Source organism: Astyanax mexicanus, chromosome 12, assembly GCF_023375975.1.
Source record: "Astyanax mexicanus isolate ESR-SI-001 chromosome 12, AstMex3_surface, whole genome shotgun sequence".
Lineage (NCBI taxonomy): Eukaryota > Metazoa > Chordata > Actinopteri > Characiformes > Acestrorhamphidae > Astyanax > Astyanax mexicanus.
Window position 1 is genome coordinate 25,993,091 of NC_064419.1, and position 144,179 is coordinate 26,137,269.

Genomic DNA, 144,179 nt, shown 5'->3' on the forward strand with positions numbered 1-144,179 from the left:
ATCTTTTGGATGTGCTGGAGATGTGCAGTGGTCAGACTCTACCATCATGAATGCTGCAAGATCTTGGTGAAAAATTAATGAAACACTGGATTGAAATAATTCTTGTGACATTGCAGAAGCTTATCGAAGGAAAGCCACATTGGTCCAACTGACACAATCTGCCAGCTTCCCAGACATGCAATAAGCCTAGAATTGAACAACTGTTGCAGTGCTAATGGTAAAATGCCCCTGAAAATTGTTTTTAGCCTAGGGGTGCTTCCCAAATGTGTATTAATTATTAATACTAACTCGTTTTGAGTAAGAACTAGTTTTATTCTGTTAGTATAAAACATGTAACATGTATAACACACTGCAAAATGAGATATGGTTGGGCATGGAGGTTTAGTGTTCCTTATCATGGCATCCTTTGGCACATTTGCCCACAGATGTTGCAGCTGGTCCTGTGTATGCATGATTGGTAAAAGATCTGGCGACCAGGCAGATAAAAAGTGTTGCAGTCTGGCAGAGACGTTCCTGGGAATCTCTTACTGTGTGTGGATGAGCATTATCCTGCTGAAAAATGATCAGACCACAGTTGTAGTGTGTATCTTACAGTATAAGTGTGTAGTGCACAATTGGGACACAGCCTACGTTTTGGCTCGAACTTTGTCAGGAAAATAAGAACCAAAATATCTGTTTCTTGGGGAAATAGGTTTGGGAGTTTATTCCCTTTGTTGCAATAACAGCATTTACTCCTCTAGATAGGCTTCATACAGTTGATGCTAAAACAATTATGTCAGGATTTGATTGCAATTAGCCATACAAGCTAGTAGGGAAGGGCAGATACCACTAGTTTTGGATCACAAACAACTTATAAACTCACTCCAGAGGTTTCACTGCTACACACCCCAGTGCTGATAGGCTTTGAATTCCTTTAGCTGGTGTTTAGCTGGCCATTTGGCACTGGGCATGCTCATGTTTTCTTTATGGCAGCTAGCGACTGCTCCAGTGAGTTCTGTTCTTTTGAAAATGCTTGTCTATATAGCTTTTATAATCTAGCTGTCTGCAATTCATTGTCTACTTCTGGTGCATCTTAAAGTGGCTGAATTCCCTGATGAGAGGGGGTGTCTGTATATTCATGGACACTCCATTTAGCATGCTAACCTGGTGGCTATAAGCATCCGTTTTTGTTTGCTACATTATCTTTATAGCTCCAGGGCACAGCCGAGGAAGAAAACTCAACAAACATGTCTACGTTTGGGGAAAAGAGATTTTTTCTAAATTAGATTTGGATGGAGTTTGTTAGCACTAACTATTACTGTAATTTTTTGAGTTCCAAATTGAGCTGGCCTTACAGCAGAGCTTGGGGACAGTTTACACCCGGAGCCAAGTGTCTTTTTCCCAGCAGGACTGTCTGCGAATGTGCGGGTGGCCTGGCCATGGGGGGTAAGTGAGTTTAGGAGGGGTTTGACCTGGGCTGAAAGATACTCACTGATGAAAGATGAGCTGAAAGGCAGAAAGCTTGTAATGCAATATACCCATTTCAAATGCTAACACATATGCAGGTATAATCATGGCCCAAAGTGTAGGCACCCCTGAAACGTTTCCGATAATTAAGTATTTCTCCAAGAAATCTTTTACAGCTACACGTTTGGTTATACAGGTTTTTTTTCCTAATTTCCTATTGTGTGTAGGAAATAATTGTCATAATATCACACAAAACTCCAAAAATGGGAGAGACAAAAGTATTGCCACATTTTAAAATATTGGGTAAATAACTTTCAAACATGTAATGCTTATCTAAACTCGCCTGTGGCATGTTAGAGTGTGTTGATGAAAAAAAAAAAAATCCAGTTGAGAGGTGTAAGAAGCTTGTTGATGGTTTTAGACAGCAATTGATTTTTTTCCTAAAGGTGTGCAACCAATTATAATACATTTTTTAAGTTTTGTGTGAAATTATATTAATGTTGGCTTTTTTCTCTTTTCTCTCTTTTGTGTATAACAAAACCTGTAATTGCATTAATTATCTGAGAGAAATACTAAAATTTTTGACACTATATTTCTATGTTGCCAACAATTTAACATGACTGTATAATAGTTTATGCCCACATATACATCATTGTAATTATTATTACATAATTAGGTTATCTCCATTAACATAGTTGCACACTGACACTGCAATATGCATTCTATTTCAAGTTTTAGGCCTAAATATCTGACCATTCATCCACTCAGCATGTGTTGCCATTGGGGAACAACTTTTGTTTCCTTACAGAACTTTTCAGTGGTTGGTTCCTCAAAAAACAGTAATTGAAACCAGCCTTTTAAAACGTTATATCTTATGGAAAGCACTATTTATTGTAATACATATCTATATACAGCACTATGTTTTTATAATCTATATTGCTCAGCTTTTGGTGAACAGTACCTCGACAGTTTATATAAGCACCTGAAACTGCAGCCATTAGCTAGCTTGCTTGTTTGGCTTGAACAGTGAAAGGCTATTTATCTCTGAGTATTACCAAGCCGAGACGAGCTCTCGGGGACTGGAACATGAGTCAGCACGGAACACAATACACCCTGTGTTACTGGCATGTTTTTGTGTAGGGTTGCCAGATATTGCAAGTAAAACTAAGCAAAAGCAGGTTGTCTTTCTCAAATTCTGTCTTAAACTGTAACTAACAGTGGAGAAGAGATGTGGATACACAAGTTCTCTCCATACGCTAGAAGACTTTTGAAAATACTTTAAAACTAGAAGTCAGGGCTTCAAGCGGTGCAGCATCTAAGGCACTTCCCCATGATCCGAGGATAACTGGTTCAAATCCCTTGCCATCAGCAGCTGGAGTCAGAGAGAGCATAATTGGCCTTCCTTCCTCTTTGTTCCTAAAGTGACGTTGGTGAGCACAGGCATCTGTTAGCTATTGTATTGGAGCTGAGGATCCAGCACTTTCCTCTAAGTGTGCTAGTTGTCTTCTGCCTCCTAGTGTTTGGAGTCCTAATGAGTGGACTGGATTTTTGGTCTTCTAAATTGAGGAGAAAAAGACTTTTGCAAAGACTGAAAATCTTGAAAAGTCACTATTTGCAACTAGATTCCTTTTGAGATTATTTCCCCTCTTGCTCCTGGTGAACAATCAAAATAATAAAAAAAATGGAGTCAACTTGTGGTTGCAGCTTACCTTTTTTCCTTTCACAAAGTTGTTTGGAATGGTGGGAGCATGTAGACCTGCGTAATTTCATTCCAACTTTGGAAATTTCTCTGCAATGGTGAAATTACTTAAAAAAGTCATTTAGTGTAAAGATAACATGAAAGTAAAAAAAAACAGATTACACTGATAAAAAAGCAGTAGTAGACGCCTGTCTGTAGTTTACTTACTTACTTACATTTACACTTATATAGAGCCTTTCTGCCACTTAAGGCACTTAAGGCACCAATCACACTTAACTTACACCAGTGAGAAGTGGCAGCCAATGGCACACAGCACACTCTTAACCAGAATAGAGGACTGCATCGGGCACTGAGAAGGTGACCCAGCACAGAGTGCCAATCCATATCTGGGCATACAGTCATACACACATTCACACACCAATTTTCTGGGCAATTTTAGAGTATCCAATTTACCTGGTTTCCATGTTTTTGGACTGTGGGAGGAAACCAGAGTGCCCGGAGGAAACCCACGCAGACACGGTGAGAACATGGAAGCTCCACCCAGATAGAGACTTGAACCCAAGACCCCAGTGCTGGGAGATGAACGCGCTAACCACTAAGCCACCATGCCGTGTTTACACAATGCTAGCTGCTCAGGTATTCTTAGCTTCCCTTACATGTTAGCTGCATTAACCTCCTTCCTTTAACGCAAACCGAGACGCCTCGGTTGTGAGTTTTAACTGAACCACTTAAAGGGATTACTTGTATTTATGTGTGTGTGTGTATGTGTGTGTGTAATTAAAAGTGATTGGGAGTATGGCTAACATAAGAATGAAGAAAACCGCAATACACTTAAACTATTGTATAATTTTACAATATAAAAACAGCATTAGAAGCCTGAATTTTGTTTGTAGCTTAGATTATTAATAGTGGTCAGAAACCATAGATCAGCTCAGAGAAGTGTGTCTGCAGGCTCACTGGTGAGGTATTACTGGTTAGCTGCAATAGCTTCTTTGCTTTAGTGCAAAGCAAAAGAAGCCACAGACACCAAATATGGCTTGGCCGATTGGCTACATTTCGGGTAAATGTAAGTTTTGGCTGAACCACTCAAAGGGGTTACTTGGATTTTTGTGTGTGTTTATATACAAGACAGAGAGGAAATTACTACAATGCTGGGGCAATGCACTTTTTTTTTTTAAACAGTGCTTAAAAAGTATTTGTTGCACGGCTGACATAAGAACAAAAGTAAATTACATTGATATAACAACAGTAGTAGAAGGCTGATTTTTTTTTGTGGTCAGAAACCACGGTTCATTTTGGTATGAGGCAAGTGTTTGCAGATTCAGACAGTAAACATCATGCTAATTGGTGAGGTATTAGCTTTTCTTACTTGTTAGCTAGCTGCATTAGCCTCTTTGCTCCAGTGCCAAACTAAAAAAGCCTCAGACACCAAACATTGCCTGGCTTAATGACTACATGTGGAGTAAATTGGAGTTTTGCTTGAACCTGTATTTTAAGTGTGTGTGTGTGTGTGTGTGTGTGTGTGTGTGTGTGTGTGTGTGTGTGTGTGTGTGTGTGTGTGTGTGTGTGTGTAAGTGAGATAAAGGAAATTGCCACTACAGCGAGGGATCTGCAGATTCACAGTGGATTAAAAACAGTGTGTTTAGTATTTAGGAAAATACAGGTGGGATTTAATGGTACTTTCTGACTACAGCCTCTTTCTTTCTTCCACTTATTTCTCTTCCATCAGTGTTCTATTTGTCTGTTAGTTCAGCTGGCTAATGGGTCTAGATGTGAAGTTGAAGAGCTCTCTAAAGTGACTAAAAAAGACACAGTGCCCTAATGGCTTCTATACGGAGCCCAGGAGGGGCCACGGATAAAAAAAAAAAAAAAAAAAATTTAATTCCACAATCTTTAATTCCATAGTCTATCATAACTTTGACTCAAAATGGTTTATATAACACACATATAGTTATCCTGTATCAGCAAAATGTTTATTTTCTAAATTAATAAATGGAATTGACTGTATTTGTGTTTTTTTGGTCGCAATAAGCTCCACGGTGGACTCCGCATGCTCTCCCCACACGGAGGTGTCTTGGAGTGGGGAAGCCGAAGGCTCTGCTTGACACCACCACCACGGCAAAATCTGCTCACTGTATTATCTAAATATGAAACTAAAGCATTAATAAGCAGCAGGTTATAAATGTAGCTAACTGATGATAATCACGCAGCCCTATAACAGATCAAGAGCGGAAAAAGCTCCTTTCCCTTTGAGCTTCTTGTCATAGTGCACATAAAAATCTTTCGCTCAAAATAAAGAAATCGTTCAAAACCAAACAATTTGGGCTAAACTGGAATAATGTATGATACAACTGTACAGTTCTGTTTTAAACTTTTCCATTTTTAAAAGTAAGTTTTAAAGTAAAATATCATGATTGTCATGCAAGCTTCAAATTTATGAATAAATATTATAAATACTGGCAGATAAAAAAAGGCAGAAATTAGACAAAATGGGAGATCAATTTGTTAGTTTGAAATAAGAATAATGTTTTGGATTATGTAATATTGCTCAAAGTATACAACGTAGTATTATACCCTAAAAACAATAAACAAATAACTATTTTTATTTTATCTGTACCTTTGTCCATTATTTTATAGATTTCAATGTCAAATAACACCCAGTTGAGTTGATGGCATTCCAGTTAAACATTAGGAAGTGTAAACTGTTTCAAAAACAAAATGACAGAGACTTTGGAGTTTAGCAAAACTGGAGTGACAATTATCTATCAGTGTTTTATGGTGAATCCACTCAAAATATGTTCCTCTTTTAGCGACCCAGGTTTTTGTAACAAGTTAGCATTGTTAGCAAAGCTATGCTAAAAACAATGTTATACAGTATTTTTGCACATCCAAACACAATAAAAACACGTCCACCGCTAGAACCTGGACAGTACTATGTGTAAAAAATGTCCTTAGACCTTGAAGCTCCAGTGCAACACGGACTAACATTGCAGCTAATAATTGATACACAGTTTCAGGGGACTGCTTTGTTTGTCTCTTATCTTCTTTCTGGGCTTAGCCTTATGGTTTGCTCATGTGAGGCATGATGAGGATTACATGGAGGCCAAGAACAGGAGGGTGGGCTGGGGGGTCACTTTATTTTGACCTTGTTTTGTCTGTGACTCCTTTTCCTGATGTAAATGGTGTAATGTAATTCATTAATACTATATTTTAGGGTGACCAAACATCCGTATTTCCCGGGACATGTCTGTATTTCACGTCCTTTCCATATTTTTTTTTTGTCCTGGTTTTTAAATTACCTTCATTGGACCATTAAATTTACAGGCACTAGGCACTATGGTGCTGCGTGTGACAGTCCCCCCCCCGTCACAGTCAGAGCGCGGCACCACCGCCACCCCCCCGTCAACACTCACAGTCAGAGTGCAACCCGAAATTATGGTCACCCTACTATATTTCAAATACGTTTTGATTACTTTTAAGTATAATTAATTATTATTAATTAATTATAGTACACAAAAAAACAGTATTTTAAGACTAAGACAAATTAAAAAAGGTTTTAGAGCAGTCAGTGTCAACCCGACCAACAATGTACCATCATATCAGACATTTTTTCCTTTCTGTCAGTAAGGCCATGTGGCATTGGGTTGCCAGGTATCCAACACCAGACTAAATTGTTGGTCATAAAAGAGAATTACTTTTCTCTGTTATGAAAATAACATTGTTTTGCTACCACAGTTTATTTAGCAAATAACCAGAAATGACCACTCAGTTCATTACTGCATTTCCCAGTTTGGTGAAGTTGTAAATTTGGCAACACTGTGGTGTACAATACAGTGCATTTGGTTGCTGTAGGCCAAACAACCCTGTTCCTCCAGAATTGGTGGCAATAATTTGAATTTGCTATATTAAGTGCTAGATGGTGGTTTATCATTAAAAAAATAGATTATTTTGATTAAATAATGCAAGTTTGTCTTTAATCCCTTACACTCTGTACATACTACATGCTCACATTTCATGTATTTATTGTCATACCTCTTGCCATGAATAACATCAGTTTCATAGGACCCAAAATAGAACCATGTGGGACCCAAAATCTCCTTAATACAGTACTGAATATTTCATTTTCATCTATTAATTAAAATGTATAACAGAATAATAAACCTAGTTTCAGAGCCACAGAGAGTGTTTTAATTGGTTAATTCTCATATGTTTAATATACCACAATTGTAATATTAAGCTGTATAGCCACAGAACTAGTGTTCAATATTTCTTTAGTATTTTGTTCACATTGTGCCACACTGCAGCAAAAAAAAATACAAACAGTTTAGGGGGATCACTAACCGCTCTCACAGCAGCAGATGTTGCCAGATTAGCAGGGCACAGTCTCACTAATCTGTGGTTCCACCCTTGAACACATCTGACACTACGCCCAACACACCCAGCAGGGCAGAACTTGACTTCAGGCCTGTTGCTGTTGATGACCATTGTCTATACACTAATACACTTTTTTTTTAAAGCTTCAGAGTCAGAACTAGTGCTGTTGAATCTATTGTACTGTTACTGTTGACAATAATTATGTGACTTTCATTTTCAAGGGTATGTCTTGCTTGCTAAATTTGAGGCCTATTTTGTGGTAAAACTATTCTTCCATCAGTTATAATAATAATAATAATAATAATAATAATAATAATAATAATAATAATAATAATAATAATACTAGAGAAAACACACTTGTGGGCAAAACCATAGCCTGCTTGTTTAAACATGTAGCACTGTGAATTACACAAGTGATCCTATGAAACCAATCACTGTATAAAATGTATGGAATAAAAACATAGTTATGAGAGGGATAAAGAATGTTTGTGGAATGCTGGTACCTTCACAAACAAGAAAGACATAAAATGTTTCTACAGTTTTCCTATAAGGAGTGGCTAACTTATCAAAATTCTTCAAAAAAATGTGCCTGTGTTTAACTCAGAAAATCAAAAGAATTTATGGATTTTTTGGAATTGCAGGCCTCCTCATCTAAGTTTAGAATATGATGATGTTAGCATTGCTGATTCCAGAAATAGGACTGGGAAAATTGATGTTTATATGTTGTAAGAGGAATATTTGCTGTAAATAAAAAGGCAGTCCATGATCCGATTTATTTTTTTATGTATGATGAAATCAAAACTTTTTTTGTTTTAGGATTGTCCCACCATCTTTTAGTTTTGGAGGCCAAACAATCTTTTTTTTTTTACCTTTGACAAATTAAAATATGCAATTTAAGGATCACACAAATTGTATTCTAATTAGAAACACTTGCTGTCTTATTTATTTAGCATTCATTCACTTGAAACAAGTTAAGGTGCCCCATATGACCCCCAACTGATTAACAATGGTACTTGTTGTGCTTTTAGACTTCAGTTACTAGGGATGTGCCATATTGTGTCCTTCACAATAATATCACAAACATTTTGACACAATAAAACAACTCCATATTGTATTATTGTGAAATTCTTAAAGCAGTATGTTTTGTATTTGTTTTGCTATCTACTGAAATTGCTCATATGGTTTGTTTGTCGTTTATATACAAGCATTGAAAATATTCTGTACTTTAGTTTTTTGGTAGATTTTTGTTATTACATTTTTTTACACTATTGTTATTTTATACAATATCAGGGTCTTGATTTAAGAAATGGACAAACATTTGTAGATTTTTTTTGTTTCTACTGAATGTATGAAACTCATATATTTATACTTAATAAAATTTGAATATTGTTGCAATAGTGTATGAATAAAAAATAAAAATGTTGCAGTAGAATATTGTTTTAAAAATATGCCCTGAAATATGGTAATATTATGCTTTATTATATTATCATATTTGTTTTTGGCCTTTTTGTGTAAAAAATTGTGATGTTTTATTCATCACCAGTTATTATTATTATTATTATTATTATTATTATTATTATTATTATTATTATTATTTATACAAAAAAAAACATTTTATCAGCATGTATTTGTGAATGCAGTAAATGTACAATTATTTAAGTGAAAAATATATGACAAATATGGAGGAGAGGGGGATATAAATGAATTACTTTTAAAATAAAAGTTTTCTTGATTGTTGATCTCTTGAAACGTCACTAATCGGTTGGACAGTGATTCGATCACTTCGTTCGTTTGTCTGCGCTGTGCGGAAGCCTCGGCTCTGAATCGATTCACTGAATCTTTTCGCTGATGCGGGGCGGGCTCGAAGCGCTGGAGTGCTGTGCTGGAACCAGAGTTGCCAGGTTCGCGGTTTCCCCGCCAAATAGGAAAAAAAATCAGGGGTGGCGGGGTGCGTTTTTTGGGCCGCAGTCGATAAAAAAAAAACAAAAAAATGCTGTTGCCTTGGATGTCAGGTCACCACAGCGGGCAAACGTGTCGAATCTTCCTTGATTTCTACAATATGCACCAAGGAGAACATAACGACATAGGGGAAGACAGCGGGGAAAGTGAGAGAGAGAGAGAGAGAGAGAGAGAGAGAGAGAGAGAGAGAGAGAGAGAGAGAGAGAGAGAGAGAGAGAGAGAGAGAGAGAGAGAGAGAGAGAGAGAGAGAGAATCACAATGTAAACACAATCACAAGGCTTTGAAATAAATGTTAAAGAGAAGAAAAAAGAGTTCAGGAAGGGCGAGGAGTTAATAAATGTCATTTTTTTTTGCTAATTATGTTACTATTAAATGTTTTTGACTGCCATATAAAAACGAATAAAACACTAATGTTTAAGATAAATAACAATACTGATAATAAATCCCTTATAGACAGAACACTCTAGGACGTACATTTATAGTTGTTTTGTCTTTTACTTCAAACGTGTTTAAGCTTCGGAAGGGCGGGTTTTAAACTGACTTTGGGCTGGCATTGTTTTGTAGGACCTGGCAACCCCAGCTGGAATTAACGTGAGAAATGAATTAATGTGAGAAATATGCAGAGAGGGTTCAGAGAGAGGCTCCGCCGGACTTTTACAGGTTAGGAAAGTGAAATTAATGGTGCTTCTTGTTCAGAAATTCAGGAATCAGGAGAGTCAGTGTTTTGTTTTGAGTGCCGCCCCGTTAATGACGTCGTGACGTCACGGCCGTTCCGTAACACGGCCATGGTGGCGGAGCCGCGGATGATTCGGGGAGGCTGGTAACGCGCGCGCACGAGCGTGCGTGTGTGTGAGTGAGTGTGTGTTTCAGACCCTCCCGCATGGAGCTGCGAGCCGAACCGGTCGTGGCGGATCTGGAGATGTCGGAGCCGAAGAGCGGGACCTCCGAGCCGGACGAGTACGAGAGCCTGCCGCCCCACGCGTCCCTGGCCACGCACATGACAGCGGGCGCCGTGGCGGGAGTACTGGAGCACACGGTCATGTATCCGGTGGACTCGGTCAAAGTAAGCCCCTCACACGCGGCTCCCTCCGGCTGCTTAACGCCCAGCTGGGCTCGCAGGGGTCGGGCTACGACTCGCAGCTATCCCGCGGCCGGAGTTTAAATCAGCGGAGCTGGCTAACAGTCAGTTAGCCTGCCTGCTGCTACAGTTAGCACCATTAGCTAAACTTACTGGAGAAACTTTGGGCACTGGGTTAACCTAGCTAAGCGTAAAGATTGTACAGTTTTAGGCTCCAGACTTGGACTAACACTAACTGAGCGCGTTTAACTAACTGTCCGCTTTCTCATGAAGGTTTCTTCTTCTACAGGAATACTGGTGAGAAACCAAACTTAGATTAGATCAGTTGGGTTAGATCAGATCCTGTCTGGTCCTGCACTGCAGGAACTCAGCACGACTCATCAGGATCCAGCACTGTAACTACTGTACTTAACCTAGCTTAGTTTAGCTAACCTACAGCTCTGAAAAAATAAGAGACCACTTAAAAATTATGAGTTTCTTTGATTTTACCAATGTTGAAAACCCCTGGAATATAATTAAGAGGAAGATGGATGATCACAAGCCATCAAACCAAGCTGAACTGCTTGATTTTTTTGCACCAGAAGTTATCTAAAAGCAGTGTGTAAGACTGGTGGAGGAGAACATGCCAAAATGCATGAAAACTGTAATTAAAAAACAGGATTATTCCACCAAATCTTGATTAAAGCTTAAAACTTTTTGAATATGAACTTGTTTTCTTTGGATTATTTGAGGTCTGAAAGCTCTGCATCTTTTTTGTTATTTAAATAATTTCTCTTTTTTTGCAAATAAATGCTCTAAATGACAACATTTTTATTTGGTATTTGGGAGAAATGTTGTCTGTAGTTATAGAATAAAACAACAATATTCATTTTGCTCAAGTGGTCTCTTAATTGTTTTGCAGAGCTGTATATTTAACTGACAACTGATTCAGAGCGAAAACAAGAAGTTTTACTGTCCTTAGAAGGACTTGTCTTTTTACTGTTTACGCTTCAGACTGACTAGAAAGACATTCACCCATTTAACATATTCACTGAAAACTAACTAAAGTAATTTATCAATAAATAAATATTTAAGTAACAGCAACGTATACACAGAGTTTCACTCTACTGGCTAATAATAATAAGTGTAGTATGATGTCCTTTAATTCATTGTGTACTTTATATATAACTAATAAAGCACAGCCATTTGGGGCTTACAGTATAGGATCTACAGTTGGAAATGTCAGAGATAACCTTGAAGGTCAGCCAAGTACTGTATAGCTTAGCTAGATATTTTACTCTGTTACATTTCTTTTAACTTTCTTAGTAATAAGGGATGTAGTGCTTGTTTTTTTCATGCATTTTGTAATGATACACAAGCATGCAGGACTAGAGGATAGACCATGTAGTTAACCTAGCTAGAGCTGGTCAGGGGTAACCTTGAAGTCAAAGTAATGTAGTTAGCTAGCTATGTTTAACTTTTCTCTGTTTGTGTGTGTGTGTGTGTGGGGGGGGGGAGCTATATTTTGATAATATTATTTTATATTCTTTTACTTAAGAGAGCACTGTTATTTTGACATTTCTGGATTGTGTAGATTAGAATATTGATACACATCATATAGGCTGCTACATATAATTTAATTTCTTTGTAATGCTCATCATAATACAGCACACTTTTGGTTTATGAATGCGTACGAACTTGCATCAGTATCTCAATACTTATGTTCATGCTGTAAAAAAAACAACATAGAATACTTATGTTACTGATGCAATTTCAAACATTTATTGGAATGAACGCACAGCATTAGTGCCATTTTCCAAAGGAAAAGGTAAAGCATTAAAAACTTTTAATCTAAGTTAATGTAAAGAGTAAAGTATATTCCAAGTGAATTTTATATTTAATTGTCTCTATTGGCTAATTTTCCATGGGCCATTTGCATTTTAACAACACCACCTTCTTCAAAATTGGACTGGAATTTGGGCTGAAAATATGTCACAGATAGAAAAAAAAAATAAATCTGCATGAGCACATGAAGGAGATAATAATTTATGGTGAGATAGTAATTATATGATGATGCTTTTTCATTCAACATGAAATTATTCAATATTATTTTTAACTCGCAACAAGTTAGTTAAATGATGCCTGGAACAAATAGAAAAAAAGCTCTAAATGAAAATAAATCCGTTTACAGTGACATTTTTTTTAACAATATATAGGCTTATTATAACATCATTAAAACGTAGTACTGAAGTATTGACATCCCCCCCCCCCACTTTATTCTGTTCTACGGAATCCACAGTTGATGTCCCTGCTCACTCTTCTGTCTTGTTTCCTGAGTGTAATATCCTCTCTTTTCTTCTGCCCCAGTTTGCTTCACGATGTGATGTCATTTAGTGTTGCGTTGCTTGTTTCATTTTTCTCCACACAGATTTAGGGAAAGGCTGGCTTTCTTTTCTTATGTTTACTGTATTGGATGTAAAACAAGTCTTATGATGAAGATGAAAATGCCAGGGTGTTTAGTGTGCACTAATCTTCAGTCCAGCCTCAGCTCGGGCTCTTAAAACAACAGTTCATTCACAGACTCATGCCTGTCTGATAACTCTGAGCTGAGCTGTGTTTGGACGCCGTGGCTCTCTGGGGGGAGAATTTGAGGCCTGTAGTGTCTCTCCTGCACTGTAACCGGAGTCTATTGTGTGAGCACCAAATCGGACCTGTGTGGACCGGGTGTAGCTTGTGAATGAAGCGAGGACTGAGCATCCTTGTTCTCTGTAGTTTGGAAAGTTTCTAGAGTGCGGTCCATCAGCCGGCTTTAGCAGTGTCGGAGTACGTGAAACTTAAATGATCTGGCTCTCTGCCAGATAAGCGTCTGGGGCTGTTCAGTGGACGCTTGCGTAGGCTATTGTCACCGTTTCCTTAGAGGCTGCCAAAATGTGTTCATTCGCCCCTTTTGTGCTGGCCACTGTACTGCTACACATTTGACCGCCACATACTACGTGTCTGGACAGCACATAGCCCCTCAGACACGCGTAATCGCCTAACCAACCAGGCGCTGTTTGCTTTGGCTGAATAGTAACAGAAAGCAGGACAGTGGATGCTGTAGGAGGAAGTGGATGTAGATCCTTAGTAGTATGTAGGGATATACAGATACACAGTATAGACTAGGATCAAAAATAGGCCAATCGGAATATAATAATAGAAAATTTTACTAGGTATTTTGAGAATAATTTAAGAGTAATTAAACTTTAACAAGAGTTTTCAAACTTTACCCAACTGTAGTGACTAATTTTTTTAGGCTGTTAAGCAAATACTATTCCATAAATATGTGATATCTTTAGGTTAATATATTAATGTGTAATTAGAGCTTTAGGGCATTTTTGCACTTCTTAATGTTTAACCATGAGTCTGGCAGATGTTCTTTACATTGTGCGCAAGTTAAATGATGAAATTACATAGACTACCATTGAAAAACACATGCAGGATAATGTTCATACTGACACTTTTAAATAGATGCTTCCTCTTATGATCCATACCACCCTGCCAACTGTGAGTGGTAATGCCATCTATGGTGTATACCCCATATAATCAAGTGATACTGTGCATTGAAGAAAGGTAAATGCCAGTACAACTTAAGAAATTAAATGGCACCGTAAATGCAGTTTTCAACCTCACAAGATAACACCTCACAATGTACGCGTGTGGACATTTTTAAGCTGTCCCCCGAGGTAGTGCTGGGTGGTATACCGGTTTATACAGAATACCGGAGTGGAACTTAGAACCGGCATGCATCGCCAAAGACGCATGCAGCTAGCTAACCAGTTAGCATAACAAGCTAACATACTGCAGCGACTGGAACATAGACATAAATACGGACTGGAGTGAGAGGAATGGAATTGTGCAATCGATCCACAGCTCGTGCAAAATTCATATTGTTTGATATTATATGTACTTTTAACAGTAAACTAAGTCACAAACCTATATAAAAGCCCAGAGATGCAAAAAAGTACTTTGATATACTGTGAAACCATCTAAAAAAATATCTTGAAAAATACTGTGATGTACGTTTTTGGTCATACCGCCCAGCACTAACCTGAGGTAACACTTCATGATTTCTTCACATACTGCTGTCCTGTTAATATATATTTACACGTGACATTTTTGCCTACTGCTTGTTGGCTTAGGCTGTAACCAATGTTTCCTCACATTGGTGTGTTGGTGACTGTATTGAGATAATATGTCTTTACGTACATGCAGTTTTTTAATTTCGATTTTTTTCATACTAACTTTTTACCAGCCTTGTAGTAACTACAAACTACAAAGAGGTGATTATTGTTCTGTGCAGCTCTGTGACCTGCAGCCTGTTTGACAACTATTAATGAGTTCAATAACTGAATGTAATAAGCCTCTTTCAACAAGTCTTACAGCAGCTTAGTAGAACAAAAAAAAAGCTGTTTAATAAAGATAAATCATTTTTTTTTACGCTGGGATCTCCTTCCACTCTAAAACAAGCCACCATGAAGGAGAGTCAGTCGGTTCATTTAGAGAAGAGATCGTGGCCTGATATGTTAGGTGACCAAGTTCACTTAGTGTATAAAGGCAACTCTGAAAGCGGCCTGTGTGTTATTTGTTTCCTGGCCCAGTCAGCCCCAGATTTCCCTCATTGTCATTTTAATGCCTACAGAGCTGGAGGGTCACTGGGTTTACATCTTCTGTCCAGCAGTAGAGGACACTGTAGGAACTTAAACAAACAGTGTTTAAAAAAAAAGAAAGAAAAATCCTGTGTCATGTTTGAGTTTGTCCTGAAGAGGAACAAGGAAAGCATCAAAGTTTCATTCAAGAAGAGGGCAAATCCTTAATTGTAAGATCCTTCCCGCTTTATTTTTGAAGCACTTTGAGCTTGGCTAGAAGATCAGACTGGAAGTTCCTGCCAACTCAAACAGAGCATGTTGTAACCTGACAGTGACGGCACTTCCGCTGGTAGTAAAAGTACAAAGTAATGAAAGTGGAAATTCCAGTATGAGGGAAATTATAAAAAAAAAAGAAAAAAGGGAAATGTTGCTGTCATCTGTGTGCATACACTCTATGGGTCAGTTTCCCAGACAAAGATTTAGCCTAGATGACTCTATTTTGCTTTCAATTAAAAATCTCCATTTAAAATTTTTTGCAGTCTAAGACTAATCTTAATTCCTTGTCAGGAAAATTACCCATATTTGTTCCACAATTTCGAGACATTATTTTTAATGTGTTAATGTGTCCAACTATAACTGACACAGGTTGGACAAGCTGGACATGCGCAGCTTTTTAATCGTAATAAAATAATTGGCAATATAACACGAGTCTATAGTCACCATGACAAATGCCATCCAGTAGATAGTCAGTAAAAACTGACTTCTATACAGTCATGTAGCTTTAGTGTAATACCTCTAGATTTTAGAGGATTTTTTTTGCTACCTTATTATTGATCATTACCTGACCTCTCTAATGCTCTAGCAGCCAAATGTCATCAAATCCTAGGACATACGGTACTTCTGGAATAACCTTCAAGCACTTACATGATTTTTTTCTCTGTGACCTTCATACATACTCATATACATTCAGTTGTTGAACTTATTCACGCAGGTGTAAAGGCTGCACTTGCAAGAGTGTATTCAGTTACAGGAGTGTATTCAGCTAATTTATGTGACAAACCAGTTTTTGAAGGCGTCACAGTGGTATGTTTTCTTCTTACACTGTTGATCAGTCAACAGATATACCACTAGGGCTGCATAATATATTGCATCATTATTGTTATCAGCGTCACATGCGTAATAGTCAGGTCACAGGATGTCAATATGATTTATTTATTTATTTATTTTGCTGCTTATTACAACAGATGGAGCGCCATTGCCATATTGTTATCCTGTAAAATTCTGTAAAGTTCTGTATCGTTCCTCAAAATTAAATGTACTTTAATTTTGGAAATCAGCCACATTAAAACACTGCCTATTCAGTGCTAAGAACCTATTATTTTTTAAATATTTTTTTTTAGTTTTCTGACTGTTTCTGCTGGATAATAGGGGTATCCAGTTAGTGGTATTAAAAGGGATTTCTCTGCTTTCCCCCATGAGGCAAATTTATTCTAGACTAGCCTGGCCTAGACAAACAGTAAAGAGTACAATGTTGTGCATCTGCAGCCATGTGCGATCTCCAACGTTCTATCTATCAGTTAAACAAGGAACTGCATCTTTTTGTGACCAAGGAGCCCCAACAATGAACTTTGCACAGAGCTGCTGTAATCCTTTACTCAAGAATGATATTTCTGTTGACCCGTTAATCATAAAGTGTTGTTAAATGTTGCTGTTTTAAAAAGTATGATAAATATATAATAGTAAGTACATTCGAAAGCACATTTGTAAAGTGTCTTATTGTAAAAATAACCAGTTCTTTGAAATCGATCATTTTATTTGAGTGAATGTCACTGTCTCTTTGCTGTATTCAAAGTCCGAAGGTTCAAGTGCGAATTTTCCCAATGTACAAGTGATTCAGGTGACTGTAAATAGCAGCTTCCTTATTGGAGTGTTTGAGGATGACTAGCTGTTATTTAAAAAAAAGAGCTGAGGAGTCCTCTTCCATCCAAGACTGTGTCACTGTATGACACATTTTACCAACAAGCTGGGAAAGGTATTAGTAGTATCAGTTCATTCTGGACAGGGTGTATAGAATCCAGAATTTGGCCATACAGTCTGCCTTTACCATTTTTTTTCAACAAGTCACAAGAGTGGTAGTATTTAATTGTGGAAGGTTTTAGGAAACACCAAAAGCTGCACCATCTTCAATTAGTTTTTATATTTTTCAGACATTTATCGCAAAAAATAATGAGAGATATTAAATAGTTGAGGTCTATATATTTTATAATAACACAATAATGGTATCATGACATCCCTAAAAAACCCTGATACAGAATAACAGTTTTGGGCACAGGCAAACTAAGGTAAATGTAAACTGAAACACTGTAGAGAAAGTTTTGGAGCCTGCATATTTCTCAGCATACATTTAAACGAATGCACAAGTACTTTTCTCATCCTCTGACTTTGCTATAGACACCTAAAGCCACACAGTGAGATTAATCAGTCTATTGGAGAGATGGGAGGAGGGGCTGGGCTGGGTAAGGGTGTGGGCCTTTATCTCACTAGACCAGAGGTGTGTAAAACACTGAAGGCTCAATCACACTCTTGCACACATTATTGGGTGGCACTGTAAAGTAGACACTACACACACACACACCTAACCTACATAATTGAGACTCTGACCTCTGGTGTAGAAGGTTAAATTTTAACTCCTTCCTCTCTTCCGTGGTTTGTTCTATAAATATCCATACGGCTAGTTAGGTTTAAAATATGACCCTGGTTTTGCACCTGTTTTTTTCTGTTTGCGTAAATGTAAGGAAAGGACAGGTTTTAAATTGATAGGCCTAAATCCTTGCTAAAATAAATGAAAAATAATTTCTCTTGTTGAGGAAAGCTCACTTCTAACTTCCAAAAATCCTTTATGGGATTCTGTATTATTTTAGTATATTAGTATATTTTTAATATAAAATAATAGATTTCCTATTATGAAGTAATGGCGGATTAGCCACAGTGGAAACTTAACTAAGCTAACTGGCGATGCTAACTATCTTCTAAGCCATATTAATTGCTGATTTTGAAAACAGTTTAGATTTGTGAGCTTCAATCGATTGATATGATACATGTATTAGGACAATAGTTTACTGTGTCCTTAGTTATTGAGTTCAGAATACTGGAATGTAACTATTAGCTCAATGCTAGCTTACAGCCAACCTCTGTAGTAGGATTAAAGTGTGCTAGCCCTGATGTAAACTATTTTTCTAAGCTGAATTAATCTAATAAATGTGTAATAACAGATTGATAGGACTGTACTATTAGAAAAGTATGTTTTGTTTAATACTATATACTATGTTTGAAGCTTGTCTCTATGTTACTCAGTTATGTAATTTACTGGCTTTATTCGGGCCTCGAGCAGGTTCTGAGTGATATTAAAATATTAAAAATGCGTTTAAAATTATATCACCAATATTGAAGTATTTTCTATGACGATATCAATATTTATAAATATACAGTATATATTAATAAATATCAATATTTAATTATTGTCTGGTCCTAGTCAGTTTGCCTCTTTGTGTGCTTGGTTGCTCTAAAGACTTGAAAGCAAAAGTACATAATTACATAAGTACATAGAAAAAATTCAAACTATTTAAAGATATATATATTTTTTTCATTTATTTGGTCATATTTTAGATTCATGCTGGTTGATACATTCATGTAAAAATGGTCATGTAATGATGATGATCTTTAAATTAGACACTGTGTGAAAGCCCATGCCTTAGCCAGTCTCAAAAAAAAAAATCTCACTGTCATACTTAATGTCAATTTCAAGGACCCCATAATAGAATCCTGTGGTATTCCACAAGGTCTAGGCCAACAGTTACCATATAATTCACAGGTTTCACGAGTTTCTCCATTAGTATGAATAACTGAATAAAATACCATAGGCATTAGTGTGTTTAGAAGTAGTGTGTTCTTGTGGATCATGATAAAAAGAACACTTTAATTTATAGCATAGGCTTTGGAAACCCATTTTGGCACTTTGAGCCACATCTATTAAGCATCTTTGTGCTGATTTAGGATCACTTCTCATCAGCTGTCTAATAGAATTTAGTAAACCTTTTAATCTGAGAGGTTTGATAAATATGAGCCATTGTTTTTTTTTTTATGGTAAATGCATTTTATCTAACACTGTTGATGCAATTGAAACCTGCATGTTAGAATGACTCAGCATTATTTACCATGGTTTAGTATCTTTAGTATCTTGAATAGTTTCTGTTGTATATATAACGGAAGTTCCAAAACAGGACCTGCGCAAAGTCTCTGAACAAAGTTTATTCATAAGTTGTTCAATAATTTAACCTGAATGTCTTTTATAGACCATTTGAATTGAAGTTGTTGCTATTAGGAGATCTTTGCTGTAAGACGCTGTGTTTTGGATTTGTGCCGACCGCTTGACTAATCTGTTGGCACTACGTCTACCTGAGTAACCCGAAACAACTGCCTTGTTTGTCACGTGTCTGCAAAACTGCCATCTCACTACAAACCAGTCAGAATCAGGATTACCCCAGGATTAGCCAATCAAAATAAAGGAGCAGTCCAAGGCCTACAGTCCAGGAGTGGTTCAAGCGTGTGCCTATAAGAATGACTTAGGCCATCCTCTGAAGTGATGGGGAAGCAGTTTTCTGAAATATTGTAATTGCATTCCAGAACTGAGTGGTTTGGACGCTGCCGATGGACCCTGGCATTGTAGAGTGAAGGCCACACCTTATTAATCACTAAATGAAGGCTGGCATGCTGAGAGGCTAGAGTCTAGGCATCGGACCAACCTAGATCAGGGTGACACACACACACACACACACACACACACACACACACACACATTTGGGCAGTATTCCAGTCCAGGTCAGGGTACAGGGCCTGTCTGTGTTACTTTGCTATTGGCTGTAGTCACCTTTAATGCATAGTGACAAACACAGTCCAGAGTGAATGACAAGCCGTTTTTTTTTTTTTCACACCAAATGTTTTGGGGCACTTAAGGAGTTTAAATGTTTTTTTAAATGGACATTTTATGAAATATAAATTTCATTCAAGACTGCAAAAAAATAGGACACCCCATGAAAACCTTTGATCTTCATTTAAACAAAATATAGAGAGTCTGTCTTAACAATGACATTATATTTATATAATTTTTCCCTAAATTGTCTCCCCAATTTACATGGCCAATTGCCCAACCCACTAATTAGGACTCCCCCTATCACTAGTGATGCCCCAACACCGGTAGGGTGAAGACTAATGCATGTCTCCTCTGATACGTTTGAAGACAGACTCTGCCTCTTTTCGAACTGCTGCTGATGCAGCATTGCCGAGTAGCATCACAGCTTGCAGCGACTCGGTTCCAATACATCAGCTCACAGACGCCCTGTGCTGCTGACATCACCCTTTGGAGTAATGTGGGGAGAGAGCGCCATCTACCCACCCAGAGGTCAATTGTGCTCTCAAGGCACTGGTAGCCGATGGCAAGCTATATAAACAGGATTCGAACTGGCGATCTCCTGCAGCGTTTAGCCCGCTGGACCACTCTGAGCCCAACAAAGACATTATTGATTTATTGTACAAATATACAAATAAATCTCAATAGGTTTCGCTGACCATGATATCTGTTGGAATTTATGGCAAGTTACAAATGAATAAAGAGCACCAATATTTTTTCTAATAGAACAATTACTAATACATCAATAATTGCATATCCATACACACAGAGTGTGAGCATGGAAATGATCAAATATATTAAAATATATCATTAACTAATAATGTTTAGCGCAGGTTGGAATTGGTGTGACTTGCTCTTGATTGTTTAAGTTAGTGGATCACCTTGGGAAGATCCAAGTAGCCATATAAGGTCTTTAGAAAAAAGATTGTTCATGCAAATAAGAGTGTTTTTAGAAAGGCCTCAGAACAATTAAAGATCAGACATTTAATTAGAACAAAGTTTTCTTACTTTTTCCTCACTAGATAATTGCATTTTCATTACATTTTTCAAACTTGTTTTATTTTTGTTTTATTACTTTATTGATAAAGATTGTGTCCTTATGTTTAAATAAGCATATCTAAAACTGTTTAGGAGTCCTCCAGCAGTGCTGCCATCTTCAGAAGATTCAGACTTGTTGACACACAACATTTAAGCAAGCGTAAATCTGCAGATAAATAGGAATTAAGGGATAAGAGAGCAGCACAATAGTGGAGTGGGAGTAGTTTGTTTATATAGAGCTAATCTTGCTTCAGAGGGACTGTGGTAAAATCAGTTACACTCTAGAATTAGGGAATAGAGAAAATACAGTGACTTAGATGAATGTTTACTCTGATTGTGTGGATTTCTGAAAACATAGAGGAAGATCCTTTCTAAACCTATCTACCTACTACAGTCAATGCCATAACAATGTGCAGTTTTGGTTGAACTGAGTTGATTCAATTTAAATAATGAAATAGAGTTAAATAAACCCAAATAATGTTACAATATGAACCCATCTTTTACGTTGAATGGACAAACCACTTTCTACATTGTAGAACCCAACTAATGTAAACATTTTTAAAGCTGTTATTATTTTAGGGAGTAAATATTTACATATCTGTATTGCTTTATTACACATTAAATATTAAACATGGCAAGGCTCAAATTGGGTTCATCAGTTATTCAAACATGGGCGCAAGGGCAGGGAATAGCGCCAAAAATCGTATTTATTTATCTAATATAATTTATTATATACACTAATTTAAGACAGAATGTTTTAAAAAGTCAGAGCTCCAGAGAGCAGTTTTCACCTTCAGTGGCCTTTTATCCTTGGAGGGTTTGCACATATATAATGGTCTTTTTACTTTTTTCATAATTTGACCCGGTATGCTGTTGTGAGGGGAAATGCTAAGTCTTTTCTTCCAGTCAGTCTCAACTAGTCTAAATAAGTATGTTTTTGGTATTTGCTGCAAATACTGCATAAAAATACATCAAAAGTGCATTTTCAGTTTCACGGTAATGTTTAATTTAGAGATGGCAGGATCTAATAATTTAGCTTATCCTGAGAGCAGACAAGGCAATTTGATTTGTGTTTTGCACATTGCTGCAATGCCTTAAGGCCTGGTAGTTTCTTGTTCAATTGCTAAATGACTATTGGACCTTGTACAGGCCTACAGGAAGTTATTAAATTAATTAATCCCATAATCATATTAATTTAATGCAAAATGTGTTGTTGAATCACTGGCAAATTTGCTGTGCAGAGCATCGATGTTAAAAGTTTTCGGAGTTAACCAGTGTCCAGCTCTAGTGCATTTTTGAGTAGCTTATTTTTTGGATATAAATATGAGTAGCAGCTGTTTGCAGGAGTAGCAGTGCCTATTTGCCTCTCCACAGTGTTTGGCATTCTTTGCTCTGGTTAGGGGTTCGAGCACGTAGTGCTAGAAACCCTATTGTAATTGTTCTGATTATTATTATTATTATTATTATTATTATTAGGGGTTCGAGCACGTAGTGCTAGAAACCCTATTGTAATTGTTCTGATTATTAGGGGTTCGAGCACGTAGTGCTAGAAACCCTATTGTAATTGTTCTGATTATTATTAGGGGTTCGAGCACGTAGTGCTAGAAACCCTATTGTAATTGTTCTGATTATTATTAGGGGTTCGAGCACGTAGTGCTAGAAACCCTATTGTAATTGTTCTGATTATTATTATTATTATTATTATTATTATTATTATTATTATTATTAGGGGTTCGAGCACGTAGTGCTAGAAACCCTATTGTAATTGTTCTGATTATTATTATTATTATTATTATTATTCTTATTCTTTTTCTGCCATAGAAGTGATTGGGCAGAAGAAACCGTAAGGCCTACAGGGCTGAGACTTGGTCATATGGTAGTACTTCTCACCGCTACTCAGATTCAAAAGATGAGCCCGATCGGCCTCAAGGGGGCGCTATGGCGAAGGTCAACGCGTTAGGCCACGTAACTCCCACGCCCTGATAGCTAGAGTAAAAATTCTTGCATTATATGATTCCTTGGTTAATGGCAAATCAAAAAGGTCAATAGAACCACTAAGCTCCGCCCACTTAGATTTTTTGCTATTTAGCATAATATGCAAAACCTACTTTTGAGAACTTGTCCTAGGGTCATAGACCAATCCTGTCATATTTGGTGTCAAACAACTCAGCAGAGTCCCATCCTCAATAATTATCGAAAAAATTGTGAAATTTGTAAACAATATGGCCGCCATATGCAAATTAATCTTACCGTGGCACACCCAAATTTACTCTAACAGCTGTAACTTTTGAATGCTTAAACCTACACTAATGCCACTTGACAACTTTGATGCCAACATGATTCTGAGGTAGCCCGTCAATCTGTGTAGACATACGCCCCCAGGGGGCGGAGCCAAAGCTAAAAATCTGTTTCTCAGGAACCGTACAAGCTATGAAGCTCTCCTTTGACATGTATCATCTATGGCCTATGTCCTAATGTTTTACAGAAGGAAAATGTGATATGCAAATTTTTGCGATCGTTATTAGCCAATCAGATTCCAGCAAGCTTTTGACATGCTAAACAATGACCAATCAGGACGATACTTATACACTACATGTATCTCAGGGCCTTCTATCATCCATTAAAATATGGCGTTGATTGGCCTCAAGGGGGCGCTATAGCAGAAAATCAGTTATATCTAAAGATACAAGTGGCCTAGGCTTGTTATTCTTTTTTAGTTGTATACTTTGCTGTAGCCTTTACAACTTTGTATTTACATGTATTTACCAAAAATGCAAAGATTTTCATCAGTGGCCAAAAGAGTAAAAATGGCTCTTTTCGAACTTGTCTTTAAGTCCTTAATCAATCAAAACAAATTTGGTCTTGATGCAATCTTGAGACCCTGTAGGTAAATAATTATCAAAAAAATCTTGACATTTTAACTACTTGAGGCCCATAAACCTTGAAAAAACATGTACGTGAAAGCCTTTTCAGAGTTATTTGGCCAAAACTCTGTCAAAGTTTTAAACAGGTCAAAACTGTTGAAGCTACTAATTAACAATGACATTTCAAGCACATTTGCCAAGTATGAGCCAAATAAGTCTTCAGTAGGCACTACAGTGACAAATTAACTATTTTCAATTTATTCTATTTATCGCTATTTTCCAACCTAAATGGACAGAAGACAGGAACCTTTGACCCTATCAACACACAAATTTATACACATATATAGACTGATAATCTGATCTTGATTGCAAAATTTCAGCCACATCGGACATGTTTTCCCTCTACAACGGCTGGAAAACTACAGCGATTTTGTAGGCCTCAAGCCTGTATTTTCGCTTTTTTCAAATCTAAATGGACAGAAGTCAGGAACCTTTGACCCTATCAAAACAGAAATTTACATACATATATAGACTGATATTGTGATCTTGATTGCGAATTTTGAGCCAAATCAGATATTTTTTGCCTCTAATATGGCCAAAGAGCAACAGCCATTTTGTAGGCCATAAGCCTGTATTATCGCTTTTTTCAAGCCTAAATGAACAGAAGTCAGGAACCTTTGACCCTATCAACACACAAATTTACACACATATATATACAGACCACTTGATCATGAGTACCAATTTGGAGCCCAATCGGACTTTTCCTCTCTTTGTAATAAATAGAAACACACTGATAGGGAATGTTCTGTCTTACTTATAGAGTGATAGATTTCCAGCAGGTTATATGTGGTCTCTTGCTGCGCTCTGGTGGTCATTTGGTGAAACAGCTACAGGTGAATTATTCTAAATTAAATCTCTGCTGAACTTATTTAATCTTGCTTGTCTTGCTTAATTGAAGATCTTTATCCTTCTTGGTCATGCTACTCAGCCACCTGGGTCATTTTTGTTTATGTTCCACCCACTTAATTTTTTTTTTATTTGCATAATATGCAAAACTTACTTTTGAGATCTTGTCCTTGGCTCCTTGACCAATCATGACATGTTTGGTATCAAACAGTTCAGCAGAGCTTACTCCTCAATAATTATTTAAAAAATCTTTACATTTATAAACAATATGGCCGCCATATGCAAATGAGTTATACCATGGTGCAGTAAAATGTCTTTAACACTTATAACTTTTGAATGCTTAACCTGACACTAATACTACTTCAGTCCCTAGATCATTACATGATTCTCAGATACCCTGTCAGTTTAAATAGACATACACCCCCCCAGGGGGCGGAGCCAATGCTCGATAGCTGTTTCTCTAGAACCATACAAGCTATCAAGGTCGTCCTTGCCAATTATCATCTATGGCCCATGCACTAATGGTGCACCAAATGAAAATTTGATATGGACACTTTTGTGGTCACTATTAGCCAATCACATTCCAGCAAGCTTTTGACAGGCTGAATGTCAATCAGGTCAAAACTTATGTACTATTATTGATATTATTGGTTATTAATATGTGCCCTTGTCATGCCTCACTGCTAGGCTCTCCGAATGCCCACTAGAGTGCAGCAAGAGACCACATAAAACCTGCTGAACACTACAGCTCAATTTATCAATGCATTTCAGCTAGTTTACTCACACCACTCATCTAGCATTGTCATTATGGTCATTATGGTCACGCTGGTCACCTAGCTTGGTTATGTTGCCCATCCAGCTAGGTCATTCTGGTCATTCACATTGGTCATTATGGTCCTGCTGGTCATTCAGCTTTGTCATCATAGCAATGCTGGTCATCCAGCTTGGTCATACTGGCCAAACACCTTTGCCATGCTGGTCAGCCAGTTTGGTGATGCCAGTCAACCAGCAACATGTTTTAAGCCTAACTGGCCTCCAGGGGCCTCTTTGCCTGTGACGCTCGAACCCCGTAAATCGCCGCTTGCGGCTATATTTATTATTATTATTATTCTTATTCTTTTTCTGCCATAGAAGTGATCGGGCAGAAGAAACCGTAAGGCCTACAGGGCTGAGACTTGGTCATATGGTAGTACTTCTCACCGCTACTCAGATTCAAAAGATGAGCCCGATCGGCCTCAAGGGGGCGCTATGGCGAAGGTCAACGCGTTAGGCCTCGTAACTGCCACGCCCTGATAGCTAGAGCAAAAATTCTTGCATTATATGATTCCTTGGTTAATGGCAAATCAAAAAGGTCAATAGAACCACTAAGCTCCGCCCACTTAGATTTTTTGCTATTTAGCATAATATGCAAAACCTACTTTTGAGAACTTGTCCTAGGGTCATTGACCAATCCTGTCATATTTGGTATCAAACAACTCAGCAGAGTCCCATCCTCAATATTTATCAAAAAAATTGTGAAATTTGTAAACAATATGGCCGCCATATGCAAATTAATCTTACCGTGGCACACCCAAATTTACTCTAACAGCTGTAACTTTTGAATGCTTAAACCTACACTAATGCCACTTTAGACCGTTGATGCCAACATGATTCTGAGGTAGCCCGTCAATCTGTGTAGACATACGCCTCCAGGGGGCGGAGCCAAAGCTAAAAATCTGTTTCTCAGGAACCGTACAAGCTATGAAGCTCTCCTTTGGCATGTATCATCTATGGCCTATGTCCTAATGTTTTACAGAAGGAAAATTTGATATGCAAATTTTTGCGATCGTTATTAGCCAATCAGATTCCAGCAAGCTTTTGACATGCTAAACAATGACCAATCAGGACGATACTTATACCCTACATGTATCTCAGGGCCTTCTATCATCCATTAAAATATGGCGTTGATTGGCCTCAAGGGGGCGCTATAGCAGAAAATCAGTTATATCTAAAGGTACAAGTGGCCTAGGCTTGTTATTCTTTTTTATTTGTATACTTTGCTGTAGCCTTTACAACTTTGTAATTACATGTATTTACCAAAAATGGAAAGATTTTCATCAGTGGCCAAAAGAGTAAAAATTGCTCTTTTCGAACTTGTCTTTAAGTCCTTAATCAATCAAAATAACTTTGGTCTTGATGCAATCTTGAGACCCTGTAGGTAAATAATTATCAAAAAAATCTTGACATTTTAACTATTTGAGGCCCATAAACCTTGATCAAACATGTACGTGAAAGCCTTTTCAGAGTTATTTGGCCAAAACTCTGTCAAAGTTTAAAACATGCCAAAACTGTTGAAGCTACTAATTAACAATGACATTTGAAGCACATTTGCCAAGTATGAGCCAAATAAGTCTTCAGTAGGCTCTACAGTGAAAAAATAACTATTTTCAATTTATTCTATTTATCGCTATTTTCCAACCTAAATGGACAGAAGACAGGAACCTTTCACCCTATCAACACACAAATTTATACACATATATAGACTGATAATCTGATCTTGATTGCAAATTTTCAGCCAAATCGGACATGTTTTCCCTCTACAACGGCTGGAAAACTACAGCGATTTTGTAGGCCTCAAGCCTGTATTATCGCTTTTTTCAAACCTAAATGGACATAAGTCAGGAACCTTTGACCCTATCGACACAGAAATTGACATACATATATAGACTGATATTGTGATCTTGATTGCAAATTTTGAGCCAAAACAGATATTTTTTGCCTCTAATATGGCCAAAGAGTAACAGCCATTTTGTAGGCCATAAGCCTGTATTATCGCTTTTTTCAAACCTAAATGGACAGAAGTCAGGAACCTTTGACCCTATCAACACACAAATTTACACACATATATATGCAGACCACTTAATCATGAGTACCAATTTGGAGCCCAATCCGACTTTTCTTCTCTTTTTAATAAATAGAAACACACTGATAGGGAATGTTCTGTCTTACTTATAGAGTGATAGATTTCCAGCAGGTTATATGTGGTCTCTTGCTGCGCTCTGGTGGTCATTTGGTGAAACAGCTACATTTGAATTATTCTAAATTAAAGCTCTGCTGAACTTATTTAATAATTTTTGTCTTGCTTAATTGAACATATTTATCCTTCTTGGTCATGCTAGTCAGCCACCTGGGTCATTCTTATTTATGCTCCACCCACTTAATTTTTTTTTAATTTGCATAATATGCAAAACCTACTTTTGAGATCTTGTCTTTGCCTCCTTGACCAATCATGACATGTTTGGTGTCAAACAGTTCAGCAGAGCTTACTCCTCAATAATTATAAAAAAAAATCTTTACAGTTATAAACTATATGGCCGCCATATGCAAATTAGTTTTACCATGGTGCAGTAAAATGTCTTTAACACTTATAACTTTTGAATGCTTAACCTGACACTAATACCACTTCAGTCCTTTGATCATTACATGATTCTCAGATACCCTGTGAGTTTAAGTAGACATACACCCCCCCAGGGGGCGGGGCCAATGCTCGATAGCTGTTTCTCTACAACCATACAAGCTATCAAGGTCATCCTTGCCAATTATCATCTATGGCCCATGCACTAATGGTACACCAAATGAAAATTTGATATGGACACTTTTGTGGTCACTATTAGCCAATCACATTCCAGCAAGCTATTGACAGGCAGAATGTTTATCAGGTCAAAACTTATATACTATATACGGGTTATTTATATGCCCTTTTTATGCCTTGTGTTTTTTCAATTTAAGAACTGAATTTGTTTCACCAAATGCACACTAGAGTGCAGTAAGACACCACATAAAACCTGATGAACACTACAGCTCAATATATCAATGCTTTTCAACTAGTTTACTCACACCACTCATCTAGCATTGCCATTATGGTCTTTATGGTCACGCTGGTCACCCAGTTTGGTTATGCTGGCCATCCAGCTTGGTCATGCTGGCCATTCACATTGGTCATTATGGTCCTGCTGGTCATTCAGCTTTGTCCTCATAGTAATGGTGGTCTTCCAGCTTGGTCATACTGGCCAACCACCTTTGCCATGCTGGTCATCCAGTTTGGTCATTATGGTCTTCCAGCTTGGTCAATATGGTCAACAAGTTTGTCATCCAGATTAGTCATGCTGGTAATCTAGCTTGGTCTTCACGGTCATGCTGGTCATCCTCATCCAGTTTGGCGATGCCGGTCAACCGGCAACATGTTTTAAGCCTAACTGGCCTCCAGGGATCTCTTTGCCTGTAACGCTCGAACCCCGTAAATCGCCGCTTGCGGCTATATTTATTATTATTATTCTTATTCTTTTTCTGCCATAGAAGTGATTGGGCAGAAGAAACCGTAAGGCCTACAGGGCTGAGACTTGGTCATATGGTAGTACTTCTCACCGCTACTCAGATTCAAAAGATGAGCCCGATCGGCCTCAAGGGGGCGCTATGGCGAAGGTCAACGCGTTAGGCCTCGTAACTCCCACGCCCTGATAGCTAGAGCAAAAATTCTTGCATTATATGATTCCTTGGTTAATGGCAAATCAAAAAGGTCAATAGAACCACTAAGCTCCGCCCACTTAGATTTTTTGCTATTTAGCATAATATGCAAAACCTACTTTTGAGAACTTGTCCTAGGGTCATTGACCAATCCTGTCATATTTGGTGTCAAACAACTCAGCAGAGTCCCAGCCTCAATAATTATCGAAAAAATCTTGAAATTTGTAAACAATATGGCCGCCATATGCAAATTAATCTTACCGTGGCACACCCAAATTTACTCTAACAGCTGTAACTTTTGAATGCTTAAACCTACACTAATGCCACTTTAGACCTATGATGCCAACATGATTCTGAGGTAGCATGTCAATCTGTGTAGACATACGCCCCCAGGGGGCGGAGCCAAAGCTAAAAATCTGTTTCTCAGGAACCGTACAAGCTATGAAGCTCTCCTTTGACATGTATCATCTATGGCCTATGTCCTAATGTTTTACAGAAGGAACATTTGATATGCAAATTTTTGCGATCGTTATTAGCCAATCAGATTCCAGCAAGCTTTTGACATGCTAAACAATGACCAATCAGGACGATACTTATACCTTACATGTATCTCAGGGCCTTCTATCATCCATTAAAATATGGCGTTGATTGGCCTCAAGGGGGCGCTATAGCAGAAAATCAGTTATATCTAAAGGTACAAGTGGCCTAGGCTTGTTATTCTTTTTTACTTGTATACTTTGCTGTAGCCTTTACAACTTTGTAATTACATGTGTTTACCAAAAATGCAAAGATTTTCATCAGTGGCCAAAAGAGTAAAAATTGCTCTTTTCGAACTTGTCTTTAAGTCCTTAATCAATCAAAACAAATTTGGTCTTGATGCAATCTTGAGACCCTGTAGGTAAATAATTATCAAAAAAATCTTGACATTTTAACTATTTGGGGCCCATAAACCTTGATCAAACATGTACGTGAAAGCCTTTTCAGAGTTATTTGGCCAAAACTCTGTCAAAGTTTAAAGCATGCCAAAACTGTTGAAGCTACTAATTAACAATGACATTTGAAGTACATGTGCCAAGTATGAGCCAAATAAGTCTTCAGTAGGCTCTACAGTGAAAAAATAACTATTTTCAATTTATTCTATTTATCGCTATTTTCCAACCTAAATGGACAGAAGACAGGAACCTTTCACCCTATCAACACACAAATTTATACACATATATAGACTGATAATCAGATCTTGATTGCAAATTTTCAGCCAAATCGGACATGTTTTGCCTCTACAACGGCTGGAAAACTACAGCGATTTTGTAGGCCTCAAGCCTGTATTATCGCTTTTTTCAAATCTAAATGGACAGAAGTCAGGAACCTTTGACCCTATTGACACAGAAATTGACATACATATATAGACTGATATTGTGATCCTGATTGCAAATTTTGAGCCAAATCAGATATTTTTCGCCTCTAATATGGCCAAAGAGCAACAGCCATTTTGTAGGCCATAAGCCTGTATTATCACTTTTTTCAAACCTAAATGGTCAGAAGTCAGGAACCTTTGACCCTATCAACACACAAATTTACATACATGTATATACAGACCACTTGATCATGAGTACCAATTTGGAGCCCAATCGGACTTTTCTTCTCTTTTTAATAAATAGAAACACACTGATAGGGAATGTTCTGTCTTACTTATAGAGTGATAGATTTCCAGCAGGTTATATGTGGTCTCTTGCTGCGCTCTGGTGGTCATTTGGTGAAACAGCTACAGGTGAATTATTCTAAATTAAAGCTCTGCTGAACTTATTCAATCTTGCTTGTCTTGCTTAATTGAACATATTTATCCTTCTTGTTCATGATGGTCAGCCGCCTGGGTCATTCTTGTTTATGCTCCACCCACTTTATTTTTTTTTAAATTTGCATAATATGCAAAACCTACTTTTGAGATCTTGTCCTTGGATCCTTGACCAATCATGACATGTTTGGTGTCCAACAGTTCAGCAGAGCTTACTCCTCAATAATTATTAAAAAAATCTTTACATTTATAAACAATATGGCCACCATATGCAAATGAGTTCTACCATGTAGCAGTAAAATGTCTTTAACACTTATAACTTTTGAATGCTTAACCTGACACTAATACCACATCAGTCCTTTGATTATTACATGATTCTCAGATTCCCTGTCAGTTTAAGTAGACATACACCCCCAGGGGGCGGGGCCAATGCTCGATAGCTGTTTCTCTAGAAGCATACAAGCTATCAAGGTCATCCTAGCCAATTATCATCTATGGCCCATGCACTAATGGTACACCAAATGAAAATTTGATATGGACACTTTTGTGGTCACTATTAGCCAATCACATTCCAGCAAGCTTTTAACAGGCGGAATGTTAATCAGGTCAAAACTTATATACTATATACGGGTTATTTATATGCCCTTTTTATGCCTTGTGTTTTTTCAATTTAAGAACTGAATTTGTTTCACCAAATGCCCACTAGAGTGCAGTAAGACACCACATAGAACCTGATGAACACTACAGCTCAATTTATCAATGCTATTCAACTAGTCTCAACTGGCATTGCCATTAAGGTCTTTATGGTCACGCTGGTCACCCAGCTTGGTTATGCTGGCCATCCAGCTTGGTCATGCTGGCCATTCACATTGGTCATTATGGTCCTGCTGGTCATTCAGCTTTGTCCTCATAGTAATGGTGGTCTTCCAGCTTGGTCATACTGGCCAACCACCTTTGCCATGCTGGTCATCCAGTTTGGTCATTATGGTCTTCCAGCTTGGTCAATATGGTCAACAAGTTTGTCATCCAAATTAGTCATGCTGGTAATCTAGCTTGGTCTTCACGGTCATGCTGGTCATCCTCATCCAGTTTGGCGATGCCGGTCAACCGGCAACATGTTTTAAGCCTAACTGGCCTCCAGGGGTCTCTTTGCCTGTAACGCTCGAACCCCGTAAATCGCCGCTTGCGGCTATATTTATTATTATTATTCTTATTCTTTTTCTGCCATAGAAGTGATCGGGCAGAAGAAACCGTAAGGCCTACAGGGCTGAGACTTGGTCATATGGTAGTACTTCTCACCGCTACTCAGATTCAAAAGATGAGCCCGATCGGCCTCAAGGGGGCGCTATGGCGAAGGTCAACGCGTTAGGCCTCGTAACTGCCACGCCCTGATAGCTAGAGCAAAAATTCTTGCACTATATGATTCCTTGGTTAATGGCAAATCAAAAAGGTCAATAGAACCACTAAGCTCCGCCCACTTAGATTTTTTGCTATTTAGCATAATATGCAAAACCTACTTTTGAGAACTTGTCCTAGGGTCATTGACCAATCCTGTCATATTTGGTGTCAAACAACTCAGCAGAGTCCCAACCTCAATAATTATCAAAAAAATTGTGAAATTTGTAAACAATATGGCCGCCATATGCAAATTAATCTTACCGTGGCACACCCAAATTTACTCTAACAGCTGTAACTTTTGAATGCTTAAACCTACACTAATGCCACTTTAGACCGTTGATGCCAACATGATTCTGAGGTAGCCCGTCAATCTGTGTAGACATACGCCCCCAGGGGGCGGAGCCAAAGCTAAAAATCTGTTTCTCAGGAACCGTACAAGCTATGAAGCTCTCCTTTGGCATGTATCATCTATGGCCTATGTCCTAATGTTTTACAGAAAGAAAATTTGATATGCAAATTTTTGCGATCGTTATTAGCCAATCAGTTTCCAGCAAGCTTTTAACATGCTAAACAATGACCAATCAGGACGATACTTATACCCTACATGTATCTCAGGGCCTTCTATCATCCATTAAAATATGGCGTTGATTGGCCTCAAGGGGGCGCTATAGCAGAAAATCAGTTATATCTAAAGGTACAAGTGGCCTAGGCTTGTTATTCTTTTTTAGTTGTATACTTTGCTGTAGCCTTTACAACTTTGTAATTACATGTATTTACCAAAAATGGAAAGATTTTCATCAGTGGCCAAAAGAGTAAAAATTGCTCTTTTCGAACTTGTCTTTAAGTCCTTAATCAATCAAAATAACTTTGGTCTTGATGCAATCTTGAGACCCTGTAGGTAAATAATTATCAAAAAAATCTTGACATTTTAACTATTTGAGGCCCATAAACCTTGATCAAACATGTACGTGAAAGCCTTTTCAGAGTTATTTGGCCAAAACTCTGTCAAAGTTTAAAACATGCCAAAACTGTTGAAGCTACTAATTAACAATGACATTTGAAGCACATTTGCCAAGTATGAGCCAAATAAGTCTTCAGTAGGCTCTACAGTGAAAAAATAACTATTTTCAATTTATTCTATTTATCGCTATTTTCCAACCTAAATGGACAGAAGACAGGAACCTTTCACCCTATCAACACACAAATTTATACACATATATAGACTGATAATCTGATCTTGATTGCAAATTTTCAGCCAAATCGGACATGTTTTCCCTCTACAACGGCTGGAAAACTACAGCGATTTTGTAGGCCTCAAGCCTGTATTATCGCTTTTTTCAAACCTAAATGGACATAAGTCAGGAACCTTTGACCCTATCGACACAGAAATTGACATACATATATAGACTGATATTGTGATCTTGATTGCAAATTTTGAGCCAAAACAGATATTTTTTGCCTCTAATATGGCCAAAGAGCAACAGCCATTTTGTAGGCCATAAGCCTGTATTATCGCTTTTTTCAAACCTAAATGGACAGAAGTCAGGAACCTTTGACCCTATCAACACACAAATTTACACACATATATATGCAGACCACTTAATCATGAGTACCAATTTGGAGCCCAATCGGACTTTTCTTCTCTTTTTAATAAATAGAAACACACTGATAGGGAATGTTCTGTCTTACTTATAGAGTGATAGATTTCCAGCAGGTTATATGTGGTCTCTTGCTGCGCTCTGGTGGTCATTTGGTGAAACAGCTACATTTGAATTATTCTAAATTAAAGCTCTGCTGAACTTATTTAATCATTTTTGTCTTGCTTAATTGAACATATTTATCCTTCTTGGTCATGCTAGTCAGCCACCTGGGTCATTCTTATTTATGCTCCACCCACTTAATTTTTTTTTAATTTGCATAATATGCAAAACCTACTTTTGAGATCTTGTCTTTGCCTCCTTGACCAATCATGACATGTTTGGTGTCAAACAGTTCAGCAGAGCTTACTCCTCAATAATTATAAAAAAAAAATCTTTACATTTATAAACAATATGGCCGCCATATGCAAATTAGTTTTACCATGGTGCAGTAAAATGTCTTTAACACTTATAACTTTTGAATGCTTAACCTGACACTAATACCACTTCAGACCTTTGATCATTACATGATTCTCAGATACCCTGTGAGTTTAAGTAGACATACACCCCCCCAGGGGGCGGGGCCAATGCTCGATAGCTGTTTCTCTACAACCATACAAGCTATCAAGGTCATCCTTGCCAATTATCATCTATGGCCCATGCACTAATGGTACACCAAATGAAAATTTGATATGGACACTTTTGTGGTCACTATTAGCCAATCACATTCCAGCAAGCTTTTGACAGGCAGAATGTTTATCAGGTCAAAACTTATACACTATATATGGGTTATTTATATGCCCTTTTTATGCCTTGTGTTTTTTGAATTTAAGAACTGAAGTTGTTTCACCAAATGCCCACTAGAGTGCAGCAAGACACCACATAAAACCTGATGAACACTACAGCTCAATTTATCAATGCTTTTCAACTAGTTTACTCACACCACTCATCTAGCATTGTCATTTTGGTCTTTATGGTCACGCTGGTTACCCAGCTTGGTTATCCAGTTTGGTGATGACGGTCAACCAGCAACAGGTTTTAAGCCTAACTGGCCTCCAGGGGCCTCTTTGCCTGTGACGCTCGAACCCCGTAAATCGCCGCTTGCGGCTATATTTATTATTATTATTATTATTCTTATTCTTTTTCTGCCATAGAAGTGATTGGGCAGAAGAAACCGTAAGGCCTACAGGGCTGAGACTTGGTCATATGGTAGTACTTCTCACCGCTACTCAGATTCAAAAGATGAGCCCGATCGGCCTCAAGGGGGCGCTATGGCGAAGGTCAACGCGTTTGGCCCCGTAACTCCTACGCCCTGATAGCTAGAGCAAAAATTCTTGCATTATATGATTCCTTGGTTAATGGCAAATCAAAAAGGTCAATAGAACCACTAAGCTCCGCCCACTTAGATTTTTTGCTATTTAGCATATAATGCAAAACCTACTTTTGAGAACTTGTCCTAAACTCATTGACCAATCCTGATATGTTTGGTGTCAAACAACTCAGCAGAGTCCCAAACTCAATAATTATTAAAAAAATCTTGAAATTTGCAAAAAATATGGCCGCCATATGCAAATTAATCTTACCGTGGCACACCCAAATTTACTTTAACAGCTGTAACTTTTGAATGCTTAAACCGACACTAATGCCACTTTAGACCTATGATGCCAACATGATTCTGAGGAAGCATGTCAATCTGTGTAGACATACGCCCCCAGGGGGCGGAGCCAAAGCTAAAAATCTGTTTCTCAGGAACCGTACAAGCTATGAAGCTCTCCTTTGGCATGTATCATCTATGGCCTATGTCCTAATGTTTTACAGAAGGAAAATTTGATATGCAAATTTTTGCGATCGTTATTAGCCAATCAGATTCCAGCAAGCTTTTGACAGGCTAAACAATGACCAATCAGGACGATACTTATACCCTACATGTATCTCAGGGCCTTCTATCATCCATTAAAATATGGCGTTGATTGGCCTCAAGGGGGCGCTATAGCAGAAAATCAGTTATATCTAAAGGTACAAGTGGCCTAGGCTTGTTATTCTTTTTTAGTTGTATACTTTGCTGTAGCCTTTACAACTTTGTAATTACACGTGTTTACCAAAAATGCAAAGATTTTCATCAGTGGCCAAAAGAGTAAAAATTGCTCTTTTCGAACTTGTCTTTAAGTCCTTAATCAATCAAAACAAATTTGGTCTTGATGCAATCTTGAGACCCTGTAGGTAAATAATTATCAAAAAAATCTTGACATTTTAACTATTTGAGGCCCATAAACCTTGATCAAACATGTACGTGAAAGCCTTTTCAGAGTTATTTGGCAAAAACTCTGTCAAAGTTTAAAACATGCCAAAACTGTTGAAGCTACTAATTAACAATGACATTTGAAGCACATGTGCCAAGTATGAGCCAAATAAGTCTTCAGTAGGCTCTACAGTGAAAAAATAACTATTTTCAATTTATTCTATTTATCGCTATTTTCCAACCTAAATGGACAGAAGACAGGAACCTTTCACCCTATCAACACACAAATTTATACACATATATAGACTGATAATCTGATCTTGATTGCAAATTTTCAGCCAAATCGGACATGTTTTGCCTCTACAACGGCTGGAAAACTACAGCGATTTTGTAGGCCTCAAGCCTGTATTATCGCTTTTTTCAAATCTAAATGGACAGAAGTCAGGAACCTTTGACCCTATTGACACAGAAATTGACATACATATATAGACTGATATTGTGATCCTGATTGCAAATTTTGAGCCAAATCAGATATTTTTTGCCTCTAATATGGCCAAAGAGCAACAGCCATTTTGTAGGCCATAAGCCTGTATTATCACTTTTTTCAAACCTAAATGGTCAGAAGTCAGGAACCTTTGACCCTATCAACACACAAATTTACATACATGTATATACAGACCACTTGATCATGAAAACCAATTTGGAGCCCAATCGGACTTTTCTTCCCTTTTTAATAAATAGAAACACACTGATAGGGAATGTTCTGTCTTTCTGATAGAGTGATAGATTTCCAGCAGGTTATATGTGGTCTCTTGCTGCGCTCTGGTGGTCATTTGGTGAAACAGCTACAGGTGAATTATTCTAAATTAAAGCTCTGCTGAACTTATTCAATCTTGCTTAATTGAACATATTTATCCTTCTTGTTCATGATGGTCAGCCACCTGGGTCATTCTTGTTTATGCTCCACCCACTTAATTTTTTTTTTCATTTGCATAATATGCAAAACCTACTTTTGAGATCTTGTCCTTGGATCCTTGACCAATCATGACATGTTTGGTGTCAAACAGTTCAGCAGAGGTTACTCCTCAATAATTATTAAAAAAATCTTTACATTTATAAACAATATGGCCACCATATGCAAATGAGTTCTACCATGGTGCAGTAAAATGTATTTAACACTTATAACTTTTGAATGCTTAACCTGACACTAATACCACTTCAGTCCTTTGATCATTACATGATTCTCAGATACCCTGTCAGTTTAAGTAGACATACACCCCCCCAGGGGGCGGGGCCAATGCTCGATAGCTGTTTCTCTAGAACCATACAAGCTATCAAGGTCATCCTAGCCAATTATCATCTATGGCCCATGCACTAATGGTACACCAAATTAAAATTTGATATGGACACTTTTGTGGTCACTATTAGCCAATCTCATTCCAGCAAGCTTTTAACAGGCTGAATGTTAATCAGGTCAAAACTTATATACTATATACGGGTTATTTATATGCCCTTTTTATGCCTTGTGTTTTTTCAATTTAAGAACTGAATTTGTTTCACCAAATGCCCACTAGAGTGCAGTAAGACACCACATAAAACCTGATGAACACTACAGCTCAATTTATCAATGCTTTTCAACTAGTTTACTCACACCACTCATCTAGCATTGCCATTATGGTCTTTATGGTCACGCTGGTCACCCAGCTTGGTTATGCTTGGTCATGCTGGCCATTCACATTGGTCATTATGGTCCTGCTGGTCATTCAGCTTTGTCCTCATAGTAATGGTGGTCTTCCAGCTTGGTCATACTGGCCAACCACCTTTGCCATGCTGGTCATCCAGTTTGGTCATTATGGTCTTCCAGCTTGGTCAATATGGTCAACAAGTTTGTCATCCAGATTAGTCATGCTGGTAATCTAGCTTGGTCTTCACGGTCATGCTTGTCATCCTCATCCAGTTTGGCGATGCCGGTCAACCGGCAACATGTTTTAAGCCTAACTGGCCTCCAGGGGTCTCTTTGCCTGTAACGCTCGAACCCCGTAAATCGCCGCTTGCGGCTATATTTAGGGGTTCGAGCACGTAGTGCTAGAAACCCTATTGTAATTGTTCTGATTATTATTATTATTATTATTCTTATTCTTTTTCTGCCATAGAAGTGATTGGGCAGAAGAAACCGTAAGGCCTACAGGGCTGAGACTTGGTCATATGGTAGTACTTTTCACCGCTACTCAGATTCAAAAGATGAGCCCGATCGGCCTCAAGGGGGCGCTATGGCGAAGGTCAACGCGTTTGGCCCCGTAACTCCTACGCCCTGATAGCTAGACCAAAAATTCTTGCATTATATGATTCCTTGGTTAATGGCAAATCAAAAAGGTCAATAGAACCACTAAGCTCCGCCCACTTAGATTTTTTGCTATTTAGCATAATATGCAAAACCTACTTTTGAGAACTTGTCCTAAACTCATTGACCAATCCTGACATGTTTGGTGTCAAACAACTCAGCACAGTCCCAGCCTCAATAATTATTAAAAAAATCTTGAAATTTGCAAAAAGTATGGCCGCCATATGCAAATAAATCTTACCGTGGCACACCCAAATTTACTCTAACAGCTGTAACTTTTGAATGCTTAAACCTACACTAATGCCACTTTACAACTTTGATGCCAACATGATTGTGAGGTAGCCCGTCAATCTGTGTAGACATACGCCCCCAGGGGGCGGAGCCAAAGCTAAAAATCTGTTTCTCAGGAACCGTACAAGCTATGAAGCTCTCCTTTGGCATGTATCATCTATGGCCTATGTCCTAATGTTTTACAGAAGGAAAATTTGATATGCAAATTTTTGCGATCGTTATTAGCCAATCAGATTCCAGCAAGCTTTTGACAGGCTAAACAATGACCAATCAGGACGATACTTATACCGTACATGTATCTCAGGGCCTTCTATCATCCATTAAAATATGGCGTTGATTGGCCTCAAGGGGGCGCTATAGCAGAAAATCAGTTATAGCTAAAGGTACAAGTGGCCTAGGCTTGTTATTTTTTTTAGTTGTATACTTTGCTGTAGCCTTTACAACTTTGTAATTACATGTGTTTACCAAAAATGCAAAGATTTTCATCAGTGGCCAAAAGAGTAAAAATTGCTCTTTTCGAACTTGTCTTTAAGTCCTTAATCAATCAAAACAAATTTGGTCTTGATGCAATCTTGAGACCCTGTAGGTAAATAATTATCAAAAAAATCTTGACATTTTAACTATTTGAGGCCCATAAACCTTGATCAAACATGTACGTGAAAGCCTTTTCAGAGTTATTTGGCCAAAACTCTGTCAAAGTTTAAAACATGCCAAAACTGTTGAAGCTACTAATTAACAATGACATTTGAAGCACATCTGCCAAGTATGAGCCAAATAAGTCTTCAGTAGGCTCTACAGTGAAAAAATAACTATTTTCAATTTATTCTATTTATCGCTATTTTCCAACCTAAATGGACAGAAGACAGGAACCTTTCACCGTATCAACACACAAATTTATACACATATATAGACTGATAATCTGATCTTGATGGCAAGATTTTCAGCCAAATCGGACATGTTTTGCCTCTACAACGGCTGGAAAACTACAGCGATTTTGTAGGCCTCAAGCCTGTATTATCGCTTTTTTCAAATCTAAATGGACAGAAGTCAGGAACCTTTGATCCTATCGACACAGAAATTGACATACATATATAGACTGATATTGTGATCTTGATTGCAAATTTTGAGCCAAATCAGATATTTTTTGCCTCTAATATGGCCAAAGAGCAACAGCCATTTTGTAGGCCATAAGCCTGTATTATCGCTTTTTTCAAGCCTAAATGGACAGAAGTCAGGAACCTTTGACCCTATCAACGCACAAATTTACACACATATATATACAGACCACTTGATCATGAGTACCAATTTGGAGCCCAATCGGACTTTTCTTCTCTTTTTAATAAATAGAAACACACTGATAGGGAATGTTCTGTCTTACTTATAGAGTGATAGATTTCCAGCAGGTTATATGTGGTCTCTTGCTGCGCTCTGGTGGTCATTTGGTGAAACAGCTACAGGTGAATTATTCTAAATTAAAGCTCTGCTGAACTTATTCAATCTTGCTTGTCTTGCTTAATTGAACATATTTATCCTTCTTGTTCATGTTGGTCAGCCGCCTGGGTCATTCTTGTTTATGCTCCACCCACTTATTTTTTTTTTAAATTTGCATAATATGCAAAACCTACTTTTGAGATCTTGTCCTTGGATCCTTGACCAATCATGACATGTTTGGTGTCAAACAGTTCAGCAGAGCTTACTCCTCAATAATTATAAAAAAATCTTTACATTTATAAATAATATGGCCACCATATGCAAATGAGTTCTACCATGGTGCAGTAAAATGTCTGTAACACTTAGAACTTTTGAATGCTTAACCTGACACTAATACCACTTCAGTCCTTTGATCATTACATGATTCTCAGATATCCTGTCAGTTTAAGTAGACATACACCCCCAGGGGGCGGAGCCAATGCTCGATAGCTGTTTCTCTAGAACCATACAAGCTATCAAGGTCGTCCTTGCCAATTATCATCTATGGCCCATGCACTGATGGTACACCAAATGAAAATTTGATATGGACACTTTTGTGGTCACTATTAGCCAATCACATTCCAGCGAGCTTTGAACAGGCGGAATGTTAATCCGGTCAAAACTTATATACTATATACGGGTTATTTATATGCCCTTTTTATGCCTTGTGTTTTTTCAATTTAATAACTGAATTTGTTTCACCAAATGCCCACTAGAGTGCAGTAAGACACCACATAAAACCTGATGAACACTACAGCTCAATTTATCAATGCTTTTCAACTAGTTTACTCACACCACTCATCTAGCATTGCCATTATGGTCTTTATGGTCACGCTGGTCACCCAGCTTGGTTATGCTGGCCATCCAGCTTGGTCATGCTGGCCATTCACATTGGTCATTATGGTCCTGCTGGTCATTCAGCTTTGTCCTCATAGTAATGGTGGTCTTCCAGCTTGGTCATACTGGCCAACCACCTTTGCCATGCTGGTCATCCAGTTTGGTCACTATGGTCTTCCAGCTTGGTCAATATGGTCAACAAGTTTGTCATCCAGATTAGTCATGCTGGTAATCTAGCTTGGTCTTCACGGTCATGCTGGTCATCCTCATCCAGTTTGGCGATGCCGGTCAACCGGCAACATGTTTTAAGCCTAACTGGCCTCCAGGGGTCTCTTTGCCTGTAACGCTCGAACCCCGTAAATCGCCGCTTGCGGCTATATTTATTATTATTATTCTTATTCTTTTTCTGCCATAGAAGTGATTGGGCAGAAGAAACCGTAAGGCCTACAGGGCTGAGACTTGGTCATATGGTAGTACTTCTCACCGCTACTCAGATTCAAAAGATGAGCCCGATCGGCCTCAAGGGGGCGCTATGGCGAAGGTCAACGCGTTTGGCCTCGTAACTCCTACGCCCTGATAGCTAGAGCAAAAATTCTTGCATTATATGATTCCTTGGTTAATGGCAAATCAAAAAGGTCAATAGAACCACTAAGCTCCGCCCACTTAGATTTTTTGCTATTTAGCATAATATGCAAAACCTACTTTTGAGAACTTGTCCTAGGGTCATTGACCAATCCTGTCATATTTGGTGTCAAACAACTCAGCAGAGTCCCAACCTCAATAATTATCGAAAAAATTGTGAAATTTGTAAACAATATGGCCGCCATATGGAAATTAATCTTACCGTGGCACACCCAAATTTACTCTAACAGCTGTAACTTTTGAATGCTTAAACCTACACTATTGCCACTTTAGACCTATGATGCCAACATGATTCTGAGGTAGCCCGTCAATCTGTGTAGACATACGCCCCCAGGGGGCGGAGCCAAAGCTAAAAATCTGTTTCTCAGGAACCGTACAAGCTATGAAGCTCTCCTTTGGCATGTATCATCTATCGCCTATGTCCTAATGTTTTACTGAAGGAAATTTTGATATGCAAATTTTTGTGATCGCTATTAGCCAATCAGATTCCAGCAAGCTTTTGACAGACTAAACAATGACCAATCAGCACGATACTTATACCCTACATGTACATGAGGGCCTTCTATCATCCATTAAAATATGGCGTTGATTGGCCTCAAGGGGGCGCTATAGCAGAAAATCAGTTATATCTAAAGGTACAAGTGGCCTAGGCTTGTTATTCTTTTTTAGTTGTATACTTTGCTGTAGCCTTTACAACTTTGTAATAACATGTGTTTACCAAAAATGCAAAGATTTTCATCAGTGGCCAAAAGAGTAAAAATGGCTCTTTTCGAACTTGTCTTTAAGTCTTCAATCAATCGAAACAAATTTGGTCTTGATGCAATCTTGAGACCCTGTAGGTAAATAATTATCGAAAAAATCTTGACATTTTAACTATTTGAGGCCCATAAACCTTGATCAAACATGTACGTGAAAGCGTTTTCAGAGTTATTTGGTCAAAACTCTGTCAAAGTTTTAAACAGGCCAAAACTGTTGACGCTACTAATTACCAATGACATTTCAAGCACATGTGCCAAGTATGAGCCAAATAAGTCTTCAGTAGGCTCTACAGTGAAAAAATAACTATTTTCAATTTATTCTATTTATCGCTATTTTCCAACCTAAATGGACAGAAGACAGGAACCTTTCACCCTATCAACACACAAATTTATACACATATATAGACTGATAATCTGATCTTGATTGCAAATTATCAGCCAAATCGGACATGTTTTGCCTCTACAACGGCTGGAAAACTACAGCGATTTTGTAGGCCTCAAGCCTGTATTATCGCTTTTTTCAAACCTAAATGGACAGAAGTCAGGAACCTTTGACCCTATTGACACAGAAATTGACATACATATGTAGACTGATATTGTGATCTTGATTGCAAATTTTGAGCCAAATCAGATATTTTTTGCCTCTAATATGGCCAAAGAGCAACAGCCATTTTGTAGGCCATAAGCCTGTATTATAGCTTTTTTCAAGCCTAAATGGACAGAAGTCAGGAACCTTTGACCCTATCAACACACAAATTTACACACATATATATACAGACCACTTGATCATGAGAACCAATTTTGAGCCCATACGGACTTTTCCTCTCTTTGTAATAAATAGAAACACACTGATAGGGAATGTTCTGTCTTACTTATAGAGTGATAGATTTCCAGCAGGTTATATGTGGTCTCTTGCTGCGCTCTGGTGGTCATTTGGTGAAACAGCTACAGGTGAATTATTCTAAATTAAAGCTCTGCTGAACTTATTTAATCTTGCTTGTCTTGCTTAATTGAACATATTTATCCTTCTTGGTCATGCTACTCAGCCACCTGGGTCATTCTTGTTTATGTTCCACCCACTTAATTTTTTTTTTATTTGCATAATATGCAAAACTTACTTTTGAGATCTTGTCCTTGGATCCTTGACCAATCATGACATGTTTGGTGTCAAACAGTTCAGCAGAGCTTACTCCTCAATAATTATTAAAAAAATCTTTACATTTATAAACAATATGGCCGCCATATGCAAATGAGTTCTACCATGGTGCAGTAAAATGTCTTTAACACTTATAACTTTTGAATGCTTAACCTGACATTAATACCACTTCAGTCCTTTGATCATTACATGATTCTCAGATACCCTGTCAGTTTAAGTAGACATACACCCCCCCAGGGGGCGGGGCCAATGCTCGATAGCTGTTTCTCTAGAACCATACAAGCTATCAAGGTCATCCTAGCCAATTATCATCTATGGCCCATGCACTAATGGTACACCAAATGAAAATTTGATATGGACACTTTTGTGGTCACTATTAGCCAATCACATTCCAGCAAGCTTTTAACAGGCGGAATGTTAATCAGGTCAAAACTTATATACTATATACGGGTTATTTATATGCCCTTTTTATGCCTTGTGTTTTTTCAATTTAAGAACTGAATTTGTTTCACCAAATGCGCACTAGAGTGCAGTAAGACACCACATAAAACCTGATGAACACTACAGCTCAATTTATCAATGCTTTTCAACTAGTTTACTCACACCACTCATCTAGCATTGCCATTATGGTCTTTATGGTCACGCTGGTCACCCAGCTTGGTTATGCTGGCCATTCACATTGGTCATTATGGTCCTGCTGGTCATTCAGCTTTGTCCTCATAGTAATGGTGGTCTTCCAGCTTGGTCATACTGGCCAACCACCTTTGCCATGCTGGTCATCCAGTTTGGTCATTATGGTCTTCCAGCTTGGTCAATATGGTCAACAAGTTTGTCATCCAGATTAGTCATGCTGGTAATCTAGCTTGGTCTTCACGGTCATGCTGGTCATCCTCATCCAGTTTGGCGATGCCGGTCAACCGGCAACATGTTTTAAGCCTAACTGGCCTCCAGGGGTCTCTTTGCCTGTAACGCTCGAACCCCGTAAATCGCCGCTTGCGGCTATATTGGTATTTATAATCGCTTCCCCTGCTTTTTCTGACCTAGAAGTGATTGCACAGAACAAACCGTAAGGCCTAGAGAGCTGAGACTTGGTCATATGGTAGTACTTTAGACCTCTACTCAGCCACATGACATGAGTCCCGATCGGCCTCAAGGGGGCGCTATGGCGAAGGTCAACGCGTTAGGCCTCATAACTCCCACGCCCTGATAGATAGAGCAAAATTTTTTTCGTTATGTGATTCCTTGGTTAATGGCAAATCAAAAAGGTCAATAGAACCACTAAGCTCCGCCCACTTAGGTTTTTTGCTATTTAGCATAATTTGCAAAACCTACTTTTGAGAACTTGTCCTAGAGTCATTGACCAATCCTGTCATATTTGGTGTCAATCAACTCAGCAGAGTCCCAACCTCAATAATTATCGAAAAAATTGTGAAATTTCTAAACAATATGGCCGCCATATGCAAATTAATCTTACTGTAGCACACCCAAATTTACTCTAACTGCTGCAACTTTTGAATGCTTAAATCTACACTAATGCCACTTTAGACATTTGATGACAACTTGATTCTGAGGTAGCATGTCAATCTGTGTAGACATACGCCCCCAGGGGGCGGAGCCAAAGCTAAAAATCTGTTTCTCAGGAACCGTACAAGCTATCAAACTCTCCTTTGGCATGTATCATCTATGGCCTATGTCCTAATGATTCACAGAAGGAAAATTTGATATGCAAATTTTTGCGATCGTTATTAGCCAATCAGTTTGCAGCAAGCTTTTGACAGGCTAAACAATGACCAATCAGGACGATACTCATACCCTACATGTATATGAGGGCCTTCTATCATCCATTAAAATATGGCGTTGATTGGCCTCTAGGGGGCGCTATAGCAGAAAATCTGTTATATCTAAACGTACAAGTGGCCTAGGCTTGTTTTTGTTTTTTACTTTTATACTTTGCTGTAACCTCTACAACTTTGTAATTGCATGTGTTTACCAAAAATGCAAAGATTTTCATCAATGGCCAAAAGAGTAAAAATGGCTCTTTTCGAACTTGTCTTTAAGTCTTCAATCAATCAAAACAAATTTGGTCTTGATGCAATCATGAGACGCTGTAGGTAAATAATTATCGAAAAAATCTTGACATTTTAACTATTTGAGGCCCATAAACCTTGATCAAACATGTACATGAAAGCGTTTTCAGAGTTATTTGGTCAAAACTCTTTCAAAGTTTAAAACATGCCAAAACTGTTGAAGCTACTAATTAACAATGACATTTGAAGCACATGTGCCAAGTATGAGCCAAATAAGTCTTCAGTAGGCTCTACAGTGAAAAATTAACTATTTTCAATTTATTCCATTTATCGCTATTTTCCAACCTAAATGGACAGAAGACAGGAACCTTTCACTCTATCGACACACAAATTTATACACATATATAGACTGATAATCTGATCTTGATTACAAATTTTCAGCCAAATCGGACATGTTTTGCCTCTACAACGGCTGGAAAACTACAGCGATTTTGTAGGCCTCAAGCCTGTATTATCGCTTTTTTCAAACCTAAATGGCCAGAAGTCAGGAACCTTTGACCCTGTTGACACAGAAATTTACATACATATATAGACTGATATTGTGATCTTGATTGCAAATTTTGAGCCAAATCAGATATTTTTTGCCTCTAATATGGCCAAAGAGCAACAGCCATTTTGTAGGCCACAAGCCTGTATTATCGCTTTTTTCAAGCCTAAATGGACAGAAGTCAGGAACCTTTGACCCTATCAACACACAAATTTACACACATATATATACAGACCACTTGATCATGACTACCAATTTGGAGCCTAATCGGACTTTTCTTCTCTTTTTAATAAATAGAAACACACTGATAGGGAATGTTCTGTCTTACTTATAGAGTGATAGATTTCCAGCAGGTTATATGTGGTCTCTTGCTGCGCTCTGGTGGTCATTTGGTGAAACAGCTACAGGTGAATTATTCTAAATTAAAGCTCTGCTGAACTTATTTAATCTTGCTTGTCTTGCTTAATTGAACATATTTATCCTTCTTGTTCATGATGGTCAGCCGCCTGGGTCATTCTTGTTTATGCTCCACCCACTTAATTTTTTTTTTAATTTTCATAATATGCAAAACCTACTTTTGAGATCTTGTCCTTGGATCCTTGACCAATCATGACATGTTTGGTGTCAAACAGTTCAGCAGAGCTTACTCCTCAATAATAATTAAAAAAAATATTTACATTTATAAACAATATGGCCGCCATATGCAAATGAGTTCTACCATGGTGCAGTAAAATGTCTTTAACACTTATAACTTTTGAATGCTTAACCTGACACTAATACCACTTCAGTCCTTTGATCATTACATGATTCTCAGATACCCTGTCAGTTTAAGTAGACATACACCCCCAGGGGGCAGGGCCAATGCTCGATAGCTGTTTCTCTAGAACCATACAAGCTATCAAGGTCATCCTAGCCAATTATCATCTATGGCCCATGCACTAATGGTACACCAAATGAAAATTTGATATGGACACTTTTGTGGTCACTATTAGCCAATCACATTCCAGCAAGCTTTTAACAGGCGGAATGTTAATCAGGTCAAAACTTATATACTATATACGGGTTATTTATATGCCCTTTTTATGCCTTGTGTTTTTTCAATTTAAGAACTGAATTTGTTTCACCAAATGCCCACTAGAGTGCAGTAAGACACCACATAAAACCTGATGAACATTACAGCTCAATTTATCAATGCTTTTCAACTAGTTTACTCACACCACTCATCTAGCATTGCCATTATGGTCTTTATGGTCACGCTGGTCACCCAGCTTGGTTATGCTGGCCATCCAGCTTGGTCATGCTGGCCATTCACATTGGTCATTATGGTCCTGCTGGTCATTCAGCTTTGTCCTCATAGTAATGGTGGTCTTCCAGCTTGGTCATACTGGCCAATCACCTTTGCCATGCTGGTCATCCAGTTTGGTCATTATGGTCTTCCAGCTTGGTCAATATGGTCAACAAGTTTGTCATCCAGATTAGTCATGCTGGTAATCTAGCTTGGTCTTCACGGTCATGCTGGTCATCCTCATCCAGTTTGGCGATGCCGGTCAACCGGCAACATGTTTTAAGCCTAACTGGCCTCCAGGGGTCTCTTTGCCTGTAACGCTCGAACCCCGTAAATCGCCGCTTGCGGCTATATTTAGGGGTTCGAGCACGTAGTGCTAGAAACCCTATTGTAATTGTTCTGATTATTATTAGGGGTTCGAGCACGTAGTGCTAGAAACCCTATTGTAATTGTTCTGATTATTATTATTATTATTATTATTATAGTTCTTATTCTTTTTCTGCCATAGAAGTGATTGGGCAGAAGAAACCGTAAGGCCTACAGGGCTGAGACTTGGTCATATGGTAGTACTTCTCACCGCTACTCAGATTCAAAAGATGAGCCCGATCGGCCTCAAGGGGGCGCTATGGGGAAGGTCAACGTGTTTGGCCTCGTAACTCCTACGCCCTGATAGCTAGAGCAAAAATTCTTGCATTATATGATTCCTTGGTTAATGGCAAATCAAAAAGGTCAATAGAACCACTAAGCTCCGCCCACTTAGATTTTTTGCTATTTAGCAGAATATGCAAAACCTACTTTTGAGAACTTGTCCTAGGGTCATTGACCAATCCTGTCATATTTGGTGTCAAACAACTCAGCAGAGTCCCAACCTCAATAATTATCGAAAAAATTGTGAAATTTGTAAACAATATGGCCGCCATATGCAAATTAATCTTACCGTGGCACACCCAAATTTACTCTAACAGCTGTAACTTTTGAATGCTTAAACCTACACTAATGCCACTTTACAACTTTGATGCCAACATGATTCTGAGGTAGCCCGTCAATCTGTGTAGACATACGCCCCCAGGGGGCGGAGCCAAAGCTAAAAATCTGTTTCTCAGGAACCGTACAAGCTATCAAGCTCTCGTTTGGCATGTATCCTCTGTGGCCTATGTCCTAATGGACTACTGAAGGATATTTTGATGTGTGAATTTTTGTGGTCGCTATTAGCCAATCAGATTACAGCAAGCTTTTGACAGGCTAAACAATCACCAATCAGGACGATACTTATATTGTACATGTATATGAGGGCCTTCTATCATCCTTTAAAATATGGCGTTGATTGGCCTCTAGGGGGCGCTATAGCAGAAAATCAGTTATATCTAAAGGTACAAGTGGCCTAGGCTTGTTATTCTTTTTGAGTTTTATGCTTTGCTGTAACCTTTACAACTTTGTAATTACATGTCTTTACCAAAAATGTATTGTTTTGCATCAGTGGCCAGTAGAGTAAAAATTGCACTTTTTGAACTAGTCCCTGGATATTCAACCAATTAAATCAACTTTGGTCTTTTCACAATCTTGAGACCGTGTAGGTAAATAATTATCAAAAAAATGTTAGAATTTTAACTTTTTATGGCCCCAACACCTTGATCAAACATGTACGTGAAAGCCTTTTCAGAGTTATTTGGCCAAAACTCTGTCAAAGTTTAAAACATGCCAAAACTGTTGAAGCTACTAATTAACAATGACATTTGAAGCACATGTGCCATGTATGAGCCAAATAAGTCTTCAGTAGGCTCTACAGTGAAAAAATAACTATTTTCAATTTATTCCATTTATCGCTATTTTCCAACCTAAATGGACAGAAGACATGAACCTTTCACCCTATCAACACACAAATTTATACACATATATAGACTGATAATCTGATCTTGATTGCAAATTTTCAGCCAAATCGGACATGTTTTGCCTCTACAACGGCTGGAAAACTACAGCGATTTTGTAGGCCTCAAGCCTGTATTATCGCTTTTTTCAAATCTAAATTGACAGAAGTCAGGAACCTTTGACCCTATTGACACAGAAATTGACATACATATATAGACTGATATTGTGATCATGATTGCAAATTTTGAGCCAAATCAGATATTTTTTGCCTCTAATATGGCCAAAGAGCAACAGCCATTTTGTAGGCCATAAGCCTGTATTATCACTTTTTTCAAACCTAAATGGTCAGAAGTAAGGAACATTTGACCCTATCAACACACAAATTTACATACATGTATATACAGACCAGTTGATCATGAGTACCAATTTGGAGCCCAATCGGACTTTTCTTCTCTTTTTAATAAATAGAAACACACTGATAGGGAATGTTCTGTCTTACTTATAGAGTGATAGATTTCCAGCAGGTTATATGTGGTCTCTTGCTGCGCTCTGGTGGTCATTTGGTGAAACAGTTACATTTGAATTATTCTAAATTAAAGCTCTGCTGAACTTATTCAATCTTGCTTGTCTTGCTTAATTGAACATATTTATCCTTCTTGTTCATGATGGTCAGCCACCTGGGTCATTCTTGTTTATGCTCCACACACTTAATTTTTTTTTAAATTTGCATAATATGCAAAACCTACTTTTGAGATCTTGTCCTTGGATCCTTGACCAATCATGACATGTTTGGTGTCAAACAGTTCAGCAGAGCTTACTCCTCAATAATTATTAAAAAAACCTTTACATTTATAAACAATATGGCCGCCATATGCAAATGAGTTCTACCATGGTGCAGTAAAATGTCTTTAACACTTATAACTTTTGAATGCTTAACCTGACACTAATACCACTTCAGTCCTTTGATCATTACATGATTCTCAGATACCCTGTCAGTTTAAGTAGACATACACTCCCAGGGGGCGGGGCCAATGCTCGATAGCTGTTTCTCTAGAACCATACAAGCTATCAAGGTCATCCTAGCCAATTATCATCTATGGCCCATGCACTAATGGTACACCAAATGAAAATTTGATATGGACACTTTTGTGGTCACTATTAGCCAATCACATTCCAGCAAGCTTTTAACAGGCGGAATGTTAATCAGGTCAAAACTTATATACTATATACGGGTTATTTATATGCCCTTTTTATGCCTTGTGTTTTTTCAATTTAAGAACTGAATTTGTTTCACCAAATGCGCACTAGAGTGCAGTAAGACACCACATAAAACCTGATGAACACTACAGCTCAATTTATCAAAGCTTTTCAACTAGTTTACTCACACCACTCATCTAGCATTGCCATTATGGTCTTTATGGTCACGCTGGTCACCCAGCTTGGTTATGCTGGCCATCCAGCTTGGTCATGCTGGCCATTCACATTGGTCATTATGGTCCTGCTGGTCATTCAGCTTTGTCCTCATAGTAATGGTGGTCTTCCAGCTTGGTCATACTGGCCAACCACCTTTGCCATGCTGGTCATCCAGTTTGGTCATTATGGTCTTCCAGCTTGGTCAATATGGTCAACAAGTTTGTCATCCAGATTAGTCATGCTGGTAATCTAGCTTGGTCTTCACGGTCATGCTGGTCATCCTCATCCAGTTTGGCGATGCCGGTTAACCGGCAACATGTTTTAAGCCTAACTGGCCTCCAGGGGTCTCTTTGCCTGTAACGCTCGAACCCCGTAAATCGCCGCTTGCGGCTATATTTATTATTATTCTTATTCTTTTTCTGCCATAGAAGTGATCGGGCAGAAGAAACCGTAAGGCCTACAGGGCTGAGACTTGGTCATATGGTAGTACTTCTCACCGCTACTCAGATTCAAAAGATGAGCCAAATCGGCCTCAAGGGGGCGCTATGGCGAAGGTCAACGCGTTAGGCCTCGTAACTGCCACGCCCTGATAGCTAGAGCAAAAATTCTTGCATTATATGATTCCTTGGTTAATGGCAAATCAAAAAGGTCAATAGAACCACTAAGCTCCGCCCACTTAGATTTTTTGCTATTTAGCATATTATGCAAAACCTACTTTTGAGAACTTGTCCTAGGGTCATTGACCAATCCTGTCATATTTGGTGTCAAACAACTCAGCAGAGTCCCAACCTCAATAATTATCAAAAAAATTGTGAAATTTGTAAACAATATGGCCGCCATATGCAAATTAATCTTACCGTGGCACACCCAAATTTACTCTAACAGCTGTAACTTTTGAATGCTTAAACCTACACTAATGCCACTTTAGAACTTTGATGCCAACATGATTCTGAGGTAGCCCGTCAATCTGTGTAGACATACGCCTCCAGGGGGCGGAGCCAAAGCTAAAAATCTGTTTCTCAGGAACCATACAAGCTATGAAGCTCTCCTTTGGCATGTATCATCTATGGCCTATGTCCTAATGTTTTACAGAAGGAAAATTTGATATGCAAATTTTTGCGATCGTTATTAGCCAATCAGATTCCAGCAAGCTTTTGACATGCTAAACAATGACCAATCAGGACGATACTGATACCCTACATGTATCTCAGGGACTTCTATCATCCATTAAAATATGGCGTTGATTGGCCTCAAGGGGGCGCTATAGCAGAAAATCAGTTATATCTAAAGGTACAAGTGGCCTAGGCTTGTTATTCTTTTTTAGTTGTATACTTTGCTGTAGCCTTTACAACTTTGTAATTACATATGTTTACCAAAAATGCAAAGATTTTCATCAGTGGCCAAAAGAGTAAAAATTGCTCTTTTCGAACTTGTCTTTAAGTCCTTATTCAATCAAAACAAATTTGGTCTTGATGCAATCTTGAGACCCTGTAGGTAAATAATTATCAAAAAAATCTTGACATTTTAACTATTTGAGGCCCATAAACCTTGATCAAACATGTACGTGAAAGCCTTTTCAGAGTTATTTGGCCAAAACTCTGTCAAAGTTTAAAACATGCCAAAACTGTTGAAGCTACTAATTAACAATGACATTTGAAGTACATGTGCCAAGTATGAGCCAAATAAGTCTTCAGTAGGCTCTACAGTGAAAAAATAACTATTTTCAATTTATTCTATTTATCGCTATTTTCCAACCTAAATGGACAGAAGACAGGAAACTTTCACCCTATCGACACACAAATTTATACACATATATAGACTGATAATCTGATCTTGATTGCAAATTTTCAGCCAAATCGGACATGTTTTGCCTCTACAACAGCTGGAAAACTACAGCGATTTTGTAGGCCTCAAGCCTGTATTATCGCTTTTTTCCAATCTAAATGGACAGAAGTCAGGAACCTTTGACCCTATTGACACAGAAATTGACATACATATATAGAATGATATTGTGATCCTGATTGCAAATTTTGAGCCAAATCAGATATTTTTTGCCTCTAATATGGCCAAAGAGCAACAGCCATTTTGTAGGCCATAAGCCTGTATTATCACTTTTTTCAAACCTAAATGGTCAGAAGTCAGGAACCTTTGACCCTATCAACACACAAATTTACATACATGTATATACAGACCACTTGATCATGAGTACCAATTTGGAGCCCAATCGGACTTTTCTTCTCTTTTTAATAAATAGAAACACACTGATAGGGAATGTTCTGTCTTACTTATAGAGTGATAAATTTCCAGCAGGTTATATGTGGTCTCTTGCTGCGCTCTGGTGGTCATTTGGTGAAACAGCTACAGGTGAATTATTCTAAATTAAAGCTCTGCTGAACTTATTCAATCTTGCTTGTCTTGCTTAATTGAACATATTTATCCTTCTTGTTCATGCTGGTCAGCCGCCTGGGTCATTCTTGTTTATGCTCCACCCACTTAATTTTTTTTTTAATTTGCATAATATGCAAAACCTACTTTTGAGATCTTGTCCTTGGATCCTTGACCAATCATGACATGTTTGGTGTCAAACAGTTCAGCAGAGCTTACTCCTCAATAATTATTAAAAAAATCTTTACATTTATAAACAATATGGCCGCCATATGCAAATGAGTTCTACCATGGTGCAGTAATATGTCTTTAACACTTATAACTTTTGAATGCTTAACCTGACACTAATACCACTTCAGTCCTTTGATCATTACATGATTCTCAGATAGCCTGTCAGTTTAAGTAGACATACACCCCACAGGGGGCGGAGCCAATGCTCGATAGCTGTTTCTCTAGAACCATACAAGCTATCAAGGTCATCCTAGCCAATTATCATCTATGGCCCATGCACTAATGGTACACCAAATGAAAATTTGATATGGACACTTTTGTGGTCACTATTAGCCAATCACATTCCAGCAAGCTTTTAACAGGCGGAATGTTAATCAGGTCAAAACTTATATACTATATACGGGTTATTTATATGCCCTTTTTATGCCTTGTGTTTTTTCAATTTAAGAACTGAATTTGTTTCACCAAATGCCCACTAGAGTGCAGTAAGACACCACATAAAACCTGATGAACACTACAGCTCAATTTATCAATGCTTTTCTACTAGTTTACTCACACCACTCATCTAGCATTGCCATTATGGTCTTTATGGTCACGCTGGTCACCCAGCTTGGTTATGCTGGCCATCCAGCTTGGTCATGCTGGCCATTCACATTGGTCATTATGGTCCTGCTGGTCATTCAGCTTTGTCCTCATAGTAATGGTGGTCTTCCAGCTTGGTCATACTGGCCAACCACCTTTGCCATGCTGGTCATCCAGTTTGGTCATTATGGTCTTCCAGCTTGGTCAATATGGTCAACAAGTTTGTCATCCAGATTAGTCATGCTGGTAATCTAGCTTGGTCTTCACGGTCATGCTGGTCATCCTCATCCAGTTTGGCGATGCCGGTCAACCGGCAACATGTTTTAAGCCTAACTGGCCTCCAGGGGTCTCTTTGCCTGTAACGCTCGAACCCCGTAAATCGCCGCTTGCGGCTATATTTATTATAGTTCTTATTCTTTTTCTGCCATAGAAGTGATTGGGCAGAAGAAACCGTAAGGCCTACAGGGCTGAGACTTGGTCATATGGTAGTACTTCTCACCGCTACTCAGATTCAAAAGATGAGCCCGATCGGCCTCAAGGGGGCGCTATGGCGAAGGTCAACGCGTTTGGCCTCGTAACTCCTACGCCCTGATAGCTAGAGCAAAAATTCTCGCATTATATGATTCCTTGGTTAATGGCAAATCAAAAAGGTCAATAGAACCACTAAGCTCCGCCCACTTATATTTTTTGCTATTTAGCATAATATGCAAAACCTACTTTTGAGAACTTGTCCTAGGGTCATTGACCAATCCTGTCATATTTGGTGTCAAACAACTCAGCAGAGTCCCAACCTCAATAATTATCGAAAAAATTGTGAAATTTGTAAACAATATGGCCGCCATATGCAAATTAATCTTACCGTGGCACACCCAAATTTACTTTAACAGCTGTAACTTTTGAATGCTTAAACCTACACTAATGCCACTTTACAACTTTGATGCCAACATGATTCTGAGGTAGCCTGTCAATCTGTGTAGACATACGCCCACAGGGGGCGGAGCCAAAGCTAAAAATCTGTTTCTCAGGAACCGTACAAGCTATGAAGCTCTCCTTTGACATGTATCATCTATGGCCTATGTCCTAATGTTTTACAGAAGGAAAATTTGATATGCAAATTTTTGCGATCGTTATTAGCCAATCAGATTCCAGCAAGCTTTTGACATGCTAAACAATGACCAATCAGGACGATACTTATACCCTACATGTATCTCAGGGCCTTCTATCATCCATTAAAATATGGCGTTGATTGGCCTCAAGGGGGCGCTATAGCAGAAAATCAGTTATATCTAAAGGTACAAGTGGCCTAGGCTTGTTATTCTTTTTTAGTTTTATACTTTGCTGAAGCCTTTACAACTTTGTAATTACATGTGTTTACCAAAAATGCAAAGATTTTCATCAATGGCCAAAAGCGTAAAAATGTCTCTTTTCGAACTTGTCTTTCAATCCTCAATCAATCAAAACAAATTTGGTCTTGATGCAATCTTGAGACCCTGTAGGTAAATAATTATCAAAAAAATCTTGACATTTTAACTATTTGAGGCCCATAAACCTTGATCAAACATGTACGTGAAAGCCTTTTCAGAGTTATTTGGCCAAAACTCTGTCAAAGTTTAAAACATGCCAAAACTGTTGAAGCTACTAATTAACAATGACATTTGAAGTACATGTGCCAAGTATGAGCCAAATAAGTCTTCAGTAGGCTCTACAGTGAAAAAATAACTATTTTCAATTTATTCTATTTATCGCTATTTTCCAACCTAAATGGACAGAAGACAGGAACCTTTCACCCTATCAACACACAAATTTATACACATATATAGACTGATAATCTGATCTTGATTGCAAATTTTCAGCCAAATCGGACATGTTTTGCCTCTACAACGGCTGGAAAACTACAGCGATTTTGTAGGCCTCAAGCCTGTATTATCGCTTTTTTCAAATCTAAATGGACAGAAGTCAGGAACCTTTGACCCTATTGACACAGAAATTGACATACATATATAGACTGATATTGTGATCCTGATTGCAAATTTTGAGCCAAATCAGATATTTTTTGCCTCTAATATGGCCAAAGAGCAACAGCCATTTTGTAGGCCATAAGCCTGTATTATCACTTTTTTCAAACCTAAATGGTCAGAAGTCAGGAACCTTTGACCCTATCAACACACAAATTTACATACATGTATATACAGACCACTTGATCATGAGTACCAATTTGGAGCCCAATCGGACTTTTCTTCTCTTTTTAATAAATAGAAACACACTGATAGGGAATGTTCTGTCTTTCTGATAGAGTGATAGATTTCCAGCAGGTTATATGTGGTCTCTTGCTGCGCTCTGGTGGTCATTTGGTGAAACAGCTACAGGTGAATTATTCTAAATTAAAGCTCTGCTGAACTTATTCAATCTTGCTTGTCTTGCTTAATTGAACATATTTATCCTTCTTGTTCATGCTGGTCAGCCGCCTGGGTCATTCTTGTTTATGCTCCACCCACTTAATTTTTTTTAAAATTTGCATAATATGCAAAACCTACTTTTGAGATCTTGTCCTTGGATCCTTGACCAATCATGACATGTTTGGTGTCAAACAGTTCAGCAGAGCTTACTCCTCAATAATTATTAAAAAAAATCTTTACATTTATAAACAATATGGCCGCCATATGCAAATGAGTTCTACCATGGTGCAGTAAAATGTCTTTAACACTTATAACTTTTGAATGCTTAACCTGACACTAATACCACTTCAGTCCTTTGATCATTACATGATTCTCAGATACCCTGTCAGTTTAAGTAGACATACACCCCCCCCAGGGGGCGGGGCCAATGCTCGATAGCTGTTTCTCTAGAACCATACAAGCTATCAAGGTCATCCTAGCCAATTATCATCTATGGCCCATGCACTAATGGTACACCAAATGAAAGTTTGATATGGACACTTTTGTGGTCACTATTAGCCAATCACATTCCAGCAAGCTTTTGACAGGCAGAATGTTTATCAGGTCAAAACTTATACACTATATATGGGTTATTTATATGCCCTTTTTATGCCTTGTGTTTTTTGAATTTAAGAACTGAAGTTGTTTCACCAAATGCCCACTAGAGTGCAGCAAGACACCACATAAAACCTGATGAACACTACAGCTCAATTTATCAATGCTTTTCAACTAGTTTACTCACACCACTCATCTAGCATTGTCATTTTGGTCTTTATGGTCACGCTGGTTACCCAGCTTGGTTATCCAGTTTGGTGATGACGGTCAACCAGCAACAGGTTTTAAGCCTAACTGGCCTCCAGGGGCCTCTTTGCCTGTGACGCTCGAACCCCGTAAATCGCCGCTTGCGGCTATATTTCTTTTTGCTTTTGTCATTCATTCTCATGTCAAATTGTTCACACATCACAAAGCAAGTTTTTATCACAGCTGAGAATTCTAGTACCAACAGAGATGGGCTGCGTCTCTATCTCTCTTCGCATATTGATTCCATTTCCTTCCCTTCGCTTTGTTGACAAAATGTGCTTTTTTATTTTCCAAGTAAACATAGACAATCTTTTTGCAGAAATCAGTGGAGATTCACGTTTTAAACATTTTTGTTCAAGAAAAGCTCTGGCAGACATTTCTGTCGCTGCAGGAAATGGACATTTGGATTTGAATCATTTTGGGATTTTTCCCAAACTCTCCTAAAAGAATGTTTAAACTCTCTATTGTTCTATTGATACTGCTGTTCCTCCAACTCAGTTAAGCACTTAAAATGGCATGTCTTAACCATGAGTTGACTGGTTTGGGCATTGGGAAAGTACTTCTAACCTTTGTACTGTTCATCTTTCACTTACTTTGCTGAAAGGTCAGTGCCAGTAATAAAAGAAACATGTCTTTTTCACATGAATTATTTTTTTGCTAGCAGCTTGCTAAAATGGCAAAAGTGGAAAGAAAAAACATTCAGACAGTTCCATATCAAAAAAGAAAAAAATCTAAAAAGTGAGCAATGATATGTTTAAAGGTATGGCTGGGCCTTGATTCATATTTAGAAACTAGGACTGCACATTTAGACCAAAAATCTTACCTTAATATACGGCCCACTTTTTCCAATACCTTTTTTAAAAACATTACCGCACTATACAGTTTAAGTAGGGTGGGGATTTGCATAAGCTGCGTGAGTACGACAGATAGACCTTTGTTTTACTTGCCACCTTGCTGTCTAAGTCTGTTAGATATGAGGATAAATAACAAGGATATGAAGATAAATGTGTCCACAAGTTCTTAGTCTAAGTGAATTATGTGTACATTTTAATAAATATCAGTAATACAGTAGCTTAATTTTGAACCAATCTGATGATTATGGCTTTCCATTTACCACAGAACTCAAGTCTGACTGAAACTCCACATACATATAAACATTTATACAAGAATGAGCAGCGGTTGGATGAATGCACAGAAAGCTAAAATTAAAGTTTTCTTCCGTGGTGTTTTTATTTGTAGCTTACTTGCTAAGCTAGGCTGTATTTAGCTAGTTTATCTACAGATGCACAGAATATCAGAGAGCCCGTAAGCTTCATAGGTCAGCTTAGATAGCTAAATTAATTATATAACAGAATAAACACCACAGCACAGAGTGTTACATTTAACTCAGGTTCAAATCACACACGTTTACAAGAGTTTCAAACTAGTGCTGGGAGATATATCTGTGCATCTGGTATACCTGTTTTAATTTCCCCTCCGGTTTGCGTTTTTCACATACTGCCACACCACTAGAGGTGCTACAGAGCGATGCATAGAACAGCACCACCAATGAAGCATACTGGTACAGCTAGCTAGTTAGCTAGTGCTAGCCAGTTAGCATAATAAGCTAACACTGGAACTCCTGCAGCTGTCCCTCGCTGTATGAATGTTTTTTATTAAAGTACAATAGAAAAACAACAGGAAACGACCAAAGCTTTCGCAATTATTCACTCAAAGAAAGAGAGAGAAATTGAATTATGCAATTGCTCCACAGCTCAGAAACAAATGTGATAAAACTACCTAAAACACTGGACACAAAATGAAAAAAAATTGAAGAGCAGTAACTATAGCCCTGTTAAAATATATTAATACTGTAGCTTGAAGGATTGTTTATATGCACACTGAACTGAATGAATTTGCTGACTGGAGAACCAGTGAAATTGTGAATGAAAAAATAAGAAATTACATAATATAATGCCTCTAATGACTTGTAAGAATAACATTGTAAATTGATATTAAACTTACTTGTGCAATCACATTTCTGAGAAATATATCTTTTGAATACTTACATTTTGAGTATTTTATGTCCATTTATATTGTTTATGGAACTATTTAAAATACTTAGGTTTTGAAAAGGAATCCTTTTTAAAGGTCCATTGTTTAAATTCTTCAGCTGTTTTTCTGCTAATTAAGTCTTATTTCTTCATATACTGTGTAATTTTGTGGGATGAAGTGAACCCTATACTACTTAAAACCTTAATTTAAAGCCTTAATGTTTAATATTATATGTACTCCTAACAGTAGAGTAAGTTACACACCTATATTAAGGCCAAGTCATGCAAAATCTATAAATAATAATAATAATAATAATAATAATAATAATAAAAATACTGTGATATACCATGAAACCGTCAGAATCTTGAAAATTTCTGTGATGTACATTTTTGGTCATACCGCCCAGCACTAGTTCAAACCTTTCCCTTAATCACAGTTGAGGGAATAGTCTTAGGAATGTTGTCAACTGTTCTGAGGCTCAACTTTGCCTTTCATTCAAACTTGCACTTCATACACACACAGGACACTGCTGTGTCAAAACTACCCCACCTGTTTTCAGTCTGTTACATTACAATCTTCACAGTGCCTCCAACCTGTGGTTCTTTTAAATACACTTGAATGGATGAGCTCTTTTTCCTTGTAATAGATACACAGATAAGACATTTTTAAATGCTGAGGGGTACGGTATTGCCTTTATACCACCCATTTGTATCTCAATATATCTTCCTTATATCATAGTTTTTTATGTTCATATTTATATTAACATTATATTAACATTCATTGTTGTAGTCATTAATTTATGCCTGCATACTCTTTTGAAACCTGAAGGCCAAGTGCCCTTTTTACCCCAGTGTCCTCAGGTTCTCTGAGGTTGTCCTCAAATGTTCTGGGCAATATGACCTCTAAACAATATCACAATTAACTGGACATTTTACCTTGATTATAGTTAATAAATGAATATTTTAACAATCCACAGACAGCCTTTTTCTTCGGTCTAAGCTGCTCAAGTTGCTTAGTTGGCTCAGTGTTTTAAGCTTTCATGTCGCAGAATGAATGGGGTTTAGTCACATGACTACACAGGCGGTAGTACGTTTTTAAAGGAACAGTACATGGATACATAGTGTAAAACTATAAACCATTTTTTAAGGTACAAATCTGCATGTTGTAATTTTAAAGTCAATATTGTTTTTCTAATAGCCCATTAAAACTACATTAAGTTTAGAATGTAAAAAAGTTGGATATATTTTAGTTTCACCTCAAGTAGGCATTTAATGATAATTACATTGTGTAATATTGTGCAATTAATGGACATGACCTCAGTAATACTTGATAATTGTGATATCATTGTTTGTATGTTTGTTCACCTATGTAACAGTGAACAGTTTTTTAGACAGTCATGCAATGATCAATGTTTCAATAACTTTAACTCCATACACACAGTGTTGACTGCAGTAAGTGAAGAAAAAAAATAGATATTTTCCAAACTGTGGTTAATAAAAAAAAATATTCTTAAAATTACAATAATATCGTTTATCATAAAACCTGGGATGCTATATCATCCACAAAATAATCTTATCATGACGGATCCTACCTTAAACCGTTTTGAAAGAGGTTGAAATTGCGGACTCAAACCTGACTTGAAACTCAAAATCAAATTCTAATGACATTAAAATAGTAGGGCAAAATAATGGATGTTCTCTCAACTTGTAAGCAAAAAGTTATTCTTTCATAACTTTTATGTCCTTGTTGTGTCCGCAGACCCGTATGCAGAGTTTACAGCCAGACCCGAAGGCTCAGTACCGGAGTGTGTATGAAGCATTGCAGAGGATTGCCAGAACCGAGGGCTTTATGCGGCCGTTCAGGGGTCTCAACATCACTGTGCTGGGGGCCGGCCCTGCCCATGCCCTTTACTTTGCCTGTTATGAACGCATCAAGCACAGTCTCAGTGAGATCATTCAGAATGGAGGGAACAGCCACATTGCCAACGGTGTGCATGACTATATTCATTTGCCATTGTAAAAGCCCAATACTAAAGACGTTATGCAGTGTTGTACAATTATGTTTGATTCTTTCTTTCTCTCAGGGCTCGCAGGAAGTTTAGCTACGGTCCTCCATGATGCAGTCATGAACCCTGCTGAAGGTACCACAATTAAGTTATTATAGTATTATTATATTATCATATTTTTTTGGTTTCAGTTTTAAGTTGGTTGTATCAGTTTCAGGTTCAACCAGGTTAAACGATATTAATTTCATTGAACCATCAAAATGTAAAAAACTTTTATCTGGAAACTAAGCAGCAGAAACTGCAAGTTTTAAAATGTCTATATAGTTTGTAACAAACATGAGGAATTTAAACATTAAGATTTTAGTGAGGTTAAGTGTTTGTGGTTAAACATGTGCGTTGTTTTTGGCTGTTGTAAATAAAAAAGCAAATTGTTATGCACTAAATAGAAACACAACACACACCAAACATGTTTTCTTTGCAGGTTTTCATTCATTTTACTGTTTCATATAAATTAAATAACATTCATTTATTTTTTAATTGCTTTTCAAATAAAAAGCAGTTACATAACTATTTGGTCCCATCATCAAAAACATTGTTTAGTATAAACCATAGTCCATTTAGTTTATTTGGCCGAACGCTGTCAGCTCATAATTTTTCCTACCGAAATATTTGGGAAAATATTTTGGTAAAAGAAAAAGGTAACCCTCAAAAAGATCTAAATTGAGTAGCTGAAGTTTTCTTCTGAAATTTTCCAGCATTTCAGTATTAATTTATTTTCATATATATATAATCTTTTAAATCTCATTTTTTGGCACAGGGTTCTATTTTAGGGACAATGAAACAAGTGATAATTATGATAGTAATGCAGTTACTTAAACATTAAACATGTAACTGTTGTTTGCTCTTCTCCTTCTTTCCACAGTGGTAAAGCAGCGCATGCAGATGTATAACTCCCCTTACCGAGGCCTGTGGGACTGCGTGATGACGGTCAGCCGTAACGAGGGCCTGGCTGCCTTCTACCGCAGCTACAGCACTCAGCTCACCATGAACATTCCCTTCCAGGCTGTGCACTTCATCACCTATGAGTTTATGCAGGAGTGGCTGAACCCTCAGCGGCAGTACTGGCCCGGGACACATATTCTGTCTGGGGCTGCGGCCGGCGCAGTGTCTGCTGCAGTCACCACACCTCTGGACGTGTGCAAAACCCTGCTGAACACGCAGGAGAATGTGGCCCTCAGCTCGGCACACGTGAGTGGCCATCTCTCAGGCATGGCCAATGCCTTCAGGACGGTCTATCGGCTGGGCGGTCTGCCAGCCTTCTTCAAGGGTGTGAGGGCGAGGGTTATCTACCAGATGCCCTCCACGGCTATTGCGTGGTCAGTCTACGAGTTCTTCAAGTACTTTCTGACCCAAAAGGAGCAGCACAACCTGGAACTGTCGAAGGAGGCGAACAAGACGGGACCAACATAGGGCTATGAGTAGTGGTTTCTGATGCTGGACCTGGAGGAACCTGCTGTTTGCAAAGTTTGGCATTTTCCCTGGTTAAACAAAACAGCTAATTGACCTACTGATTTATGTCCTGTCTACAAATGCATTTGCAAGGTTGGATAAACTTTTAAGTGTTTACGTCAAAATCGCGTTAAACTTTATGGATCAGGCGAACTTAGTCCGCTATGGTTCAGTTTCCTGGAAAGGTATTAGGCTTAGTCGTAGACTATATTTTCCTTTCAATGGAAAAGCTCCATTGAAAATGGGTTTTAGTCCAGAACTAGATTTAATCCCTGTTTGCGAAAAAAAAACAACATTATTCTACTTATTTGGAATAACAAATACTTTTTGACTTCTGTTGTGTAATCAAGGTTTATGGAAAGTTAGCATTGTTAGCTATTAGGGATGCACCAAATATTTTTTGTTGGCCAAAACCGATTAAAATGAAACATTTAACAAATACCAAATATCTTTAATCTTTTGCCATTTTTGATTCATTGTCACTTTTTTACCATCAAATGAATTAAATGGCATTTTTTTTAAGAAAAAGCAACTACAAAATTACTATTTAAAAAAAATTATTAAACACTTTCTTTTATTTCCCAGCAGACAAACAAACAAAGCGCAATACATTTACCTTAGCAGTGCCATGCTTATCATACTGTGCTGTTTGTCAGCTCCTTGATGCCATTTTTTGCTATTTAAAATCCATCAATATGTTGATCTAAAAATTAGCAGATGAATACATAATAAAACTAATAATGGCACAACTCAACCGCAACACTAATATCCTGCTTCTACAATCTACAATAATAATAATTGAATGATATTATAATATGAAATGTTCTTTATTGATTATCTATGCTTAACATACTTTCTATAGAGGGAGCCAGGTGTGTGTGGATGGAGTGTCAGTGCAAAATGACTTAAAATAATTTAGACGTTGTTTGGTCTTTTTCACCATCACCATTTTTGGCCAAAAATTTCAGTAGCTAAATATTTGGTGCCTTCCTATTAGCTAACTAATGTTTTTAGTGTATAAAAGCAGCCTGGCTGTAAAAAGCTTGTCCAACCTTGCAATAAGAGCTATAAAAACATTTTTGAGCAGTATGTAAATAGGTTGGTCAACAATATTTTCTTAAGTTGAAGTAGGCTGTGTTCAAGATCAGAAAAATGCCAATGTATTCTGAACAAGTGCTCTCCAGGAACAGAGCTGTGAACCACTGGAGGTTAAATTTAGTGTTTGCTGACACTGCCCACTCCTGAGGCTTCAGTTAGGACCCTCAGGACAGAATCCGTTCTACACAGAAAAGATTTTTGAAGACCAACACTGCATCAACTTGCCCTGTGATCTTCTCAGTACACACTATGTACAATTCAGAAAATGGAAAAGAAGAATGTAGAAATTTTGCTGAACATTTATTTATTGAAAGAACTTATTGCTGTTACAAGCAGAAAATTATATATTTAGGCATATTTATATATAAATATATATGCAAGTGTACACATGCAAAAATGTCCCTCTAGGTAGAGGAAATGAGAACAAAGAGAACAAAATTCAACTTAATTTCTCATGTCTTTTAGACTATGCTCACACATCAGGTAAAAGTGGCCCAGATTCGATTTTCCTATTAAATATAAAATGTATTTTGGGATGTTTTTACATTTCGCATTTGTATGTACAGTTTGTGCTGTTCATTCCTTTTGAAATAATTGTAACACAAACCTTCTAATTTTATTGAAGCAAATGCATCATTCCAAATATTTCTGAGTTCTCTTACCTCGCTACCCCGCCAATGAAAGCCCAGTTCAACCCAAAAGTCATGTAAATTCTGATCTGGCTGTTCTGCATTGCTGCAAATCGGGTATGTATCAAATTTTAATGCCACATATTGAAGTAAACCAAATTCTTTACACTGCCACACATCTTTGTCTAGAGAAAGATCTGATTTTAGCCACTTTGTACTGCTGTGTGAGCGTAGCCCTAATATTTCTACTCTTGGGTCTGATTCCTGATTCACGGTCTAATGGGATGAGTACCGGTATGTGTATGATGGTGATCACAATGATTGTCCAGAAGAAGGTGTGCCCCTAAAATCAGACGCAAAGTCACATCCTCCCAGCCCCTCAGTCAGCCAGCAATGTGTTTAGCTTTGCCCTTGTATTTATAGACTCAAAGTAGGAAATTTCTATTTATGTTTTTTGTTCAGCTTTCGCTTCAGAGGGTCTATAGGTCTCTCTTTCTTTCCTGTAAGTATTTATAACGGACTATTTAACAGAACGCATTCCCCATTTCTGCTGCAGGATAAATACAGAAATAACTGTGCTTTTGAGAAAAGTGCTCTTCATGGGCAGAAGACTGACTGCCTTTACTTAGATTTCTTTAGATTTCTATAGTTTATTTTCTGGACCAATATGATACCTTCCAAGATATGCATTTGACGGGTCCAAAGAAGTTGTTCATAGTTTTTCCTAGGCCAGTGGTTAACAGTCATGGGGCCTCATTTATAAAACTGCCACTATAAGCTACTTGCCATCAGCAGCCGGAGTTTATGGGAGCACAATTGGCCTTGCCAATTTGTCTACACAATCCATTGGTGTAGATGAAAAAGCCATTCAGAATGATTCTTTGTAGAAGCATTTCTACAATTAAAGGTGGTAGTAAAAGGAATCAAAAACCTTAAGAAAGTTATATATGTGCTGATGATGATAGTAAAACAGTGGTAGATGTGGACAAGTGGTCAATTCAAATCTGATGTGCCACATTTCTCTTGAAGCAAACATTTTATTTTATCAAATAAATAGTTTTGTCATAAAGATAAAAACTTAAATGTCCTGGACTTTGAACTCCTGACAGTTGGCCAGTTTATGTGATGTAGGTGTGTTTGACTTGCTTTAACATTGTCATGATTAGTTTTAAATGGGGAGGTGGAGTAATGTGTGTATACTACAGGATATCTGTAAAAAGTTACAATGATTTGCACTGGATAAAAAAATCTTATAAATGATTGAAATGGGAGTAGCTACTTTATGCGCTATTGTTACCTCCATAAATTGTGACGATCTCCCTTCTTGTGACCCGCTTACAGTAATAAGGGGGTTTGGAAATTAGTAGCTACATGTTCAAAATATCTATGTAGACTATATAGGCTTCTACATAATAACGTTCCTAAACCTAAAGCTGCAACACCTGTGACTTGAGTGTTGAATGTCATTTTACACCTGAAGTGCACCACAAATTTGAACAACCTAGGTAAAAACTAGGTATCTGTGCCCTGTACATTGAAACGATGCTTCCTAGAGAATATTTACCTACGCGTTGATGCGCATAGGATTATTAAAAAAAAAAACAAGCCTTGACTGATATTTTTAGTGCACTCCATAATAAGGTACGCTTGACCTCTTTGAAAATATGCAGGACAACAAGAGTATTTTGTCTTTATTGTAGAGCAAAGCCTGTGAGTCTCTAGATCCTGGATCTAGATTCATTCTTCCATTCGTAATGGATGTCGACTTGGCTCAAAAGTTTGCCATTTTTGAGCAGTGAATGCTTTGCATTGAAATTACGCACAACTATAAAGTCTATGGAAGTGATATATATTGTACATATTGTATTATATTAATGAGAGGTGACTGCGTTACCTGCTTTTTTTTGTTGTTCAGATTTTTATTTGGATTTTTAGCTCTTATTTTAGAGCATGTGTGTATGCTGGTCCCAGTGGGGCATCAAGAGTGTTTAAAGACTCACTCAACTAATGCACGGATGCATTTTGCAGCTTGACACATCTCACATGTTGTTTTTTTTTTACTATTGTAATGGCATGGCCATTGTGGACATTTCCATCACTGACACTGAATTTACTATGAAGAGCTAGATGTCATAAATATTAGAGGATGAAATATTGGCGCAAATATTATTTGCTAAATTTATTTTGCGATAAATTTGTGATTTAAAAAAAAATGCAATCTGGTATATTGGTCGATTCCTAGGTTTTGAGTTTTTGTATATTCTGCTAATTAATATTCATGTATAGATTCTGAGATATTGTTCATGTGTACATGTATAGTAATGACCAATGATTGGAAGTAATGTATGAAACTGACCTTGTAGCAAGTCAGAAGTACTATAATATTTTAGCACACCATGAAACAGCCATTCCACTGACCTGTGGACTGTGTGGATTGGATGCATTTTTTTTATGATCTATGCAGCTTTATCTCATAATAACGAAGGATTACCAGCAGCAATGCCCTTCCTTTGAAAAGATGTTCTGGAGACTTGATTAGCTGGTTTTGCAGAGTGTCTTTCCTCTGTTCTACACTTGATGTTCTCCTTGCCTCCCTTTTTTTCAGACTTCTGTCCCCAAACAGCTCGGAAGTGTTAGACGTTCCTCTAAATTCTCTAAATTCCACCGGAATCTTCAAGATTTCTTTGTTTGTTTGCCTTTTGATTAAACGCTAACTGGTTTATTTTTTTATTCGCTAATGCATTTTTGAAGTTGCGTAATTACTTTAAACTCAAAGACCCAAAGATTGCTCACTCACACACATAGTATAGCTTTATATATATATTTTAAAAAATAAAACAAATGAAAAAATATCACTCAGAAACTCGAGAGAGGTTTAATGTAATAATATTTAAAGGAATAGAAGAATAAGCAAGTATGTTAATATGGCTAACATGTCTTACAATGAATAGAAACTAGGAGCACCTAATTAGCATTAATCAATTTGCCTAATGCTAGTTAGCAGCTAATCACACCCATTCCATTTATTGTTAGCATTTTTATCTATCTTTCTTCCTTTTTTTGTGTAGGTGAGTTCCTCTGCAATAGTCCTGATCATTAGTCCCTTATATAGGGAACCTGAAATTGCTTTTTGTGTGTGTGTTTGTTTGTGGACTTGCATTTAGCTAAATGTATAGTGGCCATGAAGCCATACATCTGCTTTTAGCTATACAGCTGCTTTTTAGCCCATATAACATGGGTATGCCTGGAGGAGTATGCCTAAGAATGGCTGTATAATTTATTGTAATAACTGCACAAACCCTAATTATTTCTTGCTCTACACGTTTATCACTTTTATATTATATCTGCTGTCAGACTGCTTTAGGCTAGTCAGCGGCATGTGTTGACTAACCCATGTTTAATCATTGTGATTCTCTTTGGCTCTTCTCTTTCTTGTGTTAAACGCCACTACTACTAACTACGATATTTTCTGTAGGAAAGTACACATTAATGTCTTTCTGTCCCAGTTTCGTTCCTATTAGCAACTGAACCATAGTCCCCACCACTGAAGAGATTTCCAAACATTAGATACAGCTGCTTTCTCTGCGCACAATACCAGAAGGAACATTAAACACACAGTGCCATCTAGAGTACTAAAGATACTTTACAACGGAGAACACAATGTAGAAGCAAAATGTTGATTGATTTGTGAAAATGCTGCTACAGTTTGTAACACTGGAGCTGAAATAAAAAAAGTTATTTAACTGAACTGCTTTGAGTTGTTTTTTTTTTGCATTAGACTAATACTGTTCAATGTAATATTGTGTGTGAACAGTTATGTGCATTTATTTCTTTATTTAATAAATTGTTCAGATTGGTTTACTGGCTTTTTAGGGAGGTGCGTATGGTCATTTCTAATTGTAAAAGAGTAAACTCGTGCAACCATTTAATATTACAATTTTATTATTGTAATATTATGACTTTAATCTTGTAATATTGTGACTTTATTCTCAGAGTTAACAGTTAAATATATTTTAAAAAAGTGACCCTAAAACGCTGTCGTAATGTACAGTGGCTTGAAATGTATTTGCCCCCCTACAGATTTCTTGTGTGTTTGCATTTTTGTCACACTTACATTTTTCATTTTATCAAACGGACTTTAATATTAGACAAATATAATGTGTTAATATAAATATAATTATTCACAAATGGAGAAAACACAGAACACTGGTGAACCTTCCCAGGAGTCACCAGCCTACCAAAGTTACTTCAGAAGGGCATGCAAACCTATCCAGGAGGTCACAATAGAACCAAGAACGTTTAAAGAACTGCAGGTCTTACTTGCCTTCTGCTTTTTATCAGACAATCCTGAATGAGAATATCTGTTCATGACCTCAAGCTCAGGTATACTTGGGTTCTGCAGCAGGACAATGATCCAAAACACAAACATTTAAAGGGCTTAAAAAAAACTAAATAAAGGTTTTAGAGTGGCCTAGTCAAAGTCTGATTGAGATGCTGTGGATGATCTTAAACAGGACATTCTTGTTTGAAAAACCTCTAATGTGGCTGATTCTCCGAAGAACAGTCGGCCAAAATTCCTCCACAGAAATGTAAAAGACACATTGGCAGATTTTGCTAAAGCTTGAGTGCAGTTGCCGTCAAGGGTGACACAAGGGTGGAGCAAACACCTTTTCACACAGGGCTAGATTGGTTTGGATATTTGTTTTCCTTTATTGAATTAAATTATCATTTAAAAAGTGCTTTTATATTTATCTTTGTCTGATATTAGAGCTTGTTTAGAAATTGGGAAAATACTTTTTCACGCCATTGTACAACTTTTTTTTTAACTGATTGACACCTGAAACCCTAAAGTGACATTTAATGTAAAAAAAAAAAAAAAAATTGAGAACCAATCTGAGAGCTCGCTTTGCTTTTTCTGCCCAGATACAACAGGGAAACTATTTCTGATTGAATGCTTGCTCTTCCATTGTTTTCAGACGAAACTTACGTTAGGTACATTTCTAAACTGTACAAAGACATACCTAAAAATATCCGCGACCGGTGTTCTGTTGAGGTATGCTACCCATATATGCTTCTTACCAGGGTTGCCAGGTCCTACAAAAATATAAGCCAAAAATATATGTCTCTCACACGTGCGAAGCAAATGACAAAACAACTATGAAAGTACGACTTATGATAACATAATTAACCAAAAAATGAATTTTACTTACTCCGTGCCCCTCCTGAACTCTCTTCTCTACTCTTTAACATTTTTTTCATCGCCTTGTGAATGTGGTTACACTGTGATTCTCTCTCTGTCTCTCTCTCCCTCCCTCCTTCCTCTTTTCGACTTTGAATGTTTAGTTGACCTAACGTCCCAGGGAACACCCCGTTTTTTTGGTGGCTGCGGTAATTTTAGCAAAAATAGCACAAAAAACGCACCCCGCCACACCTAGATCAAATAGCCCCAATTTGGCGGGAAAACCGCGAGCTTGGCAACTGTGCTTCTTACCGGCACTGCGCATGCGCCGACCCACATTTAAAAAAATGTTTTTATGATAATTCAAATCAAATCAAATCAAATGTATTTGTACAGCGCTTTTTACAACTGGTGTTGGCACAAAGCATCTTTACATTAACATGATCACAGGACAAAGAGTCAGGCAAAAGATTAAAAAAAGAAAATACACAATACAGAACCCCCAGAACCTGCCTGGAGCATTTTCTAATATGGCTTTTTTTACCCTTAAATATACACTAGAAACAGTAGGGTAGCACGGTTTCATATTGCCGGCAACACTAGAGCAGTAGAGGGCGCCACAGACCAAAGTCTGTGTACTCGCTGAAACCACGGTTCCATACCTCATCAGATACTATAGCTGTAAGTGTCGTTAGTTGAACTGTTAGGATTTTTGCCTTATTTTGTTTTCACATGTAGCCCTCGTATATAGGCTTATGTAAAAATATACTTCCTAAAATAAAACCGCTTAAAAATAACTTATTTTATCCAGGTTGTTAATGAAAAACAAAGAACAAGACCGTTGTAATGGCTGTTTAAAAATTAGCAGTGGTTTAAAGGGTAGTTTATCATACTGTCCAGCAGTAGAACCAACCAGAAATATTCTTGTTTATAATTTTATTTAAATTTTTTTCTTCATTTTCTCCCTAATTTACACAGCCAATTACCCAACCCATTCATTAGGACTCCCCTTCTCAATAAAGGCTTTATTTCAAAGGGTGTAGCTTATTCTCCAGTGGACCTGATTAGAATATTCTGAACATTTGCCCATTTGTTTATTTGTCCTCTATAGCTTAAGGGGTAATATAAGTGTTTTCTATATTTATATTTTGTTTATGTCCCTTTTATTTAAAAAAAAAAAGACATACATGGGAGCTTGAGGATACCTTTTCCCACTGGATCCTTAAAGACCAGTGGTTCTCAAACTGGTCCTTAGGGAGCCCAGTTCTGAGTTTTTTGAACACTCAAAATTAAATCAGTTGAAATAATTGAGCAGCTGGTTCACATGTTTTTCTTATTGTGATAAATAAGTATCATGACTGTAAATATTTTAAGGTTAAATCCTGGTGTAACATAAATAATACAACAACACTCACATAACTGGTATTTCATATATTTTTTCTTCTGGAAATCATGTCAAAACTATTTAAATGAAAGGTTGTAATATTTAGGCGTCATTATTCAAGCTCATGACAACCATCATAAGGTGTTATTTATACTGTTTAACCCTTTAATGTCCTCATCGTAATTTCCATTGTTTATTTAGGACAATAATAAAAATGACAAGAGAACTGAAATAGTATAATACTGAAAGATACAGGACCTTGAAATGTATATTGACTTCTTAACTGTTTTTATTTAAGGGATCACACATAGAGTACCATGGGTTCTTTTGGGTAAAATGGTAGTTCCACAATATTCTTTTTTCCCCTTTTGTTAAAAACGTGTTTTCATCTCCAGACCTTCCGCGCTATAATAACCCATAATGAACCTCTTTTCGGTTTCTCCACGGTGATGTTAAACTACATGTCCCACGACACGTACACCCTCCCCACACACTGCACTGCCTTTTGTTTGTTGTTGTTGTTGTTGTTTTTTCTTGTCTGATGAGATGTTCAGCAGTTTATCTGGGTGGTATAAAGACAGATACTTCCAAAGTTCTCTGTCCAAACCCTCCATATAATGTCCCTCTGCAATCACACTATCAGCTCTGAATCACCCCTCTACTTTGTGCCCCTAGGATTACAGATAACGCCATTGGAAGATCCTGAAATGACACACACACACTGTGCCTCTGTGTCTCTGTCATACACAGCAGAGAAAAAAAGTCTGTTAAAGGCCACAGCAACCTGCTTTAGCACTGAAACGTAGGTAAATTGAGAACACTTTACTAAAGCGGGCAGCATTCGTAAGGCTACATTAAATAACTGTATGTGCTGTTTATAATCCTTTTATGACAACTGACCCAAGCTTGCATAGATATTTCAAAAGGCATATTTCAACCAGCATCTGTAGTGAAATGAGCTCCAAAATGTGCCTTTTTGACAAGCATATTTCAGTTGCTAGGAGATGCTTACATAAGTATTTTGAGGCTTTATGAACACGTTCCTACAGTAGACACAAGTGTCTACAAAATAAATCAAATTGGCAATATAATACACGTGGATTGCTACAAAACTCATCATGCAGTTATACATATCTCAAGCTGATATGTTAATGATTTTAGGCGTGGTCTGATTAGTCACTGGGAGGCCCTATTTTAGCGATCTATAGCACACTGCTCAATTGCACAAAATGCAGCTGGATATAGGGTGTGTCTGTGTGTCTTTGGTATTGTGAGGTCCCAAAAAATATTTGGGGCTTGAAACAAGCAAAATGGCATCTACTAATTCTCTTAATTAATCTGGTGTGTTCTGGGCATAATGTGAAATAAACCAATCCGTGTGCCAGGTTTAATTTCCTTTAAAAGCCAGGTGCGCTCTGACTTTGGCATGTTAATATTTCGACTGCCTTTTTGCACTTTGTACACTAGCTGAGGGCACACAACGTGCATGGTGCTCCTTCAAGATAGGATTGGGCGGCTGACTGTTGACTGTTGTGAAGGTTTTAATCAGTCAGTGGCGCACCTGTATTTCCCACCACCACGCCAAAAATTTACCTGAACACACCTCAATTCCAGACCACCACACCATCAGTGTAGTATTATTTCTAAACTATGTTGACTATTGAAAGGGTGTAAGATAGCAATAGGCATAGCGACGCATCTTGCACAGGGTGTATGATAGGGCCCTGGGTCCTGCAACAAGGGCAAAAAGAAGTGCCTCACCCACAGCCCTGTAAGAATACTTACAGGCTGCTTTTGGGTAGTGTGCCCTATGGTGAGAGATCAATGACTGCTAGACATGCCTTTACAATGCACTCAAGGACACTCTTGCCAGCTGTCCTTTGACTTTGAGAGGGGGTGCATCATTGGACTAGTTTTGACTTACTGCCTGCTATCTAGGCCTTCCAGAACTAAGGTTAACTCTCCGCTAACCTTAGTTCTATCCCTGGTAACATTAGCTAGCTCGTTTAATCTAGCAAATGTTAATAGTTTAGCTAGCTTGCTGGTAATGTTAGTTAGTTGATTTCTTATGAATAAAGAAATAGCTAAAATGGACACTGAATCTTTTTTTTTTTTTTTAAATACAACACAATTTTTTATGTCAAGAAGCCCCAGTTAGCTTAGCATCCCAAAAGATCTGATCTCTGTGTTTTTGTGAGTCTTCCTGGACAAGATCATTCTTCATGTTCTTGGTGTTTAGAAACCCCCCTTTTCTGCCAAGTCTCAGTCGAGGCCATGGTGGTCTTGAGACTGTGGCCAATCTCGTCGGCTAATCAGTTTACATCTTTACGCACATTTTAAGTAACACAATAGAGGTAAAGGAATGAAATATCTTTTGCTAGAGGACAGGAAAGTTTGAGACATAAGATGTTAATAAGATATCTTAGCATACAGGAATTTAAGTTTATGTTTTTACATGAGAGGGTTTTTATGTTAAGAAATATTTGTATTATTATCAAGGTTAGATATGAAGCCCATACAATATACTAGTCATTTTGGGTAAATAAAATTGATATGATTATGATGAAGAAACTACCACAAGTTTTTATTTCCATGACTTCAGCCTGGAAAAATCAATACATCAATATTTAGTAGATCCTCCATTTTCAGAAATAACAGCCTCTAAACGCTCCCTATAGCTTTCAATGAGAGTCTGGCTTCTGGTTGAAGGTATTTGGATCATTCTTTTTTACAAAACATCTCCAGTTCAGGCAGGTTTGATGGTTTCCGAGCCTGAACAGCCTGCTTTTAATCACACCACAGATTTTTAATAATATTCAGGTCTGGTGACTAAGATGATCATTCCATAAAGTTGTTCTTGTTCCTCTGTATGAATGGCCTATTAGATTTTGAGCAGTGTTTAGGGTCGTTGTCTTGTTGAAATATCCAGCCCCGATGCAACTTCAACTTTCTCAGTGATTGAACATTGTTCTCAATCTGCAGACTTTTACTTAACTGAACACACAGCTTCACAGCATGATTGAACCACCACCAAATTTTACTGTGGGTAAAATTTTTTAATTGTTTATCTTGGAATGCTGTGTTCTTCCGCCATGCATACCACACCCCAAATAACTCAATTTTAGTTTTATCAGTCCAGAGCACCTTATTCCAAAATGAAGCTGACTTGTTTGAATGTGCTTTAGCATACCTCAAGCGACTCTGTTTGCGGCGTGTGCCCATCCTTCTCCTCTGCTTATCTGAGATTTTTCTAGGCCTGTCATGTCAGACCTTAACTAGACCTGTGCCTGTGGTCTTCCATTTTCTGTTCCTCACAGTGGAAATTGACAGCTGAAATCTCTTTGAGCTCAGCTTTTTTGAGATTTGGGCTTTTTGTATCCTTTCACTCAACCGTGATGTTGAACAATCTTTGTTTTCAGATCATTTGAGAGTTGTTTTGAGGTTTGAGGTTGAGATGCAAAGAGAAGAAAAACTTGCTATTGACCGCCTTAACCCTTTCTAATTGGATTCACCCAATTGGATTCACCTTTATATGTAGGTCAAGGGTCAGTTAGCTTACCAAACAATTTTTGTAATACAATAATTAGTGCTAAAAGTATTCAAATCAATATAACAACAAAGGTGCCCAATTTTATGCACCAGCCTAATTTTGTTTAAAAAACTTCATTTTGCTTTCTCAAATATCACTGTGTTCATCTGCTATATGATATATTTAACTGAAATAGCTGATCCAAACAACCAGATATTTATAAAGAAAAATCATGAAAATGATCAGGGGTGCCCAAACTTTTTCAAACCACTGTATATTAGTTAGACAGTAACACTTAGGGCAGTTTCCCAGACAGGGGGATTACACATCATTTTCAATGGAAATTCTCTATTGAAAGAAAAATATAGTCTGTGACTAAACTTAATCCACGTGTGGGAAAATGTCTCTGAAGATTCTGAAAAGGCAGTTAAACAAATTGTTGGATATAGAACATTAAACCTCAGCCTAAAACCTGACAGAGAGACTGTGATATTCCAAGCAGTTACTGCACTTTTTCTTATTCTTGAATGTTTTTATTTGAAGAAAAAAAAAAAAATCAAAGAGAGGCTTCTTCAGAAAGAGAGAGTTAGAGGGAGTTCCTTCTGTCAGATAGTGTTCCTATTTAGAGGCAGTCTAGCATATCCCACTCGGAAAAACAGGTGACAAAAGCAGATGGGTAATTATAGTCCCAACTCGTGGTTACACCCATCAGTGCCTTGTCTTATCAGATGATCGTCCTCTTCTAGACGAGATTCCTCAAGAGTCATGATTCGATTCAAACAGACACAACCTGTCTGTGGGTTATTTGTTGGTGCTAGCGATGTCTGAGTGCTAACTGGTATTCTTTACAGTGATGGTAACTGTACTCCAGCTTTAAGTAAAAAACATTTCAAATTTTTAACCGTTTATCGTTTGTTGAGAAGGTGGAAGTTGAGTTTAGCTAAATTGCCTGCTGTCATGGCCAACTAGGGTAGGGTATAAGGTCAAATTGAATTTATATTGTGAGATTAGGAACAGTGTATAAACAATATATGTTTATAGAACAGTTACGCAATTGTATAAATTGAATTAAAAATGTATTGTACACAGTTTTTGTTATACAAGCAATAATACACTTGAGGTTCGTGTTATATTTTGTAATATTGGCACTGCTGTTCTGTGGGCATAGGTCAGCTCAGCAGTGCCAATATTACATATTATAGCACGAACCTCAAGTGTATTATTGCGATTATACCACAGTTCCATTTGTTTGTTCCATCTGTTTATTAACAGATTTTTAGTTAAAAAGGAAGTGAAAATATTATCTTTTTTCCTGTAAAATGGAATCCCTATTACCTGCCAGGTTACAAGGGCTCTATGTTGTAAGCTGTAAGGACAAGCATCATTTAATAAGCTGCTAACTCTGTGTTGGCTACATGTAATACTGTTCTCTCTATAGCATTTTTTTTATCTTATTTATCTTTATCTTATTTTCTATGAGTATTTTAAATCTGTGTTTTACTCAAATGAAATGAAAATTTAGCCATAATAACTAAACCTTTTTAGTTTAATTAACCTAAGTTTTTGGTACACATTACTTAAAAATCTTAAGGCAACCGGTTTCCTCAAATAATTTAAGTATATTCATTTTATCCAGGCTTACTGTGAATATTAAAAAAATGAAAAAGAAAAGTAAGAAGAAATCAACATTTTTATTTACTCAATATACGTAATAGACAAACATAATAAAAATTAAAAAGTTCCCTACAAAACTTCCCCTTTGGTTTTAATAACTTGGTACTTAAAGTTACGCTAACTTAAGTTTTTATTACCCATTACTTAACTTTTTAAGGCAACCGATTTCCTTTTTTTTTAAGTAAATTCAACTAATCCAGACTTACAGTGCAGCTCCAGCAACATAAGAAAGAAATTCAGTTTCAATCTCACTATTTACTGCATTGTCACAAAAGTTGACTAAACATTTTAATCCAGTGTCATCCAGACTTTAAAAAAATGTATTAGATAGCTGAACTCTCCTGTGAAGTTAGTCCTGCTGCTATTTTAACATTAATTAGTGTACTGTAATCATTTATACATAGGGGTCATTTGTGACTTAAAGATGCATTTAGTAGATCATTTGAATTTCTGAAGGGACTCTTGTAGGTGGTACTTTTACATGCTAGACTTCCACAACCTAACCCTGTGCATGCTTTAGGGAGAAACAACTATGAAAGCTGAACTTTATCAAAACATTTTTCCACTCCCGAGCAGCGAGCTCATTGTTTGCTAGAGTGCCTGAGCACAATAGAACCTGAGAGCGCCCACATGCACTGGGAGTGAGCACATTTTTAAAGCTTCATTTTTCAACTTCTCCTTGCTTTGATGGGGGACAGAGGAATTCTACATCTGCTGTTTCCACACTGCAATAAGCGCTTTACGGTCTGGCAGTGTTAAGCACTGTAAAAGGGCACACGTGTAAATGTGTGTATGTATGAGTTTGTGTGCACGTATATAGATACTAGTGTGTATCCTGTCTCAACCTCTCAGCGCAGAGCAAGCACAGGAACCCTACAGAGACCTCTGACCCCATCAAGAGTGACCAATCGTGCAAGGGCCGAGCCAGATAGACCTCGGACAACCTTACTTACTGTCAGCTTTATCATGACTGATTCACCTACAAGACTTCCAGCAAGTCCTGCTACAAGCCTTTTAGCAATATGTGGAAAACAGGCATATTTGTCAGCAAGCATGCTATGCTGGGGAGTGGAGGTTTAGAGAGAGCTGAGCAGGAGCAAACCTATAAAACAGTGGGCCCACACACACTGTAAAAAACTGTTTTTTGGGGGTTTTTTTTACAGGCTTTTCCCAATATATTTTACAGCATTTTCCCTGTATTTTCTTTCTCATGAGAAAACACCATAAAAGGATAGTAATAGATTGCTAATTGAACTGTGTCTTATAATATTAATAAGAAATCAGTATAAGTGGACTTCATGAATTACTGTCTTTTACGGACTAAAAGGCGCACTATCAATAAATGTCTATTTTCTGGTCCATATTCATACATAAGGCGCACCGGACTATAAGGCGTATTATGTGACAGATAAGTAAATAATACTGTACTTCTTACAAAGACATTTTCTTTAGAGTCAAACGAGCACTGGATGTTAATCTACACAGATTTCTCTCTTGAAAACTGTTTATTTGGGTGAGTAAAGCGCTTCCGTTTATTTACAGTAAGCTTAGTTTCTCAATTTTCCACTAAGGCATTAGCAGCTAGCGCTAGCCATGGTTAGCGGCTAATGCAGCCCGATAGCACTACACTCCGGAACCCTGAGTGTTACTCTAAGCCAAGTCGATATTAGCTAGCATTCGTCCCACATAGCTTGTTTTAACACAGTAAACATGCAGGCTACAGTCCAATATACTCACTTCTGAACGATAAAAGAGCTAGCGCTTAGCGCAGTTAGCAGCTAATGTTAATGTTAGTTCTGCTCCAGCCTCGCTGCTGCAGAACTAAACAGAAAGCCCTGTACTTCAGTGGAGTGGCTTTACTGCTTTGTACAACCTGACTGGTACAATTTGTATATAATCGCTCCGCATTATATGGCGCACTGACGATTTTTGGGAAAATTAAAGGGTTTTAATTGTGCCTTATAGTGCAAAACATACGGTATCTGTAGCTGACAACAAAACAAAAGCAAAATTTTCTGTTTTTTACAATTACTGTTACTAACATAACTGTTGTGAGATGGATATAATAACACACACACACACACACATATATATATATATATATATATATATATATATATATATATATATATATATATATTTAAAAAATTGATTTTCTGTCATTCCTGCTGCCAGAAAGTTTTTTACAGTGAGTTGGTAATAGTTGTCATCACAGAAAAAAACAAAAATTTTCTGTAGCTGTATTTTTTCTCTCATTTTTTTATGTTAGAGCAGTCATATACACTTTTATTTCTGCAAATATTAATACACACTTTAGTTTTTTTTTGTAGAAATGATAAAGTACCAGTCAAAATAAACAACATTCAGTGTTTTTTCATTATTTAAAATCTTCTGCATTGCTGATTAATACTAAAGTCATCCAAACTATAAAGAAAAACCTATAACTTATTTAACAAGAAAGTGTTAAAGAAACTAGTATATGCTTTATATTTGATTTTCTTCAAAGTAGCACCTATTGCACCACCTAATGTGTTTGAGAGCATCAGTTGTAAAGTTGTGAAGAGGTAGAGTTGGTATACAGTAAATAGCTCTATTTGAGTAATGTTCAAATACATATTATGGCAAGAACTACAGTCAGTCAATCGCAAAATTTTCAAGAACTTTGAAAGTATCCTTTCAGTCACAAAGTTCAGTCACAAAGACCATCAAAAATGTTATGATGAAACTGTCTCTCATCAGGACTGCCCCTCATTAGGAAGACCAAAAGTAACCTTTGTTGTACAGGATAAATTCATCAGAGTTACCAACCTCAGAAATCGCAGCTTAAGAGAACCCCAGATAAGAGCACCTAGATGCTTCACAAAATATTTTGGTTTGTGTAACACTTTTTGACTTTTGACTGGTACTGTACATGTACTTGTTTATATATGTCCATGTAATATAAATGTTGTTTTGAGGAACTAATAATGTTGTTGGAAATACAAAAATGTTTTTTTACAGTATGAGTATTCACCTGGAACAGATCCAATTACCCGAAATACCAGTATTGGCTCACTTTTATTTTTTTCACTTTTGAACTGAACTGCTAAATTAATATTATAGACTTTATTTAAAATGTAATTAAATTAAGGTGACTCTCTAAGACTTGTGTATTTAACTGATTATTGTAAGTAGTAGTAAGTGATTATTGTACAGTAGTGAGTAGGAGTAAGGAGTTTTTTTGAATGTTGTTAACAGCATGCTGACAGTCAGGTTGTGATATCTGATTAACAGCATTGCAAAGAATGGCGCGACTAGGTGATGATGATTTACTGGTTGGCTTTGTCAGAAAAGTAAAATGGCTGTGTGTATTATTTACCGTATATTATAGTATATATAGTATTTTTACATTTCATTAAATTCCATCTTAAGTTAATAATGATAACCAATTAAATAACATCTAAAGTAAAACATAATAGTGGACATTTATCTTTTTTTATCTATTTAATTGTACTTTATTTTCATGAAATTACATTATATTTATAGTAATTTAATGTAAAGAGAGTACATCTAAAGTAAAACATGATTGATAAGATTTAAAGTGATTACAATTTATTGTCATCAAATTCCATCAGAAATAAAACATTAAATATTTGTAATTATTCACCTTTATTTTTATCAAATAACATCTAATGTTAAACACGATATAGATCTACAAAAAGGTTAGCATTCTTCCAAAAAAAAAAAGTTAGCCCACAAATAAAGTTTTGTATTTTTATTATTAAAAATTAGGTGTGCATGTAAATGAACTAAAACAATATAGTTATTGTTCAGTCTTGAAGTCTGAAATGTGCTTTTGTTCATTTTTATTCTCCTTTTATCTTATTATCAGCTAACTTATCACTGTGAATCATTTAGAGGATCAGAAGTGTCAGTTAGTGTTAGTTTCTATTACATGTTAGCAACATTAATCAACATATTAGTCTATAGGTTAAACTACATAATCAACTTTGACATTCAAGTCTGTCATTTCTGATGGACAAACTAATGCCTGAGATAAAGAACCCTGCTCATTCTGTATGTAGAAATCAAGTCAGCGATAACTAAAAGGAAACCAGCCGGATCCAGTTCAGATCGTGATTTCTTCAAAGAATTTAGATACCCTTATGATACCCTTCATTTGCCCTGTGTGTAGGCCTTAACCAGCCCCACCAGCTTGTCCTGTTGACCTCTATACAGTCTTATCAGCGTGTTTACAGGATTCTGTCTTCATCCTTCAGTCTGAACATGCATACTGTCTCTCATACCACTGTTGCCACAGTTTGCTCACACTTCAACTTAAACACACCCTGAAGTTTAGCATCGGATCACTCTGAGAGCTTTTTAACTTGAGACAAAACAGAACACCCCCTTATCTACTACAAGTGCACGTAATTAATATGAAATCTGATTGGACAACTTATTAAAACTGTATGTTTCTGTAATCGGAGTACAGTCTAAGTATCTCGTGATTATAATTATTTTTAAGTTTAACTTGATTTTTTAAGTTTAACCATTACACCTCATAATCATTTGAAGATATTCGACAAGAAATTTTTTTTAAAAAAATGTATCCTAGAATTTCCTTGTGCTTACTGTCATTTTGGGATAACCCCTTTAAGAAAGTAATCTTTGACTTTTTGTTATTTTCAAGGAACTTGCTGCAAGTTCAGAAATGAACAAAATTAGTTTCACTTAATATTTATCATACTGTTTCCATACAGTCCATCCAGTTGATTGAAAACAAGACGGCGGGAATCCCAGTCACACGTTTCTACAGCCAGCCCAGACAGGCACATGTGCCAGGTCAGATTTCTCATCCAATTTTATGTTTAAAACTAGTTTATTTACTTACTGTAGAAAGCTAAAATTTAGTTTTAGGACTAATTAGGCTCTTCTGATCCCAAATAGAATAGTTTTAAAATGTTAAAATAAACTACTGTCCCACATGGGACATTGTTTTTTTGTTATTTTAGTAATAATGGTTTCCTGTACAAAGTTTATTTTTATACTTGTTATATCCTACCAATCTTAAACAGCTAGAAGAAATTAAGAATGCACACCAAACAAAAGTTCACAAGGTAAAGCTGTCCACCCTGTCATGGTAAATTAATCAAGGTATCCAGTTAATTAAAAATATTTCAACAAATCTGAATGTGTCTTTAAAACAGAACTAGGTCACCATGTACAATTCCAGATATGTGCAACTTTAGGTCAACCATATTTATATTAAATTTGCTAAAATTGTCCACCCTGTCATTGTCCATCATTTTGTGCAGCTTGCTATGGCAGGGTGCACACATGCATAACAGGAACTAAAAGGTAAAAATAGTATAAAAATAAATTACATATCTTAGTCAGTGCCAAAAAGCAAAGTTCTGATAATGACTCAGAGCCTTAATCCACAATGTGGACATAGTCATCCTTACTCAGCAACAACATAGTCCCTTCATCTTAATGATTTTTATCTCTGTAAATTACTGTATCACAAACAAATGTCATTCAAAACTCCTAGCTGTTGCGGATGTTTGCACCCAAAACAAAAGAAGACCCTAATTCCCACTCAGGATGAACCGTTCTCCCTTACCAGACTCTGTCACTCTCTAGATAAGTAGTGCATGTAAACCTGCACTAGACAGAGAGGGAGCTGAACCGTGTCTATCAGGCTGTTCTACTCTTATAATCCTTTAATGATGGAGCCAAAGTGGCTGAGACGTTGTAGCAGTGAGACCGGGAGGTTTTAATCCTGTTTACATCCAAAACTCAGGACTCCATCAGGAACCTGATACAAAACATAATGTGTAAAAACTGAAATGAACATGAATAAGTTGCGGTCATACAGGTCGCTTAATTTAGGTTAATTTTTAGATATTGTATGGACTTACGAAGAAAGGTTTGATGTGAAACACTCCATTTTATAGAAGCCTACCATGGTAGTGAAAGAATCCAAAGGTTTCAGGCATTCAGCCCCAAGAACACTGTACCAGCTGTTAAGCATGGTGGTGGAAGCATTATGCTCTTGGACTGTTTTGTTGCCACTGGAACATGATAAGTGGTTGAAATAATGCAGAAGGAGGAGTAGTAAATAAGGATTCTTCCAACATCTAGACCAGTGTTTTTCAGACCTAGTCCTGGAGGCACCCTGCTCTGCACATTTATTTTTTCCCAACACACCCGATACAACTAATCAGATAATGAAGTCCCTTAGATTTGCAGCTTGTTTTTTAAAGCAGGGGAAACACAACAGTATGCAGGGGAAACACTGATTTAAACTGTTGAACCCTTTAGACACTGCACTGACCCAAATACACATCAAGAGTGATTTTGGAATGGATACAGTAAGGTAATATTATACTTTTTGAATTGACCTCACAAATATGTGGACTGTGCTTTAAAAGTTGGGTTGTGCTAGGAAACGAAATAATATAATTAAACTTAAGCAATCCTATTGACAAGAATGATCAAATATCCAAACTGAATTCTAACAGAAGCTAATACTGCCATCTTGTCAAGTTGCAATTAACCAATTTACATTTAATTAAAATTTTTAAATATTACTGTGCTTAAGGTATATTCATGACCCTATCTGTATAAATTTGATTCTTTGTTTAATTTTAGAAATAAAAAAGTAAAGCTAAAGTTAATACACACTAGTTTTTAATTACTTTAAGACATTATATATATATTATTTATTTATTTTTTTAATCCCCTAAATGTATGTGTGTCTCTTTAAGCCTTTTGGCAAAGTCATCTTCCTGGTAAATCTTCTTCACATAATGCTGGGGTGTATAAACCAGCATAAGGGCAAACATTGGAACGATTAACAATCAAACTTTTTACTGGTTACTATTTAATTCCATTTAGTGTTCATGTTTAGTTGTCTTTTTCATTGAATACATATGCCTAAGCTTTATTTATCTGTTCTGTAACATAAATTACAGTCCATATATTTACAGCTCTGCAAATAAAATAAGAAAGTTTCTTTGATTTTACCAAACTGAAAACTTCTGGAATGTAATCAAGAGGAAGATGAATAATCACAAGCAAACAAACCAAACTGAACTGCTTGAATTTTTGCACCAGGAGTGGCATAAAGTTATCCAAAAGCAGTGTGTAAGACTGGTGGAGGAGAACATGCCAAGATGCATGAAAACTGTGATTAAAAACCAGGGTTATTCCACCAAATTGATTTCTGAACTCTGAAAACATTATAATTTGAACTTGCTTTCTTTGCATTATTTGAGATCTGAAAGCTCTGCATCTTTTTTTTTGTTTGTTATTTTAAACATTTCTAATTTTCTGCAAGTAAATGCTCTACATGACAATATTTTTACTTGGAATTTGGAAAAAAAGTTGCCTGTAGTTTATAGAATAAAACAACAATGTTAATTTTATTCGAATAGCAAAATCAGAGAAACTGAAGTGATCTCTTATTTTTTTCAGAGCTGCATGTGGACTGTGCTTTAAAATTAAGTTTGTGCCAGAAAACCATCAAATATAATTAAACTCAAGCAATCCTAGTGAAAAGAATGATCAAATATCCAAGCTGAATTCTGACAGGAGCAATTTACCAATGCACATTTAACCAAAATGTACATTTTTAAATATTACTGTGCTTAAGGTAATTTTATGGTATATTTAAGGTATATTTATGACCCTATCTGTATAAATGTAATTCTTTGTTGATTTTAGAAAATAAAAAAGAACAGCTGAATGTTTGTTATTTTATTCTTTGTTTAATCCCCTTTATGTGTCTCTCTTTAAGCCTATTGGTCTATAAATAATCTCAAGAGGCTCCTGGTGAATCTTCTTGAGAGAATGCTGGGGTGTATAAACCTGCATCAGGGCAAATATAGGAACGATCAGACACAATAAGACTTACTGGCTACTATTTACTGTAATTTTATGAAGTGTTCGTTTAGTTGTTTTTTTCAATGCCTATGTATGTCTAACTTTTTTTTTACCTGTACTGTAAAATGAATAACAGTCCATATATATCTATTCTAGAATTATAAAATAATATAAATTAGTATAAATAAAAAATGAAAAGGCAGTGCAACGCGTGCAAAATGCATTCCAGAGCTGTCCTGGAGCCGGGCCAAGTGGGTGGCATTCCAAGCGTCCCATACCATCCCATCCCCGCACCCAGAGCCTCTACATCACTGCCCTTCGCTTATCTTCCCAAACCAAAACAATGTCACCGCACAGATTGCTGTTATTAAGTGGCATGACAGTGCTGAGATGGAAAATTATGAGGCTGCCCTGGTCGGATAGGTCTCCTCACCCTTTTGAACTGAAGGAACAGGGTGAAATCTCGTTCATCGAGTGTGATGTCAAAGCAAAACAAAGGGCCAGACAGGCTTGACGGTTGGCCGGCGATGGTTCAAAGAGACAAAATGATCTGATATTAAAAGTGGCCGATGCCTGAGATTTTCAATGGTTGAATCGTGGTATTTTTTTTAAGATAGTGCTAAAAGTTCTTAGTACAGATTGCCACTTTTACAAATTTTGTTATTTAAAACAGTATGATAAAAAGAGGTTTAGCTTCTGTTTAGTATGTATATTGTAAATGAATGTGAGGTTATTTAAGTCACGGCTACACTTTCTTTCCATTAGTGGCACATTTTGTGTGTTTTAACATGCTCAGCCCCGGTTTACAGTCTAATCAATCAAACTCACCCAGTCAAAACCAAATGGGACATGGTGGTAGTGTCATCTTGATTAATGAGGGCCAGCAAACAGTATATTGTGGAGACAATGCAGTCATTCATACTGAGGCTTATAATGGGGCTTTAGTGGACACTTCCTTTTCTCATTCATATTGGTAAATTTGCTTACACTTAGACACTTAGAAATACCTAAAGAGGTCTCGCCATGCTCGACTGGCCTTTAAAGAAGGTAGACAAACGCTTAGTTTTTGCTGCTTCTTTAGGAAAAAGACATTTCAGATACAATGTAGACACTCTGCGCAAAACGGTACTTTGACTTATAACAATAGTGGAACCGGTTTTGGTGCTATATAGAGCTATTTTATAAAAAGGTTCTATACTGGCTTAATACAAAAGATTTTCCACTATAATATGAAGGACCCATTTCACATTAACAAACCTGGGACCCAGTGTAGTGTCTAAATATTTATTAAACAATGTATATATCTTAAGAATTAAAAAAGCTCTTTTATGTTTTAGCCTGTACTGTCTTAAAAATAAAACTTGACATTTTAGAAACGTCATAGTCAAACATTTTGTAAAAAGTTGTGAGTTGTGTGTGAAGAACCTTTTAACATTCATCCAGAAGTGGATTTGATTCTTTTTACCTATGGAAATGATTTTTTTTACAGAAAATGGTTAAAGATTTCAGTTAGTTTATATTAATTGAAAATTTTATCGAGACCAGACAAAGAACTACATAACCGCTCTGATGATTATTTGAGTTTTTATGTCTCCATACTGAACCTCTGTCTTCACTAAATAACATTTGAAGAACATTATGAGTGATATAACAATGTGTGTTTTCCTCAATATTAAAAGTTTTTAACTAAGGACAATGTCATTGTTAGAAAATTAGTTATTTCTCACAATCTCTCAAGTGCTGTGTACATGCATCTACATCTTTGGACACTTTGACCTCACTATGGCAGAACCAGTTCTGTTCAAACCCACGTCCTTAGTGCTGATAAAAGTCATCTTTCAGTTGAGTAAACCAACTCAAGTTTCCTGCAGCAGCTTTATCTCTCAGACAATATACCACCCTCAGTCCAGTCAGTTAAAGACATCATGATGTCGAATCCAACCGAAGTCGAACTTCGGATGATAGGGGTACTTGTGATTGCTATCTCTAGCAACAATCTTGAACTGCAGTGTTTAGAAAGCCTGCATGATTCACAAGAAAAGAACCCATATCTGCTCTTATCAGCCTGGAGAGTTTGTGACTATTACAAGAGTTTAAGTACAGCATGAGTCTTTGTTGAACCAAGGATGAAGATGGGAAATGAAATGATTTACACTAATTTGAAAACATCCGCCTTAGTGAAGTGTAGTGTGCTAGTTGGGAGAGGTGTTTTTTGGAGAGTAATGACACTGTGAATGATATAGGCTGGGATAAGTGATGGCATACACTTAAAGAATATATTCTTACAAGCTAAATGAAATGTTATTAAAAACACTGCATTTATTCAATGGGGTCTTCCTGTGTGCTGACTGACTGTATGTTCTATCTACATGCATTAGTTTTTAAACTTTCTAATTTACAGATTAATATTAGGGGGCCTTACACTTCTATAAAAAATAAAGGTGCTACAAATAGTTAATCGAGCAATGCTATGAAATATCAACATTTTATTCCAGACAGAAAACCATTATATCGCACAAATAATTTGGCTTCATTCTCTAGCAATTACTTGAAGACATTCTGTCTTAAGAAATCCATGTTTTTTTTTTACAAAGAAGTTGGCATTCACCAATTTGGGATTTGTTCAATTACAAGGGCAAGGGAGTCTGTGGACAATTTTGTGTTTTTAAAACATCTCAAATTTTCTCAAGAATTTAGGAAAACTCAATTTAAGGGAAAGCATATTCTTCTTTTACTGGCATTGCTCTATTAACTCTTGTTTTTAGCAGTAATGTTCTGGAAAAGACTGCCAAGGAAGGAAAAACATAGTTTTATTTCAATCGATATATAAAGCTGTACACATTATATTAAAACATAATTACATAAGAACTACAACAGTGTTTTCCAACCGCATGGCATGTTTTCCATAACTCCCCACAAATACTCAAAAGTTCTTGTGTGGTTTAGTCAAGTGCATTGAGAGCAGGCATGCCGAACCATTGACGGGTCCGTCAAGACTGGACTGTGAGTAACAGGTCTTTGATCTACCACAAAAAATAGTCCCTGTGTGTCACTAAACCTAAGCCTCAACTGAGTGGGGTACTAAATTGTGCAGATGGATGTAGTCTTCAATCCCACTTGACTGGCTGCCCCATACCATCTTGCATCTACTATCTTCCATGTCTTCCAGCCTCTCTCTCAGGTTAATTAACTGTTCGTTTCAGCTGGGTTGGACCATCTGGAAAACACTGAGCTACAGTAACAGGTACAACATTCACTCTCAGGTGAGCCCTGTCCTGTCACCACACGGCTGGTCTCCACGCACCCAGTCCGTGTAGATCGTACACGCAGGGCCTGTACGGGTGGTATGACTTGTAGACGGTGGCCAGCAGCGAGGCTCTGAGCAGGTCCTCCTCCGCCCCGGCGCTCAGCTCGGGCTTGTGGAAGCAGTCTTTGCTGTATTCGGTGGCGAGCTGCTTTCGCTTGGTCTTGTAGCGCCGGTTCTGGAACCAGATCTTCACCTGAGTTTCTGTGAGGCGCAGCGACGTGGCGAGGTGCGCGCGCTCCGGGGCGGACAGGTACTTCTGGCGACTGAACTTCTTCTCGAGCTCCAGCACTTGCACGTGAGTGAAGGCGGCGCGCGAGCGCTTCTGTTTCCCGCCTCCGCCGGTTCCGGTGCCTGGACTGCATGCCTGGGAACCATCCGTGGAATCTGGTTTAAAAAGAGGTAAAAAAAAAAACGTTAAAACCACGTTAAAACCTGTTTAAAACACATTAAAGCCCATTAAAACACGCTAAAATCCGCAAAACTCCTTAAAAACCCGCGTTTAAACCAGTAAAACACAATAAACCACGTTTAAATACATTAATATCCATGTTACAAAAATGCTAAAATCCGCTGCGAGTGGGTAAGATAAGCATTTGACGGTTAGAACTGAAATTATAATAATCCACAAATATGTTCTCAATTCAGTTTAATTCGGTGTAGCTATTTTACTTCGCTTTAAATAACGCCACAATTTCGTTATTTTTCCGCCGTTCAGTTGAAATTACAGAACCACACCAAGTCATTTAGGATGTACACTGATTGGTTGAACTATGGAATCACTGCCTAGCAACAATATTTCTATTGGTTAATTGTGGACCAATAGAAAAATTCCTTTGAAGAAAAAAACTTTTCTAGTCAGGATGGAGCGACAGTATTCCAAACACCTGCCCCCAAACGTTTAAATGTTTTAATGCAAGTGAGAAACTCTTGACAGTCATTCAGCATTACAATATAACATGTTCTGGATGTAAGCTGGACGTTTAAATTTTAGTTTTTTAATTCAATTTGATGGGAAAAGGGGTAAAAAAAATCATAAACTACGTTATATTAATAATAATAAAAGGTTTATATTTATGTGGTTAACTGATTTACTTATCTACTATTTCCACAAATACAATGTTGGTAGTGACACAAACAGTTTTTATAAGCGTAATACATACAAATTACTATTATTGTTTTACACCTGATTTATAATACTTTTGTCATTTTAATTATGTGAAAGGAATATAAATTGTAAGGAATACTGTGCCGCTAGGTAACACTTTACGTTGTAGTAACGTTTAAACGCATTTTATTTTTTACTTTTAGGCGTTAAAGCATCACATTTTTAAACTCCATAAAAATCTCTCTACCTGTTCTCCGGGTTATCGGCGACTCCGCCGCGGTGACGGACAGCAGGAGAGCGCTGTCCTCCTCGCCGTCGTTGGACCACGAAGTCTCAGAGTGAATCCTGACCGAAGCGCCTCGCGACTCTTCTCCTTTCTCCTCCCTCAAACAAAGAATATCTTCAATAAAAAAAGATGTTAGCGGCTTGTTTGAGGTCGCCATCTCCTCTGAGAAAAAACAGCGTCTCGACAACCACCTCCTCCAGACAAACAACTACCAAATAAAAAAGGAAAGCTATATAACGCAGCGGTTTGCTCACAGTAAGTGTTAAACAGAGGACTGTTCACTTTAACCTCGATATAAAATCGTATGTGTGTCTAAACGGTGTGAAAATCCCCTCAGTGAACTGTGTGTCTTTTACGTTTTCTTCCCTTCATTTAAATGCTGGTGCCTCTCCGTGTAGCCACACCCCTCTGCTCACGTCATGCGTAGGTGATTGAAAAAACAGACGTGATTTCTCTTTATCGCGAAATCTTTGTCGCTTTCCTGAACTAACGCTGAATGGAATCAGATCACGCTCTTATGATTACAATTAAATATATTTTTAATTCCCTTAAACTCATAATTTTGTGTACATCTTATTATACTTTTTTATTCGTAAATCTTCATACTTTGTATGTTTGTTATGAAACAACAATAAAAAAGAAAAGGACAAAAATATGAACAACTGTGTACATGCCTTAAAAACATATGTAAAGGTATATAAAGATTTCCCCATAATTAAGATAATATTATAATAATATTATAATAGTCTTAAAAAAAATAAAGCTTTCCAATTAAAGTTTGCAATTGTCAAATAAATCAAATTCTGCAATGCATGGATAATGTTAGGGGTATGTAATGATAAAATCATTTATATAAGCAATTTAAAAAGGAAAATGTAACCTTTTTTCCAGAACTCTCGTCTGCACACATCTTATAAGGTAATAAAGAGAAGGCGTGGCTATGAAATGATATAAATATTGTAATATCCAATATATCCGCTGACTTGAACACAGTTAAAGTTTAAAGTCGTAACAGACCACTACCATCACCCTAGCAAAAGTTTTTTTATGGGTATCTACATTTTTACAATAAAATATATTATGCCAAATGTTGCCAGTGATAAATATGACCCCACCCCCACCATTCACTTCTTCACTGTTTTTTTTTCTGTTTGAGCGGACAATTCACAGGTTTAAAAGGCCATATTAGTAGCCCCATGTCCGTTGTTTAATGTTTGAATACATAAAGTCATAAAGTCATGATATAAAAACACTTTTTTAAAACACATTTACACATAAAATATTTATTTGATTCATCAGGAGATTGAGGTTATATACCCAAACAACAAGAATCCAGTGCATTTGATGAGAACATTGTTAGAGAGTAGTCTGACATATTTAAGCCTCAAACATTAGGATTGGTATGCTTTTAATTGTTGATGTCTGCGGCATCACTTAGAGGATATAATTAAAACATCTTAGAGATCTTAGATGTAAAGTTATTAGAAATAAGCAAAAATAGTGAAAAGTGAAACCTGCAAACTGCATGGTCAGATCACACCTTCCTAGAGAGTGCAGCTCTAGAACAGACCACACAATGCGTAAAAAAATCTTCAACAACCCTAAATTATCATCATGGAACCTACAGGTTTTTTTTGTCTCATGATGTTAAAGTTCACGAATCTGCAGTCACCAAGAGACTACATTACAGTTTGGCAAATAATGCTAAGATAAAGACCAGAAAAACAAGTCCAACAATACTTTTCCATTTAACCTGAACCTGCCTTACATAGGACATGACCAGCAGCCTATGCAAGGAATAAACCATCATAGTCAGAATTTTATAAAATATTTAAATGTATTTTATTTTAATGTATATTTCTGAATGACTTATTCAATATATCAACAGAGCTCTGCAGCCCTGAATATCACTTTGTAACACTTTACAGAAGTAAACACTGAAATTGAAAAATTATATATATAAAAAAGCAGTCAATTATGTACTCTAACTCAATTAGTTAAAAGTTATTGATTCATAAGTTAGAAGAACAGGTTTGGTTGCTTACTTTGATTTGAACTCTATTCACTAAATACATTAGTTCAGTTCGAACAGCAGCTCACCTGATTTACTTTAAAAATTGATAATTTAATAAACCAATTGTTGGGTGGTGACTGTATGTACTGGCCTTTTTTACAGACACACAAAATGTAATAATGTAATAAGTGTAATACATGCTTGCTGATTAGATAATAGCTTTGGAAGATGCTTAAGATGCTGACTGTACTTTCACATGTAATTACATTTTAATTAATTAATTAATTAACTTAAAAAACCTGTTTTGTCAAATAATTGTTTGGGTTATAACATTTAAAATGTTATGCACCATTGCAAAAATGACTGTTGTAGATCAATCAATGAATTGATCAATCAACTTTTATTTTCACTTTACTTTAAGGGGAAAACCTCATTTTCAATGCAGCCATGCATTTACAATTTAAAGGGCAGGAGAAAAGAAAATACCTTTACATTTTTGGAGTTTTTTTAAATGATTGTATTTCCCTATTAAAAAAGCAATTAATAACACATACCATATGTATAAATAAGTAAACTATTTAGGTTTGGCTTGCTTTGCATGTCTACAAAGTGGCACACTCGAGTCATTAGCAGACGCAGTGTGGACACTCTAGACGAAAGTATCCTACAGGTGTTTCCCATTTGGCCCATTCTCACTCTTCATTCTCACTGGGTGAGGAGCTGGTAAGATTTATTATGAAACTGGATCTCACTTTTACTCTCCTGTAGCAGGCCGGGTAAACTCCAGGCTCCGAGGGTGTGCCGAATGGTCTTCGTGTCCACAGGGGAGGCTCCGTGGTCAGGCAGGGTCAAGGTGGGTGGCCCCCTCCCTATGGAGCTAATGTGTTCAGCATATTTGGATGCGGCTCCTGCTCCTGACACACACGTCGTTGAGGGGCTGTTTGTTTGTTGTGCCCCCCCCAAACCCACCTCCCACACCCCGATGCTTCTGTTTGACCCCACAATGTTAAGGAAAGAGGGCCTGGGAGAGCGGGAGAGACATTTGCAGAGGAGCAGAGAGGGAGAAGGGGCCATATTGGCCCCAGGAGAGTGGAGAGTCTGTTTGGAATAATACAAAACCTGAGGGTGACAAACGGGGCCATTGTCTCTCGACATGACCTCCCACCACAATCCCTTAAAATACAGTCTCTACTCAGATCAGTTAACACTTCCTGCCATCTCTGCTCAGGAGATGAGTGACCCTTGCATGTCCTTACGTATTTTTCTAAAAGAGAGGACGGGATAAAATGGTTATTTGGAACAAAAACCTTTACATAATCTTTCGCAAATTTTTTTTTACATAATCTTTTACATATTTTTCCTAAAATCATACATCAATACCGAGAACCACATGGGAAATTTAGATTCCTGAGAATTTTAGATTGAACCACACAAGGAGTTAAATTTCTAAATTAAATTACGATGCTCTACAGAGCTGTCCAGTATGTCATGAATTCTCAGACTTCACCACAATTCTATTCTCCTGGTATGGAATATGGAATATTTCAACCATCTCTGCTCTAAAGAAATGTCCCTTAATTGCCCTTATTCTAAAAGAATAGACCAGATACAAGTCAAACTGACAAAAGAAAATGTTATTTAGAATCAACTGTATACAAGCCCATATAGACCACCCTATCTGAAGTCAGAATGTGTAAATATTTCCATTGGTCTAGGGTGCTGCCACAATGATCTAAGTGCCACTGGCCATCAGCAGCCAGAGTCAAAGAGAGCACAATTGGCCTTGTTTTCTCTGTGTGGGTAGATGGTTCACAGCACAGGTGTCTATTAGCTGATGCATCGGAGCCGAGTCGCTGCGCTTTCCTCTGAGCGCGCTGTGATGCTACTCGGCAATGCTGCATCAGCAAAAGTTTGAAAAGAGGTGGTGGCTGACTTCACATGTATCGAAAGAGGCATGTGCTAGTCTACACTCTCCTGGTGTTTGGGACATTATTAGTGATAGGAAGAGTCCTAATAAGTGGGTTTGGTAATTGGCCTTTTAAATTGAGAAAAAAAAGGCAAAAATTTTAAATAAAATATAAAAAGGAAGAAAATTGAAGAAGAAGAGTATAAATCAGATAGCAATATAGGATCATATAGCTAAAGCAATGCGTGAACAAAATAAAGTCAAGCTGCCAAAAAAATTGCCATTTTTCGTTCCCTCTTATTTGGTTATGTATATGAATGATATGTATAACCTCCAAATAATGTTTTTTTGTTTTGAGAGTGTATGTGTGTAAAATTTTATGCCTGTCGAAACCCAGAGTTTCATTTGAACAAATATGTGACTTCCAACCAAAATTCGACTTCAGTTTTGAACAAAAATTTGAATAATGTTCAAATTAAAGCCTGGTGCCTTTTGGGTTTAGGTTTACTTTCTAGTACTGCCAGATTCTACTCCAATCAAAGCCTTTAAATAGCACTGCTTTGGCCTGTGTTTCAATACGGGCTGCTTTCTCTAGATATCAGTTTTCCATATTCATCAGAAATCCCCTTTTTGTAACATAAAGCCTAAACATGAAGGCCCTGACAGGGAGTGTTTGTGTCCTGTAATCTTGTTTTCAGGCGCTGTGTCTCAGTGGATCTTATGATCCGCAAGAGGGACACAAGCTTAAGCATTTTTGCAGGGTTTACCTCATTTTCGCTGTTGTCATGTAAACTTTGCATTTTAGATGTTTTAGGTGATAAAGTTCACCTTGAATAATCTGTCTGTCCTCTTTCTCTGTAGAACACACAAACACACACACTCCCACACGGACACACACATGCAGAGGCACACAGAATAGACTACCTGCATGGGCCTTCGTTATCCCTCAGCTCTTTGATCGAGTCTTTTTCCTGTTTTCTATATCATCTGATGCCTATCTTAATTGCACAAGCACATACTCAGTCTGCCCTCTGCCCAGCAGCTTTCGGTGGCTATGTCATCCTGTGGCCGAGCTAAACAAGCAGCAGTAATTGGATGAGAATTTCTTGCTGCTTGTGTAATGCAACTCCTCATTTCTCCCCTGACCCCTTCTGCTACACTAACACTGCAGGGAGGCAAGCTGTGGCACCGCTTGCTTGTCCTGGGCCAGATGTGGGCTAGTTAGAAACTGACCCTGCCGACAGGAAGCCATACGTCATACTCACTACGTGACATGAACAACTCTCCCCGCTTTAGGACAGGCTGCATTCACACTCTGCCCAGTGTTGGGTATCAGTTAGATCAGGGGTGGGCGATATGGCCTTAGAATAATAAGATATTCTTGGCCAAACAGCAGTAGAAACAAAAAATCTGTAAACCTTTTGACTTTTTTGTGAACAAAAATATCTTACAAGTCTCTGATTTTGTCAAAATCTAATAGTAATGCAACAAAATAAATAATAAACATAAAAAAATCAACCACTAAACTAAAATGTGGAACATTTAGTGCATTCATAAATATTGCAAACAAAAACAAATATACAAATCATGCCTTTAAGTTTTATGGGTTTCACAATTCATACATTTTAATGATATTATTATGTATGATAGAAAGTGGGACACACCTTATTTAGAGGTATGTTTGGAAGCCACACATTTATAATAAGTAGTTTCACTTGTCCTGTAATTTATTTTGAATTGATCTGAATTGATTGAATTTAAAGAGGAGGTTTATCACCACAATAGGCTTTTCACAAATTTATTTTTATTTGTGAACTATTTTTGCATATATTTTATAATAAATAATTTTACATATACATAAACATATTAAAGTGTATGAAAATGGCAATCTGTTTAAAAACAATTAAAACATATAACACAAATCTAAACTAAAGGCTAGAAATTTGTCCATGCTAATCAAAATAATACTTTTAAAAAATTATGTCTGTCCTCTGTCCCTGTGGAACACACACGCACACATAATGTGTAAGTAATATGTAAATGTTTTAGAGTAAAACATAAACATTAAAAATAATCTAATTGTATCCTCATTTCTCTCTCATTATCCTACTCAAATAGGCCTCCTCCAATGCTCCCATATTCTAAAACGAATAAATATATGTATATAAATATATGTATATAAATTTGAAACAGCACCTGCTTTGGGGCCTTGCTGTTAGTGATTGTTATAATGGTTTAATTTAAAAAAGAAGAAAAATGGCGCCCTCTAGTGGTCAACAATGTACTTTGTTAAACAGACCAAGAAGACTGAAGTCGTGTTTTTTTCTTAGCCACGTCTTTTACATACTTAAAAATAAATTAATACCATTGTCATAATTAAGAAGAATATACTTTATATTTTAGATTTTTCAAACTAGTCACCTCTTGCTTAGATGACAGCTTTGCACATCTTGGCTGGATTTTTTTCAGTCAGCTTTATGAAGTAGAGTGGAATGGCTTTCAGTTAACAGCACCCCAGATAAGAGCCACCTAAATGCTTCACTGTGTATTTTGGTTTGTTTAACACTTTTAGTTTACTACATAATTCCTTATGTGTTCCTTCATAGTCTGGATGATTTCAGTAATTATTTACAATCTCATTTACATTACAATTTTAATGGTATTGTATGTATATATATATACATACAGAGGGAAATGCAGCTCATCTTGACTGCAGCCTATGTTTCGGAACACAGTATACAGGAGAGAGATAAAACCTTCTTAACTTTCAATGAAAGTCAAAAAAGGGAAAGAATGAAAATGTAAAAACTGTTTATTGTGACAGCTTTTGTTGTAAAAAGCGCAATATAAATAAAATTTTATTGAATGTTTCAGGTACCTTAATGTACTGTATAGACCAGAAGTGTCCAAACTACGGCCGCGGGCCATTTGCGTCCCGTTTCCTTTTATGGAGCGGCCCGCGAGGTCTTTTAGAAATAGAATGAAAGTTGGCCCGCTGTTAAGCAGGTTTTTATAATGTGAGATTCAAAGTTTGAACGCTAGGTGTCAGAAACGGGCCAAAGAGTCGGAGAGGGTGCGCATTTCTAGCGCAGAAAAACGGGGCAAAAAGAGTCTAAAAGTGGAGAGTGCGCATTTCTAGCGCAGAAAAACGGGGCAAAAAGAGTCTAAAAGCGGAGAGGGTGCGCATTTCTAGCGCAGAAAAACGGGGCAAAAAGAGTCTAAAAGCGGAGAGGGTGCGCATTTCTAGCGCAGAAAAACGGGGCAAAAAGAGTCTAAATGCGGAGAGGGTGCGCATTTCTAGCGCAGAAAAACGGGGCAAAAAGAGTCTAAAAGCGGAGAGGGTGCGCATTTCTAGCGCAGAAAAACGGGGCAAAAAGAGTCTAAAAGCGGAGAGGGTGCGCATTTTTAAGTTGCCGTAATTAAGGAGTTTAATATTAAGAGACATCATGAAATTAAACATCAATTTGAAAAATCTTAGTTAACACAACACTGTCAAAGATAAAGATCAAGTAAAATGTAAGTAAAGTAAGTAAAGTAAAATGTAAGTAAATGAAAGTAATCAAGAAAATGTATTATTTAAAGTGGTATATTTCATTATTTGTTTTATTACAGAGTCTGTGGCCCGTGACTTCAAATATATTTCTCCTTCTGGTCCCCAACAAAAAAAGTTTGGACACCCCTGGTATAGACAGTGAATGTTCTTTATTTGCACATTATGTCAAGCTCTTACTTAAAAAAAAGATTCTGTGATTTCCATGCTATAAGCTCTTTAAATTACCATCTTTAAAATGATCCTCTAAAGCACATGAATAAATCACTGGTGTTTGCTTAGTCAACGTAACACAGTCACCATGGTAGTCAAGCAGTGAAAATATTATTTCACACACAGGCAGCTTATCTTTAATAGAACTAAGCAGGTCTTAACTACCATCTGTCAGAGAGCGCCAGAGGCTAAAGGCATTTGTGACTTGGCTATAGTTTGTGTTGGATGCCTCTCACATGCGTAAGTGACAGTTGACAGTCTCTTGAGAGGCTTTTTTAAAGGCATGAAGAGCTACTTGCACTTGCAGGCCCACATGCTGAGAGCAGCCACTGTCTGAAGGTATGATGTAATGTCAGCTGTTGGCCTCCGGCACTTTATGGCATGATGAGGATGATGCATTGTTTTGTGCTAAGGTTTTTAAGTGCAGAGTTTACTGAAACAGTGGTGTAAGGTCATCCAGCAAACAGTAGAGGGAGCTATGTGGCCACATTTGGATGGAGCTTTGCCAAACATGTCCCCAAACCTTTGGTGTATCAAAGCTGGATTCAGATGTGAACAGCAATTTAAATGCACTCTTAATATATGTTATGTCTGAACCGCAATCTCTGTTTTTGTTTGTTCTTCTTCAGACAGCCTGGAGGAACCCAGACAGGTATCATAACAGCATGATGTGGTGTCACCATGAGCATGTGTGCAGCTTTTATACGGTAAGCCTGAGACACTGTGTTGCTTTTAAGGTGATGTTGGACTGGTTGAGGCAGAAATGTTGGTGCCTGACGCAGATAAAGTACACAGACAGACAGCAGAGTCAAATCCTGACTGACAGAACGTCTTCATTCACTGAATAAACAGCCTTCGGATATCTGCTCCTCTCTGTGCACACACAGACCTGGCTCTGATTGAAAGGCGTGTCTTCATTTTTAAAGCTTTTTTGTTTAAGCAAGTGTGACTTATCTTTACATTTCAACATCTCAAGGAAACCATCTGAGATCATCATAAGCTTATTTGTTATCCCCCACCTAATACATGACTGACCTTCAACACTGAAATGTGGCTAAAATAATGTCAGCGATTTATTTTTAACAATATTGCACTGAAAACATGAACAATGTAATTCAATCATTGATTAATTGATTCAGTTGCAAATCTGGGTATAATATAATGGAAATCTCATTCTCATTCCTATAGGTTTATTAGTTTTTTATTAAACTTTTTGGAGTTCTATATAGAAACATGAACACTTGCATAATTAAAGTTTTTTATGCATAATAAAAAGGTTTATTCAGATTGGAGAGTGTGTTTATAGATATATTTTAGGGGTGTCAATACATTAAATATGTTAATTAAATAATAATATAATTTGCAGTGATTATTCACGATTAATCACATTTTCCATTCCTTACTAACATTAAACTTTTTTTTTTAAAAGATGTTTAAATGTAAAATAAAAAAAAAGAATCACAGTGGGATTTGATTTACATCCAAATATATTTGTTTGATTGTATATTTTCAATGTTCAACTTTTCAGTCATTACAAAAATGTTTAATACGTTTAATATTTAATAAATGAAATTTAATAATTAGTTGACACATTACTTAACCATTTAATACTGTTTATTACAGGTTTAAGCACTGTTATTTGTGACATTTATTGTAAAGTTTGGCTAAGGAATCTTCTTAAAAAAGTGAAATAGAGATACAGCAACCATATTTAATCCATTTAAATTCAATATATAACAAAAAAGTAATCCACCTTCTGAATTTCTGACCAGTAGTGACAGCATGTTTACTAAACGTATCACTAAATACAGCTAAAGACAGCTAATGCGTCAACAGCCTCTGTAAAAAGAGTAAAATATGGCAGAATGTTGAGGCAACAAAGGGGGGAAATGATTAATCTGTAAAAAAAAAAATACTTGTTAAAGTGTTCAGATTAATTGTGTGTGGTAATGTGTACATTTTGAGAGCCCTATTATATACATATACACATTTAAACATTTTCAGAAATTACTTCCCCCTGTCATCTTGGAATAACTGCCTTTTTAAGAAAACAAGCTTTGACATCAGTAACATCACAAACTTTATATTGTTCCCTTTTGAAGGGACTGAAGTAACTTGCTGAATGTTCAGGAATTTAAATTTCACTTAATACATTTTATATTATTCATATTTAACTGAGGTACTGATTAAGCTGTTCATCATATTGTGCTAAAATATCACGGTAATTAAAATCATTTTTGAAAATCAAAATGTGTATCATCATGAACAATTCAACAATCTGCAACTCTATATCAACAATGTTTTGATTAAATGCAAATTTGAATTCTGTAGTCTTATAAATATAATAAAATTCAAAAGCAAAATAATCAATTATCAAAAAGTATTTTTTATTACAATGTTATTTAAATGCAAGTTATGTGACCTAAAGGCACAGTATCCAGAATGGCACTGCGTCAAAAACTTGATGCAGAAAGACCTGCTATATTTATGAAAACAATAGTTTGGAAGAAAAACTAATAATTTTATAAGTTTTACCTCAAATGTGGTCAGTCACTCAAGCAAGATTTGTCTTGCACCTAGCTATGAGGCCAATCTGGAAAACAAGTAAAAGAAGCTACAGTTTGCCTCATCTGAGCTACAAGCCAAATCACACAACTGCCCTGAGCCATCTCAAATAGACTTACTCATGAACTTACTCAAAATTACTCATGTGGTTTCTGACTCAGTGCAGTCTAAACACAAAGGGTTCTGTTATATTAGAAAAGGGTTGTCAGAATTAATAGTAAATTCTATTTATTAGTATAACTATTTATTTAAAATAGTGTGTAAAGAACTGTATGCAAGAGATTTCCGCTGAATATAGTAGTGGAGTTAGTGTGGTGGGTTACAACACTTATGGTTGAATGGGGTTTGATCCCAGGTCTGGAAAGTTTACCGTGCTACGCCATTACACCAAGTCATTGGGCAAGACTGCATTATTTTACCTAAACAACATGACTCAAACATGAGCATCAGCTAATGTAAATGCAAAAAAATATATACACTGAAGCGGGCTTTATAATTACTGAAATTATAAATTAATTAAGGAACTTAAATAACTGACCTGTTGCTTTAACTTAGTACTTTTGCAGTACTGTTTTAACATTGTATATTGTATATTTTTAAAATATATATTAAAATATATAAAACCAATTTATGCACACTTGTGTTGCTTGCTACATTAGCCAATTAGCTTCTGTAAAATGGCAAGTAGTAAATCACATCTTCATTCAGAGAGTTAGCTAACTGAAACAGTCATATTAAAAAGCCTTACCAGTCATTTTCTTTACTTTTGTAATTTAGTTTTAACTTAAAGGAGAAGTCCCTAGTGAAACATGATAACAAGTGCAAACTTTTGTTGAATATCCCATCTTCATTTACTCCCAGCATTCAGAAATATAGAATACTGCACTTTTAGCTGATGCTCCCAACCGGCTTGCAATGCTAGCAATAGGGGCATAGAATTGTCCATACAAATAAATCTGTATTTTTACAAATTAAACAAGCTCAAAGTAGCTCCACACTTTATTGGTATAAAATGTCTGAGCATTTAACGAGGGCCTGAGAACTGTAACAGTGCACATCTTGAAATCAAGTCATAATAAGTCAATAAGCTGTGGAAATTCATAAATTCCAGCTGTTGCTGAAAATATTTCTTTAAAATTCATGCATTTCCACAGAATTCATTTTGCAACCTGTTCCCATATCCTACCTATTCGGTGATGCTCATCAGTCGACTTATAGTGACTTATTTCACATGTGCACTTTCAAAGTTCTTAGTGCCTCATTTTAAATGTAAGGGCCCCCTGAATTTTTCTAATGAAGTGTGGAGCTACTTTGAGCTTGTTAATGGTGTCAAAGAAAATTCTTTGCACTTGCATTACTATGCCCCAATCACTAGTATTGTAAGGCTCTTGGGAGCATCGGCTAAAAGCTCTGTATTTTTCAGAATGCTGGGGGCGAACAGTGGTGGGCTATATGAAAAAAGTTTGTACTCGTTATCATGTTTCACTACATCCCAAGTACATTTTACATCAGAGTTCTCCTTTAAGTGCCTCAATGAAAGAAAGACATTTAATTCTATATACATTTCTAAATCAGATTAAACAAAAAGAAAAATGATTTTCTCTAAAAGGAAGAAATAGTTGATATATGGTTATTCGTTGGAAGGACTTAACTGATCAGTGTGGCTGATTGACTGCATTTTTAATAGGCTGTAAATTGTGGGAATTATCTTTTTTGTGTGAACTATCGCAGCATAGAATTGTTGCCCAGAGACTCTTATTGGTGAAGAAGCAACCAAACCTAGGTCTATAATGTGAATATCAGACACAGTACAGTATTTCTGTGTCAAATTCATAAAACTCTGCTGCACTTTGCACTCACCTATAATGTTCATCCACACTGTGTAGGTTGATTTAGTCTGATATGAACCTGAAATCACAGTAAGCTAAATTTAAACACATTAAGTCATCCTCTCACCACAAACATCACCATCATAAACGCGTCAGTCAGAGAGCCTTGTTTATTTGCCCTTGCGACCTGCCGCACTGCACAGCAGACAGTCTGAATTCTGTGTAGTTGTGGTCAGAGAGTAGCGCTTTTCGTTATTTACAGTTTACAGTGCTCTGTTATCTACAAGCTGCTGTAACTTTCTCCTTTTGTAAACATGCTCTTGGACTGCACTTCACTGCTGTTTTTAAAAAACATCTGGCAACATGATTATAGCATACACATGCTTTATGTGTTAATTATTTCTTATTAAGTGCAGCTGCTAGTACTGAAAAGCACTGGTGCCCTCTCCAGTGGGTATTCTTTATTTTGGACCCACAGAAAGTACCAGAACAAACAACAAAAAATCCATACACACTGGTGCTTTGTTTTTTATCTGTTTTTGAAAGAAAAATAACCCTTTTATTTATTAATTATTTATATAAATATAAAATTATAATTAGAAATGCTAATACTTGTTTTAAAACAGTAGTCCAAAAGATTTGGTTCTTTTCTCCTAAATTGACTGCAGATGTTTTCTTGAGTGGGAAGGAGACCAGGCATTGTTGTGCTTGTTTCTTGCAAGGACCAAATTTTAAATTCTTATTAAAAATTGATTGGTTCTCAGGTTTTCTTGCCAGGATTAATTTTATTGGTTACCTGAGCTACTGCAGTGTTGCTAATGATGCTGATACAAGAGCTAGTGTGAACATGGAGCTATCAGAACTGTAAACTCAGTCTTTTTTTTCGTTCATTCATGCATCAATAAACAAAGAATAAGAACTGAAGAGAGCCGGCAAGCTAAAATGTAGATGTACAGCTCTAAAAAATTAAACCACTTAATCTTTGATTTTACCAAATTGAAAACCACTGGAATATAATTAAAAGAAAGATGGATGATCACAAGCTATCAAACCAAGCTGAACTGCTTGAATTAAAAGCAGTGTGTAAGACAGATGGAGAAGAACATGCCAAGATGCAAACTGTGATTAACAACCAGGGTTATTCCACCAAATATTGATTTTTGAACTCTTAAATCTAAATGAATATGAACTTGTTTTCTTTGCATTATTTGAGGTCTGAAAGCATCTCTGCGTCTTTTTGTTATTTCAGCCATTTCTCATTTTCTGTAAATAAATGCTCTAAATGATAATATTTTTATTTTGAATTTGGAAGAAATATTGTCCGTAGTTTATAGAATAAAACAACAATGTTCATTTTACTCAAACATATACCAATTAATAGCAAAATCAGAGAAACTGATTCAGAAACTGAAGTTATCTCTTTTGTTTAGAGCTGTATGTGTTTGAGTTCTTGCTAAAATTACCAGATTTGTCCACTCTGAAAGGAGGACGACCATGATGCATGTTTTAAAAGTACTCTACCTCATACTCGTTCCAATTGCACATTCTTACCAGAGAGATCTCTAAATCATAAAACCTTTTTTGAGTGCCCTCTGGGGTGCCTGGGGAGCCAATAAATTATGATGACATAACTATAGCAAGACAATTTGATTATTTGCATTAATGATTGCCCTTATATGTTTGCTCTTTCAATCTTTGTACAGTGTAGAGTATATTATTAAGTGCCCTTTCTATACAATGCAGTGCCGTAAAGGTCTGCATTGTATAGAAAGTTTTACTTGATGACATGCTCTATTAGGCACTCCTCAAATGGAGAAGTGCCCCATCAATAGATTAAATTTGGTGTAGTCCCTGTAGGTGCCATCAGAATTGGATAAACTTGACATTCCGTGTAGGTACCTTTCTGATGTAAACATTTGTGAAACAAGGTTGTAAAACAAATGTTTTCGAACAGTTTTCTTGTGAAATAAACATTCCTCAAGGTTATAGAGTCAATATGTTGTCTAGTTTGTATATTAACATAATATTAATCTTAATCAAGAATGTCCATTATACATAGTGCATAATAACGTTTTTGCACACTGGTGGGGCCTCGTGTCATGTACTAGGTGCGATTTTTATTTTAGTAAAAATAAAATATTATATAAATTTTATATTTTAAATTTTATTATATTTATAAAATATAAATATTTTATTATATCATGATATAGCTCTCTCATTCCCTTTATTTACTTACTCTTAAAGAAGCAATCTTTAGTAGAACCACACTCTTAAGCAACTTGACCCAGAAAAAGTACAAAGAACAAAATCAGGAGTCATCCTGAGGCAGTCATGCTCACTCAAGTCTGATATCAGTATCTAGAAAAACTCCCCAACTGACATTTACAAGAAGAAACTTCTTGAGGAGAACTTTCTACTAAATACTGATTTTCTGGAGGATGTTTAATACATACGTACAGTGAGATCCGCCGTTTAAAGAGCAGAGCTGTTGTATGAAAACATCACAAATCTGTTAAAAAAAAATAGATTTTTTGTTTAAACTTGAATCAAGAACAAATTTCAGACATTTCTTGGAAATATGCTGGTCAATGAAGTCTAATGCTCTAAAATGAACAAAAAGGTCTATGTCAGAGTCATGATTTTTAAACTGCAGATTTGTTCACATTTACACCACAGGAACAAAACTAGACAACACAACCATATTCACTATATTTGGTGGACATTACAAAAGATTTTATAATGCTTTAGATGAAAAACTTTGTACTAGATTCTGGAACTGTGCTTTGAGGATTTAATTGCAAAAATAAAGTCGGGTTGTTGGACAGTTACTACCCTACCTATTCCTGTGAACAAAGTTTTGCTGCCCAACATCTCAATGCTGAAGAGATTCATACCCCTCCAGCTCATGATTGGCTTCAGGCATGGTGCCAACTGGTTCATGTTTATCTGCTCCAGAGAGTCTTATTCTATTGACTGTACTTATTTTCAGTAACAAGGGTTAGACAAGCTGTGTGTCTATGCATTTTCACATCTGATTCAGCAGTGGGTTAAAAAACAAAACAAAAAAAATAATTTATAAGAAGGGGTGTCTAACATCTAACATTTTGACTTATATTGTATATTTTAGAATGATGGGTTCTATTGTCTTTGTAAATCAACAAAACCCCAAATAAAAAAAGAAAAACACTGAAGAATGTCAGACTATTCAATAAAAATGCATTCATGTATTTTTTAAGAAATTAAAACATAATAAATAATTGATTCACATTCAAAATACTAAATAAATACAACAGAAATGTAAGACTTCTCAATGTATGAAACAGTTCCTAAAGGTTCCTAATTAAAAGATCAGAGATTTACAACTTTAATACAAATAATGCTTATACAGAGAGCACAAGGAGCAGTGAGTTCAAACCCAATCAAATAATGCAGTACACACATCATCTCCCTGGACAGATTTTGGATTACACTCATCCGGCTCGTTCCCGATTAGGCAAGAAAGGTCAGGCAAAAGGAAATGGATTTTCAACATTGAGGTCGTTAGCAATGTCGTCTTGCCAGTATTTTGCTGAGTTTGAGCATGTTTGGCCAGAGGACAAGAGAGTGTTTATAGATGGAGGACAGTTGAGTGATGTGTCGTAAGTGTGGACAGATGTGTGATGTTAGCTCTGTCAGGCTCTAAGTGTCTTCTTTTTGGACGTCCACTCTTTATTCAGACAAAGGGTTCATAACATCTCTTTTTTCCTCATGTAACCAAGATGCAAGTTTCTCACAGCCTTCGCTTTGAGTTCTGAAACGTGGGTGATGTTTTAAAGGGCTTAAGAGTTTGTTTTAATAGGGTAAATATCAATTGGTTATGTCTGGTTAGAAACTGCTACTTTTCTTCTCTAATTTCAGACCTCTTGTGAAGCAGCAGGTTCCAGAAGAAGCATCTGAAGGCAGCCTTTTCTGATGGTTGGTTCATTGTTGTTTCAACATGCTTGGCCCAATAGCTACACTTATTGCTTACAACCATATAATTTACAGATGGAAAAACGGTTTATTTTGACTGCATGGTGACGCCTTGTTTAAACTTTCCTAATGTTACCCAAGGCAAATTGCACAATGATGAGGATAAAAATACTGCAAACAGTGTAAGTGGATAAATTTGGCAACCCTTTGTAGAACAAGGGCCTGTGAGTAATGTGTATCTGGTGTAGAGCATTTGTATAGTCAAGTGCAGAGGATTAGTGTAAGTTACACAGTGGAATAAGAGAGAGTTCAGAATGTACTGTAATGAAAACCTTCACTTTCTCTCAAGGGACTTAGAACTTAGAGTCACCTTCTCTCATTATCTTTTCATTGTGACTAATTTACCTGAACTATCGTCTTGAAGTGATTGTTTATATCAACTATAAAACATTATATAAATTATAGTTTTTGTATCATCTCAAATGTAGATGATCAGCCAGGTGTCTGAAGTTTGCTTCATTAATTTTGCACTAGAACTAATGTAATAGTGTAACCAATCATTTTTGAATGCATCTTATTCTTGCTACAAAAAAAGCTTTGTAGCGGCAAAATGGGAAACTTACAGTAGATAGACAAAAAGACCCATGTCTTCTTTCTTTTGAAGAGAAGTTAATTAATATAGAAAATGTTTGTTATAACTCATGTTTTTGTGTGCATGAAAATGATGATATACATTAGCAAGCATGCTCAAATCTTCCCAAACTCATCAAACTCAAACTGTGTCTAATTGTTCAATAACATCAAATTGACTTGCTTTATTTATACTGCAATTTGGCACACATTTGTAGACTTATTATTGGCCAATTGTTCAGTAACTACTATAGATTATTTAATTGCAGAAACTTAAATGTAGCTTGTGTTTTTTAAGAGTGAAGAATTAAAGAATATGGCTTACATACAGACCTTGGTTATATATATATATATATATATATATATATATATATATATATATATATATATATATATATATATATATATATATATATATATATTTTTTTTTTTTTTTTTTACTTAAATCCAGTAACATTTATTTATTTAAATCCCACAACACGTCGTAGTGATGAAATGAAAGTTGCAGGGGTGGTGGTGGATCAGAGATTAGAGCACTAGGTTATCTATAACAAGGCTGTTGGTTCAATACCCAGGTCTGCTAAGTCGCCATTGTTGGGACTTAAAACCCTCTTTGTTCCACAGATGCTGTAGAGCACAGATGACCCTGGCTTTGTAAGCTTTGATATGCAAAGAAAACACGTTTATTCAAGTGTATAATGATGTTACAGGTACTTAACTATATAAAAACTTTGGTATCATGACAACTGCTGTCTTTAGGCATAACTTAGGTATAAAGTCATGTCTGGCTTCAATGTGCTGCCTTATACTTATTTTATCTATGTGATATAAAGTTGTTTTTTAAAGTAAACAAATAAAAAGTAGGTTGAGGACATGTTTTAGGTGGTTGCGGACAGCTTGTAAAAAAAAATACATAAAAAAATAAAATAATAAATAATTAAATCATCCCCTTTTTATACTCATATTTTATACTAGGAAAAAGGAGACAGGGAGTATTTATTACTAATATGCTGAAGCTCTGGAAAAAAATAAGAGACAACTTAAAATGATGAGTTTCTTTGATTTTACCAAATTAAAAAAAAACTTCAGAAGGAAAATGGATGATCACAAGCCATAAAGCCAAGCTGAACTGCTTAAATTTTTACACCTGGAGTGACATTAAGTTTTCCAAAAGCAGTGTGTAAGACTGGTGGAGGAGAACATGCCAAGATGCATGAAAACTGTGATTAAAAAACAGGGTTATTCCACCAAATATTGATGTCTGAACTCTTAAAACTTTATGAATTAGAACGTGTTTTCTTTGCTTTATTTGAGGTCTGAAAGCTCTGCATCTTTTTTGTTATTTCAGCCATTTCTCATTTTCTGCAAATAAATGCTCTAAATGACATTTTATGATTATTTTTTATTGGAATTTGGGAGAAATGTTGTCCGTAGTTTATAGAATAAAAAACAATGTTCATTTTACTCAAACATATACCTATAAATAGCAAAATCAAAGAAACTGATTCAAAAACTGAAGTGGTCTCTTATTTTTTTTCAGAGCTGTATATAAATTTTTTTAAATGCCACTAAACTTTAGTTTAAGGGCCAATGTTGGACCTAAAGGGTCATGTTGTGACTGTAAAGGTTTATTTGCACTTGGTTTGTTTGTGAACAAAATGTCCCTGTACAGTATCTTTTTTTTGACAGTGTATAAAAAAAAGAAATAAAATAAAAATATTGAGGCTGCTGACATACTAAGATATTTCAAACAATGAGAACTGATACAAATGGTCAACAAGAACATAATATGAGGGAAAATATTACAAGCTAGGTAGAATAACAAAAACAATTTTCTTTCCTCTTAAATGTAGTTAGATCCTCAAGCGACCTCAGGTAATCTAGAACAAGAGAGTTCCAGAGATGTTCCTGATATGTTCTGGAAACCTGATTAAAGCTATTAGAAAACACACAAGCATGTTTATTTGAGATGAATTGAGATCAATATACGAAGCTTAACCAGTTTATAGACTATAAGCTACGTTTGGGGTAAAAGGGAAGCCTTCTGCATTCTGCATGGTGTTTTTAGTCTCACTACTGTGTGTGTGTGTGTGTGTGTGTTGTCCTGGAGAGTTTAGAGATGATCCTGGCCCTATTGTCTCTCCCTGTCTGTCATTGACAGCCTGAGTTTGTCTCAGATCGCATCTCTTCCTGTAGAACTGCCCCGTGGCTCGCGCTGAGTGTTGCTTCCGACACACAAACACACACACCACACACACACACTTAAGCACCATCACTCATTCACTTATGTGCACACACATACACACACACAGAGTCCCAAATCCATGCAACATGCACAACACACACACATACATTCCGAGCCACTGACACACACACACACACACACACACACACACTCACACAAAGCTTATCTGATCTCCTCAAGTGGCCACAGTCTCCACTCTGTCTGCATGCTGCCAAATACTGCTCTTAGCTGCGTACGCGTCCCCTTATCAGTCTGCTAAATATTGCTCCAAGCCGCGAAGGCAACTTTTTCCTTATCTGTCTGAGGCGGGTGTTAATGAGTCTTTTGAGAGCATTTTTATCTCCCTGCTGCTCCTGTCCTCTCAAGCCCCCAGCAGCTGGATTTGAAACTTAACTAGGACATGAATTGGTCATGGAGAACCCACTTCAGTTTCACTTTTCATCACTGTCAATAAAATGAGAGGCTTTTTAAAACCAGTGCTTGTGACTTATTGTTGAATTGATTAGTGGTAACAGAAGGTGGTCACACTGAGACTTCCTGAAGAGCTCAATAATAGAAATGCAACATCATGCAAAAAAAAAAATAATAATAATAAATAAGACATATAAGACATTTTAAAGGGCTTTTCTACAAATTGTAAAACACATACAGGTGCTACAAGTGGATATTTAAACAATCTTTATTAACGGATTGGTGTTAACTTTGGATTAACAATTGGATTTTTTTCAATTGTCTGCCTGACATCACACCTCTGAACCTTGATCTGAATTAATATTTCTATTCAATCATTACATAAAAAAGCTGTCATGTTTGATAAGAAATGTTACTTAAAAGCATATTTGTAACTCTAATAGAAAATACATATTAAAAAAGTTAGTCAGCCAAAATATGTCAAAATATAATGAATGAAATCATCAAATTGTCCATTTCCTGAACTTCATTTTAAAATCAATATTTTCCTGAATGCAAATCAAACATTTCATGTCCTCCAAACCTTTAGTTTCGTTACGTTTGTCTAGTTTTTACGTCTATTTTCAAACATCTAGAATTAGGGTTGATTCCTGTTACTGATCTGGAATAATTAAGTGGAGTAGAGAGAAAAGAGGCAGCTTCTCTAAATGTCCTGTAGGAGTTTTCAAAGCCCTCAAATTTTTCAGTGTGTAAATAAGTTATTTTACTGCAGAAAAGAAGGGTTTTGTATCACCTACACCTGTAGACCGTATACGGGATGAGGCATGTGAAATTAGAATGTCGGATTTACTGATATGAACAAATTACAAACCACAAAACTAAAGTAGACTTGGTTTGTGTGTGTTTTTTATGTATTCTCTGAGTAATCGTGATGTTGTATCATTTGCATCCTTCATGTAGTACACAATTTTCTTTATGATTTTTGTCTTGTGATTATTTTTTGTAAATTCTGTATTTATCTGATTTATTTACAGTTTAAACAAAAATACATGAGCCTCTCATATTGTCTGATGATTTTTTGAGAGGATCTTAATGTCACCTTGCTAAAAAAAATGTTAATTTCTTCTGTAGCAACAGACTGTTTTCCCTGCTTGATATCCATACATGTGTTCAAAAAGATCCTCGTAAATTAATCAGACAAAAAAAATCCAGTCAGGGCTGGTAAATTTATCAGTTGTTAACAGTAACAGACACAATGTTATCCTGTAGGCACAATGTCTATCGCCATTTCTCCATGTTATTATATGTTTACTCTAAATGCACTGTAATTACTCTGGGTAACCACAAATTGAAGCCTCTACTGACATGCATATTTTCACTGTAGTTACTAGGCAAAACCTGTATATTTCTTTAGTTTTACTATTATTTTTGTAAAATTTAATTTTAAAGCATGTTATCAATAATTCCAATCTGCTGTCATACATGAAAAACACATACATGTATCTGTGTAGCAGTTTTAGACAGGCTCCCCCAACAACCAATAAGACCCAGCTTAGACCCAAACTATTTATTATGTCACTTCCTGTATACTTATTTTTTTTATCTAAATGTACCCCTAAAAAACATGATCTATAAATATATACAAGGGTTTCCTGTTTAAACACAAATTGGTCTATGTAATTGATCAGGGTTCTATTTATGTTCTATCTATCTGTCTATTACTAAAACACCAGGACACATGGTCTATGCTCTTCTCAAATAAGCCCTGATATTAGGCTTCCAACATGCCTGTGCATATTGTCTAAATATTGTCTATTTTGCCACAGAATGCCACAGAATAAGCACTTTTATTTCCTTGAAAATATTAGAGTATTAAAAGTCTTTTAGTTGATAAAGATCTTTACATTTATTGTTTTGAGCACTTAAATGTTCTTCAAACATATATCATTTCTTTGGCATAGCTCCAAAAAACCACATTGAACATCTTTATTGTTAAGATTATACAGGGTTGATTACAACAAACATTTTTTTTAGACATTTGAAGTTTAAATTTAGAATATTTCGGACTTGTAGAAACACGTTATATAAAATAGCATCAGTACATTTCAGGAGTGGCATAAAGTTTTCCAAAAGCAGTGTGCAAGACTTGTGGAGGAGAACATGCCAAGAGTCATGAGAACTTGAAATATTGTTCCACCAAATATTGTTTTCTGAACTCTTAAAACTTGTTTTCTTTAGGGTCTAAAAGTGTTTCATTTTTTGTTATTTCAGCCATTTGCTCTAAATTACAATATTTTTATTTGGAATTTGGGAGAAATGTTGTCTGTTTTTTAGGGTTCATTGTTCATTTTACTCAAGCATATACCTATAAATAGCAAAAGAAACTGATTCAGGAACTGAAGTGGTCTCTTATTTTTTTCAGAGCTGTATTAAACTGTCAGTTTCATGTACTTACTTTTAAAAATATTTTGGGTTATGTATGTGTTGTTAAGGAATCCCAAATATAGGATTGGGTGGTAAACAAATAATACTGTTTTTTATAAGAATATTATTATCATCTATGGTTGATATACCTTTTAAATGCATAATTTTAGCAACTTCCTCTCTGTGTAAATGTATGTTCCACGATCTCTAGAATTAGAATACAATCTGGTTGGCCCCACCTACAAAAAAATCAGATCTAATGTGTGTGTGTGTGTGTGGTGTGTGTGTGTGTGTGTGTGTGTGTGTGAAGGAGAAGAGTCAGTGTGTCTGAGGATGTGTTTGCTCTCCGGGCTCCTCTGCTTCAGTCCAGAGCTCTTATCAGGCTTCTACTTTATCTCTTGGCCTTAATGCCACTCTAATGAGCAGCCCATTCCGCAGCATTAAGATTTCACAGATTAGAGACCCTTTAACTGATATCACTTACTGCTTTACACTGACTTAACTGACTTAACGAGCGCCGCAGCAGGGGAGGTGTTACTGCACACTGACACCAATATGAGTCCAGGTGATTATAACCCATTAAAACATTATCTATCATATTAGGCTATATTACAATATTATAAACAATAGAGCACGAAGAGCGCAAAAAGCACATAACAGCATCGTCGATGCCACCCAAAACCTCCGTTTATATTATTCTTCTATCTTTTACGTTTATTTTTTATTTTTTTACCATAAGAAGTGTCAAACATGAGAGCTGTAATCGGCAGAAAAATACAACAGCAGAAGCCTATATAAAATATAATATCAAGATTTTGCGTGACAACGTCTATAAACAGTATAATTATGACTATAGATGCTATCACGCAAAAACCTTAATATTATTTTACATATATTTAGTTTCCAGTTTTGCCATTTTCATGTACATTGTTTTAAAGTTTCATCGTGAATAGATTAAAAGAAATGCAAATTTTTCACGTGTAAAGTTTTGACAATACAAGGAATTTGCGTGGCATCATCACTATTCAACACTGTCATAACATACAGCTTAAACGAGAACAAAAATATAAAGATCGAATATGGATATTACCAAAAATGGCAGACTTTTTTCTGCGCTCTATGCATCGGCACATGAGGACTGCTTTTTATTGGCTTAAAATTATTTTGATTGTGCAATACACAGGTACAGGTAGAGTTACAGTTTCAGTTTAAATTGTTCATGATTTGGGCGCGTTTTAACGTATATTAAAATAAATAATGCCTTGAGGACCAGTTTCTGTTTAAGTTCACAAATCCAGCAATCTACTGCTTCTGGCCATTCTGTTCCGTTTAAGACACGTTCATAATTAATTTAATTAATGTTTGGGGGGAAATAAGAGTTCAGTCTTTTAGCTTAAATTAAGTTTTGAGTGACAGTTTATAAAATGCATATTCCAAGACTACATTTATTTTGTTAAATTTGTATTCAATAAAAGCATTGATTGACGTGTGTTACCTTAATTACAGTTTGATGGAAGTGCACATACTGAGATCGCATTGTACATGATTTTAATATGTATTGTTAACATTCATAATATCATGGCGTTCACTTTGTGAAAAAAAAGGGAACTATTTTTTGGTTTCATGTTTTTGATAATGGTTCTAGCTTATTTTGACGCATACCCAATTATAAAATAAATATTATATACTATTTAATGTACACAGCTTATTCATTAAAACATTTACTTATTTGTTTTTTGTGTTGATATTGATAATACATATAAAGAGTTTTTTTGTTGTTGAACCAATTTTGTAAATAAATATTCAACTATATAGTAACGATTTTACTTTGTCAATTGAAATAAAGAGATTGCGTCCAACAATGCGAAGAAAAGCAAGCATATTAGATTAAGTTTACAGCGTTGCAGTTCTATTTTTATGTCCAATGTTTATTTGAATATTCACGGCATTTACTGTTTATTTTATTGTTTCGTTTCTATTAAAATATACAATACTGGTCAAATGAGGGCATATATGTACAATCCGAAATACATTTGGCCGCGAATTGTAAAAAAAAAAAAGAAAAAAAAGGGCGTTGATTTTGATCCGACGTAAAAAAACAAAACAAAACAATGGATTCATATTAATGCAAGTTCAAGCATACGAGAGGATATTCTAGGAGAAACATAAAACGTTTTTTTTTGTTACCACAATACACAGAGACCGCATTTGAAGCCATTGAAAAGACTGAATTTTGCCAGTGCCAATAAACATTTAAACCGTAAATCATACAGCATGAGAAATTAAGTGAGATAACATAAGGTGAACTGGCAAGTTTAGACTAGGTATGAAAAACGTCAAAATGGAGAAATGCGGTGTTTACGTGACTGTGAAAATGGTAATCATGTCTAATTTGTATCAAAGAGAAAAGGCCTGGCCTGAAATCAATCCTGAATTAAAATAAATATGAAAATAACAGTCTTATATTAAACTCCTTTAGTGTATCGACTCTCATTCTAATCGTAAGCCTTATCAGAACTTCAATATTTTATAAGAAACCTGGCGGTTGATTTTAGCTTAAACGTTCCGATCTCGGTTTACACTGATCGTATGAACGATGAATGTTGTAATATTGGACGTGGAGGTTGGACTTGAAATAATTAAGCCAACATAAATGTTAACCAAATAATAACTATTACTAGGATGTAAACAAACATTTCTTTTATTATTGCATACCAAAAGTTCCAATAAAAAAGGTTGAAATACCCAGACATTTTTACATTTACAATACTATCGTGTAACTGTTTGGCCCAGTTACTTCCCTAAAAGTATCAGAACAGACAAGTAAACTCATTCTCTGTATTGGTTTCTCTTGTTCAAAAAAAACTTGTGCTGGCATATTGTGATATAAACATAGCGACATAAGATGACTAGGGACCTCAGACACAGTAAAAATGTATTCAGTAAAACAAATGAACACAAAATGGGCTCTCCCTATTTATTTTAACTAGACATAAAATTGTTCTATTGACGAGACTTGAATAAGAACACTGTTTCATATTAATAAACTGGCATAAATTAAGTCAATAAACGTCGTATTATATATTTTTCAATGGTAATAACACCGATCATCCCCCTCCCCCCCAATATCATGTCTTATTTTCTTATTTACCAAAATATCGAATAGTACCAAAAAGGGTTTATGCACTACATAACTTTGCTGTTTCAGACTATGTTCACTCGTACACAGTACATATAGTACATGTAGACTGATATACTAAGGTATGTAGTTCTCATACAATATATTTCAAAATATATAACCTGTACTATAAAACCAAATACTATATTGTTCGTAAAATAATATACTTGTAACCTGTGGTTCAGAGTACATAACCTGTTCAATATGTTTTCTTACTATAGGCATTTATCATTATATTGTTTATATTATATAATTTGGTCTTGGTGTATTATATACTATGTGTACTCCTCTACTTTTCGAGCCCTTTTTGACGCTGTACAGAACCAGTTTAAATGGTCCTATATAAACCCATTTCAAATGTTTATACTAGTGCTAAAGTACCACTGAACAATTGTATCTTTACAAAATGGCTTTTGATGAACCCGATTTAAAAAATGTAGCCATGTAATTATGGGCAGAGTATGTTGTTTCTTTACACGTTTATGGCAAAAAATGTTTATTCCATGATTATATTACATCAGTGAATGTTTACGTCATTTACCTCATATACAGCTCTAAAACAAATAAGAGACCACTTAGCAATTATGAGTTTATTTTTAACTAATTAAAAACCTCTGGAATATTATCAAGTGGAAGATGGATGATCACAAGCCATCAAACTCAGCTGAATTGCTTGTTTTTTTTGCACCAGGAGTGGCATAAAGTTATCCAAAAGCACTGGTGGAAGAGAACATGCATGTTCTCTTCCACCAGTCTTACACACTGCTTTTGTTAAAAACAGTGTTTTTCCAACAAACATTGATTTCTGAACTCTTAAAACGTTTCTAATTTCTCATTTTTTTCTCATACATGTCTGCAGTTTATAGAATTAAACAGCAATGTTCCTTTTACTCAAACATATATACCTATAATAGCAAAATCATGTATACATAGCAAAAACTGATTCAGAAACTGAAGTGGTCTCTTAATTTTTTTTCCACAGCTGTATCTTCATGTACGTTTTGTTGAGGTTACCACTGAGTGACAAACCCCACGTTTGGTTGGGAAACGTTCAGCCTATCTCAGTCTAATCACACACAGACAAACCTCAGTATGTGTGTGTTGATGTGATGTCCATAGTCTTTGGTTGAGGGAACCTCACCAAGCCCTGATTCCAGGTAACGTGGTCTGAAACGGTCCTTGCTGGCTTAGAGATCCGTCAGCGGTTGCCATTGAGAAGCTCACGTCCACCATGGGGTTGGGGAGATGGGAGGCCATCCCGTTAAGGCTGCAGCCGTATGGGCCGTTTCCATAGCCGCTGTACGTGTTGTAGCTGTTGTAGCAGTTGCCGTATGTGTAGGAGCTCACCGAGACGTTATACGGGGGCGCGTGGGCCCCGCCCAGGCACGGCTTTCCGTCCCTGACGAGCACGGGCACGGCCACTCTCCTCGGTCGCGCGGCGGCTGCCTGCCCACCGGCCAGCTCGAGACTCCTGTCCTGCCGCTGCCGCTTGCACTTGTACCTGCGGTTCTGGAACCAGATTTTCACCTGCGTGGAAGTCAGTTTGAGCATGCTCGCGAGCTGCTCGCGCTCCGGCGCAGAAACGTAGCGCTGCTGCTCGAAGCGCCGCTCGAGCTCCAGCACCTGCGCCTGGCTGAAGAGCACGCGGGGCCTCCTCCGCACGCGCGGCCTGGTGCGGCTCTCGGGACCACCGCCCATCTCCTCCTCCTCCTCCACCCTGCGCTCCGGACAAATGGACGGGTCGAACTCGCACGCGCCTGGATTACAAATTGGGTAGAAATGCGAAATTTAGAACACATTATTTTAAAACACGTATCTCCGCAATAAGATTTTTTGCTTGAAAAAAACAAATCCATATTTTAAAGAAATAACTTTTTGTAAGATAGAAATCTGGTTGCAGATTCCTCCTGCATTTACACAACCATCCACCATATGAATGTGTTTAAATTCATAACAAAATAGATCATGATAAATAATATTAAGAAAATAATACTCCACGAGGAGATCCGTGAGGACACACAGGTTTATGTTTAAGTAATATACGTAATATATGTTGTTTTAAACTACGGAAAACATTTCACCCAAATTCCTAATAAAAATATTGTCATTTAGTGCATCTATTTGCAGAAAATGAGTAATGGCTGAAGTAACAAAAATATGCAGAGCTCCCAGACCTCAAAAAATGCAGACATCAATGTTTGGAGGAATAGCCCTGTTTTTAATCACAGTTTAATGCATCTTGGCATGTTCTCCTCCATCAGTCTTGCACACTGCTTGGATAATGCTGACTGATGGATAATGCTGGTTTAAAGCTGGTAGTTTTTCTTTACTGTATATCCATATTTAATGATGAACGACTTAATAGACAATCTTCAAAATTACGTGGAATAAACTCTACAACGTTTTTCCTGACGGTTTCACAATGTTCCAATGTTGTTTATGCTTAATTCACTACGTTCCCGTTATATTCCCGGAAAACTGATCATTATTTAAACGCTGTTGAAACATTGAAACATTGGTCTGATTGTAACCTGAACCACTCTCACGGGGGCCATTGTCTTTCTCAGCCTTTTCAAGAGTCCCATTCAATGGAAAGATATTACACGTCTAGTAATGGAGAACGTCTGTGTTAAATGACCCAGTGTGACAAAGCATGACAAAGCATCTAAAACAATAAACGATTCCTTATTGGAAATTTTGACCAACTGCCATTGAAACAAATAAACATTATACACAACTGAAATGTGACCAGTTGTTGCAAAAGAATGTCCTTGTGAAAACATTTTTTTTTTACTTCATAATTTATTATTTGCAACCATTTGTCACATTTAATCCATGTACCTTCAAAGTTTCTTTTTCTTTTTTGAGTGAAGATATAGTTAGATAATATGGTTATATGGCACTAAATTGCCGAAATAATAGCGGCATTTTCGTAAGCGACTTTTTTACATAATAAATAAACACGCTACGAACACGTGCCTCTTATTCACTAAATCCACAGGATATCAAACTCTAATTAAAACAGAAGAACACTGGGACCTGTGTCAAATGTTCCCTGCTTTCATTTTAGTGAATATGTTACAATTAATTATACATTTAAGGTTTTTAAACCTTTTTTTATACAACAATGTAAAAATGTTATTACTCATTCAATACTCTTGAATCTACACCTATAAACTCCAAATAAAGTTCGTTCTAACCATACTATAACCAAATCCAATTATGATGATTTTATGCCCATTTTAAATGTGTAGGTTTTTATTTGTATATCTTATAATATTTTCTTACAGTCAGTGCATGGTATTTTTTCCAAACCTGTAATAGGCATTATACATTTATTACGTAAAATCACGTTAAGTAAAAGTACGAATTAATTATACAGATTGAAAGTCTATAAACACCCTATTAATTATAGCCTCATCATATTGAACCTAGATCCTTACAACTTGCTTTAATATTTGTTTAAATATTTTGTAATCAAATGTTTCATTCATAACTATAGTATGACTTTGTGTAACTATTATTAACTGATAATAGCTCATAAATAGACCAATGAGGCCGTTTAAAAAGGACTCAATAAAATCCTATTGCTCCTAATAGTCCATAAACAATTAACTTAAAAATTTGCGATGTCATTGAATATTTTGTCATAAAGAACAATTTAAATACACTGTGATGAAGATGTGATTGTGAAGTAGCTTTAAATTCGTAAATATTACTACATAGTTTTTAACCTTTAAAGGTTATTTGTACACACTTTTGATTTCAAAATAGAAGTGCTGTTCTTTCTTTTTGATTGGTCTTCCTTTTTTCTTTCTGCTGTTCTTTTTGGAACCAAAAATATTTATTTCAACGGACATATGAGTGTGTTGTTATAAATAAGGACTATGAGTGCGAGATGAACCCTTTAAAGTTGTAAATAACCTTATAATGATTTAATGGATCCTTAACATTTTAATGTTTCACACTCACACATTTTCTCAAATTAATTGCTCACTCATTGCTCAAATTCTGGATATTTTGTTCTTTGTGGAGCCGGAAAGGGATAATCTCTGGCATCGCTCAAAGACGAACCTTTATTTACCATTGGTCACTTTACATGGTAGCAAGAACTAGAATTGGAATTTCATTTTTCATTAAAATATTATAGAGAACCTATAACCCAAGTTATACATTATATACTCCTTTTTAAAACCTAAATCTATACCTGAGAGCGGGCTCTGCTCCCTCTCCTCCTCCTCGGTGGTGGACTGGCAGTGCTCCTCGGGGCTCGGTGGGCTCAGGGCCCCCCTGGCTGCTCTGCCTGCGTCTCCGGGACTGAAGCTGGAGCAGTCCTGGCTGTAGAGCAGCTCCAGGCTGCGGCTGAGCGCGCTGTGCATGCAGGGAAGGTGCAGAGAAGATCCAGCCTGCTGCTCCAGCTTCAAGATGTCCTTCACCGAGAACGGGGTCGAGCTCACGGGGCTGGGAAGCATCTCTAGTCCAGATAAACAATAATGAGAATAGATGTGGTGAAGAGGAGGGAAAGGTCTTGGAAAGATCCGGCCGGACGGAAATGAAGGCACGTGTCTTCCTACACTTGAAGACTGAAGGCTGCGCTGCTTAGAGAAGCTCTGCTGAAGCTGAGTGTTTTAACCAGACCGAGGGAGGTGCTGCCTTATCTCACACTGACCCCTCCCTCACTGGCCATTTCAACACCGGCAGCCAGTCTGGATGAGACGCTGTGCAGAATTTCAAAGTAGTAAGTGGATGCTGAGAAAAAAAAATGTGTAAACAAAGTTCACAAAAAAACAAAACAAAATAAAATATGTTTTAAGTTAAGCCAATTCGCTCTTATAAGCACATTTAAAAGACATTTCAAAGTGTCAAACAAAGTGTTGTACCAAAAAACTAAATAACAAAATTAGGAAAATAAAAAAATAAAACAACGCAAATTGAAAAGCCATATTTATAAGTTATATACAACTATATACAAAAATTGTGTTAATAGTGTAGCTCTGAATGATAAATGCATGTATGTAGCATGCCTTTTACATGTTTTTACAGTTTACAGAACATGTGCAAGTGTAGATTCAAGAATAATGAATTAATAATACCACTTTTTACAGCGACGTAAAAAAAAACAAGGTTTACCGCTTCTTCAATCGAAAATACTTAAATTTAAAGCAGGGAACACAAGACACAGAGCCCGAGTGTTCTCCCACTGTTTTTCTGTTTTAATTAGAGTTTGATATCCCCGTGGATTTTCTGAATAGGAGACACGTGTTAATTTTTATTAAAAATTATAATAACATACTCCAATAAAAAGTTTATATATTAAACAAATTTATAGTATATTAAAGAACACAGACATTGTCATAAAAGTAAGTATTGTTATTATTATTATTATTATTATTATTAGTAGTAGTAGTAGTAGTAGTAGTAGTAGTAGTAGTAGTAGTAGTAGTAGTAGCGGTAGCAGTATCAGGACCAATACCAGTACCACTAGAAGTATTGGCAGCAGCAGTAATACTATTATTACCAGTATTATTATATTATCGGCTACTAGGAGTAGCAGCATACCCGTAGTAGTGATTGTAGTGTTTCCAGTATAGTGCACAGCAAATTTGCCAGTGTTAAATCAACAAAGTGACACTTAAAATGTTTATGTACATGTTTATTGCCAATTGTACTGAGACAGAGCCGGTAATATTGAGATTGTATACATGATATGAAGAAACAAATTCATGTGGTATAGCAGGAGTTTGTTTCATTTTTTTCTACTAAACACACCTGATCCAGCGCTGCGCGATGTGTGTGTTACAGCAGGGATATCAGTACACTGTAAACAGCACCGGAGTTAAACACACCTGACCTACAGTGTCAAAAGCTCATTATACATCCATGAAGAACATTTACATCCTCAGCAGCCTCTCTAAATCCCCCCCCCCCCCCCCCCATCCGACTGGAGGTGAGTTGTCAGTGTTAGAGCAGTGTGTACACGGTGTTTCTGAGCTAAATGTGTGTGTGGGGTTGAGACCCCCAGTAGATCTATTAGTGATTAGTGCACAAGGACACAACAAACAGTAACCCAACACCAACACAGTCACACACCCAAACAGCCACACACTCAACAGCGCGGAGGCGCCAGCAGCTCGCCGCGCGCCACTCAGTCCCTATACACACACACACACACACACACACTGCAACCTGACATCTCCTTTAATCAGCTTCACTCTGCATCACTAATGCAGACAGCTGTCTGTCAGTTAAAATGCTTTAAGAAAAGACTGTTTTCAGATTGCGGTTACGACTTATTTCCGAACAAATATTTAGGACCTTTTCGCTTTTGCACTGCACCTGCTTATTATTCATATCCTTTTTTATTTGTCCTTCTGTTGTTTAGACAAAAGGTTAGACAAAAAGGTATTTACTTATTGCATTTTTAAATTGATACAATTAAAATAAAAGCGGGTGTTCACAAATATTTAGGATTATGCTATGTATGTGCACGCTTTATTTGTTCCCATTTTTGGTAAATCCCCGTTTTTCCGGCCGTCACAATGCGTAGCATGTTTGTGTCAGTTTACGGACTGTAATTTGGCCTTTTAAAGCCATGCTCTTCACTTCCTTTACTCCACTTTGCTAGTTCTCCATGTAAGGTGTTCTCCAGAGAGCTCATTAATGCTGTTTACAGAGAGTTACAAAAGCTCTAAAGCCGTCTTTATGGCTGGGACTGAGTTAAAATTAGACTTTTGAACTGATAGCGTGACGAAATATAAAAACTATTTGTCGAGTCTAAATTTAAAAATAAAATTTCTCTCTATATTTCTATATTTTATGTCTTATTATTTACATATATTGTTTTAACATTATGCGAATATTTTAAGCTGGCACCAAAAATTATTTAAACTGCTTAAATAAAAACATGTCTTGGAGTAGAGTTATGTGTGATGAACCTTTTTACCATTTAAAACAGAGAAATGTTAAGGTCCTTTACTGCTTTTCTACTTTTTTTTACCATCAAGGAGATCGTCAATGACCCCCTTTTTTACATCGTTAAAAATGATGAATTTCTTTCATTCTACCAATCTGACCACAAGCCATCAAACCAAGCTGAACTGCTTATTTTTTTGCACCAGGAGTGGCATAAAGTTATCCAAAAGCAGTGTGTAAGACTGGTGGAGAAGAACATGCCCAGATGCATGAACACTGATTAAAAACCAGGGTTATTCCACCAAATTTTGATTTCTGAACTCTTAAAACTTTATGAATATGAACTTGTTTTCTTTGCATTATTTGAGGTCTAAAAGCTCTGCATCTTTTTCTATTTCAGCAAATTCTCATTTTCTGCAAATAAATGCTCTAAATGACGGTAGACAGCATACTTATAAATAGCAAAAAAGAGAAACTGAAGTGGTCCCTTAATTTTTCCAGATCTGTATATATAAATCAGAGCGTAATAATTTGAAATCATGGAAGTGGGTGATGAAACATATGGATGTGCTGGCTGCGTCCAGGAGAAATCTGCAGCCAAGCTTTGTTCTTCAAGCTGGATTTATTCACATACTTTTTAGTTTGTGCTTATCTGCATCTGTTTAGCACAATGTTTTTGCAATTCATGCCCACAATGCTTCACAATTTTAATCATTATTTTAAACAGTAATTATTTTCCTCTGCAAACTATTACATTGTATTTCCACTTGATGACCTGAAACAGGTAACTACCTGAGACCTCATCAAAGCTTCTTTGTTGGCTCTTCTGAAACTGCTTAAGGCTTGAAGTTTCTGTACAGTGTTCTGTACAAGCAGGAGAGCAGGGCTAGCTGAGGGATTTGAACACCTTTTGACGACTTAATGACTTTAATTGCTCGGGTGTCCTTCTTTTTGGAGTTCTTTGAGCAGCAGATCTGGGGCCCTTGTCCCCGAAAAAGTGAGGCGGTGCAGTTCCTCCGGCCTGTGCGGCAGCCCGGGCGGACCTGATCTCCCTGCTCGCTGTGTGTAACAGAAGAAGGGCAGTGAAGTAAAGCTCACCACTAAATAGCCCGGCCCTAATTAATCATACAGCAAAAGAGTGAGGTGATGGCTGCTGAAAGGAGAGAGCGGCCCGCAGTGTGTTCAGCTTCGCCTCCCAGCCTTCTTTTAAAAACACTGTGCCACCGGAGAGCTTCATCAAAACGCCATTTGAGATTCTCCTGTACTGTCTGTGCTGCATTCTGAGACGTGTAATTTCATACAGCACTGCCAGACTGTATAGGTGAGCTTAAACGATGATTGACAGCATTCATGATGGCAGGGGGGCCTTACGTTCAGCTTTTCATTTATACATCCTATACCAAACTTACCAAAGGCTGAGTATCCACAACGCATCTTACAGCAAAGATCAAGCAAACGTCACACTGAATCCTCTCTCTACCAGTTAAGAAATTTGGCCAAATTGAGCAAATTGGGCTTGTAATGTCACATAAAATACATACATTTAAAAACGCTGGGTTTATGAAAAGGTCCATATTCCAAACAAGTAAAAAAGTAATTTTTACATTTTGTAAAAAGTACTCTCTTTAATTAAGTTCTTTACAATTTTACTAAGCTGATAATAAAAAAGCTATAAATAAACGTTCCACAAACAATAAATCATGTCCTATTTTTAAGCAACCTTTTCATGTAAAAACGTTTTTTGAGTGCGGTATAAAGCGGGCTTTTTAGAGTTATGATCCGCTTTTAGTGCACTATAAGAATTTTTTTAATTATTTTTTTTTAAAAGAACATTTTTCCAAATAGGACGCCATAAACAAAAAGTTTAAAGAACTGTTTGTATCAAGTTGTATAACACGGCTGGAATAACCTATACGCATTAATAAACGTCACAGACATAATAAATCCTGTCCTAGATCATTTAATTTAATGCAACAATTTTGCGGGTTTGAAGGTATGATCCACTTTTGGTTCCATATAAGGAATATTTTTCCAAAAAAGATGTGTGAATGTGAAAAATATATATTTTTAAGTTCGCATTGTGGTTTTCTACACCGTAAACAAAAATATAATTAAAAAAAGTTTGAACAACTATTTATCAAGTTGATTGAGCGAAAAGCCTCAGCAGGAAATCATCTGAGATTTTTATGTTGCTGTTGCGCAGTCTGTTTTTACATTGTTACAGTGTGCCAACTAATGTTTTATCCTATAACTTGAAAATGATAAAATTAAATATTAAACGACAAAAAAAGGCTTACATTTAGGGTTTTTGGTCTAGTTATAGCTGTTATATTATAAAAGTACTGTGAAAATAAACGTCCAAATATACATTTTTGATGTACACGTGTTCTTGAAAGTACTCTGTTAATATTATCAATTATGCAAAGCGCAAAACCGTATATCATACCTGTCAAGTCTCCCGTTTTGGCCGGGAAACTACCGTATTTTACTCCTCTTTCCCGCCGTCCTCCCGTATTAGTATTTTCCCGTAAATTTCCCGTATTATATTATATAAAATATATATTATTGAGGAGACAGGGCATTGACAGCTCTGTGTCTCTTAACCAATCGTGGAGCTAGTTCAAGGAGACAGTCCCGCCTTTCAGGAGAAACAGCCAATCAGCTGGCAAAGGAGCGTCAGTGTGGGGAAGCCCCCCCCGTCGCTGTAAGTTCAGGCAGCTAGTCGGAGCAGCTGATGTTAAAACAGATCTGGATATACAGCGATTGTTCTAAAAGAAAGGTAACGGTAGTTTAATCATGGAAACTGTGATGATTTTTTCTGATAGCTGCTTAAAAATACTCGTCTCCGAATAAAAACACACAGATTAAACCTTTAAAAAAATAAAAAAATACAGCTGGTGACTCAGCTTAACTAGAAATGCGGAGAGGACCGAAATTAACTGAACTGATCAGGGGTGGAGTGATAAAAAAAAGTATTAGTTAAAAATTATTAATTGTGTAGGCCTCTTAGGACTAATTTTTACTGATGGAATATACTGTATCTGGTCCATGTCCTTTTAGTAAAAGCTCATGATACTATTTTCAGGTCACCATAAGTCATTTTGCAGAATTTGTGCACCCTTTGTTTAATTTTAAATCCATTAAATAAATAAAATATATATCATATAAAAGAGTGCATTTATGCCAAAAAATACATGAAATCTTAACTTTTTTATTAAATATCTAGATAAGGGTTTTTAATTGAAAAAGAATTTTAAAAGAATGACATATGTAGGAATGTCAACAACATTTCAGATTCTGATAATCTAATTGTAGTGTAAGTGGTTCACATGTGGTTATTTTAGATTTTTTGTAAACTTGTTTTAAAATGTAAGGTATACTGAACCTTCGTTGGGCTGGTGGGACGGCTTTAAGCGGACAGAGGAAAATATCCCTTATTTTTAAATCTAAAACTTGACAGGTATGCCGTATATGAGCAGTATTTACCGTGTGGGCAATCTTAAGTTTTCTAAATAAGAGGGAGTGAGTTACAAACCCATAAAGTGCTTCACATGCACAAATAAAGACAAAAAACAAAACTGCTGAGAACTAGAAAAAAAGCAACATGCACAGCTTGGATGTGGTTAAAACAGTTTTTTTTTTTTTTTTTTACAGAATATTAAGTCTGCATAATATTATTGTGAGTATAGTAAGTATCACCGACATGAAAATGTAGTGTCAGTGTGTTGGCGATGAACAATTAACCAAAGGTCTAATATCAAAGAAAACATAAAAGAATACAAACAAAACCAAAAAAACACACTGTTTTCACACTGAGCCAAATGATTTAAGAGGGAAATCAAAAAGGAAAGAAGACATAAGGCATCTTATTGAAAAGAATAGCAGTGAGTAAACTTACATAAACAGTGTGCCAATACAAGCCACTCTTAAGCTGTTTTATATCATTGCACGTGGACACACTTCTGCAGAAGAACATAGAGTATATACTCCAGTATATAGTCCAGAAGAACCTGGCTGTGAATGTGAAATTCAGTAAGACAGATGTAGCATATGTTTTACTGCAGTAGACTTTGTATAGTGCCTTTCACAATAGGCATTGTCCAGGCCTGAAAGCCACACCGAATGAGCCAATGGTAACCATGTCCGGGACAAATCCCTCAGATCAAATCAGAAAGACATGCTCTGAGAATGTCCAGTCTCCATCTGACATTTGGCAAAGGAGTTAGGAAGCTGAAAGTCTGAAAAGTTTGAAAAGCTGAAAGCAAAGAAAATACGCTTTATATTATATCTTGAGTAGTATCACCATGTTCAATACAATTTAAAAATGTTTCAAGGATTCAAGATTTTAAGAAGATTTTATTGTCATTTCAAATTACATGTGGTAAATGAGGTGGAACGAATTTGTATTCCTAATGTCCAGTTTACACCCAATATCAGTAATAATGTTTATCATTGTCTTTTAATGTTTTTTTTGCTCTAAGCAGAAGCATTTTTAAAAATTGTTAACTTGTGTTTATTTAACAAGTGGCAAAAATATTTATTTATTATATTTTTTCAACAATGAAAGATGTTGAAAGTTGCATAATTGATTTGTTAGATGGTAAATCAGGTATGCAAACATATTAGTATGTCTTCAATTTAAATTTAAATCTGACTTATTACTATCACAGGAAACTTAAGTCATGAAGTGATTGTCATATTTAAATCTAATTTAAGTTGGTGGAGCTTTTCCGAGGTGGGTAATGTACCTTAAACCAAATAAAACCAAAAAAAATAGATGCAACCATAAACAATCTGCGTGTGGTGGCTCCATGGTCAGTGCCAAGATCAACAGTTAGTTGTCACACCTTTAGAAGGCCTGGTTTAATGGTGTGGAATGCAATTTCAAATGATGCATGATCAATTTGGGACTTTTTGGGCAATTTGACAGTCCAACTTTGAGTTAATGAGGTCCTGCAACCAGTACCACTACCTATTTCGAACACACACTCTGGTGCAGTATTCCAATAGTACAGTACTTGTCCACGTACTTTTGTCATCTCAAGAGCTTGCTTTGAAGATTAGTAAGAATACCATGCCACAACCATCTGCACCTTCAGACCTGACTGAAAATGTGTGGGATGCTACTGGACGTGTTATCAACCCTCCAGCTCCACAGCAAAATCTACAGGAACTGGAAGATTATTCAAGCTAAATGGGATGTATTAGCAACCGCTATATCTTCATGCCAAGACTTCCTGCATGTTGCTTTATGCAGTACTTCGGTATGGACAGCTTGATAAATACAATCAAAATCTGAAACTTTACTTCTGGGCTAACAATTGCAGTGGAACAACACATTAGGACAACACGTTTCACTATGATCAGAAGATTGCTGATCTTATTCCAAATCATGCTGCTCACCATCAGCAGCTGGAGTGTGAGATTGTGCTCTCTTTCCAAGGCACTCTTAATGTAATGTTGTACAGCACAGGTATCTATTAGTATTAGAACTGGGGATCCGACGCTTTCCTCAGAGCTTGTGCTGGCTACCTGGAGAAAAGAGACAGAGGATGACTTGACATGTATCGGAGGAGGCTTGCGTGTCATATTTTTCCCCTACTATTGTTGAGGCATTGCTACTTGCCTATGATTGGTTAACTGTTTTTCCAATATATGAAGAAAACAGGGTAACAGGGTATTAATTTTAAATTAATAAATAAATAAAGCATGTCACCATTTTGTTGTCAGTTAATGGACCAAAAAAAATGGTCCAAAATGACTTTTTTATTTCTGCTGTAAGGTGCTACATTAAAGATGTAGTTTTTTTAGTTTTAATTGTGACAGTGGCAAATCAATTTAATAAAAGCAAACAAAACGTGACACAAATTTTAATACATTACATTTGGCAGATGCTTTTGTCCAAAGCGACTTACAGTAATGAACATTTAGTAGTAGCAAACATAGAAGAAAACATTTAAGACAGGGCCTAAAGGAGGCCAAAGGGTAGTTAGTTTGTTAGATGTGTTAGGAGAGTAATTGATCTTTGAAGAGCTCTGTCTTCAGGAGTTTCTTACAGATAGCAATAAATGTTAAATGCTTACAATATGTTGCACTATATTGCAAAAAAGTATTCGATCACCAGTACAAATGATTGAATTCAGGTTCCAATAAATTCCAATAACGTACCTCTGCACACAGACTGCTTCTACAAACATCAGAAGCTCAGTAAATTCCAGCATGATACTGTGATAGGATGCGTCATGACATTTCCTCAATACTAATTATTATACAGTCAACTGTCAGTGGTAATAAAACAGGAATAAAACAACTCATTCTGTCAATTTAAAATAAGAGTGCATGAACAATAGATGCTGAGATGCATTGCCAACTTTCTGCAGAGTCAATCACTACAGACCTCCACTACAAACTTCATGTGCACTCCAGATTATCTCAAGAATAGTAGAGCAGAGAGCTAAATACAGCATTTCCATCCCTGCCTCACATCACCAAATGTAATGCAGGCTGAAGAGTGAATACTTTTGGCAATATAGAATACAGCTCTGGAAAAATGTCAGAGATCACTTCAGTTTGTGAATCAGTTTCTCTGATTTTGCTATTTATAGGTATGTGTTTCAGTAAAATGAACATTGTTGTTTTATTCTATAAACTACGGACAACATTTCTCCCAATTTCCCAAAAATAATATTGTCATTTAGAGCATTTATTTGCAGAAAATAAGAAATGGCTGAAATAAAATAAAAGATGCAGAGCTATTAGACCTCAAATAATGCAAAGAAAACAAGTTCATATTCATAAAGTTTTAAGAGTTCGGAAATCAATATTTGTTGGAATAACCCTGGTTTTTATTCACAGTTTTCATGCATCTTGGCATGTTCTTCTCCACCAGTCTTACACACTGCTTTTGGATAACATTCCGCCACTCCTGGTGCAAAAATTCAAGCAGTTCAGCTTGGTTTAATGGCTTGTGACCATCCATCTTGGTCATAATGCAGAGGTTTTCAATTTGGTAAAATCAAAGAAACTTATAATTTTAAATTGGTCTCTTATTTTCTTCCAGAGGTTTTCAGCCTGAGGAATAAATCTGCAAATTTAGTGCAGAAAACAGCAAAATATGGAAATGGAAATGTTCCCGATACTGTAAAATGCATAGTGTAAAAGTGCTGTATTAAGGGCAAATCCAAGAACCAATTTGAAAACGTACCATTTAAGAATCAATTACTGCTAGTTTTACTGTTAGAGTTATAATGACAGACCAACCATGTTTACAAATTAGAGGATTTACATGTGAGAATTGCAAGGTTATTTGATATTGGTTATGATATGTCTCATTATAAAAAGAGTACATGAGCGCCCTCTATATGCTCAAAGTGAGACCATCAGTGAGGTCCTTTACAAACCCAAAAGCCAAAGATCTCATCAAGCATGATAGTAAAGAAGATATATTAGATCAATTCTAATAAGTTGGAATGTGGTTGAATTATGGTGGAAGTAATGTCTGTTAAAACAACGTTAAAACAATATTTAATGTTAAATCGTGTAACGTTGTATTTTTAACAGTTTTATCAGATCAGATTTTGCTCATTTGCTTATTCATTTGCTTATTTATTTATCTTAAATGTAATGTTACATGGCAAATCTACATCCAATTCATTGAGTCATGAGTTATTTAGTTTTATTTAGCTGTTATGTTCTTACTATACTCTCATATTCTTGTTATGAACATATGAAAACGGCATTTTTTTATTTTCTGGCTTGTGTCACTATTGTTAAATTAATCATGAAGCAGTGGTTCTCATCTCTAGTCCTGGAGACCTTGCATGTTTAGAGTTCTGACTTACTCTAAAACACCTTATTCAAATTTTCAGTTTGATTTTAAAACTAAAAAAACTTAATTTACCATAATCTTAGTTTGGTATATCCACAGGGAGTCCTAAGCTTTAAAATTAAAAATATGATTAATGCCACAGAGGGTAAAACTGGGCTATGTTCATGTTTTTTTTTCACTTTATCTGGCCAAAGATAAACTTTTCTGGCATTCAGGTTCACGGAATAAGAAAGAGAAAGAAAAAAAGACACATAAGTTACAAGAAAGGAAAATAACTTCCTTGTGTATTTTCTAATAATTAAATTAAATACTCTGTATTTAAAAGTGAAAATGAATTACATATTGTGAGTTAGCTACTCTTGTTAAAACAAGAACGATATTGAATTCATGTAACTAATTACAAATAATGCTAATAATAATAGGTATATCACACACACACAGTGTAGCCTATGGAATTATGAAGCACCTGTTGCTGAATTAGGGGTGCTATGGGGGGGGTCATCTAAAGACCCATTTTAAATGTAAATATGCGGTACATACTTTGTAAAGAGCGTGAAAGATTAAAAAAAGTTTTAGCTTCTTGCATAGTTTGATGATCTGCTCCAATACACACAATTTATTTAATCAGTTAATTACTCAAGTTCAGGGCGGCACGGTGGCGCAGTGGGTAGCACTTCCGCCTCACAGCAAGACGGCCTGGGTTCGATTCCCGGGTGGGGCGACCCGGGTGTGGAGTTTGCACGTTCTCCCTGTGTCTGCGTGGGTTTCCTCCGGGTGCTCCAGTTTCCTCCCACAGTCCAAAAACGGTGTGAGTGTTGTGAATGAATGTGTCTGTGTGTCTGTCTGTGTCTGTCTGCCCTGCAGGCCAGTCCAGGGTGTATCCTGCCAGCCCGATGCCGGCTGGGATAGGCTCCAGCACCCCCCCGCGACCCTTAATGGATGAGGCGGTTGATAATGACTTGACTTGACTAATCAAGTTCAGTGTATTCAGTCTGAAATAAGAAAAGAGAAACGGCACCTGCAGAGAGGGGATGCTTTTCCTGCAAAGGTGCATATTCAAAATAAAAGTATTTTTATTTAAAACATTTTTTTGTTTTTCTGCAGTATCATTTTTGGGGGGTACAAATCCACCTATTTCTGTTCCACCTATTTCTGTTCCTACGCCAATGACCAGTATAAAGAGACTTGATATAAATGTTTGCTATACCAGTTAGCAAACATGTTTAAATAACAATTTCTTGTTGGTTGTTTTTAAGAATATACCTTTGATTTAGATTTCCATACACAGGCAGTACTTGTCAATTTTGAACTCTAATGCCTGCCATTCTTATAACCACTAGATGTCCCTATTAGTCCTTCTACAGAGTTACTTTCCTCAAGACACAATAGGAAAGCATGAGTATTTACTACACTTTTAGAAGTAAAGGTGCTTTAAATGGTCCATTTAAGAACCAAGTTTGGTTCCATAATAAATCATAACTGTAACACAGAATAAAAAGTTCCTAAAAAGTTAAAGTTTGTGTACAGGTTTTTTATCAATATAAAGTTTGTTAAGAATTACACATCTCTTTTACTTACACTGGTTCTTTATGGAAGCAAAATTGCAACTTTTAAAATCGTATTATTTAAAAAAGATTTTGAAGGCTGAATGTGTAATGTAGCTCATAATATGAACACAATATGAAATAATGTATGAAAAATAGTCCATGTTTTAATATTAATAACAATGAAAACTGTGATTTGACATTTGACATGTTTTCTTGTCCAGTATACGCATATACATGGACAGTATCCAATTTGTAATACACATACAGTTCAGAAAGTCCCAGAAAGCATAACACATTAGTTTAAGCATGCTCACCAATATGAGTCTTGATGTACATTTGTGATTTATTAATTTCCCACAGTTTATTACAAACTGCATTAGCTCATGTCTTAGAGCATGAAGCTGATTGGCTGAAGGCAAAAATAAACTCTGGTTGAACCAGCATGTGATTCAAATATAGCCAAACTCCCAGAACAGCCTGTCCTCAACTAATCTCATGACCAAACCTTATAAAACATTGCCACCCACTGGTGAGAAAGCCAGAGAGTTTTTCATGCTGTTCCACTGTCTACTGAGCAGTTGCATAAGAGAGTTGTGTGCTGCCCAAAATCTCTTTGCTGCTGTGGAGAAAATATTTCTAATATAACAGAATGAACTGTTTATTATACAGTTGCATCTGTTATGTAATATTTTCAGTATGTTCTGTTTTCATAACCTTACAAGACATGTAAGAATGCAGTCCACTCATGATAAAACATTTATCTTAATTCAGAAAGCACAATATACAGAGCTGGGTAGGAGTATTTACTCATACCGGATTGTTTTCTGTCTTTACATATTGTACACTATCTGTAAATGTAAAGGAACTGAGTAGAACTTTCAGAAAAGTTCTCAGTATATGTATATATATATATGCTATATGCTATATATATATATATGCTATATGCTATATACATACGCAATACGTATATATATATATATATATATATATATATATATATATATATATATATATATATATATATATATATATATATATATATATATTATGGCAAGCCAAACAGGAAATATATAATAAAAGCTGATATATATATATAATGAACTCTGATATATATAATGAAAGTGATATATATAAAATGAAAGCGACATATATATAATGAAAGCCGATATATATATATATATATATATATATATATATATATATATATATATATATATATATATATATATATATATATATATATTATGGCAAGCCAAACAGGAAATATATAATAAAAGCTGATATATATATATAATGAACTCTGATATATATAATGAAAGTGATATATATAAAATGAAAGCGACATATATATAATGAAAGCCGATATATATATATATATATATATATATATATATATATATATATATATATATATATATATATATATATTATGGCAAGCCAAACAGGAAATATATAATAAAAGCTGATATATATATATATAACGAAAGTGATATATATAAAATGAAAGCGACATATATATAATGAAAGCCGATATATATAATGAACTCTGATATATATATATATATATAAATATATATATATAATGAAAGCCGATATATATATATATATATATATATATATATATATATATATATATATATATATATATATATATATATATATATATATATGCATTTCTGTGAGCTTCCTCCTTCCGGGTCACAGTGGTCACGCCCCTAACCCCAGGGGCCTACCACAATATATATCGGCAGCGCCGTGGCGGGAGGTGCTGCGGCTCTCGGCAGCGCCGTGGCGGGAGGTGCGGCTGCTCGGGGCACCGGGACAGGTGGAGCGGCGGCTCGGGGCACCGGGACAGGCGGAGCGGCAGCTCGGGGCACCGGGACAGGCGGAGCGGCAGCTCGGGGCACCGGGACAGGTGGAGCGGCAGCTCGGGGCACCGGGACAGGCGGAGCGGCGACTCTCGGTGTCGGGACAGGCGTAGCGGCAGCTCGGGGCGCCGGGGCTTGCGGAGCGACGGCTCTAGGTAGCGCTGGGGCTTGTGGAGAGGCGGTTCTCGGTAGCGCCGGGGCCTTCGGAGCGGCGGCTCTCGGTAGCGTCGGGGCTTGCGGAGCGGCGGCTCTCGGTAGCGCCGGGGCTTGCGGAGCCGCGGCTCTCGGTAGCGCTGGGGCTTGCGGAGCCGCGGCTCTCGGTAGCGCCGGGGCTTGTGGAGCGGCGGCTCTCGGTAGCGCCGGCTCTCGGTAGCGCCAGGGCTTGTGGAGCGGTGGCTCTCGGTAGCGCCGGGGCTTGTGGAGCGGCGGCTCTCGGTAGCTCCGGGGCTGGATGAGCGGCGGCTCTCGGTAGCCCCGGGGCTTGTGGAGCAGCGGCTCTCGGTAGCTCCGGGGCTGGATGAGCGGCGGCTTTCGGAAGCGCCGGGGCTGGCTCGGCCTCGCTCTTGTCAGGGCCGTTCTCCCCCCTCCACGACTCCGACTCGGCCGCCGAAGAGTTTCGCGGGAGAGGCGGGGCGGAGTCGGACTTTAGCCCGGGCAGAGAGGCGCGGAACTCGTCCTCCTCCTCTGGGAAGACGCAGCAGCAGCAGAAGTCCGGGCCGGTGTGAGAGCACTCGGCCTCCCGGTGTCTGGGGCTCGGACACCACTCGCACCAGCCGAGTTCGGGGCGAGGCGTCCACTGCTGCTGCAGCCGCCTCTCGCTGGCGTCCTCCCAGCGCTGACGGAGCCACTCCGGAAGCAGAGAGGAGAAGGGGAAATCCCCAGCGTCACCGCTGCAGAGCGGTGGAGAGAAGCTGGGGGCGGGCTCTGGCTCGAGGAGTAGAAAGGCGAAGGGGAAATCCCCAGCGTCACACCCGAACGGAGGTGAGTAGCCGGGGGCGGGCCTCCCATTTTTTCTCCCGCGAGGCATTATTTATTTATTTATTTATTATTTATTTATTATTTTTCCGAAAAAAAAAGGCAAAACAAAACTGAGGTGTGGCTTCGGGCGGCCAAACAAAGGCACGTTTTGAGTCCACCACAGCCCCGTGCCGTGCTCAACCACTGTGGTAGGCCCCTGGGGTTACGGGCGTGACCACTGTGACCCGGAAGGAGGAAGCACACAGAGATACACAGACACGGGGATTAAATGAACCCAAAACGTACCTTTATTTTCTTAAACGCCCTCCACCACACCCAGAAACAAACTTAAAAGAACATAGCTCGGCCCAATGGGGCTCTAGAGTCTATAAACCACTTCGGGATCGTTTTAAAGGTCCGTGCGGCCTCAGCTCACTTCTCCCAAGTCCAAGTCTCTCCCGAGTGTGAGCTGAGGCAGAGTTTTTATGCCTGTCCCAGCTGGCGGCTTAATCAGTCCTGAATGCACACCGGCTGGGACAGACATGGCTGTGAGTTCCGGCGTGGGGCGGACCCACGGTTCCCCCGCCTCCTCACGCCACAATATATATAATGAACTCTGATATATATAATGAAAGTGATATATATAAAATGAAAGTGACATATATATAATGAAAGATGATATATAGATAATGAAAGCCGATATATATAATGAACTCTGATATATATATATATATATATATATATATATAATAAAAGCCGATATATGTATATATATATATATATATATATATATATATATATATATATATATATATACATACTTGCCATAACATTTTTGATTTTACCAAATTAAAACTTCTTCCTCTATAATCAAGAGGAAGATGGATGATTACAATCCATCAGACCAAGCTGAACTGCTTGACTTTTTGCACCAGGAGTGGCATAAATCCAAAAGCAGTGTGTAAGACTGGAGGAGAACATGCCGAGATGCATGAAAATTGTGATTAAAGACCCAGGTAATTCCACCAAATATTGCTTTCTGAACTCTTGAAACTTTATGAAAATGAACGTTTTCTTTGCTTTATTTAAAGTCTGAAAGCTCTGCATCTTTTTTGTTATTTCAGACATTTCTTATTTTCTGCAAATAAATGCTCTAAATGACAATATTTTTATTTGGAATTTGGGAGAAATGTTGTGTGTAGTTTATAGAATAAAACAATAATGTGCATTTTACTCAAATATAAATCTATAAATAGCTAAATCAGAGAAACTGATTCGGAAACTGAAGTGGTCTCTTATTTTTTTTCCAGAGCTGTACTTTATAGGTGCAAAGTAGGCCAAGACATATGCAGCATGCAAAATGTGAAAAAAAAAAAATACATGATGGCCAAAGAGTGTATAGAAGGACAGTAGTGGGGTCTTATTGTATAATTCTATACAGTAGTAGTAGCTGAGCTTCTCTTTAAGCCCTTGCAGAAAACGGCAGCAGATACTTGTGAGAGCTCATGGTTTATTGCACAAGTTAACTTCACAGATGAAGTGCTGCATTGTCATGGGCTTAAAGCCGAGCTGAGATGCTTGACAGTGTTAGAGAGAGTATAATGTGTTTAAAAAAGCAATTGGGAAGATAAGAGGCAAGCTTGAGAAATCCTCTCTCCAGTTTCAGCGAGATGCCAGAGATTTAGCTGATAACAGGACATTATCTATTCCTCTCTGTCTCCCCCTGCGGCTCACTTCACACTACTGCTGAGCTGGCGAGTCATTTACTCTTGTGGCAGAGTGTGTGTGTGTGTGTGTGTGTGTGTGTGTGCGCGCGCATGTGATGACACTTAATTACATGCATTATACCAACAGAGAGGAGACAAAACAGTAGAAGGATCAGAAAAAACACATAGTATGTTAAAGTGTACAACAAACATAATAATATAAGCAGAGTCTCTGTTTTTTAGATACTATTTATAAATATATATAAATCCAAAATCATTGATGAAGTTGATCCATTAAAGACATGTTTTGTATCTAAAGTTTGTTTTTTAGTTCAGAACAGGAGATGCTAGGCTAACATTGCTAAGAAACAGTAGATGTAGAAATGTATCAACTACCAATCTCTATAAACACTCAATAAAATCTCTATAAAAAATACTGCCAAACACAACCAGATCTGTATTTGTGTGATACATTAGAAAAGTGAATTTCCTGAAGGAAAAGCAGAATGGTTGCACAGCTGAATACACGGAATGAGGGATGAAAGAACTGCAAATAGATGAGTGTGGGTTAGTATGACACTGGATTTGGAGCACAGGCAGTTTAGTGCTTGTTGGGTAAATGAACCTCTAGGTATTGGCCGTAATCAAAAATGATAGTAGTAAATGGGAGAAAAGAGGGATGTCTGTGGATTAGAACTTGGTGGAAGAACACAGAGTTTGGTGACTGTTGGACAAATAGGAGATTGGGGTTACTGTAGGTTAGGCAAAATGGCAAAAAATAATGGGAGTAAATGGCAGAAATTGAGGATTAAAAACCAACAAGCAGATAAGTGTGAGTTAACATTGCTTTTTTAGAATTAGAATTTAGAATAGGCTCTGAGTAAGAACATGCAGTTTAGTGGCTCTCAGACAAATGGAAGACTAGGATTACGTAAAAACAAAAATTAATAAAAGTGAATAGGAGTCATAAAGGCTGCAAATAAAAATAAAAAAGTGCTGGTTAAAATGATAGTAAATTTGTTTTTGAGGCCCTTCCTGAAATAGTTGATGCAAACTGGTGTGTATTGGTTGAGCAGTACAGTAGATGGGTGTTTACTGCTGCACCTCATTCATTAGTTCATATGAAAGACTGGATCACACAATCAGAACAAATAATATGGAGATTAATCTGAACTGTGTTGATATGTTGAAAACTGCATAATGAGTTATGTGGCAGCATTCTCCAGAAAAAAATTGAAATGCTAAAAAAAAATATATATATATTTATGGTTATTCACATAAAAAACATATTCTTATAAATAACAGTTCCAGTAGTTCCTGGTAAGTGTTTTGGATGTATTGCTCTAAGCATAAATAAATCTTCTTGTTGGTATAGAATCTTTACATACACATACTAAAGCGCACTGCGGATCACACTCACCAGCTTCTCAACATGAATGTAGGTCACGTTAGTGTAGGTCAAAGCCGAGTTTTTTAGGTTACTAATCCACAGTTATAGCCATAGGGGCTCTGCATTTCTTTAATCATAGAGTAAAACACTGAAAATCTTGGTGTACTGTAGATGACCTGCTATTAAGTGTGGTGGATATTGAGTGGAGTCAGTGGTGATTCTTGGTTCTGCTGGGGAAAAATATCACAAGCGTGCATGTGTAATGCCAGACATCTCAGCATGGAGATGTAAAGACGGTATTCTGTGATAATTTATCTCATGCTGCTGAAATATTCTTGCAGATTTTGCAGTAGGGATTAAGGGTTGATAGTGACCTAAGACAACAGCTAGTAACACACTGTATTTTTCACACTATAAGGCGCATTGGATTATAAGGCACATTATCTATGAACATCTATTTTCTGGTCTATTTTCATACATAAGGCGCACTGTTATGCAACACTAATAAGGAACGGTATTGTCACTATTTTTCCCTTCTAATTTAGCTGGACCTGTAAAGCTAAGCTAAGTTACTTCTTAAAAAAGAAATTTCTTTTAAAGTCAAACGAGAGCTGGATGTCAATCCACAAAGATTTCTCTCCTGAAAACTGTTTATTTGTGTGAGAAAAGCGCTCCCGTTTATTTACAGTTTGCTTAAATTTCCAGATTTCCACTAATGCCAGCCACGGTTAGCGGCTAATGGCGCCCGACAGAGCTACACTGAGGAACCCTGAGTGTTTCGGTAAGTCAGGGTGATACTAGATCGTGGTCCTTACTACGTAGCTTGTTTTAACTTGGCAAACATGCAGGCTACAGGCAGATAATACTTACCTCTGAACGGCAAAGGAACTAGCACTGTGGTTAGCGGCTAACGCTAATTCTGCCCCAGTCTCGAGGCTCGGTGCTGGAGAACTAAACAGAAACTCCTGTATAACTCTGTACTTCATCGATGTAGCTTTACTGCTCCTTACAATCTGTCTGGTAAAATTCATGCATAATGTGCACTGGATTATAAGACACGCTAACAATTTTTGGGAAAATTAATGGATTTTAGTTGTGCCTTATAGTTCAGTAGGATGATAAATCCTGCACCTAACAACTGTTAAGCATAGGGCTCCGCCAGGATGTATTATTTTCACAACAACAACCACAACAATCTGATACTGGCTCGACAAGGATCCAGGAGCACAGCATAACACTATGTTCATGTTCCATTGCCTCATCTGCCAAGTACTCAGACCTACAGAGAAAATGTTCGACCTTTCAACTGCATTTAATACTCTTTTTTAGATGAGAAACTTGTAAATCATTTTAGATTGGAGAATAGGCTGAGACAATTTTCAGTACTTTTCTGACAAAGAGGTCACAGAGAGTACTTACTGAGAACCCTATAAAACATTATGTACACATCCACCGGACCACCACATAAATGGACAGTAGAGAGAGTTAACACTTACAAGTAACAAGTAAGAGCATCATTAGAGATTATTTTAGATTACAAAATATAATTGGGGGACAAAAAAAAATCTTAAAAGGAAATCTTCAGTCTTTTTCTGTTGTCACATGTGTTTTATTTACTCTTTATAGCTCTTTTTCTCTTATTTGGTGGTTTCAGTCTTTGAGGCATAAAAAAAACCAGAAATCAGTTGCAGCACTTATCTACGTGTACTAAACTTTTTGGATTTCTACCAGTGATGGGTAAGTCATTACTCCTTTAAAAAGTAACTTACTTTATGTATTACTTGATGAAGTTCCTTTTAAGTTACTTTATTAGTTACTTTCAGCATCTGCCGACTTACAGACAGCTGTCTTAAACAGCCAATCTTAATATTGGTCATCTTTGACTGATACAAACTAAATGTGTGTGTGTGAGTGTGTGTGAGTATGTGAGAGGTGGAGAGAGAGGGGGCTCTCTGTGTGTGTGTGTGTGTGTGTGTGTGTGTGTGTGTGTGTGTGTGTGTGTGTGTGAGTGTGTGTGTTTTCAGCCGAAATGCTTGTTATGCCGGTTAGCTTGTTAGCTTGCTACGAACATAAAATGAGTGATCATGCTAAAACAACAAAAAATGTGTGAGAGAGAGAGAACTTAACATGCTGCTGCAGCACCAAGGCGACTATACACCTACACTACAATTCCCAGCATACATTACATTACAACGCATCTGCTCGGATGCTACCTTTACTAGGGACATCATTTACTAAGGAAAATGAAAAAAAAGCATCACACAGTGACTTAGATAAGTAACTTTAATGTAATTAGCGGATTAAAAATAGTAATGTGTTAGATTATTCATCACTGAAAAAAATACACAATACTGACATCACTGACTTCCACTTAGATCCTTTATTGCAGTACACACACAAACAAACACCAAAAAAGGACATTCCAACATCTTAATTTTCCTTTTAAACTTTTGCCCCATGGTTATTGGTACCGTTCCAAGTACCCCTCCTGCAGAACCACAAGTCCAGGGGGTGGGGCTGGATCTGATCCAAGGGGTGGAGCTTGACCTCCTGACCACCCATATCTTCTTTTCTTTGGTTTTAAGTCATGCATTTCAATTCGTCGTTAAACTTAACACGTGTCGCTTACGTTTCCCGACCAGGACTTATTTTATCTTATCAAATAAATCCTGGAACCCAACCTTAAGACTTTTACCGTTTATAGATCAAAATGTTATTTGCTACGTAGCACATTTAAATCACACAATACAGATTTAAAAGAAGGAACATGTGATTACAAACATAATAAAATGCTGTACATTTCCTATATAAATATTAACTATTTCATTTTTTATCTTTAATAAAAAGGGCCTAAAGACAAAATAAAAAATAAATAATTAAAATAAAGGATGCCAATGAGTGTCTTATCTACCAGCTACCATGTTCATTTATTATTACAGATATTAATACACAATCAACACGGCGAACAAACAGAAGCAATCAGATTTTCAATTAAGTAAAATCACCCAACGAAACTAATTAATAGTATTAGCAAAATGAAAATGTGTCTATTATGAACTTACTTTCACGTTCGTGATTGTTTACTTGACTCCGAAAGGCGAGTGAGTAAAACCGGATGGGGAAGAGTCCGATCTGCTTCAGACCAATGAAAACACGACGTACGAAGAGTTGGATCAGATCCAGCCCCACCCCCTGGACTTGTGGTTCTGCAGCGAGGGGTATCTCTACCGTTGTCCTATATTTCAGACTGTCCAAAGAAAAGTAACTTTTGTCTCTGAGGCCATCAGATTGCTAAATTAACACTGACAATAACTGCTTGGACACTGGACTCGTTGCTTGTGATTAGTATTTTTGTGTTGTTGCTGTTCTGTGATGTTGTGCCCAATATGAATTGCTCCTTGGAGATAAATTAAGTTAATTCAGTTCAATTCAGTTCATCAAATAGCATCCCACACATTTTCAATCAAGGTGAATCAAGTCTATGAATATGGCTGGCCACGGCTTAAAATCTGTGTATTTACAGTAGATCCTTAGATGGTAGCACACCTCTGAATAGGAATTATTAACATAATGTTGGGCTGTTCAATTGCCTGTAATGAAGACCAGAGGTGATTTGGCACTGTAAAATTTCAGCACTCACCATGGTACCAGGTTAATCCTTGATCTTTGCATTGACTTCGGTGCCTCCACACACAGATTCGTCAAACATCTCCACCAAGACGAAAGTGGACTCGTCACTAAAGTTGACCTGCTGCCATTCAGTTTTGTCTTGGTGCAAGGTTGATTGTTTAGGACTCTTGTACTTTTGTTCACTACATTTTGTCATATTCCCATGCTTTGTAACATTCTTGCGTTTGCTCCATTTTTGTATGCAACTGAATTCTTCCATTAGAATCCATTAATCCTGTCTATTTACCTTTATTTATCCATGTGGGAGAGCCCACCAGCTGTGTGAAGTTGTGCAGTTCCAGGAAAATGTCCCATTATAGGCATGTCCACACCTCTGAATAGAGCTATCTTTCTCAGAGGGGAGAGGCGGTGGAGTTTTGTGAGCATTTTTTGGGGTTTTTCCTGTGTACATCTGGGCCCAGTCAGTTACATAATTTCACCAGTCCAAAAAAAGGCCTAGAATAGTTTACTTGCTGTTCTTCTGTTGTTAAATGGAATCAAATGTGGAAACATGCCAGCATGGACACAGATCATAGTTTTTTTGTTTTTTTTTGCACTTGTGTGTGCACGTGTTTCTTTTTTTGACAAGAGTTTAAAGGACTGCAGATGGTGGTAAAGGGAGCCGTCATGTTCAATAAGGGGGAGTTTGGAGTGTAATATTTGTTTAGACATTTTAGCCACAAATAGCAAAATAGTAATCTGTGATTCTGTTTTGTCTCCTACGTGCTGACACTCTGTTTCTGTGGTTTTTTTTTACTTATTTATAGCAACTTATATAGGTAACTTATGTGGTTTGCAACAAAAAATTGTAGTTTCATGACTTGCAGTGGTCAAAAACGATTATTGCTTTAAGCTGTAAACAAAAGTGTTAAAGGAATATTGTCTGATAATTCAATTCCAAGATTTAGAAGTCTCAGGAAAAATCTCTTAATTACGGATACTTAAGATATTTAAGGACTTTTATTCACAGAATGTTTACTTCCACAGTTCCCCTTAACTACTATTCTTTATTGACAATAGAAACTGAAAGGCAAAAAAGTTTTGAAGTTTTGACAAATCATTTGACTATATACACAAAAATATTTGGACACCTGCTTATTATTTTCTTTTAAAAATATATTTATTTTGACCACTGCAAAGTCATTCAGTCTTACAGATGACAAAACAAAGAGTGAAATAGTTTATCCTACTTTTAAGAGCAGTTCATAATCTTATTACTGCAAAATACTGGAGTAATCCAATCATGGAATTTACATAAATTTAGGTAATCAAATATTTGGAAAATTCAGTCTATATTAGTAGGTTTATTAATCAGATTTTTTGCTTTGTAATCAGTAAATTTACAGAGTAAGACATGGCATATACATCATGTAAAACCCAAACAACCCAGGGTGTTTTTTTTCTTTAACACATTGAGCCACAATATGAAATATAAATCCTCCAGTTTCAGCCAACAAGGTAAAAGTTGAACAGTGTTGACTTTTAATATTTACAGTTCTGCTTCTTGCACTGTAAATTACAAAAAAAAAAATTAAAAAGAATAACATTACTTAAAGAACGAATAAAAGATTTAGATTATTCTGTTTCTGACTTTTGGCTCAAATATTTTAGTAATGTTCACATAGGGAATTGTAAACCTGAGGTTCTTATTGATCTCTGACTGCTTGAGATCTTGCCTAACTTCAGTATTATATTTTTACCAGTAACATTAGTAACCAAAATTTCATTTCGTTAAATAACATTATTATATATTAAGCATGTGCATTTTATCAGAATTTAATTTGTATAATGATTAAGACACTTGTGTTGCAGTGAATTTTATGTGCATCAAAAGTTATCAGATGTTTGCTCTAATGGCGTAATAGGGTCCTTCAGATATTAGTCAGTGGGCTAAGTGAATGATGGACTAAATGGAACATGACGGAATCAATGTTGAGCTGATGCTGCTGCATCACCTACTCCTGTGAGTGCGGAAAATGAGAAAAGGCCTTTAGGACTCGTTCAAATTGGCATGAAATTATCTCCCTCCCCACTGCTAGAGATAGCAGCTGCTTCGCTTTGCTTTTTTTGCACGACTCGCTTCCTTTCCTCAGGCTTCTTTATAAAACAGAGTTGCTTTGCAGTTTCAGCGCGTTTACAAAGTGAGTTGAAGAAAGTTCATTTTGAAAGGCACGAGTAACCCTTGTCCCTACTTACCACTTTACAAGACCCTTTCTGATTGGTCCAACACAACAGAGTTTTGTGACAGATAAAGGGCAAATCTACTAAAGGCACTTATAGGTGAAGGCAAGCATGTCTGTTACAAACCAACAAGGTTCTTCTTAACAATGGTTTCATTATTATTCATTACATGTAGAGCTAATATTAGGACTTTTGGGGACATTTTTGTGTTTTAGATTTTTGTGAATTACACAATCTAACATTGAAATATCTGCTACTGCAGTCTACCATGCTGTATTGTACTTTATTTTTTTCCGAGATACAAGACTGACAGCACATATAACCTGAAAGTAGATCGAATATGTGTAGACAATTTTATAGTAATCGATTAGCGTGAGTGTATTCCTTGTCATTCATTATTTAATTGTATTTATGTAACTGATAACGCAGCAAAAGCTGCTTTCAGCTGCTGCAGTAACAGGCAAAACTAGCTAAGCTGCTGCTAATGTGCATGATACATGACTTGTTTATTTAACACTCTGACATCACTTTAAAACTGGACTGGGGGGCTCCGAACTCCAGTGGTCCAGCGGACTGAGGAGATTGCTGGTTCGAATCCCGGTCATGCAGCTTGCACGAGAGAGCACAATTGGCCGTGCTCTCTGGATGGACAGATGGTGACATTCAATGTAAAGTCTGTCAGCATGAGGGGTCTGTGAGCTGATTTATTCATCAGTGGTAGTCCTCACCCTCCTGGTGTTGGGGATTTGCTAGTGATAAGGGGAATGCAGCTATTTGGGTGGGATAGTCGGCATAGCTAAACTGGGGAGAATTAGACAGTGTGCAAGTACTGCTTTGTGGAGAGCTGAACGATCTTGGGAAACAATTATATACAGCTCTTGAAAAAATAAGAGACCACCTAAAATCATAAGTTTCTTTGATTTTACCAAATTGAAAACCTCTGGAATATTATCAAGAGGAAGATGGATCAAACCAAGCTGAACTGCTTAAACTTTTGCACCAGGAGTGACATAACGTTATCTAAAAGCAGTGTGTAAGAAGAACATGCCACAATGCAAGAAAACTGTGATTAAAAACCAGGGATATTCCACCAAATATTGACTTCTGAACTTTCAAAACTTTATGAATATGAACGACCCCTAGTAGATATGTCATAAAAATTTATTTTATCAAGCAAAAAATTGCATGGCATGTTTTCTTACATGACATTGCATATAATGGAATGTGATTGTTGTTTATGTACTCATTATAATGATTCTACCATAATGAAGAATTGATAATATATCACATAAAAGTATATTAATTAATAATGAATTAATCAGCTCTATGGGAACCATAGCAGTAGAAGTTTAGTACATCTTGGCCAGTGCATGCCAATCCATTATTTACAGGTAGTATGCTAAAATGTTGTATTAAAACGTAAATATTTTATCTACGTACACAGAGTGTTAAATGCAGATGCAAATGTAAATGTCTAAAGTCATTCATTAATCCACCTTTTTCTCCATAAACTTTCAAAAAGATTTCACAAAACCAAAACAATATGCCTGATATGATCATAGTTTATTTCTACACAGTAAAAGACACAGAGTTGATGCATTTGTATCTTTCTTTACCTGTAAGCACAGAGAAACCCTACACATATACATGGGTGTATATATGCATATGGGTATATAATAAAGTGCAAATCAATCACAAAGTTCATGCGAAACATTAGGAACGTCAGAACAAAGAATCCATAGAATGCCTTGCAAAACAAATATACCTGCCTAGTTTGATATTATCCTGTTAGCTACCGGGCAAAATAAATGCCATAAAAAACAAAAGGAAAAGGAAAAAAATATAGTATGACAGGTTTTTACCCAAGTGAAAATATTCAATGACAAGAATGTAAGAGATATAAGTGATTTCAAGTTTTGATAAGTACCATTCAGTTTAATGGCTGACTAAGCCAAGTCTTTCTGACCTCAGTGCCCTGGATTTTAGAGGAAATAAATGACACCAGTTTTTAAATCTGGTGAATATCT

At 36.8% G+C, this 144,179-nt stretch overlaps 4 protein-coding genes across 4 annotated transcripts in view; 1 reads left to right on the top strand and 3 right to left on the bottom strand.

Moving 5' to 3' along the window:
- Window positions 1–10,100: 10,100 nt before the first annotated feature.
- Window positions 10,101–68,593, top strand: slc25a37 (solute carrier family 25 member 37). Its single transcript, XM_007235226.4, has 4 exons — window positions 10,101–10,541; window positions 61,363–61,591; window positions 61,688–61,744; window positions 62,532–68,593. The coding sequence occupies exons 1-4, from the start codon at window positions 10,359–10,361 to the stop codon at window positions 63,077–63,079; spliced, it is 1,017 nt and encodes a 338-aa protein (XP_007235288.2). The 5' UTR covers window positions 10,101–10,358; the 3' UTR covers window positions 63,080–68,593.
- An 18,687-nt stretch (window positions 68,594–87,280) lies between these two features.
- Window positions 87,281–89,552, bottom strand: nkx3-1 (NK3 homeobox 1). Its single transcript, XM_007235237.4, has 2 exons — window positions 89,140–89,552; window positions 87,281–88,171 (listed from the first exon to the last, which is right to left on the bottom strand). Exons 1-2 carry the CDS (start codon window positions 89,333–89,335, stop codon window positions 87,759–87,761), a joined length of 609 nt encoding a protein of 202 aa, XP_007235299.1. The 5' UTR covers window positions 89,336–89,552; the 3' UTR covers window positions 87,281–87,758.
- A 24,049-nt stretch (window positions 89,553–113,601) lies between these two features.
- On the bottom strand, window positions 113,602–118,732 carry nkx2.7 (NK2 transcription factor related 7). The gene is made up of 2 exons (XM_007235236.4): window positions 118,302–118,732; window positions 113,602–115,851 (listed from the first exon to the last, which is right to left on the bottom strand). The coding sequence occupies exons 1-2, from the start codon at window positions 118,564–118,566 to the stop codon at window positions 115,232–115,234; spliced, it is 885 nt and encodes a 294-aa protein (XP_007235298.1). The 5' UTR covers window positions 118,567–118,732; the 3' UTR covers window positions 113,602–115,231.
- A 24,968-nt stretch (window positions 118,733–143,700) lies between these two features.
- Window positions 143,701–144,179, bottom strand: part of stc1 (stanniocalcin 1) — a 21,690-nt gene continuing 21,211 nt past the window's right edge. Inside the window, exon 4 of the mRNA XM_007235225.4 lies at window positions 143,701–144,179. This exon is cut by the window's right edge and continues 5,921 nt beyond it. The gene's annotated coding sequence lies outside the window, so the exon portion shown is untranslated.

Coding starts and splice junctions, on each gene's coding strand:
- slc25a37 (XM_007235226.4), top strand. CDS start 10,359: ATGGAGCTGCGAGCCGAACCGGTCGTGGCGGATCTGGAGATGTCGGAG. Junction 10,542..61,362: donor ATCCGGTGGACTCGGTCAAA/GTAAGCCCCTCA, acceptor TTGTGTCCGCAG/ACCCGTATGCAGAGTTTACA. Junction 61,745..62,531: donor AGTCATGAACCCTGCTGAAG/GTACCACAATTA, acceptor TTCTTTCCACAG/TGGTAAAGCAGCGCATGCAG.
- nkx3-1 (XM_007235237.4), bottom strand. CDS start 89,335: ATGGCGACCTCAAACAAGCCGCTAACATCTTTTTTTATTGAAGATATT. Junction 88,172..89,139: donor GCCGATAACCCGGAGAACAG/GTAGAGAGATTT, acceptor TTTTTAAACCAG/ATTCCACGGATGGTTCCCAG.
- nkx2.7 (XM_007235236.4), bottom strand. CDS start 118,566: ATGCTTCCCAGCCCCGTGAGCTCGACCCCGTTCTCGGTGAAGGACATC. Junction 115,852..118,301: donor GGAGCAGAGCCCGCTCTCAG/GTATAGATTTAG, acceptor TTTGTAATCCAG/GCGCGTGCGAGTTCGACCCG.